The 144,179-nt window shown below is 44.6% G+C and overlaps 3 protein-coding genes across 4 annotated transcripts; 1 reads left to right on the top strand and 2 right to left on the bottom strand.

Moving 5' to 3' along the window:
• Window positions 1–6,582: 6,582 nt before the first annotated feature.
• On the bottom strand, window positions 6,583–13,193 carry LOC142578876 (BRCA1-associated protein). The gene is made up of 2 exons (XM_075688542.1): window positions 11,565–13,193; window positions 6,583–9,143 (listed from the first exon to the last, which is right to left on the bottom strand). Exons 1-2 carry the CDS (start codon window positions 12,966–12,968, stop codon window positions 8,775–8,777), a joined length of 1,773 nt encoding a protein of 590 aa, XP_075544657.1. The 5' UTR covers window positions 12,969–13,193; the 3' UTR covers window positions 6,583–8,774.
• A 45-nt stretch (window positions 13,194–13,238) lies between these two features.
• LOC142578877 (uncharacterized) lies at window positions 13,239–45,028 on the top strand. The gene is made up of 7 exons (XM_075688543.1): window positions 13,239–13,465; window positions 13,991–14,120; window positions 21,792–21,886; window positions 24,914–25,006; window positions 29,123–29,185; window positions 32,422–32,502; window positions 39,143–45,028. Exons 1-7 carry the CDS (start codon window positions 13,349–13,351, stop codon window positions 39,290–39,292), a joined length of 729 nt encoding a protein of 242 aa, XP_075544658.1. The 5' UTR covers window positions 13,239–13,348; the 3' UTR covers window positions 39,293–45,028.
• Window positions 45,029–60,523: 15,495 nt separating this feature from the next.
• Window positions 60,524–137,419, bottom strand: LOC142578875 (uncharacterized). 2 transcript variants are annotated; one of them, XM_075688539.1, is made up of 10 exons: window positions 136,817–137,418; window positions 124,832–124,955; window positions 116,105–116,187; window positions 115,848–115,946; window positions 109,687–109,791; window positions 101,777–101,872; window positions 100,078–100,271; window positions 84,170–85,141; window positions 71,114–71,481; window positions 60,524–61,080 (listed from the first exon to the last, which is right to left on the bottom strand). In XM_075688539.1, the coding sequence occupies exons 1-10, from the start codon at window positions 136,904–136,906 to the stop codon at window positions 61,058–61,060; spliced, it is 2,154 nt and encodes a 717-aa protein (XP_075544654.1). In that variant the 5' UTR covers window positions 136,907–137,418; the 3' UTR covers window positions 60,524–61,057. The 2 variants fall into 2 exon arrangements, with proteins under 2 accessions (XP_075544654.1, XP_075544655.1); XM_075688540.1 differs by lacking the exon at window positions 71,114–71,481 and having other exon boundaries at window positions 136,817–137,419.
• Between the last annotated feature and the right edge of the window lie 6,760 nt (window positions 137,420–144,179).

The following is a 144,179-nucleotide window of genomic DNA, read 5'->3' as shown; positions in this document are numbered from 1 at the left end:
ACCACAATGCCACCTGCCCGACCCACCCAGCTATACCCTTTCTCCCCCAACCCCTCCCCGTTTAAGTGCGTGCCACCTTTGCAGGCTTGTACAAGAGACTCAGAATACGTACTTAAGATAAGTTACTAATTACCCCACGAAATGTACTTGAGTAGAGTAATAAATACCAAATTCAGAAATGTATTTGAGATACGGTAAGAAATGCTCGAAAAGTATTTCGTTACTTCAAAGATACTTGAAGCAACTTTGCAATACTAGCCAAACTTTGCGATAAATGGCCACACATTTAAACTCTCAATAGGAAGACTACAGCAGCAAATGCGAACAGGCACTACACATTGCGAAAAAAGATGGACATACGCAGTAACTATGTACCATTTACCATACCATATGTATGTGTGAACAGTCAGCTATACGGAAGTACTTAATGAAAAGTCCGTTTCTAACTTGCCTTCATGTGCTTTCTCAGATTAGAAGTGGATGTTCTTCCTGTCGATAAGATATTGGTCTTTGGTAGACAGAACTTGCATCATAGGTGGAAAGGTTTCAGTTTACCCGCGGGGTGAGGGGGGGGGGGTGAGAGGGGTCTGGGGCCCGGCCATCTTTCCGACTCCCTCCCATATATATATATATATAACCTTCAATAATAGTTGCTCTTGAAGAAACTTCGTGTGACGTCGAAGAATTGTTCACTGAAGTGGCGGCCTAACGTGAGTAGCTGCAAGGCCTCATAGTAGGAGACAGTTCAATTTCAGAGCCTGAGTCCCTTCGCATTACCGATAGGCTGGCGTCTCTCGGATGAGCCATGCGACAAGCGTATTAAGTTAAATACGTTAGGAAGATATATGTGTTTTTTGCGTATTAGGTCGCGCAAATACACATTCATTAAAAAAGGCGTGTAACGCCGTCTGAAAGCTTTAATACACATAGGTACAATCAAGAAATACTTTCCTGACAAACGGTCATTTGAAAAGATAAGACATAGCATACTCGTATATAAATATTACACAATGTATAACAATTTCTTTTTATACTGTGAGTCGAGTATAAGCGCTGTTGCGCACGATTGCTATTGAAGCTGATTTCGTGTGACTTCGGCTTGACCTCATTTCGGTATATATATATATATATATATATATATATATATATATATATATATATATATATATATATATATATATATATATATATACACGACCTCTACACGCTAGTGGCGATGTTTCCATCCCTAATAAATGTCGTAAATGATTAGAAGAGGTTTTTTTCTTTTCGTGAATAGTTAGCATTGCCTAGTGGAAAGAGAAGCATTACTGAGACACATAATCCCGCGCATTTCACACGCCGTTAATAAAATACTCTGCCGAAGGGGTCACTGAAGTATCCAGGTTTCTTTCAGTATAAAGAAAGCACCAAAGCAATTTGAATCGAGGTGAACATAACTGCACTACAACATATTCATTCTCTAGGCACAAGCTATCTATACCATTAGAAATAATCGTTAGTAGGCTACCTCTTTCCTTGAATAAAAATAATAAACTTTGTCCTGTGTCTATATTTAAGTATATGGTTGTGCTCGTGCATGGTGTTCACAGTTGAAATAAAAAAAAATTACAAAAATACGGATGAAGTAGCCGCCGCTGGTGCTTCTATCGCGCTTGTCGGCTTAATATAAGGATTTGCAGAAATAAAGCGAAAGTGTGAATTAAAAGCTGCGCACGTCCGCATGCACCGACAATGATGCAGTAAGCTTTTAGCCACAATAAAATTCTAAGTGAAAAGGTAGAGGCAACTCAAAAGAAACCTAGCATGATGAGGGTAACAGAACTCTGGTAATGACACTTTGGGAGGGGGGTTCTGCCCCCCCTCCTCCGTCTTGTAGTCGGTGCCTATGTCTTGCGTTGTGCTTGGACACTCTTCGCGGTAATTTAATCTACGCATTAAAAAAAAAGATTAGTCACTTTTTAACTTACCTCTATGTGTTTTCTCAGATTACAATTGGGCGTTCTTCCTGTTGATAATATATCGGTCTTTGGTAGACAGAGCTTACGTTGTGTTTGGACAGCCTTCTCGGTAATTTAATTCACGCATTACAAACTTTTTTTAAATCGCTTTCTCACTTATCTTCATGTGTTTTCTCAGATTAGAATTGGGCATTCTTCCTGGCGATAAGATATTGGTTTTTAGAGCTTGCGTTGTGCTTGGACGCACTTCTCGTTAATTTAATTCACGCATTCAATAAAATCTTTTTAGTAATGTCCAGGCAGCACCAACGTTGTTTCACGGGTCTTATGGGAGTCCATTGTTCCAGTGGTGTGACTTCGTATTTCGTCTCCATCAAAATGCCGCCGCCGTGGCCGGGATTCGATCCCGCGACCTCGTGCTTAGCCGCCGAACACCATGGCCACTATGCAACCACGGCGGGTTTAGTTCAGTGTTGCCGATATAGACTGATCAACTTTTTCAACGCGTCGCCCTTCTCATTCTGAAAAGAATTACGCATGCTGTAAGCCTGCTGCAAGAAAGGTACCGTCGGTTTGTTTACTTCTTGGCTGGTCAAACTTGAAAGCCGCGCTTTAAGTTTATTGTTCTTCTCTCTGTCTTGCTTTTTTTTTAAACTCCATAAGGCTGTGGCACCCAACGGTTGTGCGACAGATGAACTGTGCGCAAGGCGCGGCCGGCGCTACAAGGTCGTTGCGCGCCGATACCGCACCTGACAGCTAGCTAGTGATGAATGGTGTATACCTTAAGTGGCCAGTACAAGATGCTCTGAAAAATAATGAAGTTACTGTAAAAATACTGGGCTGTCAAGTTATCCAAAAGATACAAAGTTACTTTGCAAAGTATTTAAGATGAAGTATTTTGAGTAGAGTATTCAAGTTACGTACAAGCCTGCCCCCCCCCCCCCCCACCCCCGAACAAAATTCCTGGCTACACCACTGGAATTGTCTTCAAACGATTCCCTTCCGTTATAGAAAAGGAATGCGACATGGGTGTCATCACCGCCCGCCCCACCTTGTTACGCCTGAAGATGGACCGGCGAGTTTGCCTCGTCAAGCATATAAGGTCGATTCGCCCCATTCTTGGAAGAGCGAGGAGCCATCAGTCCATTCACTCGACCTGGTGGGCTCCAGTAGCTATTTGCCGGCTATATGTCAACTATTTGTCAGCTGTTTGCCAACGATATGCTACTTGAATTGACGTAAATATATGTACATATAAAGTTCTTTACTACTTCTCCAGCTCTAAGACTCCGTCTCCATTCAGCTCCAAAATCCCAACATTGGTGTCAGCCCTGGAATTCCGAAAACCAAATCGCAACACTGTTTGCGGTGGCGAAATTCGTAACAATTCAGATCATAACAGTTAGTGGCACGTTTGGGATTCCGAGACCCCAAGTCGCCACAGCGATGGCAGCTTTGGGATCCTGCATTTCAAAATCTCAGCAGTACACAGAAGGTGGATGAGTCTTGATGTCGCGATACACTGGCTCGCTCTGTTCCTGCAATCGCTGTGGCTGCCACATGCGAATACAGTATAACCTCGTCCATACTTTTTAGAAATAAAAAGGAGAAAAAGCGTACTAACCGAGAAAACGCACGATCCGATGTAACTAAAAAAAATGAACAAACTTAAATATAGTTGACATCTACGTATTGCGACACGTTGCGCGAATCTTTTCACACAAGGCACGAGACGCCGACGAGCGTCGCGCTGGTGGTGCTTCGGCGGCCCGAGACACGCACGTTTTGTTATTTTCCTATTGCGCAGTGTTTATAGAGACGGTGACGGGAAACCGAAACGAGATCGCGCTGGTGGGAGACGCCGGATGCCGTCGAAGCGAAAGGTGACGCTCAAACCGCGTCGCCTGCAGCAGGGAACGGCGACGCGTTTGGATTATCGCCTACTAAAAGCCTGCTAAAAGTACGCTACCAACGGCACTAGGCCCACGCGCTGTAAAGCAGATAGGTGAAGATGCGTATCGCAATAGGTTTGGCGGCGATAGAGACGAATGAGGCATGCGACGACACGGGGGGAGATTTGATGGTACGGGAATAAGAGCTTAGTGCGCGCCTGCGTTTTCATGCCAAACGGGCGGTCCAGTGTTGCGATATACCGTTCTCGATCGCGCGCCACTCGCGCATTTTCTTTTTTTACATGGTATTTAGAGGCTGAAAAACGTATCATACAATCGTAGTTTGGCGAAGCACTGAACGTCGGGGCTAGAAAATCGTGTTTTCCCGGAACGTATGAACCGGTAAAAAATAAGCGCAACTTTATTGGGTCATTTTTGTCTCGATCGAAAACGTTGGCGCTGGGAAATTGTATGTAACAGGATCGGATCAAATAGGTTCTACTGTACACCCAGAAGAAATTCGTGCTGCGCTGATTTAATTAGTAACTGTTTTTGCGAGCAACAACATTAATATCAAGTATTATTTGTCCACATCAGCTACTAATTTTACTCTGTGTCATGACATCAAGGTAATGTTGACGATATCTGGCATTTGGAGACAACTTTAATACCATATTAAATTCTGTCTAAGGTGCCAAAACTTTCACACCTATTAAGTGTATATTCTTTTATGTGCAGAAAATTTGTGGTAGTGCATATAAATCTTTGAAAATGTGTCAGTGGGCTACTCCTTTAAAGTCAGTGTGCATGCATGTTTGTGTAGGTGGGGAATGTCCCCTCTCCTGCCTGGAAAAATTGGCTATTTCTGGAGTGCAAAATGAACCTGTGCTAAGAACGATGGGTTATTTAATGAGAGCCTGATTATTAACTACAGGTTGAATGACTAAATCTTCAAATAGCTTATTTTTTCCTTCTTTCCTAGCACACATATGTGCATACATAATAGCTCATGTACACATGAGAGCATTCCTCGAGCACAGGCACTAGTGCTTGAGTTGTTGGGACACATCACACCTTTTAACAGCAAATAGCAACATCAATATAGTAAACTGAACATGCTAATTGTCAACGCACTTATAGCAGAGGCTCTGAATGCAACATCTGTATTGCAACTTGCGATTTATTATTATACATGGTGTCCAAGTAAACTTTTGCCCTGGTTTAGAAATACATACTTGTGTGTGCTATAGGAGCATGCTACTAGAAATTTGCTGTTGGCCCCTCTATGGAGCAAATCACACATTCTTTTGTATTTTGTTTGGTTGTATAAATAGTCAGAATTACCTAATCGTCTTTGCAAGCCCTAAATTTGGAGAAAAGTTTCAATGATTTCTTGGCGACATTGTAGGCTTTATGTAGTTGTAAAAGAAATTCAGTTTCACGTGAAAGAGAACGCACTGATAGCATAGCAAGGTATCACCTATCATCTGCCATATAAGTTGCAGTAAACATTCACTTACTAATTAAACTAACACAGACAGTGCCACACACACACAGGTGAACATGAACAGATCTACAAAAAGAATGAAAATGCTTTTATCTTTATGACAATGCAACAGAAGACCCAAGAGAATCCCATGCACCCAAGATAGCTCTCAGATGTTATAAAAAGAAATATGGTTTAGTTGATTGTTATTCAGTAGCGCAGAACCCATCTCGCTTTGAATGTCAATGTTAATGCGATTAGCATTCAAGCAATGTACCGACACGCCATATTGCTGAAGACACCTTTATTTACAATCTATAGCACGTGGTCATTCTGCGACTTCAATTGCTGTGGCTAGATGCGACAAACACTGTCTCCGGGACTGACCCCCATTAGTATGAAACTTGCTCGCCAGGGTCAGCCATGACTATGACGACGATGATGTGACAATGATGGAATGACGAAGGCGATATGATGACGACAGTGCGGCAACAATGGGATTATTTTGAAGTTATGACAATGGTATAATGACGACAGCATGACGCGACGAGGGCATGACAATCATGGTGTGATGATGATTGTATTACACTGATGCCATGATGAAGCTGCAATGACAATGATGGAATGACCATGACGGCATCATGACGATGGTATGAGAACGGTGGCATAGTTACAATTGAAGGATGACGACAACAATTGATGGTGCTGGTACGGAGATGTGATGTTGGTGCACATATTATGTGAAGCCTGTAATTGAAACAATGTTCCCCATTCACAATTACAGCCATGAGTGATGATGCTGGCTAACATTCCCTGGGCTAGACGTAGTGCACATACACAACTACCCAAGGAAGTAAATGGTGAGACAGCTGCCACTGTAACTCAGTGGTAGAGCATCCCATGCATAACACAGAAGATGTGGGTTTGACTTTCACCAGTGGCAAGTTGTCTTTTCGTCCACTTTCACTCCCCTTCACGTTAGCATTTCTACATTTCAAATAAAACAATCTTTCCTGCTTTCTTTCGCTTCATGTGCCTGTAACAAACATCCAAAAAGAAAGTTGTAATGTGCTTTAGGAAACATCAAATTCAGCAAAATTTGAATGTCTACTTATTGTGCAATCATATTTTGCGATAAGCCTTGGACAATAATGCTTGACAGTGATGCTTGCTTTTTCAGAATATCCCCTATAACAATGATGGTCATTCGACTAAATGTAAAAGCAGCGTGCCAAAGTAAAGGTGCAAAGTGAAACAAAGTGTGCTTTATTTGCGATTTTCCAGTGAAACATGCTGGATAACATCTCCTACCCTGCTTGCCTACATTATTATGTCTGTACAGGTGAGCGACATAAAAGTAAAAGTTTATTTTCAATGCTTTAATTGGATGTTAAGAATCTGCAAAAGCAACAATCTAATAATATTGATATTGAAAGATTTCTTACAAACTGACATGAAATACAGGTGTCGACAAATGTAAATTGTACCACATGCCCAATAGTTATTACTGCCCATGGTACAGTGCAGTACGATTTCCGACATAAGCGTAACATTCACTGTGGCAATGGAACTGAATACATGGAAATAACCACGTGCAATGTGTCAGTAAGAGGTATTGCCCCTCACGTACAATGGTTTAGATTATTCCATGCAACAATTTAAAATTATGAACAAGGTGAATTAAAAGCTTTACATTAAGCATCCTATTGAAACAAGACTGTCCATTTCGCACTGCAAAGAATATTTTGTTGTGTACATAGTTAAAGAACAACTGTACACTCTCAGTGTTGACAATCCAAATAGACCATTTATCGAAGAAATAAAAATATTCTGAACTGGTCTAAACATAATCAACCTGTTTTACAATGTTCAACCCAACAATAAAATGCTAGTTTATATGTAGGGTCCTTGATTTTCCTGTAAAATCCAATAATACCCATTTTTTTCTTTTTGCACCCTGAAGAAAATTTATGAAGGTCAGGTTAAACCCGATTTCCACCCAAATCGGCCCTTCGTAAAGGATGATAAATGCAGGTGTCATAAAACTAACGTATGCTGTACATCTTACTATGTTACATTCAAAGAATGGTGGCCGATTTGTATAGTTGGTATTCCTTTTTGCTGCAAGAGCATACTGGCAACTAGTAAAACAAGAAAAGAGTGGAGGACAAGATGCACAAAAGGTCTAGGGTGCGCAGATATAGAAAGTATGCCAATGAGGGCTTGTAATATAAGGAAAAGCATTGCACTTGCTGCGAAACATGGACGTGTGCACAATTACTTTTTCTCTTTTAATTTCAGAGAATAAAGTATGCAGAGATTGCCAGACCCATCTCCATTTGTTTTTATTAATTTAGTTTCCTTTATATAAACTAGTAATGCCTGTCAATTAGGATTTAGAGAGATGAGCTTGTCAAATAATTTGCAAGAAGCTCTCTTTGCCATTACATGTTCCCGCAAGCTTGTGGCTAGGAGACCACTGTTTGTGTTAATTGTTTGTAAAATTTAGCAGAATCCTGAACTTTAGGCTGCCAGAAAACAAAACCACGAATTTCTCTCTGGTTTTACTCTTTAAACATAACAACCAATTTTTACCCCCCGAATTTCAATATATGTGAAACCCGAAAACAAAGGACCCTATTTGCATGCAGCATCGCCTGTGGCTATTCCGTGAGAATGGTCACAACAACTCAATTTGTGCACATATGAATCAAAGCGCATATACCAACAGCAATGCTTTAACTGAACCAAAGAACACAATGGCTTAGGAGCAGTGGTACATACCATTTTAAATTTTCACATAGTTTGGTGCTTAACTATACCAGCTGGTAAAAGGCTAGCTGATCTGAGCCAATAAACTTATGATGTAAAGTTAAAGCTTGAAAGGTTACTAGCAGAACACACAACTTGTAAATATGCTGACAATGCTATATCACAGTGCATAGCGTCACTACTATGATTCAAGTTGTTCAGACTTTTGGATATTTTAATAACAGCAAAGACACAACAAGAAAGAAACAAAACAAATAACATGGTCTCTAATTAAGCAATGTCATTTTGCACAAGTAACCACTGAACGTTTGAACACAATGTGCATATTCTTTTGCTGTGAAGTTTTAAGATTCACTCTGCCAACTTGCAAATCTTTCAATAGCTATTTTACTTTTGCATCCTTCCAAAAGGTATATCAATAAGAAAGATGTGAAAATGCTCAAAGCTTTTAATATATACAACTCATATGACATAGCACCAGCTAAAAAGCAAAAAACTGTTGAAGCCACTCTGCAATTGCCACAAGCCTGACACTTACAAAGACCTTGTCTCTAAAGCTATTTAAGAGGCACAGAACAGGCAAGGCATACATTTGAATATAGCATACTTTGCATGTTAAATTGAGATAAATAACACATTGTTGCTGTTATACACTTTAATAAATCAGCGGTTTCTTCGTCTGCGCTGCTTGTGTGTTGGTGTACCTGAAGGTCCAGGTGCTCCAACAATAATTGTACCCTCCTGCATTTCCTGTTGCACCTCATTCGAGCTAGAACTGATCTTTTCTTTTGCATCAAGATAGAACATTAGGTCCCTCATCTGTTCCTGTAGGTCCTCAATTTCTTTGTCCTTAGTTTTTTGAAGTTCCTGCAACTTGGTTTCAACATCCTTCAGTCTTGACTGCCACACAACCTGGTTCTCGCGCAGGCACTTGTTCATTTCTTTTTCTTCCTGCAGTTCGCCTTTTGTCTTGCTCAGCTGCTGAGCCAACTGCTCAGATTTGCGGCGCACAGCTTCTCGGTCTTTGGTGACCTGTAATGCAAAATGGTGAGCTCAGGAATAACAGGAACAATAGGTAACAAAAACAATGGTACTTATGATGAATTTTATGGCCAAATTTATCGCAGCTTATGTAATATACAAACTCTACATGCATGAAGAGTAGTCTGATTGCTGTAATGTCTAACTCGGGCAAACAATACCACTTGGTATAAATTTTAGATACCACAGTCCCTCATGTATTGTCCCGATTCTTGGCACCTTTGAGGTATTATGAATAAATAAATCAATTATAACGCATCTACTAGTTGAAGATGTACACCAGGTGCAGTGTGGCTATGGACATGAAGCGGCAAACTGGATGTGTAGTAAAAACTGGAGGTTGTGGTCACATATTATACAAGTCACTCATGCATGTGCCAATCAGCCCAGTGTGGTTCAGCAGCTGGAGGCCACACACTGACTGTGTTGCTGAAAGTTGTCTGGATGCCACTATACCCGCTGTTCCATCTTGCTTTATTCTGCATTCTCCACATTTGGCAAGGGTTAAGCCTAGTCTTCTGCTTTTGCATTTTTGCTAGCATGGAGGATTCCTCTAACCTCCTCTGCCCTTATCAAATTCCCACTGAACACTCCATGGTCTCTGCACATGGCGGTGCAGTTGGTTGTATGTGTCAGTGCTGTGGTGGTACTCTATGACCATTGTCTCCACTGTGTGGCATATCCAACCTCCTGCTTTAAATATGAAGCCATGCTGCAGCTTGTATGTGTGTTGGACTGGTTACAGTAAAAGGTATGCAATTATTTGCTGAGCTCCCGAGAAGTTGGCGCCCTCTATCGTAATTACTGAGTTCATAGCTAGCCATGAAAGAAAGGAATAAGAAAATTAGAGAAAAAAATTTGTGCCAGTACTCCCTCATGATGATTGAAGGGCCTCGAAAATGATTTTTGTCATACTGAAGAGTACCACCTAGACACAAAGGCTATCACTCATAGGACGATTTCTGACAAAAATTTTATGACAGCGCACTACATTAAATCAGCTACAAGTGTTTCAACACCACCATTTTCTCAACCAGAAGTGTTTCTCCTCAACTTGTATTCTATGCAGACATGGTTGTGTCTCGCCTTCTTGGGCACATCATCCAATGATGCCTTTGTTGTTTACACGTAATTTGGGTGCCTCCCATACAGCACTGCACAGGCCATGATTCTAGTTCAAGGCCTGGCCCTTGTAAACATTTATGTACCTGCCTGAGCCCGGCTTGGTGGCTCAGGCAGGTAAACGAGACCCAACCAGGCCCAGGTTTTCGGGTAGTCCTGAGCCCATGCAGTGCTTAGGCTGCTAGATATCAAATGGTACGGTAATCACTGAATAGGATTTTTGAATGTTGGTTTATCTGTCCAAAGGTAAATATAGATGGCTGGCACTGACGTCATCCTAGGCACTATGTTGGTAAACCAGACCCGTGACCAGTAGTCCATGTTAACATCTCATGCAGCTCCAACACTCTCCAACACAGCCGGTAAGGCAGGAGCTTATAAGCTGTCCTTCCTCATAGAAGCAGGTTGCCCAGGGCAGTGGATATGATACATTGATATCATCCTAGGTGCCATATCAGAGAACCATCATGGTGAGAAGCTGTGTTTGTGATGATGTGTGCAAGCTATATATATTTACAGTCAGACTGCGCAAGACCTTTGGGCAGTCTAAGGACTGTAGGAGAAACATTAATTATTCTATGGTGGAATGAGAGATGGCTGGAGGATTGATGGCTCAGAGGTATGATGGAAAAAACAATGAACGGAGCCGCCACATATTATACAAATTTAGCCTAATACGTAAAAAATATTCAGAGGCTTAATGGCTTATCTTAAGGCCCGCAGCTAGATATACAGCATATACGTAAAGTGAGCTTCTTGGCTTCTAGAAACTGCCTCCATGATTAAAAAGGGGTGCTCAGAATATTTACCTGGCAAGTTAATTTTCTGACTGTGAGATGAACAAAAAAACTGTTTTGAAACTTCTTGTACATGAACCAGGCATGCACTAATGCCAATCTTTAGTTTGCAATGTGGTCTAAAAAGTGCAGCACTTAGTGAAACTTGAGTGCCAATGAAGCAGGGCAAGCACAAACGGTTCTTTCCTTGTTTCTCTTCCTTGCTTTTTCGTTAAGTAGTTCCAGTAAATGTGCTGGTCACTGTAATTTCGGTTCAGCATAAGAGCAGGCCCTTCAGGCAGCCTGTAGAATATGACAGCTGACAAGGGTCTTCTCCCATGCAGTCTCAAGAAGTCATCAATGACGCACATTAGGCCTAGAATAGTATTACTGCACATCAAACCATTTTTCCAAATCTGAATCCTATAGCAAGAAATAGACAGTTTGCACACAAAATCTCAAATACTCGTGCGCTCAAAACCAAGAGGCATGCTATCACAAAGGAAGCACCAACCTGTCGAAGTTTTTGCTCGAGATCTTTACGTTCTTCAACTGCAATCTGAGTCTTCTCCTTCAGCTCATTTATCTGTCGATTGTTATCTTTCTGCAGCATGTCCATGCAGTCTTCGAAGTACCGTCGCTGCTTCTCAAGCTGACTTGTAAGAAGGTATGTATACTCCAATTGTACAGAGTCAAGCTTCTCATCACTGTCAGTGCGAGAAGTTTCCAGTTCCACTAACTTCCCGTCAGTCTTGTTTTGTACAAGGCGATGAACATAGTTGTCACCTGCATAGTCCCATACGCTGTTGTTGCCCAGTTGCATTGCGAAAGTGTGGTCTGTGCGTGCGTAATGGTTGTATGCGTGTGCTTCAACATACCGCCCACAGCCTATGTGGCCACAGATGAGACATATCCAGAGATTGTCCTGAGAACCACAGCTGAAACAGCGATTGTCCGGCACCAGTTCCGGCGTCTGGCAGTATCGGCACACTGGGCAGCTTGAGTCGCCCCACTTGGCCAAACAGCCGTCATGGAAAGTGTGGTTGCAGAGGATGGTCAAGATTCCTTCCACAGATTCGTCCATGCGTTCCAGGCACACAGGGCAAGTTGGGAGCTCAGTGTGGCCTGGCACAGCGTCGCCTTCTCCTTCTTTTACCATTTCCATTTGAGAGACATACGCCAAATGACACACCTCCGGCTCGATCGAGTTGAACCGCTCACCGTTGAAACTCTGATAAAAGTCGTCGGCCCACTTTTGGTCACGGAACTTGAGCAGCACCATGTAGAGATTCGGTTTAGAGTCACGGATGACGCGGATGCTTTCGACGTGCGCACTGACAGGCGCGATAAACTGCAACAAGTCGTGAAGGGTCATCAGAGCAGGAACAGCTAACATGCACAGCATTTCACTGCGCTCTGCCTCGCCCAACGGAGTCTGCTGATTCTCTTTAAAAAGGTGCAGTATTCCTTTCGTGACTTCAACATTATGGTTGCCACTGAAGAACGGAATTTGGCTAGGCGCGGGCGGCTTGGGCCTCTCCGTAGGGCATCCTGTGACAGAGTCCAATGTGCCTACAGCATCTTTGCATTTGACATCGCCTCCCTTGGACGCAGATGACTCCGTGCATGTACGATCACCCGACGGCTCCTCCTCTCCCACACATCGCGCAGCTTGCTTCGAAGCCATATCATCAGGTTCTATTATGACTGTTTCGATCACAATATCGTGCGGCTTACGGCAACCACGGCTCTCCTTGATAATTTCTTCCAACTTACTTGAGTGCCACTCTCCTCCCCGAAAAGGTGCGGCAGCGCAATATTCGAGCCTTCGAGCTCTTGCAGAGACGTAGTTGATGTGAGGCAAAAGTGGGAAGTCACTGGCCACTTCTAACTTGAGAATCACAAGCGACACAGACATACTCCGTTGTTAGATGATTGGTTCAGCATTTCATGCGCCGATTTTCTGGGATCCAGCAAAAGCGTTGCTTCAGCAAAATTACGAGCACAAAGGTAAACAACTCAGCACCAAGAGACAACCAACTACACACTTGCGCTCAACGTTGCATAAACTACAACGCCACAGACCAACCGCTGCCACAGCGCTAACAGGCCTAGCGTCTTGTTTAGAGGATTCAGACGACAGCGACGCCTATCAAATGGATGCGCTGCATAGAGTCTACTGCATCCACTGCGTCACATCCGCTTCCCGACCAACAACAACCGTAGGCTGCAGGCCGTTTGGTGTGTCAAAGAGGTTTGCCTTGGCATTCGAAATATTTCGCTGGGAACTTTGAAACTATGCCTTCGGTGCTGGATCGATCTCGGCAGAAATGGTACCATCGGCGTCCACTGTTGAGAACAGCATATTTCACGGACCTGCAATACGGAAGCTACATCGCTGGAATCTGCTCCATCGTAAGTTGATCGTCAGCTTGTCCGTGATGTTTGGGTGTGTTCGGTCGTTCGGTTCAGTGGTCGCTCATGCGTCTACAGACGGAAGAAATGCCACGGTTCCTGAAGTTCGATTCCGTGCAAGAGTATGCTTGTATCGCATCAAAGTTTGCCTTCGATGGTGAGCTCGTTACGACCTGCGATTCCGCTGACCAGTCTAAATTAGGTCACTTTTTTGGGCCGCACCGCATCTTGTAGTTTCCAAGTGCCCTCTACTGCGCGGCGCGTTGATCGCGAGTTTCATTTTGTATGCATACGTGCTTTGCGTTAACATGTCAATAAAAGCACCGCAGAGGAATAAGTAGCGGCAGCAATAAATTAGGTGCTTGAAATCGTCTAAAATTATAATGTTAGAGATATTGCGTCTGCCGCAAGCAGCGCCGAATTTTGGGCATACTGTCCTCAGCTCTGGTGGTTCCTAGGCAGGGACCGCAGCATTCGCGCCGTTGTCTTAACTATCACTTTCTGCCTTTACTTGCTTTTGTTTAGGTCGAAAGCATCTTCATGATCTTGCTGACCGTCTTTGACGTCTACTGCCTTGCGGAGGCTTCTCCTGGCTCGACACATTACCGATACTTTGGGTTCAGCTTTTTATTTGTGTACAGTGGCAACCAACATGGTAAGTGGGGTCATGGAAACTGGGGCTGTTAACAAGTTATGACCGCGTGCTTAAGCACTATAATGTGAAAAGTTGAGAGTTTGGTGTGCTGATGGGACGGACATTCGTGTAAACTTTCGCATAATATTGTTCAAACTGCACGTTTAGCAGAGCCTACTGTTTTGAGTCGAACTTTCAATATCGAACATGTAACGAAAAAGGTATGTCAGGCATGCATATGCTAAAGTTAATTCTGACAATCTACACAATTCCACAGTTTTCCGGATCCTGCAGTAATGGTAACAGAAGAGGAGGACAGAGAGCCAATGTTTGTTTGTGTTGCATGTTGTTCATACTAAGTCTCTGCTTGCGGAATAAAAATGGATATTTCCCTAACTATGCTAGAATGTTATGAAGGGAGCCTTTCAGTCTCCTTGAAAAGCAAGCCTTCTCCTACGATTAAAATTTTCGTGGGACTCAAGAATTGCACCCCCAGCTGTCCACCACTTCCCCAAGGCACATACCTACCATATGAGCTAACCAGGAAGCTTACAACAGACAGTAGTGTGAGGCCAAATTACCTAACAGCCTCAGGTACTGAAACCTTGAAACAATATATATATATCTATATATCTATATATATATCTATATATATATATATATATGTATACATAGAGTTTCTCACTACATTACCTAGAGGGAAATCTGGCGCTGCTGCGCTGTGGTATGCATGGGAATGCCGGTATATTGTGGATTCGGATTGGCATCGTTCTCATAGAGACAGGACACCTTGAAGACGCGCTTGGCAAATAACGTTCTGTCTGTCATAATGATTCATATTCTACTAGAACAGCACATGGAAAGCTGTTTTAGCTTTATTATTATGCGAAAACATGTTTTGTTTAACTATGAGAACTTGTTATTGTGTGTATGACTACATGTTACGTAAAAAGTATCAGCGGGCCGCTAAAGTTGGAGGACAAATGACAAGGTTCGCGCTCGCTTTGAAACAGTTGGTCGTCTGTTCTTGCTTTTCTTCGCTTGGTCATGCATGGTGGGTGAGTAAAGATGTAATATGCGTGAATGGAAACATTTTATGAAGATTTTACTTTGAGAACGCGTTATTTGCGTAGCCATATCCACGTTTTAGACGAAGCCTCTTACAACACCAGCCAACACGAGCCTCGCAGACACATATACCGGCATTCCCATGACGGCACGGTGCCCCCTTAAGAAACTCCCATAGATGGTGGCGCCAGATTACCCTCTAGGTGTTATAGTGAGAAACTCTATGTATGTATGTATGTATGTATGTATATGTGTATATATATATATATATATATATATATATATATATATATATAACTTCCAACTTAAAAAGAATAGCATACAAAAGTTACTCAAAGGCAGACATCAAGGCAGGCATCATATGCAAGAAAATACGAAGCAATTATTTCACTAAGTATGACAATAATTAACTTTCTAGTTACAAACTTTACTGCATATGTTTATACTGGAAAGTTGAAAAGAATCGTCATAAATTCTACTTCTATGTTTCCACATTTAGAAATGGCCACGTAACTGCCAATTACTGGCGTCAAGTTATTCATTCAACTCATCTGATTATGCATGCAGCACGATTGCCTTCAACTTTTTATGATAAATATGTGCTGTAATGTTGTTAACTAGGAAGTTAATTAATGTGATTAGGTTAATTACTGGAATAATTGCTTTGACCTTTCATGCAGATGATGTCTACCTAGGCAGATACTTAATCTGTAGTGACTAGTAACCATTGTAGGCTTTTTTAACATAAAGTATTTGAAGAAAAAATCTGTGTGTATATATATATATAATGCAAGTTGTATTTTCATCCACCTTCATTTCCATTAATTTATCATTTCCTTAATTCAATTAGTAAGTACAATTAATTTCCCCTAGGTTGTTTCCCAGTTAATTTCCCCAGTTAATCCCCTTTTTTCTTGTTCGTACACACACACACACACACACACCAGGCATTTTTGCAAAGACATTAAAGGGACCCTGAAACACTTTTGACGATTTTCTACAAACGTACTAAGTCGTTAGTGTAGGTACTTCTGATCATTAATTGACACATCTAAGTGCTCCGCGTAAAGCGTGTAATTTATTATAGGGTTTTAAAAATGCACATGGCTGCCGATCGCAGCACACTGCTCGGCGGAATTTTAAGCCGCCCCTACCCATATGACCGAAATCACCCATACGACGTCAGTGGGGCGAGGTATCCGATTGGCTGATCAGGACGTGTGATCGATAATTTTTCCAACTTTATGGTAAACAAATGATCTTCGTAATAGATGGAATGTTAGTTAATTTGTTTTTACAAAAAGAAAGTAACATAAAGAGTATGCACAAGAAAAATTTTTCAGTAATCTTAAGCACTTCCGGCACACAGCAAGTGTCGTCTGCTTGTGTTACAACATACTCCATTTTGACGAGAGATCCGCGGTCACAGTCGGTCTCAGTCTTTTCTCGCGCATTATGATTCGACTTTTGTTGCCTTGTGGACTGCAAACGTAGCGACTGGCAATATGTCAAGCTGCGACATCGTGTCCCTCTGCAAGGCAGCGTACGGGCGAACTGGCGGCTGCTCATCGGACTGCCACTATCCGATCGGCGCCAGGATTTGCGCGTTTGTAGCCGTCACTTTACACCGGAAGATTACTAACGCAATAGCGTTTCGTGAGTCCGGTATTAGGGCAAATGCAAGCGTAAGCGTAAGGGGACAGGGTCTGGCCGCTTGACTGTGCCGTAACGGGATGAGCCATGAGATGAGCAGAAGGGCAAATGTGAATGGTCTGCACGGTGCAACCACCTGGTGGCACAGAGCTCAACCATACACAGTAGCAGCAATGAAGTGTATTCTTCTTTGCTGCTGGTGTGTATTTTTCACAGGAGTGTAATCATCAACACATTGTTTTTATAAATGTTTAAAATGTTTTACACTTGGTTAGAGCAATATTAGTGCTTTGTTTGGCTGGTTAAGCGCTGCGCCAACAAGTGTCTGGACCGTGCAGACCGATCAGGCCACTCACGTACGTCTACACTAAGGTTCCTTCATCAGCTTGAGTTTATGCATCCAGTCATTTGCCGAAATGACCAGCTTGCCTGTGGTTACCGGAATACCAGACACGTTCGGCGCTAAGACAGAATGCTCGCAACGCACGCTGCTTCGATAGCTCTCGCTTGGGGTCGATGGCCAAGCTGCTAGAGGCACATTGGGTCAGCCATCGCCAGCGCCTCCTACTCACTCCTACTGGCCGCCATCTTCTTACACGGCTAGGATACTCTGTCTCACCCCTTGAGTCTGAAACCCGTCCAACGATCTTGTCGTCAGCAATACGCCAAGCACTAAGCATTCATCCATTCCCACGTATTATGCACCCCAAGCACGACAAAGGGCGGCACAAAGCCCGTGTACGATACATTGGCCGCATGCTTGCAAACATCCCGGAAACACATACTTTATACACGGACACATCACGCACTCAAGAGGGTATACCTCGGTAGTTTTGGATGGCACCGAATCCCTGAGAGACTCTGCTGCAATGCGCGGAACAAATGCCGCTTACGGAGAAATTCTCGGTGTTGCTCTTGCAATTTGATACGCCATCCGTGTTCCTGAGGAAGTGTATATATTGACGAACTCGCAACAGGCATGTCGGGCGTTCCTATCAGGACATGGCATCCCGAGAGCGGTGCACCAAATTCTCAAACAGATCCCGCAGAATACACCAACCACAACTCCCCGCATCCACTTACTCTGGACCCCTGGTCATACCTCGCTGCCGGGTAACGAACGCGCACATGCGGTTGCCCGATAAATTTCCCCCCATGCGACTCGGCGTGGTGAGGCGACTAGTTCAGAGTGGGGGGATCCCTTGCTCCATTACAAAGGCATACTCCGTCATTATACACGCATCCGTCGAACCCACGCCGCACCACCGCCGTCCTTCTCGCGGGAGGAAGCAGTGGCATTACGCCAGTTACAGACCGCAAGTTTTCCAAATCTTTTCTCTCTCAAGAAATTCTACCCACACTGTTATGCAGATCGATGCCCTGGCTGTGGCAAGTCGCCCACAATCTTCCACGTCACGACTGAGTGCACTACAAACCTCTTTCCTCCCTTGCCAACTCTCCTTTACCCCCTACGCAACAAAGAGCTGTGGGACGATGCCCTCCATGACAGACCTCCCGAGGTCCTCCGAGCTGTGATACAACGGGCTCGAAACATCGCCGGAATCATCTTAGGGACCCTGGACTGAGGGTTCCTCCCACACTGCTCTCGCCATTCAAATATTATTAATAAAGATGTTTTACTCTCTCTCTCGCGCGGGCGGGCTCCAAAACCACCGGAATTGGACAATGTGACGTCGCATCGTGACGCAGAACCAGTGAAGGCGGAGCTTAGCCCCGCCCGCTCGGCGAACAAGTTGAGGAGGAAAAGCATGGCTAGGGAGGAGGGTAACTTCTAATCACTTGTAGCTCCATTAATACGTAACGCTTCTCTTAAATTGTGGTGCGAATGTTCTACTTAAGCTGTACCCTACGCGTCTACAAAATTTGTCCGAACCGTTTCAGGGGCCCTTTAAGTAATTTCTAAAGAATCGGCTTTGGTTGATATCACAATTATAGTCCTAGAGCTGATCTACTCGAAGAGATGGACATTACTTGCATGAGAAATTGAAAAGCATAATCTGGGGGCCAGTTAACAATAATGAACTAATTAAGTTAATAAACAATTACCTTAGCTCATATTGCAATTTACAAATTGTAGCTCATTAGACTGCAAGGCATATCCACTTGAAAAGAATTCTGTAGATGACATCATTTTTGAGTTATGCGCCATAAAACTTGCTGTAGATGTGCACTGTTGTTCCACTTACTTTTTTAATAAAAGGCTGTTTTATGCATTCAAGCACAAAAGTAACAGGACCGCCAGTGTATTTCTTCACAGAGTTCAGGAATTAATATCTTGGAACTGGGGTCATCCCGAGAATTTGTTCCAATTGGATCGGCCTTGTGAACTCCCTGGCTACAATTTGTAATTTGCAGTATGTGCTGTAAGGCAATTAGTTAAGTTCTTAATTGATTTATTTTGGTTAATTAGTCAATTATGCATTTTGATTTCTTGTCCAAGTAATGTCCGTCCGCTTTTGTAATCCAGCTCAAGAATTATAACTGTGCTATCTGCCACATTTTTAAAGGTTGCTTAATGTCTTTATAGAAATATGATGTATAGTGTATAGGAGAAAGTAGAAGGTGTTATTTGAAAATTATGATGGCATAATGAAGTGTTATCATAAAGTAAAACCTATAATTTGTTATTTGAACAGTTACCAATGGAACTGTCTTTGTCAGGGCAGGTTGAAAGTTTCCAAGTTTATGTGGTGTTTCGCCACGGTTGCGCAATGCTCCAACGGCAATGACTTCCGTTGCCTTTGAAGGCATTTGCAGGAGAGGGTGGTTGGTTTGCTTTGTTGCTCTCATCATGCTTCTAAGCTGGAGTCTCTTACAGAATCTTAAAGGTATGGCATAAGCATTTTGGCGCAACATGTGTGCTTGCATTATTGTGCGCGGTGGGGGAGCATAGTCAGTGGGGAGCCACCATGCCAGTCAAGGGATTGTGTGAAGATGCCATGGCTTCTGTCCTGCCCTACAGAGAGTTCCACTCTTATAACAGTTTACAAAATAAGTTTTATATTTTACTTGACTGCAATGCTTCACTGTGCCACCATCGTTTATATATACATTTAAACCTCAATGTAACTAAGTTGGAAAAATCGGAAATGTGCTTCATTATATTGAAATTCAACCTGTTATTCAACATAAGTACAATTGCCAACGAATTTTTCTTACATGTAAAATCTTGCAAAATTTTCCGACTTATTGGGCAATCAGAAAAAGCGAATTTGAGTGAGAAAGAAATTCGTTTTGTTTAACTTGAAAGTCAGCAACAAGAGATACGGTTTCATGCTATGTTGATGATATCTTAAAATTGGCAGTATGAAGCAAAGCTAGCCATGCTTTTGCGTCCGCTCCGCTCTGGCGGCTGATTGTGTCGCCCATAGTGGGGTGACATTGGTCATGACACAGTGGGACGACAATATCAGATTCCCTCTAAAACAGGGTGCCCGAGCTGCATATGCACTCAGCCACGCTGACAGCCATGCACACAAGTTATGAATAACTAAATACTTTCTTAATATTAAGAATTTCGTTATATTGAAATTTGTTATATCGAGGTGTAACTGTATAAGTAGTTGTATGAGTAGTTTTGCCAGAAGTGTGTAGGTATGGCAGCAACAGCTAGCACTATATTGGAGAATTTGTGGTGTGATTCTACCTCTTTCTTTTCTTGTATCATGTCTTGAGAGGTGCTGTTAAAACATTGCACCATTTAATTTCACCCTCTCTCTCCTCTTTAGTTTTTTCACTGCTGCAGTCATCTTTGCTCAGAAGTATTATTTCCAAATGGCTCCATAAAGATATGATTGTTTATTATTATGCAAACAGTTGCTTAGTTGCAGCAATTACCAAACTTAAAGAAGCATTATTGCCAATTTTGTTATATAGCTTATAAAGGCCTTGCATTTGTTCTAAGAGTTACTGTCACTGCCGTGGTCTAGCTTAAGACAGTGCACTTCCACAACTAAGGGAACTTGAATTCGAATTCTGTAGTCACTAGATTATTTAATTTGTCTGTGCTTTTTTTTTACATTTAAAGCAGGCCATGTATGCTGCACTTTGCATGAATAATATCAAATTTCCATAAGCCCTGCGGAAGTGGACGCAGCTATCGCTTCAATAAATACTGGGGACACATTCCTGATGGATCACTTTTGGATATATCACTGTCAGGGTGCATTGAAGTTCACTGAGCCAGAAGACTGGATGTCTGTCACTCCAGGGATAGCATTCTCGGGTGATTGCTTTCTGACATACTTTCGCATTCTTGACTCGTGACTAATGCCAGGTGCGTTCGAATCTACGGGCGACAGAATTTGTGGCGCTGGGCCAAGACATTGTGCTTGCCACTGTGTCAGGAACGCTGTTGCGTTTAAATGCTAATGTGCCCATAACTAGTCACACGAATTCTCGTAAAAGTAAAAGTGTCCTCAACAATGATCGCTCAATAATACAACCCATGTGTGGTGCTGTACCAGATGTCGCATCATGTAAAGGTTAAGGCATCTCCAAATGTGGTTGGTAGAGAATATGGCCTCAGTTAACAAAGCTCAGTTAACACTGGTGATTTTACAGTAGTATTGTGAACATATTGTGTGGGCTCAGTAAAGCCATTGTCAATTTCTGATTCTTTGGTATTGTTTTAGTGACTGCATTGTTATGAAAGCTCTTTCACCTTTGCTGACTAAGTGAGGGTATACTGCAGCACACTACAGATACCTTGCTCAGTGTTCATTGATGTTTAATAAGGCCATGTTTTTTTAGTTTGGAGAACAGACTATACCTGAAACCACAGAATGTTTATAACAGATGTTTATGATTCTCAGCATCTAAGCATGGCCTCTTCCTACAAGAACATGTTCAGTAGCAACACAAACAAGTTATTTTCTTTTGGGCAATTATGTGAGCACCACTTCTTTACTCTAATCCTCACATGTTTTACAATATATTTCTCGTTTTCAGTTCGAAACCTGCTAATCACTGTCTCTGTGATCTCATTCGTGATGAGCGTTGCACTCTTGATCACTTCTGTCATGATGGTGATGGCTTTAAGAAAGGTAAGGCTTTCTGTCTACTATAGAGGCAGTGATTTCTGCAGACTTGCTTTTGAATGTTTGAGACTGAAGCTAGGTAGCTTAAGCTCCTGAGTTGCATACATGCCAATTTTTAATTAAACATGTTGTGGTGGTTCAGTGCTTGTGTCTTTGTGCTACTGAGCACAAGATTGTAAATTCTATACCCAGCCATATGGTTGCATATTGGGAAAAAGTGAAAAATGCAAAAGCGCTCACTCTGAATGTTTGGTGGATGTTAAAGAACTGAGGTTGGCAAAATTAGTCTGGAGCCCTGCCCTATGGTATATTTCATGGCATACTTAATGCTTTCTGAGAATAAAATAATACATCAAGTGTAATTTCGTGCACAAGAGACTTATTTGGCATTGTGCAATTATTATTGCATATAATAGGACTGTTTTGTACCATGTTTGCTTCAGTCAATCTGTTCTAGGACTAGGTGTCTATATGTTTAAGAAAAAGAAAAGCAACCATTAGAGCAGCTTCTTCACGTTCATCATCAAGTCTGGCAGTCATTTGCAAAGCTTGTGCGTGTATTCATATATCACAGTATGTCCTAGACGATAATTTGTCTGCCACTGAAATAATTGACAATAAATGAAGTGTTTATTTTCTTAATTTGACCTATAAGCACCATGTAAATTTGTTAGAATTTCATCTTGTTGCTCCTGTACTTCCAGGTTAGTAATAAAAAGATATGTTAGCTTGAGCGAACATATTTCTTTAGATGCTATGAAATGTTAGCAGTTACTTGTCATTCATTAGCATTCATTGAAAGGCATAGTTTCGGTTAATAGTAGGAATTGTATTAAAATTTAGGTTCTGTGCAAGCTCTGTGAGTTGATCCGGTGAGTAGTAGTTTGATGGATTTTGTTACATTCATAAGAATGATAAGAACAAGAACTCTTGCGTGCTGCAGGAGCTGTGGGAGCAAGCAAAAATGTGTTACTTATGTGTTGCACATAATGAAATCCTGCACAGGAACCTTGCCTGCCGACTCTGCCACCTGAAGGTGCTCGGCAAAAGCCATAATAGGCTTTTCAGTGCTCTTACTTACCATGGTCTCAATCACCTGTGTAGCATCTGGTCACTGGAAGTGCTTATTTTTTTAAACAATTTTTTTTTATCACAGATGATAATTGGTCACAAACCCTTGTCTCACCCACAAAAGAAAGGATTTCACCACATTCAATAACATGACAATTTCCAAGTCACTGTGATTAGCATGTAAGGCAACTAGAACATACGGCTTCATCTCTAGCGTCGGACTAAAAGCTGATATGCCGGAGTACTGGAGAAAATGTGCTAGATGGGTAGAAGAGGAGTTGGTATGAATGAAGTTACTCGTCTAAACAGATAGAACAATGCTATTGTCTGTTGCGATTCAAAGTAAAGTCCTCAAATACTCTGTGCTAGTGGTAAATGCTTTTTAAATTTTAGCACACGGTCTCTGCACCACATTTTATGTACTTTAAGTTCAATTAAATCCCATTCAGAAAAAAGAAGTGCTCGAAACTTCATTTTCAATGATGTGGAATACCTAATAGTCAGAAACAGTACTGAGGGCATTTATCAGGGTCATTCCATCTCAAGTTAACGTGTCTTGTTGAACATCTCTGATTTCGTTGAAAAAAATCATGGTATGTCACCTCACTGTGTGAAGAGAGATCTTTTGGAGTGAAGAGGACACCTTGAACATTGCATAAGGAAGTGAAAATAGATTGTGAAACTACAAAATTATTTTATTGCTTTTCTCCACTACTGCAAAACTCATTCTCTCTTTGTAAGAATGTTAATCTTTAGTAGTCATTACAAATAGCCAGATTTATTGCAGTTTTCGTTGTTTTCAGCCACGAGAAAAACATGCAAAATGCAGCAAATCATAACATATATAGAAGAAAAATGTGATTGTTTTATAAGAAATAATGTCACATTGTGGCCCTTCCAGGTGTGTATACTAGCTGATAGATCCACTTTGAGAATGAACAAAGCTATAACATTCTGCAAAACATATTGTGGGTTGCGTAATAGACTCATGGACGAGAAGAGAAGGTACGAGCGACCTGAGTGCAAACTCAAGTGTTGTTTTTATTGAAGGAATGACAATTTATGCAAAAAAAACGACATTTACAAGTGCCACCTGGTAGTGAACGGAATGCCACGACAAACAAATAACGTGCACTGCACTGGCCTTCCCTATCAGTCAATCCCACAACATGTACTACACAGATGTGCATGTTCTTTTTCCATCAGCAAAATACTAGATGGCTGACTGACACAGTCGTCCCCCATGTTTTTAATGGGGGACATTCTAAGATTTCTTTGCTAATTTGGTGTCTGTAACTTGGTAAAATACTGGTGTCGGAGAACACTTGTCTGCAACTGCAACTTATGACCACAACTTTCTGGCCAAATGGTCAGGAAATTTGAACAAATGTTAATTTTATAAGGACATTATCGGCAACCTGCATTAGCTTGAATCACATGTTTGCAACGTTCAGTGCCATTTTGTAGTGCTAGCAAAAGTAAAAGTTTATCTAGATCTTCTTTTCACTTTGTGTTAGATGTTTGCAACAGCACAACTTGTGAAAACTTCAGAGGTTATTGTATTCTCTCAGTTTTAATGTCACCTCACACAACATACTGAGAAAATGAAGTGCATGTTAGTGCCAAAAATGTGGATACACTAACAGTGACCACATGAAGCAGAAGTAGTGATTCCAATTCTTTTCATATCTTATCGTCTGTTGCTGCCACATTTTTGTTTTTTCTGTTGTTTCACTCATATCAGTCAGGACGACTTCAGTTATAACCTGGTCTTTACCTAAGAGTATAGTATTTATGGTGCATGCCTGTCCTAGCACTAGCTTTATCGTGTGTTTTTATAAGTGCTATATGTTCTGAGCACCTAATATCACTATTAAAGGCTGAATAATATGTTCATTGTGGCTTTAACATTTCAAATGTTGTACAGAGGACTTTATGTAAATTGAATTGCTTGTTTTCCAGGAGAAAGAGGCAAAGTTTCGTCCCTGGTTGTTCATTATGTTCGCATTCACTGCGTGGAGATTCTTTGCTATTATCTTCCGTTCTATTTGCAATGTAAGTGGCTTTTGCATTTTCCTGCATAATGTCAATTTACAACTTTACTTTTACTCATCAGAATAACCTAGTGGTACATTGTATCTAGGACACAAGAAGAATGTAAAGAATAGGCGTTTGTGTTGTCCTTTTCGTTGCTGTTCTGTCTGAGTTTTGTATGCCCGTGTTTTCATAGCTGTTTATAGTTCCTGTACAGTGCTTGTATTCTCAGCCTGCTTATACCTCATGCCAAAATTTCATAAAACCTGAAGTCATTGTGTAAACTATCATGTTGGAATCTATAAGGAGCAGAAAACAATAGCATATGGAATTGAGCCTTAAAGAAGTCCTGAAACACCCCTCGGGATTGGTGAAAAAATGCAGTCTGTGGATAGCATACGCTCCTGTGAATATCTCAGTCAAATTTTGCAGTCATGCATGGTGCATGGAGCTCGCAAGCAGAGCATGAAGTCACTTTTTTCTCAAACACTCTCTTTTCAACAGAAGCCTTCTCCTCACTCTTTTCCGCCTGCTATATTTTATCATGTAGCAGATTCCCATACGCAGCTGCTGTTGGCTAATGGCTAACATCAATCAAGAAAGGTGTTTTTATCAGTGTGCTTCTTCCTTCTGTCTCTATGTTATATATTGATGCAGTTATACAGGCTGAAGTAAGCAAGAATCTGCTTTTGAATTTCGATAACAATTACGAACTTCCTGAAGAAGCCAACTGTCATCTGCTGAAACTTGGTTGTGGCCACCCATGTAGGAATTAAACTTTGGCCACACTGCTTATCAGTGTCGTAGCCGTTGGGTCTTCCTAATTGTATTAGTTTTGAACACTCGACTAGCCTCAAACAACGCGAAACCTAAAGTCAGACCAAACGTATGCTTGCCAGCATGCACTCACACCTGGACGCTCCTGGCTTAATGCCTTGGCAGACATCGTTTCGTAGTGAGCAATTGACAGCACTTCAAAATGCGCAAATTGGATGTGGCTACTATCCATCAGTCAAGCTTGTGCAGGACAAAGCTGGTCCACACCACATGTAGCACGGCCAGTCTGGAGCGCATGAGTGTGAGTGTGCACTCCAGCCTTGTCGACCACAAAGCAAACGCTGCGCATATGCACTACAGTTGCATGTAGCTGCAGTCTGCTATGTTGTGTAGATACTGCGGCCACTGTGGAGTTCAGCGACGAGATTGCTCGGTGAGCGCACTGCGGCTCACTGAGGACAACGGCACAAAAAAAAAAAAAAAAAAAACATAACGTGTGACAAACTTCTGCTAATCTTCATATTATCGCCAACAAGAGGCAATTAGATATCGCGAGTCTTTCAAAAAGAAAGAAAAGAAAAGGAAACACATGCACGGCGGCATCCTTCCTATGATCACCCCTGTGAGCACTAAAGAAGCGAGAAACAGGCGGCCGCCCTTTGAGTGATTAGTAACGATAGTCATCAGTATTGCGAGTGCAAGAAGCCGAAACCGCCTGCGCGCGCCAATGCACGAGTGGCAGTATATGGACGCACCGGAGCAAACTAGCTCTAAAACAAACCATGCAACGAAAACCGAGAGAGGGAGGTGCGAGAAAAAAATTCCCTGTATTCCCACATAGTGGCAGCACATGCCAGGAAAGAAAAAAATTAGGAAATTGGCATGCTTTTTAACTGTACAGACGGCACCATAAATATACGGAATCAACCATGTTGGACTTGTTCACGGCGCCGTATATTTATGTCATTGACCCTGAAAGGGTTAACTAAGACTAATTTTCTAATTAAGTGGAATGCAATAAATAATCTGAGCATCTCCAAGTGATGGCAAAAAACATCACCTTAATTCTGTCCAGTTACGTAGCATTTGCATGTTTTTAAGGTTTGGCTCAAGTTAAATGAAACACCCTGTATTTGCTGCTCGATTTTTAATACAGTGAAACCTAGTTAAACCATAGTTGGCTGGAGCTCAAAAAAGTACGTACTAAACGGCAGTACTGTTTAACCGAAATAGCATGGGATCGCCCACTTACCTGTCAAAAACGGAACTCGAAGAAAGTGCGATGAAAGGGGAAAAAAACATGCATTATTTATTCGCTTCACACGACAAAAGTGTTATTTTCGTTTGATGCCACGGCAGCCTAGCAGCGATGACAGTGGCCTCCAACTTACTGAAGCTGTGAGGCAGCTTTTCAGCCTGCTCCCTCTTCTCAGCAAACACTCGCATGGCAGATTCCTTGTTGGCTTTGCATATTCTCTGTGCATGGGTGGGGTAACATTGCAGAAGTCGCGGGGCACCTTTTTCATTGTGGGGTGCTGTTCTCGTTGCGACGATCGCATTCATGAGGCTGATGTAATGCGCAGCTTGTGCCACTGTTTGGCCTGAATCGCTCGTGCTGTCACTTTCTGTGTTGTCCTTATCACTGTCGCTAGTCGACACTTCGGCAACAATAGAGGCAACGATGGCGAAAAGTCGAACCTCGTGGTCAACATGGCATCTCTTCGCGGTCGCAGCAGAGCTGCCGAGCAAGTTCTTCGCACTCCAAATGTCACACACCGTAGTCAACACTAGACTCCTGTCGCGTGCCAGCGCCGACTTCGTGTCACGTTCGATAGTACGAACTATGTCTAGTTTTTCTTCTATGCTGAGCACCCGGCATCTTTTTTACCCAAGCTTCGGCATGACGCAAGTCCTTGCTTCCACGACACCACAACACTATCTGGCACGGCACCGAAATGATGTTGATGTTGATGTGGCTTCACACGCAAACACACAGGGCGCTTGGAGGCCGTTGTTATGATCTCTGTGGCTTGTGCTGCCGTACCGCCTGATAGAGACGACGCACCGCCATGTTTGCGCGCCGAAAAGTGTAAACACTACATGTTAACTGTTACGTACGCATTAAGCTGGTGCAGTTTATGCGAATACAAAACACATTATGTTCAATGGCCGTTGGGTCGGGGATTTGACTTTACTACTTTTAAAATGAAACTACTGTTTAAGCGGGTACGGTTTAACGAGGTTTTACTGTAGCATCAAGGGAACTCAGTGTTTATTAGTATTATAGATTGTTGATACCATATTCTGGTTTCATGTAAATAGATTCTTCAAAGCTGGTGAGGATGAGGAAATGAAGGTTACACCAGCTAACTTCTAGATAGAAGTTAGTGAGAAAGTTGGTGAGCAATCACGAGGGACGAAAATGGAGGGATTGTATTGTAATACATGTATACCAAATGATCTGCTAGTGTTATCTGTGTACTTTGGCAAACCTGCAGGATGATATGCAAGCTTGCCCTTCAAGCTTGCATATCTTTGTGGTCATACTGGTAGATGATATAGTTGCATGAAGACCACATACTCTGGACCTTTTGTTATGGCTACAAGTGGCAAATAGCCTCTCCTACAGTGATACAACCTTGCTCTATTACCTATGGCTGAATGTGCCATTTAGAAACGCTCATTCTTAGTGTACTGGAATGGCTGATTCACCAACATGCGGTACTTGTGGAGCTGAAAAAATTGTTGAACACCTGTCGTGCACATGCCCTCAATACGTTGTCTCTATAGACTGCGCCAAGCCTACTGGATTATTGGACCCTGGCCACATCTGTCGCTGGCACAGAAAGCTATACATGTGCACTACTGCATTTTTCAAAGAGATCCAGCCTCACTGACCAATTATGGTCGTCCTATTGTGTACACGCAGTGTTTGCTCTTTCCCTCTTTTTCTCTTTCCATTCTTCCTTTCCCTTACCCCCAGTACAAGGTAGCAAAACAAACCTTCATCTGGTGGACCTCCCTGCCTTTACCCTCCTTGCTTTCTCTCTCTCTCTCTTTCTACTTGAGCCTATTTTTCACATCACCTATTCCTTGATAAGTGTGACTAGCTGCAAGCTCATGGCCATAACTGTAATAAATGACAGTCATTTGCAGGTAATGATAATGTGCAGTAGTACAGCAACCAGTGACAATTTCCTGTACTGCACTCGCAGCATACTCCACAAGCATGCGTCCATAGCTTAGCACTTTCTTGTGTGTTAGTGTATACTCTTATTTCTATTGAACTTGACACAGTGTAATAATTACGTGAATAAAATTAGTTAAATGGTGTTTGTTATATTTATCTTTATGTTTTAGGACTTGTACTACTCGTACCATCAGGCTGTCCTTATCATCTGGATTCTTCTGATTGCAGCAAATGTAAGTCCTTTGTCACCACAGCAGCAATAATCTTGAAACAAAGTTTGTTCTTAGCTTTGTAAATAACTCAATGAATGATTACTGCAATTTTTCTGATATTTATCCGAACCGTTTCAGGGACCCTTTAAAGGGCCCTTGAAACGGTTAGAAAACTTTTTTGTAGACGCGTAGGATACAGCTAAACTTAATAATTCACACCATAATTTCTGTGAAGCGTCTCATAATCAGAGAGTTACGAACGATTACAAGTTACCCTCCTCTATAGCCATGCAATTCTCCTCAACTCGTTCGGCGAGTGATCGGGGCTAAGCTTCGCCTTCACTAGCTCTGCGTCATGATCGCATCTTGTGTTGTCTACTTCCGGTTCTCTAGGAGTGAGCATGCGAAGCCTCTCCAACCTCTCCGCCAGCTGCTTGGCAGTCGACCCCAAGCAACAGCTATCGACGCAGCATGCGTCACAAGCATTCTGTCGCAGTGCCGAACGTGTCTGGTATTCTGGTAACCACATGCGAGCTGGGCGTTTCGACGGAACGGTGGAGGCATAAAGTCAAGCAGATGAAGGAGCTGTAGTGTAGACATACGTGAGCTGCCTGATCGGTATCCACGGTCCAACCACATGTTGGTGCAGAGCCTAACTAGCCAAACAAAGAGCTAATATTGCTCTAACCAAGTGCCAAACATTTTAAACATTTACAAAAACAATGTATTGATGATTACGTCCTGCGAAAAATTTACACCAGTGGCAAAGAAGAATACGCTTCATTACTGCTACTGTGTTTTCTTGAGCTCTGTGCCACCAGGTGGCTGCACCATGCAGACCATTCATGTTTGCACTTCTGCTCATCCCGTGAAACGGCACGGTCAAACGGCCAGGCCCTGTCCCCTTGCTCTTGTGTTTACCTTAATACCGGACTCGCAAAATAGTGTTGTGGTAGTAGTAATCTTGCGGTGTAAAGTGATGGCCGCAAATGCACAAATCCTGGCGCAGGTTGGATCGTGACAGTACGATGTGCTGCAGCCACTCCGCTCGCAGAGGGACACAAAGTCGCAGCTAGACATATTGCCAGTCGCTATGTTTGCAGCCCACAATGCAACAAAGTCTAATCATGGTGCTCGTGAAAAGACTGATGTTGAATTCCAATGGCGGAGTCGGAGCAAGTTTTTCTGCTCGTTTCGGAGCAAGTTTGTTCCAATGACAGAGTGAGGGCGGGAGTAAGGTGTTCCAATGAGAGAGTTGGAGGGGATTCAGAGCGGGAGTCACTATGTGGAGCAGAAAAAGATGCTCCGCCAAAATCGGCGGAGTGGACCGGAACTCTGCGTGATGTATTTCCTTTGCCACGTTTGTCTGCTGGGAGGCGCCACCGGTCACGACTCGCGAGGAAGCGAAAGCTGCTGCACGCTTGGTGAGATATCCCATTCCGCACTTAAAAAAAAAAGGAAGAAAAACGGGTGAACGGCGCTGAAGAGACAAGCGACCGGTGCGGCGGTTCTGCGAGCAAACAGCGGAAGGAAATGACAACACGCAAGGCATCCTGGGTAACTCTGCGATAGAAGTTCCGCTTCCGCCTTGCTCCGGCGGCGCAGGTTGTGTTCCACTTGCGGATTTGGAGGCGTTGCTCTACGCCAGAGTCTAGCACTCGCTTGCGGAGTCCGTCGGCTGCTCCGACTCCGCCATTGGAATTCAACATGAGACTGACTCTGGCCGTGGAGCTCTCATCAAAATGGAGCACATTGTAACACAAGCAGACGACGCTTGCTGTGTGCCGGAAATGCTTAAGTGTAGTGAGAAATTGTTCTTGTGCATTCTCTTTCTGTTACCTTCTTTTTATAGAAACAAATTAACTAACATTCCAACTATTACGAACAACATTTGTTCACCATAAAGTTGGAAAGATTATTGGTGACGCACCCTGGGCAGCCAATTGGATAGCTCGCCCTATTAACGTCATTAGGGAATATGGTGTCCTATAGGAAGGGGTGGCTTAAAATTCAGCCGAGTGATGTGCTGGGATCTGCAGCAATGTAAATTTTTAAAACCTTATAATAAATTACACATTTTACGCGGAGCACTTAGATATGTCGATTAATGATCATAAAGACCTACTCTAATGACTCGGCACGTAGGTACGAAATCGTCAAAATCATTTCAGGGTCCCTTTAATTTTAGCAGTATCACTATGGTATGTTGCAAATTCACAACTTTTGGCATTTAGGGCACTCAATGACTGTAGCAACATGTTGTCCAAAGACCAGAAAGTGTCATGTTTTTTGGCAAGAATTCGAGATTAGCTCCTTGTGCAGTAAGAAAGGACTTTGCTCATGCCTTCTGCTGGAGGATATAAGTGACAACATCTTCCTAAGAGGAAGAGAAGTCATGGGAAGTGGCCTGTAGCTAGAAATTTCTTTTCAGGGTTTAAGGGTATGCACTTTACTGGGACGAAGGGACGGACAGGCGGGTGTTGTCACATGCCATTTTGTGGCCTGGTACACATAAATTTCAGAGGTAGGAGGGTGGGAGGGAGGTCGAGGGCATGTGCCTGATGCATTCAATCACGAGGGCTAAAAGAATTAAAAATTTCCTGCAACAATTTTTTTCTGTGGTGCCTTTAATAATTCCAGGGTTACAAAGTTAAAAAGCCAATTTGAAAGTTTCCTAATAGATGTGGTTCATAAAGTAATAAATTTTAGTTTTGCTGCAGCCCTACTTGCATACTTGCTGCTTCAAGATTTTGGGCCTGAATTATTTTTTAGAAATTGAGGGCCTTGGCGCATGTCCCTACTTTTGCATCTCAAAGAATTTGACATTTAATTTTCAAGCTAACACATTTAATTTATGTAAGTTCACCGATTGCCTGATAAATGCATTCAAGCATTTATCATTGTTCTTGTTGGCTGCTGGGAGAATGACTGGCTGTGGCATGCGGCACAAGGCGAGCTCTGGTCTGCCCACTTGAGGTGCCGAGCAGTCTGAGCTGGCCTGGCTTCACGGGAAGAAGGATGTTGTAGCTGCTGTGTTTTTCTTGTGGGCCATTGACGAGTATGAGAACCTATGTTCCTACGTGGTTAGACAAGCTGGGTCTCAAATACACAAGCTTCCTCTTAAGGCAGGAAATTGCCATATCAGCTTTTCCCCCTTAACGAGTAGCGATGTGATTTAAACACTTTTCATTGTTTGTTACTGGGGATGTTCGGTGATCTGAATTCACTGTAGCAGATCGCTCATATTTTCTTTTCAGGTATTTGCCTGGCTTATCGTGTATTCTAACTATCAGGAGTTGACAGACATCACAAGGCTTGAGGATATGGCGAAACTGAAGGTGAGCATGATAACCATTTATCGTATGCAAACTTAAATTAAGACTAGAAACTGCACTAGGTTTAAAGAAAATATGTATACCTATACATGATGTCGGCATCAAAAGATTGCTGGGTTCAGGAATTGTTAAATAGGTGAATGTTCCTACACACAACATTTCTAGCCTGCCCTGGCCAACTCAGTGTTGTGCTGTGTTACAGCCTGCAAATACTAATGCACAGAAGGGAATTCGGCCTTTTTGTGCAACCTATGCCCTGTACACTTTTCATACTGAAAGTACTTCAGAAGTATGGGTGTCCTACCAGATCATGATGGAATATGTCCAAAGCTTGTCTGATTTCTCTTTGCTCTTCTGCTGCCACTTCTAAGCAAGTAAGTTTCACTATACAATTCACTGCCGATTGACAAATTATTAGCAAAACACTGACCACGGCAGACATGACCACTGCAAAAAAAAAAAAAATCCACAACATGTCATGAAAGAAGGAATGCTTCCCACGGCTGTGCTGCATATTCTTAGAATTGCTAAGGGCCGAGTTTTGAGAGCATAGTGCAATGTCTGTCAGCTTTTGCTTCTGATGACCATGGCTTGACATGTTAGGACCATGCATGAGCACTGACATCTGTTTGGCCTAATGTTTGCAAAACAGCAATGCAAGGTGCACGTTTTTTGTGAGTGGAAGGGACCACAGATGAACTCAAGACTAAATGATACCCAAAGGGGTTGTTGGATGGAGGCTGAAGTGTGCACATACTTTCTGCTGTTCTGGAAAGGCCTCCTCTGCTGTTGCTCTTGCAGCTGCACTGTGTGCGATGAGGGCATGATCTAGTCAAGAAATATTTGATGGAAACTGCCCACTGTACCTTCTGAGGCCAAGCAACACGGCTATTATGATATGGAAACAATGCACATTCCTTGTGTCATTATTGAGGTGCTAGTAAACTTGGTTCCGTTTTGTGTGACTTGCCACGCTAGCCCATTGATTACGCCGTCACGCTGCTGAGCTCGAGGTTGTGAGTTCTACCCCGGTCGTGGCAGCCGCATTTCAATAGGGGAAAAATGCAAAAACGCTAGTGTACTTACATTTAGGTGCATGTTAAGAACCCCAGCTGGTCAAATTTTATCCATAGCTCTCAGCTATGGCATGCCTTGTAATCATATCGTGGTTTTGGCAGGTAAAACTCCAGAATCTAATCTGATTGGTGTTTTCCTTTTTGGACTGACTGCAGGTGCATTTAGGAGCATCTGTGAGATTATAGGCACAAATGGTGGCTCCTTGTAGTTTTCGCATTGCACTATATATGGCACAGTGATGCATTCTGTCCTTCACTTGGCAATTGGAGTTTATTGTTGCTTGTATTTTATTTAGTGGAACTGCATGTTCTGTGGAAAAATACATGGAGTTTATGGAAGTAAGATTGGGAAATGAAAAAGGCTTTTTATGTTGTGGCTTTTGCTAAGTCGAGGTTCGTTATATGGAGGTTCAATTGCAATTGGTTACGCCATGGGTCGAGTGACGCAGTTTGGAGCCTCTCCCTGTTTAGGAAAGCAGAGTAACAAAGCCAGTACTCTTGCAGTAGCTTTGCCTAGCGTTTTGATTAGTGAAACATGAGTGTCTGCTAGCTGCTGCAAGTTGCAAAGCTGGGCTTTTGCAGCACAGCATGCTGTAAATATTTATCCACATTGCTGCAACAAGTTGTGGCGACGTTCGACATTCGGGTCCAGTAAACACATTGAGAAAACTTTGCTGCAGGTCTCGTGTAAGTAGCCCACTGCCCTGTAATTATAAAACAAACCTCCTTTACAAAATCACTCTTGTTACCAGTCATATACAGGTTCAGTGCAGTCGTTTTCACTGATTTTGCCACCTTTCTGGTTCTTTCTTTGGAATTCCAAAACTGTCTGCTCTTGATTTGCTTGAGTGCTTCAACAAGTTGGACAGCAGGGGCTTTGTACGACACTGTCGGGCATCTTGTATGTTATTTAATCGATGTTTATAGAACAGAACATTTCTCTACAAGAGAGACCTATCTAGCCCAATGGCCATCCTGCACCTCGTTGAGGTGGAGCTGCTAAGCCAGCCTTGCTACAGTTTCCTGAACTTCAAAGGAAGACCAGTCATTGTCCCTTTATACTGCTTCGTTTAACCTTTTCAGATGCTGTTTGTCGTTTTCTGCCAAAAGAAATTGTATTCTTGCCTTAAACCTTCTGTGTGACCAGATAAGACCAAATCACAAAGTTGTTGAGAAAAAACGAACACGGTTTATTTTTTACGAGTGTGTACTCATTTGTGTACAAAGTGTCTCAGTGGTCATGTAGCCGGCAGAAGGACTTTATTTGTAAAATGTTTGAGGAATCGACTCCGCTTCTTGCTATGACACAATTTCACGATTCCAACAGGACGAATGTACTTGTCTCCTGAGATTCAGGCTCATGCTCAATGGCATCATACTGGGCATCTGGATTGGGCCACTAAATGCGTTTTCCTTGGAAAAATGGAGGCGGCAGGTCTTGAATTTCAAGTGCTAGTTTTGAATACTTTATGCTTGGCATAGATGTAATGAGTACCTCGGCAAGCTCTTATCACAAGTGCATCAAGTCTTGAAGCTTTGTCCTCCATCCGGCTGGATAATCCTTGGTGTGCAAGAAAGAGCTTTGCTATGTCTTCAGATGTGAGTTGTGCTTATTTTAAGAATGTCTGGACGATGTGTAGGTGTGCTCTGCCATGTACTCAACAAGAGATACAAGCACATACATATTAAAGCAGTTGTACAGCGTATATGATCCATCTTGCTGTCAATGAGGCCACAGAACTCAGTCTTAGACAGAGAAAAATATTGTTTCCTTCTATATTCAAAATTCCTCTGAACATTTGCTGACGAAAGTATTTCTTGCTGTAATACATCTTGCAGCTTCTTTCATCTTTGTACTCAGAAGAGCGCTGGAAATGAGTATTTCCTAGCCAACGTCATCTCCATCCTTTCACCAATATCTGATACGTTACTGGAAGCAATGGCTTCGAGCAACGTCCTTCCTGCATAATGTATCGTCACATTGTGAGACATTTTCCTCTAGAATGTTGCGCAGGGTACACACAAGAAAGAGCACATGCAACAGCACGCAAGCCATTATTTCACAAGTACCAGCGGGGCATCACTTCATGTTCATTTTCATGCTTTGTACACATTTGTAACCATGCACTAATTCCGCTTTATGGACAAAGTATTATTAAGAGCAAGGCTGTATACCTTGTTACAGTAGCTGACCGATTTTTCGGCCTCCAAAAATTCGTATGATATTCCAGACTTCATAAATGCACCATCAGGGTTCCGATAGAGCTAATGCATTTTCGAGACCAATTTTTCGGACAACATAAAGCCAGAAGTTTGATTGTCCAGACAAAATTTGCTGCGACGGACCAGTGCTATGAGTCAGGGAGGATGCCATTTTGAATCTTGAGCCACCTGACTAGCTTAGGATCGCACATGAAGTGGCTTGGATCGGTATAGTAACTTGATTAGCAAGTATAGCAGGCATCCAAATCCAGGTGACAATGGTGGTGCCTGTTGTAAGAAACGCCCATCTTAAAGGCCATGCTTTTGCCTATAGCCTGCGGCGGAAGCAATTTTGAGAGCCGGAAACCAGTCATGCGCAGCCAATTTTGGACACCTCCTATGAACGCCAGGGGATGCTCACGATAAGCACCATTATCATCAGTTTTGGCTTGGTGTCGTAGCTGTTGTCGCACACGTTTTCGTCCAGCAGTGATTCGCCGGCTTTTATCCAGTACAGTGCAATTGAAATCATTACCTGCCATCACTAGTTGCCGTACTACATATCATCGCTATTGCAGTGTGTTCCAGCTGGTCATTCAGTGCAACGCCGACGTGTTTTCGATGCCATGGCTCCTGCTCTCTGACCCACCTCCACCGCATGTGTCAAGGAAGCGTGGAAAATATTTGACCATGACGCTGGACAAGAAGGCCGCCTTCATCAGGCTTATCGAGCAAGGGCGGACCCAAGTCGACGTCGCAAAGGAGTTTAAGGCCTTGTCCGAACAGACCTTGTCCGATTACATGAAAAACAAAGATCTTGTCTGCAGTCGACCAGTCGCACTGCAAGACTGCAAAAAATGCCCGGAAAGGACAACATCTGAAGCTTGAAGAGGCCCTGCAGCTGTGGTTGAGAGGAGTCCTAGCAAAAAACCTCCCTGTTTCGGGCAGCATGCTCAAGCAGAAAGCCGAGATGCTCGCTTTAAAAATGGACATTCGGGACTTTAAGTTCACCGATGGGTGGATCCGTGGGTTTAAGAAAAGGCACAGAGTCTCTTTGAAGAAAGCTTGCGAGGAGAGCAGTGCTGTGGATCAATCTACTGTCACGGATCACTGGATTAGTAAGTTGAAGGCTTTGCTACAAGAGTATGCTCCTGCATACATTTTTAATTGTGACGAGGCAGGCCTATTCTCGAAAATGCTGCTGAACCGTTCACTTTCCTTTAATAATGAGGCTTGTGCTGGTGGGAAGCATAGTAACAGGAGGGTAACTGTCATGGTCAGGGCAAATGTGGTTGGCACCGAGAAGCTGCCCCTTCTAGTGATAGGGAAGCCGAAAAAACCATGTTGCTTTAAGGGTGCAAAGAACCTGCCTGCGTGGTACACCAGAAATACAAAGGCAGCCTGGATTACACAAAGCTTCTTTGAAGCGCCAAAAGGGGCAAGTGGTAGTAGTTGTTGTCAACTGCGGGGCGCACGGCATTGTAAGCAACCTGCGAGCTATTCATCTTGAATTCTTGCCACCAAATACGATTGTGCTCCAGCCAATGGACCAAATAGTCATTAAAAACCTCAAGGTGCACTGCCGGGCCTCTTTAATTGGCCGCACACTCACGTGCTTTGACAACGGGAAGACGTACTCCGTTAACCTGTTCCCGGCACTTGGCATGTTAGCGGATGCCTGGAAGGCTGTTCAGCCTTCAACGATTGCACTTTTAGGCATGCTGGATTTTGCAGCTCTGAAGAGCCTGTGACTGAAGAGGCAAATGGCACCGCTGAAGATATCGACATCGGCGAGCAGCTGATTGCCGCCTTGCGCAGCAGTGGGATGGACCTTCCCACTGCTGTTACTTTTCCAGAGCTTGCCGCGATGGACAACAACATAGAGTTGCGAGCGGAGCTTACGGACGACGAGATCATGCACCAGGTAACCGGACCGCCGCAAAGCGACTCGGACTCCGATGACGACACCTCTGGCTGGCCGCAACCATCAATGCAAGATGTCAATGCTCTAATATTGTTGTCTAGTGTGTATGACGAGAACATGACGTTTGCACAGATGTAAGCAGACGTCGTTACAAAAAGCAGAAATTTAAAACAAGGGCCTATCAGCGACTTTTTGTCTAGTTTAGCTGGAATAAAGTTCGGTTTTGCGACTGACTGATTTTTCGAATTGTTCTTTTATTTGGACTATTTTTGATCTCCTCCAGGTCCAGAAAATCAGTCGGCTACTGTATATGGGCAGTCTGAAGAATTTCATACATTTGACAAATTTATAATAGCAGGGCATTCGAGAAATGCAGAACAAAAATTTATTTGCGCTTACCAGCTGTAGCCGCCAAAGGTGTGACCTTGCTGTTTGTTTTGATGAATAATCAATGCTTCTTTAGTCAGATGGCACTGAAAACATGCATATTAACAGAGCAGAAGCACAACAAATGGGTAAACTAAACAAAAATGCCTAGTTTTGAACGAATATGTTGCAATGAATGCCTTTGTAAAATGTGCACAATTGTGTACATAGAGTTGCAAAGGGTTAATTAATGTAGTACTGCGGGTACCGAAGACAGTATGACTTCGTGCTGCTTAGTCTTCAGAGCTTGCTGGTAGGCCTACAGGCATATGCAAGAATTGCCAAATGTCAGCCATAGTACCACTGCAATTTTCCATATGGCACAGCTACATTAAGGTGGCCGAAAGCTTACAGCGGTCATGAGCCAAGGAAAGCATGGTGCATAACTTTTTTTGTGTGCTGCTCTTCCCCAAATCTCTGGACATAATTGAGAATAGTTGGCATGGTTATGTCGAGGTGCTTGTAGGAGGACACCTATGCTTTGTTGCCATACTGCGTCTGTAGTAAGCACTCTCTGGAGTTGTGGCCTGATCCCTTGGTTTTGTAACACTCCCAAAGACTTGGTCCTCTTCATAACAGAAAATAAAAAATATATTTCAGGTTTCTTTCTGTGGTCTGTCAATAACACCACATTGTCTTTGCAAAATAGTGCGAGTGGTTGGCTTAAACAATGTCCTCCTTCACATATCTAGGATCAAACTTAAACCCACATTGTTTTTCTCTGCATTTGACTGAAAGCATAAACAGAAACAGAGATACAGGAAACCCTTGCACCCTTCTGAGACCGCTACCATGAAAACATACATCATCGCCCTAGTTTATCGCAGCTCAAAAATTAAGTAGAGGGCATTTGCAGGATGTGTAGGTGTATTGGACAGTGTTGAATTATAGTAGTGGTACCATTTGACCAGAAAATAATTTATATAAAAAATTTTTACGTACAAACAGCCATTTATTTGTAACCTTGCTGTCTTTGTTAATGTTATTCTTCCTTGTTCTCTCATTTTCTTTCTAGCTCGGAACTCTGAGCAGCCTCAACGCATCACGATCTGTTTCTCATCATTCCATTGACTCCATGAAGAATTCTCACAGCATGACTCCACACAACATCAGCTTCCAGTCCACAACTAGTGCCAAGGGTTCATTGTCTACAGCGTCAGCATAAGAGCGAACTGCTGGCCATATTTGTTCTCTGTGAAGTTGTATTATATGAATATATGTTTATTGGTTGCATTTTACAAGCCACTAGTAGCAGATATGCTCTGGTATGGCCATAGAATAAGCTGGAATGAATGACCAGTTCTACAGACACTGCTTTATTTTTTTTTTTTTTTACAAATGAGAGACAGTTGTTTTTATATGTGGCATCAGTATGACAAGTGAACAAAGTTTGCTTTCTTGGACAAGAGTAAAACTAAACTGAATCGTTTTACGGCACAGAGCACACACAATAGTTCATATAACTTTTTTGTAGTGAAGTTTGTCTTTAAATCTTTATTTTATGGGAGTATATGTAGCCTTCATATACAAAGACAGTAATCTATTCCTTACTCTTTTGCCTTTCAGTAAGTGATGTGTGCAGTTTCGCACTTCCTGATGGTGTTATGTCTTTAAATAGCTTTGTAAGGTTTGTAGTTTTTTCATGAGCTATCAAGTTAGTTAAGCATGTTGTTCACAGTGAGATGGCATTATTTTGTAAACTTTATCTATGCTAGACTTTCATCATCCTACTGAAGTGTACTAAAGAACGACTTTGATCTGATCACGCTATGTACCTGTGGAACAGCACTTCATAAATAACAGTAATTGTGAGTAAATTATACATAAACGATTTTATCTTAAGAGTCCAGAGTTCCACTGCCCTGTGCTCTGCTTTCTACTTCATATGTCTAAAACAAATTGTTTCAGCCAATTTTCGAATACCAACATAGCTGTCCAGAAGTGTTGTGGCACATTTGGTGTGACAACTTTAAACTGATTTTCATGTCACTGAGGTGAACACGCACACATAATAGAAGACTGTGTCTGTACGACCTTTAATCACAATAGGCTGTGTAAGATTTTGTCTTATGTCTTCAGAGACTTTTTAAATAATCAAATTAGATGCTGTCATTCAAATAGTAGCTTGTAAAGGGTGACCGTAGATTGACTTGTTTGTATATACTATATGGCATTTGGTGGCTTTGTCTGCACTGGCCTGCATTTTAGCATTTTTGTTTTCTTAGGGCAACACCCACCTGTGGAGTAAGAGTCTCTAGTGCTTCTTTGAAATTGGGCATACTGAGGCTGTTTCCATACCCATTGTAATGTACTACCAATGTTTTTTGTGACGTGTATTCCAGCCAAACAACTAGGAACATCAAAATTCTGAAGGCAGTTTCTTCGTTCGAGCAATTCAACAAAGTGTGGTCCTTTATGTAATACCGTATTTACTCGATTCTAACGTGCATCCGTTTTCCGTGACCAAAAAAAAGAGAGAAAAAGAAAACACCCTCGATTGTAACGCACAACCTTTGGCCATGACCTACAAAAAGAAAAGTCCTTTACAGTACCGCGCACCTCATTATTTCATGCAAAAATATAACTTTCTCTCATTTGGAAAAACAAAGATTTACTCCCAATGCACTAAAGTTACGATTAATAAAAGAAGTCGCTGTTTCTCCCGAAAGGTGGAGGATCGATTGCGATAGCAAATTAGTAGGCAGCTATACAAAAAGTAACGATAGTAGTTTTATCGACCGTATAAACTTTTAAACATTCGTTTCCTAACTAAATTAACAAGCATGGTGTCAAGCGTGCACAAGCAAACATAAACGCACCTTACTCAATGACTGGATAAACTTTTTATGAGAATGCTATATTGAGGAGGTGCGGTAGCAGAAGCGAACGAATTGACCTTTGTGCAGCCTCTCGCTTCAACGGGAACTAAGCGACGAGAACACAGTGCGCTTCGCCTAGATGCGCAGACCGCTGCGCCTAGATGCGATTGTCTCCAGATCGCAGATCTCTTTTAAGATGGGGGCCGTGCGGCCGTGCTTACGCAGCAGCCACCGAAGTAGAATGCCTCTCCGGTTTGCGCCAGTCCCATACGCAAGTTTTGGGAACTCTGAACCCCCGTCTCTGCACACATGATCACTTTTCTTTTAATTGCGGCATCGTGATGAACACTTGGCGTGTCTTTGCAGTCAGCACTTCCATTCTGATAGAGCACATGCAGAAAACGGGAAGCCGGACGGTGGACTAACCTAACCATGCGTATTACAGCACATGGAGCAAGGTACGGCAGATAGGCTTGAAATGCGTACAAGGCGGTCATTTTGAAATGCCGATGGCGATATGGTAACACAGATTTAGGGTCGTACTAGATTGTAACACGTACGAAATTTTTTACCTATTTTATCGGGAAGAAAGTGTGCGTTAGATTCAAGCAAATACGGTAGATCTTCATATTCTGGTGTTGGGCTGCTGAGCACAAGGTCGCGGGATCGAATCCCGGCCACGGCGGCCGCATTTCGATGGGGGCGAAATGCGAAAACACCCGTGTGCTTAGATTTAGGTGCACGTTAAAGAACCCCAGGTGGTCAAAATTTCCGGAGTCCTCCACTACGGCTAGCCTCATAATCAGAAAGTGGTTTTGGCACGTAAAACCCCAAATATTATTATTATTATTCATATTCTGGCTTGTTACTTTCAATCTGTCACATTTAGTGTAGTCAACAGCAACTAGTTCAACATAAATACGTGACCATTGCAAGGTGTGCAAAGGCAACTGCTTTGCCACAGCATGTAAAAAGTGGCCTGAGGTTGTGTAGCAAGTGGTCTTGTTTCTTTTAAAACCACATTATCAACACTATTTTACTCTCACATTTAGTTTCTCTAAACTGCTTTGCTTATTGAAAAGGGGCTCCCACAAAGAATATATGGCACATTTTCAGGAACTTCAATCAGTAAATATAGGTGACTTCCCCTTTAAAATGTTAAATTATCGATATCTTGCATACTTTGATATGCATTTGTGACATCCCAGATTTTCTCATTTGATGTGGAAACCCAAGGGTTGTAATACTTCGAAAAGCTGTAATATGCTTCCTTTTTGGTTGTTTACCTGTAAGCATCCATTGTGTATGGGTTGTTGCGAGTGAACTCATTCGGCTTCTTTGATGCTTTGAGATGTTTTTTTACATCTGCAAGTGTGGTAGTTTATGCATGAAATAAGATTCTGAAATAAGAAATAAGATTAATGACACATTTCAATTAACCCTTGCACAACCAAGACTTGCTGGCAGTGTAATGATGTGAAGCTGCATTTGAATTTTGTGCTGTGGGCAGCTCACGAACCAGAGTGAATCTCATTGCAAATTTAATCATATTTCAAGGTTTTTTATTGTGATAGAAATTATATGGACACTCCAGGCACATTTCTGCTGTCGCCGTGAGGTTCCATATAAAATCCAAGGGCAACAAAATAGTTGCCGCGTTCTGTATGCTGTTTGTGTGAGTGAAAACGTGTGAGGGTGAGCCGGCGATTGCAGCTCAATCTCGCGCACGCAAGCGACGAAAGCGGAGAGGAAGTGTGCCATCTGTTATGCGCAAGGCTCCGGGGCTGGTGAGGGGGTGGGGGGGTGCGCATTCTACTCTGGACAGCCTGGGCATGTGCGCAGCCGTCCATGTCTCTGTATCCTGAAAGCCATCTGTGATGGGGACAGAGTCCACTGCATGCTGCGTTTTTACAGCTTAGTTCGTGTTGATGCGAGATGCAGCATAAAGGTAAATTCGCTCGCTGCTGCTGCCGTGCTTCCTCATGACCAGCGAGCTTCCGTGGTCATTGAGTGAGATGTTAGTTTAGTTAGTATGCCTATGTTTACAAGTTCATATCGCTGATAAAACTACTATCCTTATTTCGTATAGCTAGCTGTCCACTAATTTATTGTCGCAATCGATGCTTCACCTTTCGGGCAAAACTGCAACTTTTTGATAACATTGCTGCATTTCAGTAGAGTTTGTGAACTGTCATTTCATGTTCCTGTGTTTTTCTAAATTCAATAGCTCTTGTATTGAACTTGTAATGGTTTGTACTGTAATCTATCGGCTATAGTCTGCTCCCGGTGTATACTTCCGAAGAGTCAAACTCTGATCAAAAACAATCTTTTCTTTAGATTGGCCACACCCTGGTAGATAATCCATGTTGCTCCCAATATTGGCTGAGTATATTACCCGCAACATTTAGAGCCCTTCAAGTAACTGCTAATGGAAAGTAGTGTTATGCACCATTAATTACCCTCTGGGCCAAATTATAAAACCTTCCTTTCCTCTGGACACTTCTTAAGCTTATGTGAGGGGCACTTCATGTCTCCTTACCATGAAGCATGGATGGAAGAAGCAGGTGTTTTCGGAATGCTCCCTTTAACCATCTTCACGAAAGGAGCCCTTTCGTTTGATAACGAATCCTTCACTGAGGGCACCTGACTAAGGAAGCTTTCAGAATTGACGTAATGTAACTTAATTACAATGGAGACTTCTTTAGTGAGATTAGGAACATACGTATAAAAATTTGGCCCACTGTCTTTATCAGCTTTTCCTTCACCAGATATTATACCACCATTCTTTAGCACTGTCCAGCATTGTCATAACACTAGAAATTTCTCATTTTTTTCTTTCTTTTTTTGTAGACAGGGTTCTACAACATGTTTAATGAAAAGTGTAGAATTCAACTGATGATAAAAGGCATATCCTCACAAATCATTCACAACAGAAAGCTTTTGGAAGGAGCTATGCATTGATGAAATTGTCAGCAAAAAGTACTGCCACTAACGTACCCTTCTGACCTTCCCTTTCTTTTCATCATTCCTACTTCACTCAATGTTATGCACCACACCCACTTGGAACTATGCTGCCAACATGATCAACAGTGGTGATCTGTCCACCATTACTTTTGCATTGATGTCGCCTTCAGATCTACATATCAAGCTGAGATGTGTAGCTTCACGCTACAAATCTTTGAGGCCATTGTATTGTGCAATGGTATGATTTTCCACCACCAGATCTGGCCACTGCTTGTAAGTTATGAGATTTCTCCAATTCGGTTTTGCTTTTGCTGATGACATATTCTACCCATGGCATTGCAACAAATCTGCCCCATAGCCATTGTGTTGCCAGGGGTTTTGAAAAGCTGAAAAAAATGGGAGGCAGCTTTTTAAATGAAATTATGGACTCTCAGGTGGATTCACAGAAATATTTAGCTCAGATATGCACATGATAGTAATACATAGTGACTGTGCAAGTTTATTTATCGTTTTCAAAACATGTTGCATGATCCCTTTAAATTTTGTGACATTCCAAACCATGTTGACAACTTTTTGATGTGCCTTATACTTTTAATTTGTTGCATTGTTTTGATTCATTTTGGTAGATGCCTTTATGATCATTAAGTGGGCATGTGTAATTAGTTTTTATGAATTATTATTTTTGGCACAGAGATGTTCAAGCAAGATTGTTGGGGACTTTGATCACATGTACAAACTATGTTATAATGCTGCTTACTATCCAGTTCTTTATTTTCTTGCTGAACATTGTATCACAGTCATTTGATTTTATGCCAATTGTTTTATGCATTCTGTGTCCATCTTTCACTTTGTACTTCGCTGCAAGCAATCATGTTTTAAGAATGTGCTGATATATTTTGCTTAAAGCAGATAACACTAAGAGTGGCCCACCTTGTGCAGCACTTTCTCTACATGCTTGTTGGCCACCAGAGTCTGTATTCCGTCCATTTTTACTGTTTACACTTGAGCACCAAAACCCTTGTGAAGAGCACTGTTGCTTGGATTGTTAAAAGTAAATAGCATGAAGAAATGTATTTTTACATGTTCACCCTGTTTGTGAATAAACATACACAATTTTATTGATTGTGTATTCTGTGTGCATACTGATTCACTGACTGCACAGTAAGTTGCACAGATTTTTTTTATTCAAAATTGTAATCTCTTGTTGCTGTGGAGATAATTCAAAGATCTCAACTGTTAATTTGCACCGTCAGCACAGATTGACAAAGCTTTTTAAGGGATGCATTTTATTCTCGGGCCTGAGGTAAATTTATGTAGTACTGCGGGAAATAAGTTCCAACTTGTGTGCAAATGCCAATGAAAACGTCAGTTGTGAGAAAAAAACTGGTTAATTTTTGTCGTAGCATGATTCAGCTGTTGCTTGCTGCGTGACATACATGTAGCCACTGTTACATCTTTATGGGATCTCCCAGCTTTGCGGGCCTTGGCAAGAATTAAAATAAAGTGTCTGTGAGGTGTTCTCAGCACCACCAACCAGTAATATCAAAAATTCATGTATTCAGGAAATTTACCAGACAACTATGATAGTGTTTTTTTTCCTAGATGTCACTTTAAAGAGAGAGAGAGAAAAAAAAAGCATATCCGACGTACCATTTGTGGTGTTTTTATAACGCAGATTGCACTCAAACGCAAAATATAGATTTTTTTAGTTTGTCATTCCAAGGACAGCAACACAAGCCTTGGATAAGATGTGAAACACTTTTAGCATAAGGTATGTAGGTGATTATGCTGCTGCAGCGAATTCAGGCACAAGACGTGTATTTACGTACTCCAACAGGTCATTGGAGAATTCGTCTCTGCTATTTTTTTACCTTCGTTCACTTTTCATAATTTTATGCAGTGTTGAGACAGGGTGGGCAGCTCACGGCGGTAGTCGTTAATTCGTCATTTTGCCGTGATAGGGCGAACATGCGTTATTTGGCGTAAGCCCCCTGAATGAACTAAACGATAACGCCTTTTCTCCTCTCCTCGCCGCACGAGTATTAACTCTCACATTCCTCCTCTCACAAAATGCGCCTTCACTCGCCGTTCGCTCTCTCGGTTTGCTCTTCTTGATCGCCGCGCTGTGCTTTCATGGCGCAGGTGCAAGTGGAAAAAAGAAAACGAAAGAACAAAAGGCACGATTTCGCTGCACGCACGAACTGTGAGGCGCAGATAAGCACTGGACCACCTCGCTTGTCCTCGTTAGCCGGCTTGGGCGGTAAGAAAAAAGAATGTCTTTAATCTTGCCGACGCACCCTAATTTGGCGGGAAAAAGCTCGCGCATTGAACTGTGCGTGCCTTCAAGGCACCTCGCTTTAGCGCTATGTGTTCCGACTTCGGAAGAGCGCTTGACAAAACGCGGCCATGCAAAAATGCTTTAGTCAAAACGGTGTCTCGCTACCAGCACCGCCATAAAGTGGGCGATGTCGAGGCAGCTCCATCCACGGCGCCCTCGTAGTACGTACGTGCCTCGATCACTCAAGGCACGGGCATTTGAAAGCATGGAACTAAGGCAACAAGGACCATTGCGGACATCAAGAACCCAAAGCCTTCGGGAAGAATTCGGCTCCTGAACAGGGTCAAGGGAAGCAACCGTCCCTGCTGAGCGGCTTCCGTAGAGTCACACTGCGTCGGTAAGGCTTGTGCACCGTTGTCAGCACGGGATGTTAGGGGCTGTGGACGGCACCGCCTTGCAGTTTCGACAGCATGCAGCCGTCGTGGTCGGCTTCACAACACGAGGTGCTTCTCGTGCTTTTAGTCACAAGCCGTCCATTTAGGCCCATTTTATTTAGAACTATCCGTTTGGCACGCACATAGCTTGTCGTTAGGAGATATCGGTATAAAATGTGACGCTGTTCCTAGCATTCTGGAGAAGAGCATACGAGGTCTGCGGCATGCAACACGTGCAGCGTTGTCATGACCAGCGTACACGGAGGAAGGAAGTAAACTGGGGGGGGGGGGGGGGGGAGCATTACGTCACACATCCAGCCTACGCAAGCAAATTCTTCATGAAGACAATCCTCTATGCAGTTTCTCCCTCAAAAGGTCGGCCCAACACGTGGCCCTATTCGGCGCACTTTGCCCAGTATAACCCAGTGTGCTTGATTCCTGGTAGGTTTCAGTTGTTGCGCACTTGTTAGGGGAGTGCTTTGCCAAATGCTATGTGCACCTTTTCTTCCGATATGCTTGTCTAACTCCGGTCATGTGTTGCAACGCATAAATTTATCGTCTTCGTTGGAACGTGCGAAGGCGGCAGCCGCACCCGTTGTCTTTTCGGAAGAGCGTGCGCTGAGGGCGGCGGTGGAAGACAATCTTACCGTGACGTGATTGCACTAAGGCACCCTATTAGTTATTTCCTTCACACATACTTCGTAGACTGTTGACAGCGCAAACCAATCTGGTAACGTTGGGTGGCACAGTGCACACTGCATGGTACTACTTATTGTCACAAGATCGTACCTAAAGAGGGAGATGGCCGCGCGACTGGCCGCTCGAGGCACTTTGCGTGTATTCGCGCTCGGAAAAACACTTTTATGTAGCACGTATCGGGCAACAGAATGCTGTATCGGAAGTTTTTCATGTTGCCCTACAATTTCCTCATTGACACTTTTTCTCTAATAATATTTGAGGAGTTGATTAATTAACTAAGACTAATTATGTAATTAGGCTGAATGAAAAAAGCAAAAATACCCTGAGTCTCTCCAAGAGATGGCAAACAACATTACCTTGGTTCTGTCCAGCTACGTGTTATGCGAATATTTTAAATGTCGGGCTCAAGTTACACGGGACACCCTGTACAGCGATCGACATATAGCCACTCGAAGTGTTCAGGTGGTGTACACCATGTAATCACGGGGTCGTAAACACGCACCCAGACGCCTTTCATCTTGAAATAAAAATTTCTGAGTACGCCATCAAATGGGCACCTACGAGGTGTGTCCCAAAAGATAGCGCAGTACGTTTAAAAACAAAGTTCAAAAATTTTCAGATACATCTGTGTGATCATTGCTCGCCCTCCATATTACTCCCCATTCGACATATTAAACGAAAGATGAGACTGGGGGGGGGGGGGGGGGGGAGGGCTGGTTGGTACTGCATAACTTGAGGTACAGCGCAGCAGGGCACGCAGGATGCCAGAGGAGCTCTAGAGCGCTGTGTCTTCGTCTCCTCTGTCATCCTGCATTCCCTGTTGGGCTCAAGATACATACACTGCTTCCACTTCACTCTCCATTGCTGCAAAGCACCCTCCGAAATCCTCTTCTGTTAAGCACTTCAGCAGCGATGTCGCCTTCTTTTTTTTTTTAAGCTGTCGTGAAATCTCGGAAATGCAGCCCTCGGAGCGCCAGTTTGCGTCTGGGAAAAAAAAAAAGTTGCAGGGTGCTTTGAACGAGGTGCGTATGGGAAAAGTGTTCCAGCACACAATTGCGTACGAAAACCTCGCGCACTGTCAATGCAGGGTGCGCGCGCAGGTGCGTTATTGCTGTGCAGAACCAGTTCGCCCTTCTTTCGAGAAATTTGATCGCACACGACTAACAGTTTGACTTTCAGATGCAACTTCGCGGCGCGCGATTTCACGGCACTCAAGAAAACGCGATCAGCATGCTAATTTTTGCTCCCACGCGCTTTCTTTATTTGGCTTTCTGTCACCCTTTTTTTTTTTCCTCGCTTTGCCGTGTGACTTCATCACAATGTATTCGTAAATCAAAAGCATCCGTAAATCCATGTTTCGTCGCCGGTGACGACCTTTAGCAAGAATTCATCGCTGTTTTTCGGTCAATGCAACATTCTTTTTGTCGAAACTTTTGCTCGGGAGTCGGCAGTTGCGTTTCTCTTTTTCCTTTTTTTCCCAAATTTTCTGTAAAAAATCCTGTGAATGGACGATTTTCCCAAACCAAGAGCTGCTTCTATCATTGTAAGAATCAGTCGGCGCTCACTGGGCTCAAGAGAACTTAAGCGATCGATGTTTTCATCTCCGCATGAGGTGATGAAGGATGGGGCTGATCTTGCATTGTCCTTGGTGCTTTCGCGGCCTTCCCGAAAATGCTAGACCCACTCAAACGTAGTTCTTTCCTTCAGGACATCCGTTCCATAGGCTTGACGAATTTCTGCACCGCTCTTGCCCAACTTCGCAAGAAATTCGATATTGGTCGATCCTTTGTAACGAGACTGTTCGTCGATCGGACAGTCGACAAAGACTAAAATTGTGTTGCACAAGAAGGTGCACGCATAATATTCTGCCTTGTCATACAGCAGTCCGGCTCCTACTAGAGGTCAATCTCGTCCTTAATTTGTAGTAGAGAAAGCGGCGCCGCTGCACTGTCTCCCAATTTTTTTGCTAACTCAGTGCATGGACTTTAGGGACCGACCTCGTAACCATCTGTTACAGTCGGATTGACGCACTTTATTGCCGATTGCGCAGGCCTCACAAGTTGGCGCCTTTGTGTGATAACTGCTGGCGTTGTCGGGAGAGCTAGCAGCCGCGGGGCATCAGCCGCCGGTAAGTGCGAGGGCGAAGGCGCGTATACGCCCAGCTATCGATCGTTGGGGTTTAACGTCCCAAAGCGCAACACAGGGGCTGTGAGGGGGGCCGTAATGGAAAGTTCATATTTTCACCACGTGGCGCTCTTCAACGGGGACGCAAAGCGTGGCACATTCTTGCACCCCACCTCAGAGACACGCGGCCGCGAAAGCGCTTATTACCTTGTGCCACGTACGGACTGCAGGGGAGCGCAGCATGAATCCGCGCTCACCTCCAGTCCGGCAAACTATGTTGCCACCGCAGTCCAACGCGCGTGGGCCGCTCTTCCGACCATTCTCTGGACGGAAGAGCCCAAAATTAAACAGATACTCTGCTAAACAATCAAAAATTCCCGCAAGTTGGCGCCATATGGTATTTTTAAGACGACCTGTTAATCGGTGTCGAGCAGGTGTCGGTGGCGAAATGCGGCGCGACGGAGAGGATCGAAGGGATGGCTGATTATTGTGTAAACAACCGAGAACAACAGTTCGAGCGACAGCGGCAAGCACACACGTGAGCCGCGAGATAGTGGCTATAGGATTAAATGATTGCAGGGTTGCCGGATACATTAATTTGGTAAAGTAGAACCTTAATGCGAACCGCTCTTCTACGAGTCAACCCAGTTTTTGCCCTGTATCTCGGTGTTTTCGCGGGCCGATCCCGGAGATTGGGCAGTCTAAAGATATTTGCCACTGGGGTACCTGTAACTGGGGCCATTGGGTATATTAACATGGTACGTTGTTGACACCTCCAGTTGAGATGTACGTAATGCAAATGTCAGCCGCAGTTGACAAATTATCGCGACAAAATTAAAGTGTTTGTCAACGCGGGTTCAGTCTGTCTGGATTTCTCATACGTGCTGACTGGCCTCGATTGTTTAATTTTGAGTTTCGTTATCTCAAGACAATTGCTGCTCGCACATTGCAGCATCGCTTCATTTGCTTCCAGAGGTGCAGAGAACAGAGGTGCGCTCACTGGCTCTACTTTATCAGTCATTTTTTTTTTTTGTGTGTGTGTGTTAATATAGGCCAGTTTGTTGAAGCTTGCAACCGGCGTGCATATAACGTTTCTTATTTTATCATACGCCGTCAATGCTTTCTCTCTCACACACACCGTGGTGGGCCAGGCGAAAAGAACTTCGCTTTAAAAAGAAAGAGTGTTTAAGATTGTCATACGGTGGGAACACGCCTCTACACAGTTCCTGGTTTGTTCATTGAGCTAACACTGTCGCCCGAGTGCGTCCTTCATTGCTCACGAGCGGTTTTGTCAAAGCGCGCTGGCAGTTGTTACCGAGCACGCTTCCAGACTCAGTTAAGCAGGCGCCGCAACAAAGCGCTTCGAAACACTTAATGAAGGTACGCATGCGCGTGAAAACAATTCATCCTGAACAAGACCAGCTCCAGTGGAAACAATGCCGCGCGAGTTCGTGTCGCGATGTATACGAGAAGGAGCGACTGTCGCTCGCCGCAGCTGCGACGGCCTCCACTTCATCGCTTCACCGCTTGTTGAACGTGCGCATGCAGACGACGAGTACGGTGCTCACAAAGTGTTGCTTGTTAAGGCCTTATTCGCAGAAACTTAGCTTTGTTTTTCTATTTTCTAAGATAAACAACTAGTGTCAGGGTTCGCTCTATGTGATTATACGCGGCGTCATTCGTGCCTGGCTGAGCAGCGACAAGAGAAACAGCTTTCTGTTGAGAAACCTCTAATCAAGTAAATCCTTTTTACGAAAATTTAGATTGAACTAAGTTATTCTGAGTTCCCGGCGCAAGTTCATAGTGCTACCTCATCGAAAGACTCAAAACAAAGAAGTGAATTCAACTTGTCACCCGATTGAACGAAGTTTTGGGGGAACGTATAGCTTGAAATATATGTATGGCGAGTTTTATATGACCTGCCTACGCCATTGACCTGTTATGGTTTGCCGCTCCAATCAAGGGAAACAAGACGCGCTCAACGCGTTCGCTGTCTACGATAAGTGCACGAAGAATGACCTCTTTTTTTCGCTCTTGAATAAACGTGAGCGTTGAATTGCGCACATGTTTTAAATATTAGTATTTTAACGAACCTCTCGGTTTAGCGAAATAATTCTCGGGTCCCATTCACTTCGTTATATCGAGGTTTAGCTTCATGTACGTTGCTTAAAGGGAGCAAAGCTAATGAGAAACGATAAATCATTTTAGACTCATAAAGTATTCACTCGGGCTCCCATCTTTGTCAATTTTACTGGGATTTCGCTGATATTTCTAATTGTAAGCAGGTGTCTGTTTCCACGAGACAGTTTGTTCTCTTTTGTTCGATGTGAAAGGACTCAATCACTCGAGGCTGCGCATCTTTCTCGCGCATTTATCTACCATCCGTTGTCAAAGCTTTCGAGTACCATAATTTAAAACTCTGTACTTGCGCTTATACAAACCTTGTTTACGTACTTGGTATTTCCCAGAGTATAAAATTTAACAGCAACTCTATGACTGCAACTAATAAAGTTCTTCCTCCACTGGAGGTTTGCACTCTGCCCTGGTTGCGTAAGTACATATGGGGAGACATATAGGGAGACATAACTCGCAAGGGCGAGCTTTTGTTGTAGCAGTGAGAGCAAAAAGTGGAGATTTCTTAATCTTAGTCTCGTTCATAAAATAAAACGTTCGCAGGAACAAGCCTTCTTGTCCACACAGCTTGCATTTCGTCACATGTACTACGAGGAACTTTCGTGTTCATCTACTTGGTCCTTCAGCCCAACTCGTGTGGACCAAGTGGCTTTGTGGAATCAATTCTAGGCCATGTTCGGTTGAATAGCTCACACCAGGTGTATGTTGTTTTATCTGCCATTTGTATAGGGTCTTTCTTTCTTTCTTTCTTTCTTTCTTTCTTTCTTTCTTTCTTTCTTTCTTTCTTTCTTTTTTTCTTTCTTTCTTTCTTTCTTTCTTTCTTTCTTTCTTTCTTTCTTTCTTTCTTTCTTTCTTTCTTGTTAGGAATAAGCTTCCATGGTTGAGTTTAGTTCTGTGCAACGAGTATGCCTTTCAATTCCAAAAGTAGAACGCCGAAAGTTGCCCAATACCGTTCTCTGCAAGGCAAGAAACAGCAGGATCGTGACGTCACTCCAGCAATTCCGCGTCGCGCTTCGCTGTCTCCTGCGATGTTACGCTGACGTTACCGCAGCTCCGATGTTCAATGGCGCCTGAGTTGATATGGCTCGATTGAATGATGATTACTGAGGGAGTTTAATACCCTGAACTAACGCAGGTGCTACGACAGTGGACGGTCCCGGATTAGTTTTGTATACCTGGGGTTCCGTAACGTGCACCCAAAGCACTGCACGCGAGAACTTTCGCATTCCTCCACCATTCGAACGCAGCTGCCGCTTACGCCGCAACCACCAAGCCATCGCGGCGAGCACGACACTCTTCGATTCGACTTTACACCTAGTATACGCGTCGGCTGAAGGAGCGGACTTTCGTTTGCAGCTTCTATAAATAATGTAAACCGAGGTTCACAAAAAGAGCGCCTGCTGTTCTCTGCATTGTAATGCTTTTAGGTGTCTTTTACTTTTGTCCTCCAATCTTGGAGGGCTTATCCTTGCTGTATAGTTTCACAGGAAAGCGCTTCCCGAAATGTGACGTCGAACGAAGCTAATCCTCTAGACCACAGTTTCTTTCGTTAATGAACATCGGCTGCATTAGCCTCTCTTTTAATTAACGAAGCCATCAATAACGAGCCAGGACGATTATAACAATGTTTATTTATTTAAGAATTTCTTCTGTAAGCCATATTCTTCAGCGAAAAACAACATTGGAATGACTAGATTTAAGCAGGGCCACCTGTCTGGGTAGAACGAATTACTTTACCATGTCATATGCACCAATTACTTCGGCGTAACTATGTTTAGGAGATAATGCTTCTATTGGGCAGTGACCTGTCGGACAGGATTTCTAAGGCGTTTAGTTTATTAATCCCTCAAGTAAACACACGTTTCGACAGGGTGTTAAATTATTCTGCCCTCCAGTAGAGCTAATTAACTGTACGAGCATACAAAGTGTCCCGCAATGTCCACCGCCTATAGCTACACAAAGACGGCCTGCATGCTAATGGAGTGTTTATTTTACACGAGAATATTTTCTAACTGTTTTAATGCAGTAGAGTAGTGCTGCTTGTTAAAAAGATCATGCAGATCGCACGCACTGTGGAAATCGGTATAACCTTAGTATTTATTTCTCGGTTTCGCACTCGTTATGGTCTTGCTATTTGTTGCTTTAATAGCGCAAATGAGCGTTTCAATTTCTTCAGCGAGCTTGCTGCCATGGGCCAAGAGTGTCAACGGTGACGATCATTAATCATGACGCTCTTTCAGATGGGTCCGCGTGTTTCTGTGCGTCGGTGCGCATTTCAATCGTCTCGAAGCGTTGGCTGCCTTTGTATAGCGAAACATGAGAAATAGGAGAGCCCTAGAAGCTGGCAACTGTGGCTTAATGGTTGCATAATCACTTTAGGAGTCCCTGTTTCACATTCCACCATGAGGCGCATAAATTTTCGTAGCGAGGCTGTTAGTGCGAGTACAAATGCTCGAACACGTTGCATGCATGCGTGTTTTCGCGGTGTCTTGATATCACGGTTTTATCACGGTGGTTTTCGCGGTGTACACTGTTCTGTGTTATTTTTTCCACCTTTTTCTTGCACTGTAATACGTTTGTTACAAACTTATAGAGTTCCTTTTTATTGTACTCATATACAGCTGTACGTAGCTAATATGTTTCTCTCTCATTTTTAGGCTGAGCTCTTGACTGGTGTTTTTGTTTTTTGTTCACCTTCATATTGTTACTAGATTGTATGTGCTTACTTGATTCTATGCCCCCCTTACTCAATCCCCATGTAGGGGCCTTGTAAGGTATTTTACAAATAAATAAATAAATAAGTAAATATAGATGTGACCATCCACTGAGTTCACGTTTGGGAGGAATGAGGGACACGTCAGGAGCACTGTGAAGGCTAATTTCAAAGTATGTAGGTTAATTAGAGGCGAAGTGAAAATTTATAAACCTTCGTTGTCCGCCTGTTTATAGAGGCATATGGAGGTTAGCTGGGACACCCTGTATACAGCGTGTCCCAGCTAACTTTAGCGAGAGTTAAAAAATATGCCACGTAGCTGGACAGAACCAATGTAATGTTGTTTACCGGCACTTGGAGATACTCAAATTTTTTTCCCGCCTAATAAGATAAATAGTCTTAAATAACTAATCAACTTTTCAAATATTATAAATAGGTGAAAAGTGTAAATGGGAAAATTGTAGAGCGACGTGATAAACTCCCGATACAGCTTTCTGTTGCTCAATACGTGCTTCATAAAAGTGTTTTTCCGAGAGTGAAAGAATCCCGCTAATGCCCGCAAAATTGCTGTGCGACTGGCCGCTCGAGGCACGTCGCATGTATTCGCGGGCTTTTCTCACACTCGAAAAAACACTTTTATGTAGCACATATTGAACAACAGAAAGCTGCATCGAGAGTTTTTCATGTCGTACTACAATTTTCCCATTTACACTTTTCATCTATTTATAATATTTGAGTAGCTGATTAATGAATTAAGACTAATAACCTAATTAGGCGGGATGAGAAAAATAATTTGAGTGTATCCGAGCGCGGGCAAACGACATTACCTTGGTTCTGTCCGGCTACGTGGCATTCGCATATGTTTAGCTCTGGCTAAAGTTAGCTGGGTCACCCTGTATATATAACGCTCACGATGTTCCCCGCTGGTCTGGGACAACCAAAGGTTGCAGCATTTTTATATTTGATTAGATTTGGGGGCCCTATTACGGGTAACCTGCAACGCAAGCTAGACGTGTGTCAATATTGGTTGCACTGCCACATATACTGTTCTCCTTGGACATTGCGAAACAATGCGGGTAACGGCCATGCAGCGCTTTCGAGCACTTGCATAAGGAATGGTTTTGCAAGACCCGTAATTAACTAACGCTCTTTAAGGATCGCCCGTACACACCTTGCGAGAGGCCCTCTGTTTACTCTAAATGTAAAGTTTCTGACACGTTGAGTTCTTTCCGGACATTGGGAAAACTTCCTACGCGCGGTTCGTTAATTACGCTTCTGACGCTCAGGAATACACGTATAAGTACTTTCCTACCAAGGCTGTAATTAACCTACGCAGTTTAAACTCTGATCGATCAACACCCTACAACACACGTCTTACTTCAACCAAATATAAGCAAGGTACGTACATTTTTTAGCTCATTGAGGAGACCGAGAAAACGTTCTACGCGTTTCGTATAACGCATGAAAGCGTAAGCATAAAATAGTAAACATCTTTAGAGATTACACTTACAAATTCCTCGTGTCATTGCAAAACTAAATCAAAGCGTCATGAACTGCAAGATCACTGCAAATACGGGCAGGGCAGTCAGTGCTTCAAAAGCGTTTTCAGAAGTGTGGAAAAATCTGCGAAGACCTATTGTGTAAATAATTCGTGTGTATGAGCTCTATTTCTTTGTAAACTGTGACTTCGAACCGTGTGAAGAGGTTATTAACGGAATTAAAGGCAGAGAGCTTGGTGTGCGGTATAGCGTGCTGGCAAGAAAATGAATGTGAATAAGCTGATAAAGACGTGAGAAACATGTGCGCGTAACCAGCCCGCAGCGTTGTGGCATCTCTAAAACCGTGCGTCTAGCCTATACTGACTAGTAGAAAGGCTGTAGCTGCTCTTGTAATCAAGGCTGAATTGTTTGAATCAGGTCAATGATCCCCCTTCCGCCCCCCCTCCCCCCCCCAAAAAAAAAAGATACTCATAAGATCGATAGCCGTGTCTTATCGACTAGTGCGATCGCAGAGACCGGTTTCTGTAGTTCGTGAGCGTATGCAGGACGAATGCAAAACATTTGTGCAAGTGTTTCTTGCACCGGAGAGTGCTCACAGGAACATCGCGTGAAAAATGTGCGTGTACGCCTTTCGAGATATGATGTTATATGTGCACCTGTATTAGAGGATTCCGGACAGGCCACCATTGGAATCTGAACCTGGCAACGTTTAACGCTAGAACATTATCTAGTGAGGCGAGTCTAGCAGTGCTATTGGAGGAACTAGAGGGCAGTAAATGGGATATAATTGGGCTCAGTGAAGTTAGGAGGACAAATGAAGCATATACAGTGGTAAAAAGCGGGCACGTCCTGTGCTACCGGAACTTAGCGGAGAGACGAGAACTAGGAGTCGGATTCCTGATTAATAAGAATATAGCTGGTAATATACAGGAATTCTATAGCATTAACGAGAAGGTGGCAGGTCTTGTTGTGAAACTTAATAAGAGGTACAAATTGAAGGTCGTACAGGTCTACGCCACTACATCCAGTCATGATGACAAGGAAGTCGAAAGCTTCTACGAAGACGTGGAATCGGCGGTGGGTAAAGTCAAAACAAAATACACTATACTCATGGGCGCCTTCAATGCCAAGGTAGGCAAGAAGCAGGCTGGAGATAAGTCAGTGGGGGAATATGGCATATGCACTAGGAATATCAGGGGAGAGTTATTAGTAGACTTTGCGGAGCAGAATAATATGCGGGTAATGAATACCTTCTTCCGCAAGCGGGATAGCCGAAAGTGGACGTGCAGGAGCTCGAATGACGAGACTAGAAATGAAATAGACTTTATACCCTGCGCTAACCCTGACATCATACAATATGTGTACGTGCTCGGCAAGGTGCGCTGCAGTGACCATAGGATGGTAAGAATTTGAATTAACCTAAACTTGAGGAGGGAACGGAAGAAACTCGTACATAAGAAGCCGATCAATGAGCTAGCGGTAAGAGGGAAAATAGAGGAATTCCGGATCCAGCTGCAGAACAGGTATTCAGCTTTAACTCAGGAAGAGGACCTTAGTGTTGAAAAAATGAACGACAATCTTATGGGCATCATTAAGGACTGTGCAATAAAAGTCGGTGGTAACTCCGTTAGACAGGATGCCAGGAAGCTATCGCAGGAGATGAAAGATCTGATCAAGAAACGCCAATGTATGAAAGCCTCTAAACCTACAGCTAGAATAGAGCTGGCAGAACTTTCGGAGATAATCAACAAGCGTAAGACAGCTGACATAAGGAAGTATAATATGGATAGAATTAAACATGCTCTCAGGAACGGAGGAAGCCTAAAAGCAGTGAAGAAGAAACTAGGAATTGGCAAGAATCAGATGTATGCGTTAAGAGACAAAGCCGGCAATATCATTACTAATATGGATGAGATAGTTCAAGTGACTGACGAGTTCTATAGAGGTTTATACAGTATCAGTGGCACCCACGACGATAATGTAAGATAGAATAGTCTAGAGGAATTCGAAATCCGACAGGTAACGCCGGAAGAAGTAAAGAAAGCCTTGGGAGCTATGCAAAGGGGGAAGGCAGCTGGGGAGGATCAGGTAACAGCAGATTTTTTGAAGGATGGTGGGCAGGTTGTTCTAGAGAAACTGGCCACCCTGTATACGCAGTGCCTCATGACTTCGAGGGTACCGGAATCTTGGAAAAACGCTAACATAATTCTAATCCATAAGAAAGGCGATGCCAAAGACTTGAAAAATTATAGACCGATCAGCTTACTGTCCGTTGCCTACAAAGTATTTACTAAGGTAATTGCAAATAGAATCAGGAACACCTTAGACTTTTCTCAACCAAAGGACCAGGCAGGATTCTGTAAAGGCTACTCAACAATAGACCATATTCACACTATCAATCAGGTGATAGAAAAATGTGTGGAATATAACCAACCCTTATATATAGCTTTCATTGATTAAGAGAAAACGTTTGGTTCAGTCGAAACCTCAGCAGTCATGGAGGCATTACGGAATCAGGGTGTAGACGAGCCGTATGTAAAAATACTGAAATATATCTATAGCGGCTCCACAGCCACCATAGTCCTCCATAAAGAAAGCAACAAAATCACAATAAAGAAAGGCGTCAGACAGGGAGATACGATCTCTCCAATGCTATTCACAGCGTGTTTACAGGAGGTATTCAGAGACCTGGATTGGGAAGAATTGGGCATAAGAGTCAATGGAGAATACCTTAGTAACTTGCGATTCGCTGATGATATTGCCTGAGGGGACCAATTGCAATGCATTCTCATTGACCAGGACGGGCAAAGCAGAAGGGTGGGTCTAAAAATTAATCTCCAGAAAACTAATGTTTAACAGTCTCAAAAAAAAAAAAACAGCAGTTTACTACAAGTATCGAGGCACTGGAAGTGGTCAGGGAATATATCTACTTGGGGCAGGTAGTGACCGCGGATCCGGATCATGAGACTGAGATAATCAGAAGAATAAGAATGGGCTGGGGCGCGTTTGGCAGGCATTCTCAGATCATGAACAGCAGGTTGCCATTATCCCTCAACAGAAAAGTGTATAACAGCTGTGCTTTACCAGTACTCACGTACGGGGTAGAAACCCGGAGGCTTACGACAAGGGTTCTACTTAAATTGAGGACGACGCAACGAGCTATGGAAAGAATTATGGGTGTAACGTTAAGGGATAAGAAAAGAGCAGATTGGGTGAGGGAACAAATGCGAGTTAATGTCATCTTAGTTGAAATCAAGAAAAAGAAATGGGGGGGGGGGGCATGGGCAGGACATGTAATGAGGAGGGAAGATAATCGATGGTCATTAAGGGTTACGGACTGGATTCCAACGGAAGGGAAGAATAGCAGGGGGCGGCAGAAAGTTAGGTGGGCGGATGAGATTAAGAAGTTTGCAGGGACGACATGGCCACAATTAGTACATGACCGAGGTAGTTGGAGAAGTATGGGAGAGGCCTTTGCCCCGCAGTGGGCGTAACCAGGCTGATGACGATGATGATGATTAGTAGAATCTGCAGTGGCTGGCAGTCGTTCCGAACGACCGCCCTTAGCACGCCCCACACATTTTCCGTGTCCCTGGCCGTTATGTGATTGATCGTGACAGACGAAGACATATTAAGTGGCCGTGGTTTAGCTATTGTAACTAAACATCATCATCACCACCACCACCGCCACAATACTACTACTACTACTACTACTACTACTACTACTACTACTACTACTACTAATAATAATAATAATAATAATAATAATAATAATAATAATAATCGTGTCCCCTGCAGGTTCAACTAGCACCCGCAGATTCCAACTAGCACCCGCAAGTTTCCTAATTTGGTCGCATCACCTAGTCTTCTCACCCGCCGTGGTTGCGCAGTGGCTATGGTGTTAGGCTGCTGAGCACGAGGTCGCGGGATCGAATCCCGGCCACGGCGGCCGCATTACGATGGGGGCGAAATGCGACAACACCCGTGTACTTAGATTTAGGTGCACATTAAAGAACCCCAGGTGGTCGAAATTTCCGGAGTCCTCCACTACGGCGTGCCTCGTAATCAGAAAGTGGTTTTGGCACGTCAAACCCCATAATTTTTAAGAACCTAGTCTTCTGCCGTCCTCTTAACCTCTTAACATTTCTTAAGCAAAAATGCCAGTTTTGTTGCAATTGCCTTGTATGAACTTCAGCTGTCATTTTTGTTCTGTCTTCTTTTTTTTTTCCTTTGTATATTTTGCCCTCAACTGTGGCCAAACTATAAGCGTGTATGTGTTCTAAGTAGGGGCATGCGAATATTCGAAACTTTCGAACAATGAATCAGTATTATAGAGCCGTAGTTATTATATAGCCTTAGCCATGTTGGCCTTGCGATTGGCTTTCAGTCGAATCATGCGTGTGGTGGCATCCATGCTGGGTGACTTATCGTAGATGCTGATGGGCACTGCAAATGCATATTTTGTACCACCACTTTGAAGCTGTGATGCGACAGGCAGGAGCAGAAGTCAAAGTACGTACAGTGCTCAGCAATCGAAACGTGATACTCGGACAACATGGCGGCCGGTACTTTCTTGCGCCACCGGTGGGCGCTGATGACACTGAGATTATGCGTTTTTGTGTCATATGAAAGCGAGAGTCTTGTTTATGCACTGTGCGTGATCTTTATAGCGATCCAGTCGATCGTTCCTCCTATTGCGTTATTGAGAAAACCATAAAATGTGGAACACAAAATTTATTTAAAAAAAGAATGTTTATTTTATCAAAGTATCTTATACATCCCGAATACTAGATAACATCATCTCTGAGCGACATTGTCCGTGCTTCGTGAGCTCGCCTAGATGGGCACTGGCAGCAAAGATGACTTATTGTCGCTTCGAGTTTGTTTCCAACACCCGTGGAGTTCGACGCTGTGCCAGCGTGATCCTTATAGGAATCTTTTGATTATTGTGCATAGGTCGCCTGAGTCTGATGCAAGTGAACGCGCAGCTGTGCCAAATACTGTGCTGGGGCTTTCTTTTTTGTCACACTTGTTCGGTTCCTTTAGGCAAACTCTATAGTGGAATATTTTTGAAATTGGCCTAGACGCCTAAACTTCGCGACCTGTTTGCGTGAGATGGCGGAGCCTTCTCGGCCGACGTTGCAAAGTTGCTGCTGTTACTTTCGTTAGATGGACGGGCTTGCAAGAAAATTAAGGGGGGAGAAAACGCATCCATCTGAACGTCCACGTCGGCGGAGTAGTGTTCCAGGATTTCGCTTAGGTGTTTCTCAGTAGCGGCCTCTTGGAGGAACTGAAATAGCAAAACAAAATTAAGATATGTTAGAACAGAAGGGCAGTGCGCAGAACTCAGAATATCCCGTTATATATACGCACATACGCTCGTGCAGGTGCAAGATGGTCGGCCATCTGCTGACCGACGTCACGTTATCTTTTGGCGAACCGTTTTAAATTGGCAAGTACTGACGAAAACTTAGCGACAGTTCGTTGTCTTACAAATACTTATGCAAACGGTGTCGCCGAGTTTGCGGAACACATAAATAAGGTAGTCGAGATAAGCGAGAGTTTCGTTAAAGGGCCCCTGAGCCACTTTTTGTCGAAGAGGAGAAATGCATTTGAAGTTAAAATAGGCTACTTCAACAATGCTTTGCCACAAAAAGTAGCAGAAGAGGAGTTATTGGCAATCAATTAAGCATGGCATTCGTGGTTGTTCCACTTCTTCAATGCACTATACGAAGGTTACGGCGAAGCGGGGCGTGTCCACAACGCTCTGCCTTCTAAATGTCCCCGTGGCGCGCAGTTCAAATTTGATTTTGGATGTTAACGTAGACGCCACTAGTTACGATTTAGGCGCCTACTACGCTTTAGCCAAACGTATACGCCAAATGCGGTTGTCCTCAGCGAGCCGCAGTGCGCTTAGCCAGTGGACTCGTCGCGCAACCACGCGGCGGCCGCGGTATCTACAGTACGTAACAGACCGCAGCTACGTGCAACTGTAGTGCGTATGCACAGCGTTTAAGTTGTGCACGACAGGGCCTCAGTGCGTGCTCGCACCCATATGCTGCAGTCTGAACTTGCTAGGTGGTGAGGGCCGACTTCGTCCTTCACCGCAGCTTGACCAGCGGATAAGTAGCCACATCCAACTTGCGCACTTTTGGGGCGCTATAATTTAGTCCGCCAAGGCGTCTGACCAGGGGCGGACGGGGCGGGGGGGGGGGAGGGGAGAGTATTCGGTAAGTGTCCACCTAGTGGACAATGCCCATTTCGTCTGCTGGTGAAGTACTGATTGGCTGGGGGCTACTGTCTCCTGCCGCGTACCTTGGTACAGCTAATCAGAACTTCAGCAACAGACGAAAATGGACATGTCCAATATAAGGTAGACACTTACAGAACAAACCCATTCCCCATTCCCCTAGCAGCTGCCAGGAGTGAGCGCGCGCGCTGGTAAGCGTGCGTGCGGTCTGACCTGAAGTTTCGCATGGCACGAGGCTATTTGAGCGTGCAAAACTTGTCGAAATTAGCGAGACCAGCCGGCTACGATACCGATAAGCGGGGTGGCCAAAGTTTAATTCCTACGCGGGCGGCCGCGACCAAGCGAGAGCAGATGACAATCGGCTTCTTCAGGAAGTGCGCAGTTGCTATCGAAATTCAAAAGCAGATTTTTGCTTACTTCAGCCTGCATAACTGCATCGATACACAACACAGAAACAGTAGGAAGAAGCGCACTGGTGCGAACGCCCTTCTTGATTGACGTCAGCTATTCACCAATAGCGGCCTCGTAAGGGACTCCACTATATTATGAAATAAAACGTCCGGAAAAGAGCGAAGTGCAGATTTCTGTTGCAGAGAGAGCGTTTGAGAGAAAGGTGACTTCGCCCTCCACTTACGAGCTCCACGCGCCGCCTACGACCGCAAAACTTAGCAACGGGGTTCACAGCAGCGTATTCTGTCCGCGGACTATGTTTTTTCACCAAGCCCGAGGGGCGGTTCAGGACTCCTTTAGAAAAAGAAAAGGGTGAGGAGGGGTCGGGGCGGGGAGGAGCGGTCACACGTATTTCGGAGGAGCGTGTAGATATGAATTTACAATTTAGCTTTCGGGTAAAGTAGTGACCACTGTAATTTTTATGAATACTAAACATAGGAAGAAAACAGTGCTGAATATGTTCCGCGTCATACACCTGTTGCGCATTTATCTGTTGCTGCGAATAGGTCAGAGAAGAAAAAATAAGGAATGGTAAACGGGGATCGTGTTAAGGCCATTATATAAGTACAGATATCATACACAGTCCCAACACCTCGTTTTGTTAGTTTGTAGTCTTTTTTTTCTCTCTCTATAACTCCCCGGCAATATAGTTTTCGGTGATTTTAGCGTTGTATGATCGCTTCACCAGTCTGCAGTACTTATGCACGTCTCTCGAGATTAGCCGCTGCACCCGCTGTCGGGTGAAAGCCGTGAGCGATCCATCTTGCTGCCGTGCTCGGGCATTGTGGCAATGCCCCTGGGACACTTCCCGACATATGCTGGAATTATTGTTGATTATATTTTATTATTGTTATTTATTTTTACCCTCGGCCATTGGCTTTCGCAGCGCAACGCCCATGTTATGACTAGGATGTTTGGACAGTCGCGTGATGGTTGATCCAAGGCAATCGATCCAAGGCAATTGTTGCTATATTACCAGCCCAGTAATCCGAGGGTTGAATTCGTCCTTCGGCTGCCGCATTTCTGCGACAACAGAATGGGAGTCAAGGAATCTAGTGATGTCTGGGGCAACGCGGCGAGCCGCAGGTGGCCTAAGTTGATCCGACGATCTTCGCCAAGAATTCTCATTCTTTACGTCCGCCCCTCCTTTTGTTCTTCCTTGCAATGCTAGGCGACTTCTAAGAAAGCAATGTATCAATAACCAACATAAAAAAAAATCACCATTAGAAATGAGAAGCTGTTCTGTTGTATTAGGTTGGACAACGAACCGGTCTTCGGCATCAAATATCTTTTGCAATCAATCCGGCTCTAGGGGCTATTCGCTTGGTCCAGCTTTTGCTTTTAGGCGGCCTAACGCTGGTGTTCCTCCTGGCGCGTGGTCTGAACTTTGCTCTTTGCCTCTTGGTTCCCACGGTGCAATACAACGCAAGGGTTTAGCAACGAAAACATGCAAACATGCAAAATAAAACGTGCAAATGGCAGAAAATAAATTTCGAAAAACTGGAGACAGAAGAAAGAGAAAACCCACAACTGGCACTCTACAACGAAAGGTATGGCGATATGCATTGCGCCTGCATTGACAAATGTGAAAAAAAAAACACGCATATAAAAAAGTGGTCTAGAGATGAAATATAAAACGTTCGGCATAAGTGCGCAGGCACGCATTGACGCGGTTATATTATTAGTTCGTACTAAGATATCCTATCAGAGAGAGAGAGCAAGCACGGCGAAATGGTGCTTAGCGTAATTATCTATTCCACAGACTATCCCATAACAATTATTAATTTCTATGGAATAGTCTTCTACCATTAACTTTGTTTCTTGCTAACAAAGATATCATCAAGTTCACAAAATTGCCTTTACCTCCACGCGTGTTGGCACATGCATGGTAGACACACATGAGACATCGCATTGCTTTTGTATTAGTCAAAAGATTTCTACGGAAATCATCTAGCCTGAATGTTGATTCACGATAAGGAAATGTTGATACCTTCATGATGAAAAGTTGATACCTTCAACGGCGAGAGGTGGCCCATACGCACGAGCGTGAAAAAAAAGAATACAAAAGGAAGTACACCGTCGATGCCGACAGAGGTTTCCGACTCCCATGCGATCATGCGATGGGACGCGACCTTATTTCCCAAAGCCCAGGCCAAATCCCTATGCATTTATGCCGATGATAAGGCACCGCGTAGGCCAATTCCCCGTGAGTCTTATTCCTGTGCACCTACACCGGGGGCACTGTATACCTACAGCGCGGCACCTCCCGCCAGCAAACGCTTATTTGCGGCTCCTACTCATTTGTCGTTGGGCGCTCAGTCCGCAACAGCGACAACTCACTTTGTGGCGCCCGCTTCTACATAGAACGTATTTGGGTCCTCGAAGGTGATCTCATCGTAGCAAACAGATATTCCAACAAAATGTAACAAAATGTTTCCTTTCTTTCTTACCATATATGCGGACCCTTGTGTAGCATTGTATTGCGATCAGGTGGATGACATCTTTTTCAACACAATGTACGTTTCTATGTTATCCTCATGTTCTCCGGGTCTGTTTATCATGCCTCGTTTATTATTGTTGCTGGGTTACTGCTGGGTTATTATTGAGTTACTCTTAGGATTTTACGCCATCTCACTTTTCACGTGATGTTTTTTAGACTCGTCTAATTATCTTTATCGATCGATTTGGCTCTTTCGAAATACCCCATAGTGTCTACAGTGAGCTACATTTGGAGGAAAACCATCCAACAAACCAACGAGTCTGCAGTTGTGATCGGGTCCGACATATCGGCTGCTCTGTAGCCATCGCTTCTTTGTCACGTGGTGGTGAAGACAGGCCGGGACGTAGATAACATCTCTACAGCCAATTATTTATTGGGCAAACATGCTATCCGCACTATTATTCAATAGGCCTTGCAATTCCAGCTTCGACTGCATTCCGCGTAATCACCACCACCATCACGACCAAGAAAACGACTCGGCTTGGGCAATAGCAGCGAACATGACCGAAACAATGGTTGAACACGAAGGCTTACGCAAAACATTTATTAACAGGGTGTCATTGAACATTGCAATCGTTATCGCTAAGTTGATAAAACAATACGAACATACTACTGTAATATAAACGATTACCCGCCGTGGTTGCTCAGTGGCTATGGTGTTGGGCTGCTGAGCACGAGGTCGCGAGATCGAATCCCGGCCACGGCGGCTGCATTTCAATGGGGGCGGAATGCGAAAACACCCGTGAACTTAGATTTAGGTGCACGTGGAAGAACCGCAGGTGGTCGAAATTTCCGGAGTCCTCCACTACGGCGTGCCTCATAATCAGAAAGTGGTTTTGGTACGTAAAACCCCGCAATTTAATTTTTAATTTTAATATAAACGATTGCGGATCCGCGTTGCGCTGGCGCGTTGATATCTCTATTGCAATGCAAGATAAAAATGAAAGCTTATGCAGGGTGTCTATACATGAAACCGTCCATAATTCAGAATAAAAAAAAAGCTACGATACATAGAAACCTGTGGTTTGCGGCATCGTGTAAAATAATTCAAAAAAGGTTTTGTTGCTTTTTTTATAACTTCTTGTTTTGTTTCAGGTGCTGATAAATACCAAAGATGTCAACACCTCAATAGAGAGCCCAATGTGTGGTGTCCAAGAAACCTCCCTGATTTCAAAATGAAAAAAAAAAAAGAGCTATGATACATTCATACCTGCAGTTTGTGGCATCATCTTAACTCGAAAAGTCTGATTGTTTCCTTAGAAATTCACGTCGAATAATTCGTTGGACAGCAAAGAGGGACTTCGTTTCCGCATATCACACCACACATTGGGCTCTCCTTCGAGATGCTTTAATTTTTGGTATTTATTCAGCAACTGAAACAAAAGAACATTTTAGAAATAACAACAACAACAACAAAAATCGTTTGAATTGTTTTACATGATGCTACAAACCACAGGTTTCTATGTATCATAGTGAGGCGGGGGGGAGGGTGAATTCTCGTGATAAAGCGAAGTAAACTAATGCTAAGTTCGCGCCTTTTATAGGGATTGCTTAACGCGTTCCACTATTTCGAGAAAAGTATATAGGCCTAATTTGGCAGTCCGATCGAAAGCTGCTTTTAGAGCAACTGCAGCGAAATTGCACTGTCTGTAAATTAGTTATAAATTAGTAGTATATACAAATGAGGCAATCTTGGCAAAGCTGCACAGCTGATAATTGTCTAATGTTATTGTTAGCAGTCTTTATGTTGTTATTAACAAACTAAGCAGACGACACGACCACCCGGTGATTAGTGGATACGATGGAAATCTCAGCATGTCGCCTCCGAGATTTTCACTGCACTGCTTAATCTCGGAGTTGACGTCGAGGAGCTCAACATTCTCAATTCGGTGTCATTTTCGGTGAATGGTAACAAAAACGTTTTTCTTTTTTTAGTTTCGGTATGAAAAAACTTCGAGGACACTTAAGCTTCGCCTTTAAGAGTGGAACGCGATAGCGTTATCGGGTCCCGTTGACGCCGACAGAGAGAGCGGATATTGTGCGACACGGGGCCCGATAGAAAACAATAGCGGGTCGATCTCGCCGGCAGTGCGGGGCAGAGCAATGGCTCATACCCCCGTAAGGCAGAGGCTACAAGCAGTGACTCATCAATGGCTCCTACCGCAGTAAGCAAAGAAAAAGGGATTTGTGTTTGAGTTTCCGCGTAAGAAAATTATGTTTTCTCGTACATTCAAATTACAGTCCGACGCTATTATGCATGTACGTTGTGTGTAAGTCGGACTTCACAATCTTTTTGACGGCTTTTACTTTGGGAAATTCAATTATTTCAGTAATGCCTCTGTGCCACGTGGAGGGGCTGCGTGGTTGTGGTTCAGGATGTTTTTTTTCCGTCGGACAACGCCACCGACGGCGGACGCCGACACCAAATTATCTGCGACACGGGGGTCCTTAATGCTATCGCGTTAAAACGTCTATTTTTGCGAGCTTTTAGGGATGCATATACTAGTAGTTCGAACGCAAAAGTTGGCATGAAGCTAGCTCTTTGTCTATATTATTTGAAAATTCTTTTTACGCGTTCCAAAATTTCGTTGCAGTTGGTCTTTAAACGATAGTAAAAGAAAACAAGAACTAAAGAAATAAAGAAAACATTCGTGCACCGTCTGGTCTATCTATCATTGCGCCAACATGTGTGCCTGTGGAGCCCTTTTTGACCAGGCGGGCACACGTCAGTGATAATAAGCTGCCAAGGGGCAGTTGATAAAAAGTTATCCCATGATAGGGAGTAATTCTGGAATCAGGCAACTTTCCGTCATGCTCTGTCATTAAGAGATGAAATATCTGACTAATGAAAACAGTTGCATAAGAGTGTGCAGAGTTGCACATGACTCTGATGCTGCTCGCTTATTTTTGCTCTGAAACGGAAATGAATGACCTGCGGCATATAACTAACTTACGTGTTCTTTCAGAATAGATTAGTTGAAGAGTTGGACAAAACTTGAGTGACAAATCGCAATGTCAGCTATGTAATTGCAATGGTTTATTTATTACACATTTTAAATTATTTACTTAATAATGCATTGCAGCTACGGTACCGAATTAGCCGGGCAGCAATGAGGTTGCTTTCGTTTATTAGATATCATGATACTAACATCATATTTAAATATCGGTCCCCTAGATCTGTCGCAAAATACATTAACGTTCCATTTACTGTTGACTGACAGTGCGTGAAGGAGGATGTTTAGGAAAATATAAAGCAAAACGCCAATTGAACTCGTAGTACCGGTGCTCGGAACCGGAACCAATCTCGGAAACGGTGCTAGTCTGCGGATATCTGCTGAGTGGACAATACTTCATTACTGCCCGATTTCAATTCCGCAATAGCGACGTTCGCACTAAAGTAAGAATTTATATAGGTAAATATTTAAAATTTGTTAATTAGCATATTTTAAATGGTCCTTTGTCATGCAAGTCGAAGAACAGAGGAAGACGTGGCGAAGAAGAGCGGAACAACGTTAAATGTGTGCAAAGAAGAGCTTTCAGTGGTATCTATACAACCGAGTGGTCTATTTTTCTTGACATGCGTGAAAAAAAAATACATACAGAAACTAAATATATAATACATTCTACAGCAGTCGCGCTCAGAGTAAGACACTACACATAATGACCGCCCCTTCAAGTATAAACATAGGGAGTTGGTCCAGTTGGTGCATGCTTGATTGGCGGGAGAAATATTCCGGCGGTGAACACGGTACACAACGGAAAATAACACGACAGGATAAAGCTGGAACTAGCAGTTAAATTTTTATTTAAAAAAGAAGAAAAAAAAACGTAGTCTACTTTTTATAATTCAACGTAGTTTAATTAGACTTGCCGCTTAATTCAAGCCTACTGAAGATACCCGACGAGGAACCATACATTTCTATAGAAGGGAAACTCGTTTAGCTTGAAATCGAAAGCGTGCCGCTTCGCATAATTCGACACCGACGGGCACCCCCTCATGCGCTCAGCGGTTTCTGAAAGCCTGAATAAAACGAGAAATTCATTACATGGTTCTACTGCTTCCCCAGGCGTGAAGCTGTTTTATTTAACTTTATTTTTATCATATAGCGGCCGACGCTCTTTCCGCCCGGGAAGCCATCCTTTGTCGCTTGTTTCGCGTCCTGTCACGCTGAGGCAACGCTTAATTAAAGAAGTCGGCGCTCTTCAGTTCATACTGATTGAGTCGCGCTTCAGCAGCAAGGAACAAACACACTAAAAGCTACGTCAAACGGACAGACAAAAAATTGAATTCGTTCGTTTTTTGCTTCCTTTTATCAATTCGATCTTTCGCATAATTCGCCCAAATGTTGCAGTCCCGCGACGGTCGAATTGACAGGAGCTGACTGTACAGCTTCCGGCAAGGCTCCTGGCATATCCAAACGTAGAAGTTCCGCAACGGCCTAATTAACCGGAGTTGACTGTATACCTTCCGGCAAGGCTCCTGGCACATGCACGAAGTATGAATCGGATATAAGAGAACGAAAAAAAAAAAGAACAAAGGCGAATCTGATCGCTGCATGACACAAACTTACATAACGCCAGTAAGAGATAACTTTTTGTCATTGACGTTTAAAGAAGTAGCACTGGCGGAGACATTTAGTTCGGAGTCTTCTTGACCTTCCCGCTATGTGCTTCACCTTGCTTCGCTCTCCCCCTGATATGTGCCATTCATCAGTCTCAGCTTGAATACGAAGAGGGACATAATGAATACGTTAGAAAGCGCGAGAGATAATGAAGATATGAGAGCAAAACAGACAAGAAGAGAAAGGAAGTCAAGCTAAGGAAGAATTTGTAGATTTGCTGAAGTGCCGACCGTTACATGCATAATTCCTTCGGTGGGAGCGGTGCCAAAGGAGCAACAGCTGGCTAACTAGATGTTTCCGGCTGACGTACACCATTCATCAACAGTCTACAAGCTGTGTTATATGCGTTACCGCAGCCTACTCCCGACACTTGCGCAATCCTCGGACTACATTACCAGCGCTTCAAAGGCAAGAAGAGTGGAGACGATCTGAGTGGAGCATGGCCGCTTTATTTCCTAGCTTTAGCTATGACGCACGTCTATCCATTTTCTCCTCAGCTTTTTAACTGTCGCCTGAATACACTGAATCCTTCCTTTGAATTTTCTCGCTCTGACGCGACATCGTTGTGCCGCCTACGAGTCGGGGTAGCACCTAAAAAGTCTTACTCGTTTCTCATTGGAACGGGCGGCATGCCTATGCGTGACTCCTGCGGAACTGAAGAGACCACTGAAGAGACCACTTTTTGTGCCTGTTACACTGGTACAGTATCCATCATGGGCCTCTCTGGACAGCCTTAAACCAGCTGGACTGCGGACCGTTTTCAGTATAGTGAAGATCCTTCGACTATCCCCGGGCACGTCGCTGACGCAGAAAGCAGCGACGGCGTTGCTATATAAACTACCCAACTCGACAGGGCTCTGCGACCGTTTACAGACTCGTACAGCTCCATTTGTGCACGCAGATAGTGCTATTTCCTTCCCGTTCTTTTTCTGTTCTCATACTTTCATACCCTTAGCCCCGTTCTGGGTTATAGGAAACCGAACATGCGTCTGGTTAACTCCTCTGCGTTTCTCATATTTCTTTTTTTTTTTATCTCTCTCGTCACAACAAGCAAGCAACATGGGCTAGTTGGTTACAAGTGTTATGGAACAGGATTTTACGGCACATATATAGACGGGCCAGAGTGAGTTAACAGGACAAACGCGGAACTTCAAGTTGAAGTAGTGCCGTAAGATTATGTTCCACAGTACTCTCGCCGCAGAAGTTCGACCAGTCACCAGAGCAATGATCTGTAAAAGTCCGACGACGACTACAGCTGAGATGCTACTCTTGTTCTTTTTTACCTTATTCTATTTTCTTTAGAAGAAACATGTAAAACTTGCTAGTCCACAAGAAGTGGAGGCGAGGCGCTCGTGCTCGCCTTTCCTTAGTGTTTGTGTAGTTTCAAAAACTTAAAAGTGGCTTTCTGCGATGACTTATACAAGCCTTCCGAGTGGCAAGCGTCCTTATCGAACACGGATGTTTTGACATTCAGCGGCGGTCACTGAAGCTGGCGGCTGACCTCTGCGTATGCTGGCTGGCCCGACCGCCGGCACCCCTCCAACGGGCGCAGGTCCGGTGCGCAGCGCGCCTCCGGTGGTGGACTCGTAGCGGGGCAGGATCTTCTTGACGAGGCTCTCTTCGCGCTTCAGGCTGGTGGAGCCGCCGCTTGGACGAACCTCCTCGTCCTCGTCGCCGCCCATCATGACCATGCTGCGGGGTCTCGAGTGGGGCGACGGCACGTTGTAGCCCAGTGGGCCCGGGCCGTAGTCGAAGTGGCCGCTGTCGCGGCTGTAGTAGGCGGACGTGGGCCGCTTCTTGACTCGCAGCTCTCCGTCCTCGGCCCGAAGGTAGCGGGACGCGTCCAGCGGCTGAGGCGGCGTCGGGAACCTGCGGGCATTGTCGCTATACGGGTGAACGATGGCTCACGACGAAGAGATTTCCTAAGGTGCACGTGAATAGAAATGAAAGCTGCTTTTACCGACTGCTATGCTTTTTGATACTTTGTGCCTTGTGCATGGACTGGGCATGTTCCGGGTGTTAATGTACGCTCTAAATTTGACGTCGTGTATCACTTATGTATTATACGCAAGGTTTATTATAGGCAGGACCGCTAGCAGCACTCTAATGCCTTTCAGGTTACCGTTATGGGTTCGGTTCGTTTTTTACCTAGTCATTTTCTTGCAGTGGTGAACAGTCGTTCGGGAGTGACTATCCCTGAATTGTGAAGAGCACTGACAATAGCGCACGAAGCCTTTGATTGTTAAATCTGAGATTGTCCTCGCTATCTGCTTGACCCGTGTTACAGTTTTTTTTCTCTTCACGCAACTGGTATTGCCGCTTCATATTATTCTTTCAATGGGGGTGCGGGGGAGGGCACATGAAGCGTTTACTAATCCAGGATGTGCGAGAATTCCTGGGCCATATGGCGTACTTCCGGTGAGTTGTGCCATGTGCTCGTTCTTCTCATTTACACTCCAGAAATAAAGTACAGTATTTTTTTAAAAGAAAGCCGCGGAGCGCCAACATAACTTGTGTAGTGTGGGGAAAGCAAGATATAAGTTTGTCTTACTGGCATTAGACACACTACCTTTGAACGGATGTTGGGTAGCTAGGGAAAAAAAAAATAAAGAAGAAAATATTACACCAAGCTTTACTCCTTTTTGTGTTTTGTAACCGTAAATTTCGTTGTAATTGGCACCTCTGGACTCCATAATCACTGAGGAGATGCAATTGTTCGTATGAGAGCTTGTCAGCAAATCCAACGCGACCAGTAGGTTAACAGGTGCACGCTCCGACACAGTTGTCATCACATCCCAAATAACTCCGCTACTTACTTGAACCGCAGACCAGCCCTATCTTGCAATGAATGTGCATTCATTATCTCTTTGTTTGGCGCTGCAATATTTTTTTAGCGCGTTCAAGGGTTCGGATTAAGCCCCCGAATAAACAGCGTGGGAAAGCTGGCGGGCTCCCAGATCTTATTTCACTCCTTTCACACCGCTGGCATCGTATGTGCGCACACGTGCTTTGAATGCCTGTTGTGTGCGTGTCCTGAAAGCCTCATTCTAATGTCCCTACGGATCCACAAGACTGATATGCTGACAAAACAGGAAGAGTTGCAAGCACAAAGCTAAAGAAGCAATTGACAACTGACACGTGTGTTCTCGTTATTTACATCTTGCAACACCTTCACCTTTTCTGACTGTTTGTCGATTACTTCGCGAGCTGTAAGGGGGGGGGGGAGTCACGATTGGAGGGGTTATTACATATCTGATGTAATGCAGTGCCACATATTAGATGTAATGCAGTGATGTAATGCAGTTCGAACGTGTATTTTACCATCGTGATTTGACTTAGGGCGCGGAGTTCTACGAATCTATGATACTCATGTCTTTGGTTCGACATAGGCAAAATCTGAAGGCTCTTCCCGCAAATTGCTATCGAAAAATTGGGATAGCAAGTTGCGAAAGTAAAGAATCCCTCTCTAGCATGAGAAAACTAGTGCTATAGCGTGTGAAGTGGGCTGTCGCAGTGTACCGCGAGATATTTCCGTATGCGTCTCTGCCGCATAAGGTGCTGCCGGCGCCTCATCACCAATCGCCGCTTTAAATGCACGTTGACCAACTTGCGCTAGAAAAGCGTGGATGCTGTACGCCTTGGTGAAGCCTTTGTCTTTACACCATCTACTACTGGGCACTCAGCCAATGGCGGTTGTTGCCTCCACGACAATGCGTGCACACATTTGCGCCTTTTTGCGCGTTCTTTTTAAAATTTCATTATTAAACCGCTTCAAACTAGACGACACGAACCAGTGAAAAAACAAGTATATCTGGCCATCGCAATTAATTAAGTTTCCGCGTGATTAGACATATGACGTTTTAGAAAACAGGCGTCGCAAAACAGCGCAAACACTAAGAATAGGTTGTTATTGCAAGCGAAATAAAGAAAAAGTGGCAGAAGGCATTTATATTCTTTTTGAAATAGTTTTTTTTCGAGTGGACGTTTCAAAACAAGTTATGACGTGCAAGAAAAAAAGAGCATGATAAGTGCTGTACTAAATATCACTCGTGTCGTTCGCGTTCTGTTTTCGAAGCCCGAGATACGGTCAGCAATCATGTTTCGCTCACTGGAAAAGGTTAGAAGCCAGGTCACGGACGCCCAAAGTGCCTTAATTAGATTTTTCGGTGGGCTTCGGTTTCACTCATTATCGAGCTCCCAGGAAAAAAATATTACAAAATAAAAAGGGTCGGGAAGCGTGAGAGGTATTACGAAAGAACCCGCCGTGGTTTCTCAGTGGCTATGGTGTCAGGCTGCTGAGCACAAGGTCGCGGGATCGAATCCCGGCCACTGGGGCCTCATTTCGATGGGGGCGAAAACACCCGTGTACTTATATTTAGGTGCACGTTAATGAACCCCAGGTGGTCGAAATTTCCGGAGTCCTCCACTACGGCGTGCCTCATAATCAGAAAGTGGTTTTGGCAAGTAATACCCCATATCTTTTTTTTTTTTTTTACGAGAGCAGTTTCGAGAATTTTGATACTGGCGCCGACAGCCTTTAGCTTTGCTGCTCTAATGAGTAAGCTGGAGTGACAACACGTCTGAGAACAGCTTCAATATTCGCAGCACGTGCGGGTGCCGTTAATGTGAGCGCTTGGTGCGTGCGACATGATACGGAAAACAGGTCGTGTATACTGAATGTCATTGTGCGTGAACCTTAAACGTATTCGCTGAACAACATTTCATGGAATGCCTTCGTAAACAGAAAACCTTATTAGCGTGTCGTAAGCGCCGACGGGCAACGAGGAAATCCTTTTATTAAAACAAGCCGAGACAATCTGGCGGCGTCTGTCAGTAACATCTCGTTTACTTATTTCTGGTGTACGTCCGCGTCAACACCAATCAAGCAATAATTCGACTGAAAGAGTAGGCTTGTCAGCAGAAAAAATAATCATAATTGAAAATAGATCATGTTCCGAATATATGAAATTTGCAGGCGATCCGGACTCACGCACCAATGCATATCACTGAAAATGTTGCGTGTGCACGCTAACACATGCATGTGCTGCGTGTGTGTGTGTTGCGATGGAATCAAATAAATGGCGTTAACAAGCATTGGGTTGAACAACGTGCTTACAACTTCCGCTGGCGACAAATTCTTTGAGAAGCAATTTGCGCAGGGCAAATTTAGAGCCAGTGCGTCCTTACCGTGACTGTTAACTCAAAGCAAAGGTTGCCACTTCCATGGGATCTGCACACATTCTTAAATACATTTCTGAGAATCTTCTTCATCGAAGTGCACCCTCTGTGATGAGTGAACACACATTGTCGAATGCAGAAGACAGATGTAATGAGGGTATTGGGAAATTCGCTGGTAACAGGTCGGTGCACTTGAACTAAACAAGGGTAATTGGACTTGTGTGAGAGATGCCTTTGTCCCGCAATTGACCTAATCAGGCTCATGATGGCGATGATAGTGAACAAAAGGGATTGCGTTGTAGAAGAGCAGTGGTACCGCACTTTGAGGAACGATTTTGAAACGGTGCTTATCTAACCAGTCGGCTTATAGAGAGGGGTGTGTGGAAGTAGTCGCATGCAATTGATGCAGTGTTGCTCAAGTGATTCTGTTTCATCGGTACACGAACCAACACTTAGAAAATCTAGGTGCTAGTGGCTGGGCTGTTGCTAATTCGGCGGTGTTTCTTTATGTTTAGAATATTGCAGGTAGCTGCGCTGCCTAAGCATGATCCGTTGCTTGTCATACATCAGCCAATATTTATCGTGCATATAAACACTACAATATTAGACAAAAAAAAAAAAACGTAGCCAGTCACTTATATTGTTCAACAGCGTTCGGGAAAAAAAATATTCTTGATTCAACTTTTTACTGTGGTGAAGTGTGGGTCTACAAGTTTCGCATGGTATAAGCGCGATGTAAAATATCATCATGAAGGCGCACGAAGACGAAGAGCAAGAGAACGGCTCCTTGTCGCGAGCGCGTGCTACTTTACTCCTTCAATCCGTTCATGTTCGAAGCAGTCACCGGTTTCGATCATTTTAAAGGGCCCCTCACCAGGCCACACAGCTAACTTGGGTAATACGTTGGAAGTTGCTGCGGGAGGTACCTCTATGGAGCGTTCTGCCGTAAGAAAATTTTTCAATTCGGCTCACTAATAGCCGAGATAGAAATATTTCAGTGCCACGAACCCATGATTTCAGGAGGCGAGCTGTCCACTTGCCCCGTCTAGCCTCCGCAAGCGAAATTCCTTCTTTGCGTTCTCCCATACCGGACCTCGAGGATCGCGTTACGCATACGTCAGGGGCCCCGCCTTCATGTTTTTTTTTCTGCTCGCTTTTTTGCGATGCGGGGCACTACCGCTGACGGCGTCGCGCGCGAGCTGTTGTGATTGTCTCGTTTTGCGCAGCGCACGACTTTGCGCGCTGTGCACGAGGAGAGCGGTATAAGTCAGTGCTACACGAATATTGAGGCAGCCACAAGCGGATCACAGAGCATGATTGCGCACTGGAACGCGGTAGAAAATGACATAGTGTCGGTGTGTATGCGGGCGACTGCACGACGTGGGAACAAGCAGACGAAACGGAAGTACATCTCTTTTGCTGCGGCGCGAAGTAAAACAAGAACACGCAGACATTCGGTTTGTATGTTTTGTTATTTCTCTAAGCTTTAATTCGTATATTCGAGCAATTTATTACACAAATAACAGATGTTGACTTGAATAATTCTCGAAGTCATGCGTCACCACAAGCGACGCCGTAGCACAAACACATGTACGTAGGTGCACTAGCACGTGTACGTCATCCTCCGGCTTGGAGCGCGCGACGGCTGCGCGGAGATGGGCAAATGGGGTTCGGTTTGAAATTTCAGATCTTTCCACGGCGCCTAGCGATGTAATACTTTGCAGACACGACGGTTATCGCGCATTGTATGCTCTGCGCTTGTCAACTCCAAATGGCCAGACCTGGTGAAGGGCCCTTTAACAATGATGCTGTGACCAGGACACTACCTCCCCGCCCACAAGGAAGGTCAACCTGCAAAGAAGCAGCAGAGAAGGAAACGGCGGTGGAGCAGCTGATCTACCTGGATCGAGCGAGGAGACCGAAGTGAAAGCCATAAGCATAGGAACGGCTGACCGACAAGTAAGACGTCATTGTTACCCGCCTAGAAATGAGCAAAAAAAAAAAATAATAGTAACGAAGAAACCGCTTCGCTCCCTGATCATGCAGCTCATCAACGCAGCCGAACAGCAAATTAATGAAGGAGCTAACAGAGAACAGTTGCTCGCAACGCAGGTTTAGATTAAGGGAATAAGCGAAAGCCTCAAGAGCGCCAACGAACAAATAGAGAAATTTCTAAGGGAAGATACTGCCGAAGCTAAATTCGAAAGACTAATTGACATGAAAATAACGACGATCTTGTCTAAAAAAAAGTTCAGAAATCAGAAGCCTGTACACTTGGATTTCAACAACTGAACGAGGCAGGCGGCACCACCAAGCACAGAACAAGACTCAAGGAAGCTGGTTAAGCTACCTAAGCTGGAAATGACAAAGTGTTACAGAAGAGCGTTGGGGTGGAATCGCTTCTGGGCTCTATACCAGAAGGCAGTTCACCTCAAACCTAACACGAGCAAGGGACAGAAGTTCAATTATGCATTAGCCTGCTATGGAAGGGCTTCAGTACTCTGCAGATTAAAATTATGATGAAGCGATAAAAATACTGCAAAAAATGTTCGGAAATTGTGAACAATCATTGGAGCTGCACATGAACGAGCTATTGAGCGTAGAGAAAGTGAGGTCGGCGCAAGAAAGTGATGAACTACGCAAGCTAGTGCACAGTGCAGGTCAACACATTGACACTCAAATCACTGAAGGCGGAGATTGAGAGTTTCGCGCCGACGTTGTTGACAGTGTTCAAAAGAGCAATTACGCAGGAGTTATCAGTGCAGTCAAAAGGAGCAATGAGAAACAGCTCATCGATGGAAGCTAGCGCGCAAGGCAACAAAAAAGTACATGAATGCGAGGAAAAGCTGGACAGGCTTATGTCATTTCTGCGAGGGCAAATATGTTTCCAGGAAGAAACACAGCGTGAACAGGAGCGGATAGTTGCGAAGCCTGGGAATAACAGCAGACGGCTTCGAACAACTTACAGCTTTTATAGCACAGAAAACAAAAGCTGCCTGTTGCAACTGAGGACTGTCGTGGGAACATTACAATGATGAAAAAAAAGGCCGTTCTCACCAAGAATAGAGCATGTTTCAGATGAACCCGACCAAAACACACCGCACGTATTTGTATAGAGCAAGAGTGAAATGCAAGCAATGGAAAGGACGACATGCTGCATCGGTGCGTAGAACGGTGCGGCAAGAAAAGGCAGAGCAGGTCACAACACAGCAAACGGAGGCGACGACGTCTACTCTGCATGCAACTGAAAATCTAGAGCATAATATTGTCCTTTTGCAGACACTGGTAGCTTGGATAGGGGAAACGGAAAGGTGGCAGGCATTGCCGTTTGTCATTAGACAGCGGAAGCCGGCGGACATTTATTGAAGCTGGATTTGCGAAAGAAGTAGATGCGAAGATAATACAACAGGAAAGGCTGACGATTGGTTCGTTTGGAGGAGACGAAAAGTTCAAATTAATGAACGCTGTGTAAGTAACTATGGTAACGCGAGAAAACAGATTAGGCCATGGTAATCAAAGCTCTAGAAGTCGACGTCATATCTCACAGTTGTCTACCTGCTCCAAATCAGAAACGCAGCGAGAAAATGAAACAACTAAAGCTCCAACAGACGCCGTAGGACTCCTCATCGGCTCAGATTAGTATTGGGAGCTCTCTACTTGTAGAACAGAAAAAAATTGAAAGCAGTCTGATGATAATTGAGGCTATACTGGGCTTGGTTCTGCAAAGTCCGTCGGAGAAAACCAAAAGAAAATTAAATCAAGCCGAAATCAAGCAGTCATGGTTCTGAAGGTTGAAGCTGCGGAAACGACCCTTCATAAAGAGCTATACAGGTTTTGGAGATGGAACCAATTGGCATCACAAAACATAGTTGTTATACTGCAGAATCGGAAATTGTAGAAAAATTCGAAAAGCTGTTATTCCAGAGAACCGAGCCACGACAAAGGTTTGCGTAGTATCGGCGTCTCTTCACACACGCGAAGAGGCATCTGGAAGCAGGACCTAATTTAAGTGAAGACATGTTATAGCTGCTAATCAACTTCCGAAAGGAAAAGGTGGCTTTAGTAGGAGACGTTGAAAAGGCATTCCTACAAAGTTCAATCACGAAGAGGACAGAGATGCCAGAAGATTTCTGTGGTGGAAGCATGACGCTGACGGAAAGCTGCTGAATGAAGTAGAAACCTGGCGCATGGCTGCAGTTACTTTCGGTAAAGCACCAAGCACGTTTCTTCTTGCAGCTACAATCAAGCTCCATTTGAAACAAGTGGCTGAGCGATTTCTAGATGCAACAGAAACACTACGGAAAGCGATTTACGTGGATCATGTAATCCTCGGGGCAGCAACGTTTGATGGTGCTATCAAGCTGTACAAAGAAGCAAAACAAGTGTTCAAAGAGGCGGTGATGAACTTGAGAAAATGGACATCCAATGAAGAGAGATTAAACAAAATAATAGATGAAAACGAAAAAGACGATGATCTCACGGAGATTCGAATGAAAGGGAGACACTGCTTCTTGGCATGATATGGAAGCACTCAAAAGAAGTGCTATCCTTCCCTGTGGACAAGTGGGCGTCCTTGCAAGCAACAATGAACTAAAAGGACAGTGTCGCAAGCAGCAGCAAGGATATTCGATCCGCTTGGTTTGCTGTCACCTTCTACGATACGCGCAAATATAGGTTTTCAAAGGCTGCGCAAAACGGACGTCACGTGGAATGATCCACTCTCTAAAGAAGAATGCGACAAGTGGAGGGAGCTCATGTCTGAAGTGCAGGAGATGCGAGTTCTAGAAATTCTCCGATGCTACTCAAGCAAGAATCAATAGTGCAAGCATAGAAGCAGCGTGTGTTTGCCGACGCGAGTTCAACACCATACGGAGCGGCAGCATACTTGGTAGTAGTGTACAACGATGCAACAAAATAGTCAAGGCTACTGACAGCGAAAAGCCGCGTAGTTCCAATCAAAGAGCTAAGTTTAGCAAGGCTTGCGGTAATGGCCGCGGTGCTAGCATCAAGACTAAGCGACTGCATTAAAAGTCACTTCACCAAAAGAATTCAAGAAGCAACCCGCTGTACTGACTCAGTGATTGTACTTCATTGGATCAAAGGGATAAGCAAAAGGGACAAATTTGTTACCAAGCAGAGTCGCTGAAATGAGAGAGAAGACACTACAAACGGGCTGGTCCTTCATTTAGGGTGAACACAGTCCGGCCGATCTATTCCCGCGTAGTATAAGCGCAAAGACGTTGATGAACTCGAAACTGTGGTGGCACGGATCCAAATGGGTTAGCTCCGTAGAGCCGGAAAAAGTAAGCGTTATTTACACGGATATACAGATGGACGATCAACACGAAGTGCAATGTCACACCTGCGCAGGAACAGCAGAGAATAAACCAACCTTGGCAATCAAAATTGTTAATCATATAGGCGGACTCAAAGAGTAACAGCATAGGTATTCAGATTCATAGACAATGCAAGAAAAGAATATAGCAAAGGGCTGTTAACAGGAAAAAGAGATTATAGCTGCAGAGGCATACTGGGTACGACAAACACAACTGCTACTCAGGAAAACAAGTGGCAATGCTGATTCAAGCGCTAAATCCTTTAAAATAAATGGACAAGAAGTCTACTCTGACGACAAAGAACTCACAAGACAGAAAGGACGTTTGCACTACAGCCAATAATCAAGCCTGCACTTCATGGTACTTCCAAAGGACGGGTATTTCCCAGAACTACTGATACCTCACGTTCATCAAATAATATTGCACGGCGGAGTTTAAGCAACGCTAGCGCCCCTGCGAGCTAAGTTCTGGATATTGCAAGTCGCCAAGCTGTAAAAAGTGTTTTGAACAAATGCACAGTCTGCAAGAGGCACAACAGAAGACCGGCCACTCAAACTACAGAACCCTAGCCATATACAGCCTCGCTGTAAAACAGCTTCAGTGGAGGAGCTACGTACAATAGTAGCAAGAGTTGTAGGAGCGCTTAACAATCGACCGTTAATTTACGTGTATAGCGAACTTAATGAGCCCATGCCACTGATGCCTGCAGACATTATAGGCGGACGGCAACAGCTTCAAGACGGTCAAACAAGGCCATACAACAGAGATGTTGAAGAAGCATGGCGAAGTAGATGCAAACTCGTGAAAGCTTGGTGGAAGAAATGGCATTGCGAATATCTGAAGGAAATAGGAGCTACTGTCAAAGCCAAGATGCGACAAGCGAAACCATTGTCCAAAGATGATGCGGTGTTAATTGAAGACTGGGGTCCAAGCGCATTTTGGAAAATGTGCCGAAAGTAAAAAAAGTTACCCCGGGCGCGATGGAATAACAAGAATAACAAGAGCTTGCCTACTTCGGATATGCAACAAAGTATTTATCAGAAGATCTGTGAAAATGTTAAAGGGTGCTTCCAACAGCCCGCCGAAGCCTATGTCAGTGCAAGTTAGGCGGGCAGGAGCCTGTAAAATATCGTCATCAAGGCACTCGAAGACGAAAAGCAAGGCACCGGCTCCTTGTCGCGAGCGAGCGCTGCTATACTTCTTCAATAAAAGGTTTATGTTCGAAGCAGTCACCGGTCTCGATCGTTTTAACACACGACGATCATTTTAATGGAGGAACGTATATTTATCACACTGCAGATTCACCTAACTGTTGTAGAGCAGATAAAGGAATGTCAACAATTGCTCCTTGTAATTGAAGGTAGAGTGGCTCAAGTTGCATCTTAATTAGCATATTAGACCGTGACGACGCATCTCGATAGATCGATAACATGACGTGACAGTAACTGTCGGCACCCTCGATCTCCTGAGTGCTTTGGCTAGCAACGTCACGGAAGACTTTTGAAACTGTAATTTACGGCAGGCCTGAAGTAACTTTTATTTGCCCGTGGTCGTAAAAGCTAAAATAATATTCATAGCCTTTCTATCTTGAAAGCCTAGTGGGCCGCATAACGTCGGGTAGACGGGCATCGTCTGCCGTTTTATTACGTTACAAAAACGGACCTTTGTTTTTGTTGCCTCAAAAAATTTGTCCCCCTTTCCTCCCAGCCCGTTTCTCCTCTTTCTTTAAATCCAGGGTTCAACGGAAACCCGTCTGGTCGGGAAAATGCATGGCGGGAAGTATGGAGCGCCGACCAATCGTTCAAAAGAAAACTTTACCTTCTTTCTTAGGTAAGACACAGCTTGTTTCAACGTTATACAATCGTCGCCATTACATGTCGTTTCAGAGATTGTATGCGCGCAACCAATATTTCTACAGTTGTGTTTATACCGTGTAAAGGTTCCAAGTACTTTAGGCAACAGTTTAAACAAGAAAAGCGGTCACAAACATAAGAATTGACCTACACACGCGGTATGCAGGTCAAGGAACTTGTCGGCGCCGACTCGAAGAATGTTCCCAAGGCTCTGAGTAAAAGCTTACGATTCTGTTTTCAAGACGACACGTCAACTGCCCTCTCTGACGCGAAAAGCGATAAGTACACCGGAAACGCCCGTAAAATCACCACAGCCGTCCGATGAGGCAGAATCATAAGCTGTCATTACGAGAACCTCCTCCCTCTCTTCTTTCTTTTCTTTGTTCCTCCTTTCCCTGAGCGGCATATCCACAAGGACCCTTTTCCAGTTGACCTCCACGCCTTCTTTCCTTTATATTTTCTGTCTGTAGGCTATATGGCCCAAAATTCTGCGCAGCAGTATCTGTCTTTCGCCAAGGCTTAGGCTGGGAGTGGCGTTCATAAACTTCGGGTGTGTGCACTGTATGCGGCGCACCGAATCTCCAGAATGTCCAGAATGAATGCCGTCTGCTTCAAGCCACGGATTATACCATGTATTTCGCCCTCAATGCGTGCACGACCGACAGACTGTGGCGACTGCTCTTTCCCGTCTCATCTCGACAACCAGCTGCTTATGTAAAGCCTGGCAGAGCGTCAGAAAAGGTACTACAAAAAGAGGACATACATAGCACCAATATTTTCTCTGTCATGGCACGCCGAAAAGCTCTCTATACACACTGCCACCTGATCCAACGCTGACCCAACCGTTGTTCTAATACACTGTTTCAGCCAATTGGCCTGGCTGTTTAAATTTCAGACAATCGAGGTCTTACGTAACCCTCCTTTACTTATTTTCCGCCAGCACCATTTAAAATGAGAAAATAATAAGGAGCTGAAGAATGGCCAGAGGAACGCATCGCAGACATCATCAATCTGCCCTTCTCTCACTATATTTTCTCTCCCCTCTTCTGTTAAATCAAGCCAGCTTGCTGGATTCTTGCCTGATATTCAGCAGTTCTATTAAATACAACGGTTGTTTTTACATTCGTTAGCATTTCTTCCGACCAGTAGAATGGCACTCTTTGTTCCTCTGCTTTCAAGATGTCAGCTCATCTTGGAAGACGAAAAGGAGTCAACGTAAACTATTTGTAAGCTGGCCATTCGAAGGAATATTAGTTAAGGGGTTAGAAAATCTGTCGGTGAACATTGGCATGTAGCTTGCCAGAACGTGTAGCAAATGTCTTGCAGTCTTGCGACAGTGACGGCTAGGTGAATAACCGCCAACATTAGAACGCTTTCGACCAATCTGCGAATATACCAGGACAAACTATAAGCTCATGCCATATTATGGGATAAACTATACTATATATACTCTATAGGGTGTACTAGGATATGCTAGGACAAGCTATATTACACTATCTGCGGGCCTGACAGGCCCGCTGACAGGGTAGGATATGTTTTAATTGCAACACGGGAAATGAGAGCACCTTATCGATGGATAAAAGATCTATGCCCACTTTCTAAGACATTGCTGAAAAAAGTTATAGTCATTACACGCCACGAAACACAGCCAATTTTCTTTAATGGTAGGTCTAGACGAAATCGGTATGTCTAGTGCTTATCATTAAAAAAAAGAGTGAAAACGAAACATTGTACGGAGAGACGCGCAGAAGGAACCAAACGCCCCTCTTTGCCGGTATGAGATTTCTCGCAGAGCTATCACTTTCGTCGAGCCATTCCAGGCGTTGATTAGCGTCTCAAAGGATTCCAGTTAAACGACAAACCCGCTGCCTTGGTCAGTGCACCGTCATTTTGATCCGCATTCGAGTGGAAAGCGCCGTCTGCGCAGATGTCGCAATCCTTCTCGAGAAAGGGGTCGTCACTGTGTTTTACCCTTTTGTTTTCTCATTCCGGACGTTGTAAGAAGAAACTTTCCGCTCGGCAAAGGAGGATCAGATCTTCCTTTCCGCCGTACAGACATAATTCTTTCGCTTTCATCTGAATCCCATTTTACGGCGATCGATCGCCTTTATCTCGAAGCAATCTGACTGGCTGGGTGATGACGATTTTAGAGAGAAGAAACACGAAAATAATAAGTAAAGTCGAGCCAACCGTTCGCGGTCGTAGTCCTCGGCCGGGCGCCTCAAGTCGGCCCTGCTGCTCCTCGCCTCGTAGTCCTCGTACGCCGAGCTGGGGCTACCCGCCGACGTTCGTTGCTGCGGACGCGCCTCCCTCTGACCGTAGTCGTCGCGGCCAGGCTCCCATCTCGGCGGCGGACGGGAATCGTTCCCTTGCTGCTGTTGCTGCGGTCGACTGCGTGCTTCGTAATCGCCGTTCCACCGACCGCGGTCCGCCGGCGACGCCTGCCTATCGGCTCTCTGCCTCACGTCGTCGTACTCGTACTCTGATCTCCTCGGCCTGTCGGTCCTCCTGAACTCGTCCTGGCGTGCCATGTGTGCACCACCGCCTTCCCTGCGGGGCTCACCGGCTTCGCCCTGCCGCCTGATCCGCTCGCTGTGCGCTGCCTTGCGTTGCTGCTCGTCCTCCGCGCTGGCGTAGTATTCCTGTCGCTTGTCGCCCGCGTACTGTCCGCGGGCTGGGCTTCGGGAACTCGCTTCGTAAACTTGTGCCGGCTCTGGCTTGCCGCCCCTCCAGACGTCTTTCGGTGCGGAGGGAGGCCTGTAGTCACTCCTGGAACCCGGTCCGTGCTCCTGGTACCGAGACTCCCTGCTCCTGTAGTCGCTCCCGTCTTCCGCAGCATGCGACTGGGATCTTCCAGAAAGGTTCTCGCAGGAGGGCTCCCTGCGAGAGTACTCCTGCAAGGGGTACTCCCGATCGCCGCGACTACTGTGGTGCGTGCTCTTGCCGCGGTGGTCCCGTGCCTGCAGGAAGTCCACGTCGGCGCTCTTAGTCCGCGACTCTCTCCAGCCGTCATCTCTGCGCCGGTCGTCCTTGGTCTGTACTTGGGGTTCAACGGTTTCCGACCTCGGCGCTGTAGCCCGCGACGCATGGTTCTCCGCTTCCCTCGGATACCTGGACTCCCTCGCGGATGGCTGGTCGCTGCGCGCGTCCGGTCTCGGGGACCTGTTCGAAGAGAAAGAATGGTGTGGATCGGCACAAACCTTCGGTTAACGAACGAGTGACGAATGGTGGGAACAGCGCATCGCAATAAAGCCGTCAGACAAGCAAAAAGCTGAAAGTGAGCGTTTGATAACTAGAAAAAAACAACATTAAAAGTGATGTTATGCTTTTTGGAGTTGTAGCGGCATCAGCGCTTGCATCGCGTGAATTTATTGTAAGGCGCTCGCATCCTCACGAGCCCTAGTGCTCCACATAGCACGCTTCACAGCGGGCCAGTGTTCACTAGATTAAATCAAGGCTGACACAATGCTGACATACCCTGTTTGATCTCTTCGCGAGCGTCTCGAAGCCTACGGGTTCACCTTGTCGCTCGTCGTCGCAGTATAACTGGAATAGCATGTCACGCAATAGTGACGGCGTGGCGAGCATTATTACCTACGTGTATTCTAACCTCTGTTTAGTTCTTGCTTCCCCGCATCGTAATATCCTTTTTTTCTCTGCGTAAGAGCGGGAAAAAAAGATAACCCTCGCTGCAAGATTTACTATTCTTTTAGTTCATTCTGGAGCGGCTCCATGTATTTGATTAGGTCTGTTCTGGCTTTCTGTTTTATCAACAATCTCTACAGCATAAGCGTAGTAATCATAGTAGGTATGCGCCGTGATTATTCATATCAAGCACTTTAATTTAGACACGACAGTAAGTGATAGAAAGGGCTGTTGACATAGATTTGGCGGTTGTTGAAACTGTGAAGTTGATACATTTTGCAAATCTGACACTCTTTTTTGATTAAGATATATTTTAGTAGGGAATGGAAAGACACTACGCGGTGACCAAGAAGCAGTGCAAATACCAAATAGAATTCACGTACAAATAAACACAGTAATAGCGAAAGGGGTACCGTGAACTAAGTCAAGACAGGCTAAGTTACATCTGAGAACGTCTTGCAGAAAAAAGAAAGGCTAAAGTGGTAGTGACTCCAAGCACCATGCATACTGTTCTCTAGTTAAGCCCGTCTGTGTGCATTAAAACCGCCTGGTTTTGTAAGAAATTGCGGCGCTAAGTTTGCAACGGGATCGAGAAAAGGTTCATGTATACAAACCACAGCCCTTCACTATCCACACAATTTGTAGCAACCAAAACTCAAAGGCGATCAGTTTGTGTTCAGCTGTGTATATGGTGCTTTGAAGGAAGAGGTAAGAGGTACAAGTGCGCGAGAAGCTTGTGTCCAGTGCGTTAGCTCTGTTCGTGTTAAGGGCTCATTATGCAAGCAAAAATTTAATCCTTAAGGGTAAACAGATAAGTTGTAAGAATTGCTGATTCAGTGAGACCTACCTGTACGGCAAAGGTAAAGAAAGTTTTGATTTGACGTGATGAAGTTCTACGTAGATCGGCTCTCGTTATACGAGTCAAAGGCGCGTTGCGCGACGCCGTAAACGCTTCTTATAGAGCTGCAAAAATGTAATTATCGCAGACTTCGACAAGCAAATAAATCTTGACCAGTGTGCCATTGTCGTATACCATCTACCAAAGAGCTCGCATTCTGATTCAAATAACAACTGGAACTGCATTTCCGCATTCCACGCCTCAGCTTTCCCAGACGATGCAGGCCGTTTGAACTATAGGTACATACGTACACTGCACATCTCTTGGCTTTTACGAAAGCCTACTCATTCCTTATTGGAATGTCCGACACACCGATTTGTGGTTCATGCAACTGTGAAGAGACGATCGAGCACGTGTTTTGTTTTGGTAATCTCTATGGCATCGAACGCGACGTTCTTCGGAGGGTGTTAAGCCGATTAGATGGCAGGCCATTTTCTGAGACTAAAATTCACGGACCATGGCCCCACGCGTCCCAGGCTTACAAAGCGACGCGGACACTGCTAAGTTTCATGAAATCGACTGGCCTCATTGACCGATTGTAGGCGAGAAGTGATGAACAACCGCACGTATTCACACCGATAGTACCTTATTCCCTCCCTCTCCTTTCTTTTCTTCCCTTAAATCCCTTCCCCGTACAGGGTAGTAAACTAGACGTGTGCCTGGTTTACCTCCCTACCTTTACTTCCTTATTTTCCTCCTCTTCCGGCGCACCCTTCGCTACTGATCACGATATCGCAGCTTAGATTCCCGGCCGCGGCAAACGCATTCCGACGTAGGCAAAATTTCAAAAGCCACGAGACACCTCACTTTGGTGAGGGAGGAGATGTAGTGGGGGGGGGGACTGTAGCGTATATAATAAGCGCTTTCACAGTGTCACTTCACAGCGCATTAGTGCCTTCTGCGATGCGACGACACTATATTGCAATGCGTAGGAACTGCTCATTAAAGGCCAACAGTAACGAAATTTTGAACCACGTAAGAAACTCTCTAGTTTCACACAGTGTAGATATGAAAGCAACCTTCATGCAAAACGTTACGTATGGAATGCGAGTGGAGGCGTCATGAAAAGCTCGCAGAAATAGACGTTTTTGACATCGAAACTAAAACAAAGTTGGATTGTATTGTGTTTATGCATCTGATGTTCTACTGGGTGCCATATTTTGTGACACTACTCGCTATTTTTGCGCATACTTGTTTCCTTTCCTAAGTGACGAGAAGTAGTCGGTGCCTCCATAAAGGCGCCAAGCTCTCCTATTTTCATATCAATAAAAAAGAAAAGAAAAAAAGACACCTTTATTATCGCTCTCCGGAAATTAAGTACTATCCAGAACGTCCAGAACCAGTGCAGCACCTCGGCATGAGCCCTGGTGTTATACAGCCGCTGAAAACTTTAGAGGCGACGGGGTGGAACTTGAGTCGTATCTGCTTAACCCCCGGATACCAGCGTCGTCTCCTTCGGTACTGTTTAAAGGCTGCTAACAAGTAAATTCTACAATTACCTGCGCTGCAGCCTTGCCTAGATTACTTTAATACTACACGCTACTCATTTGGAAATGATATGGCCAAAGAATATTTTCGTCGCAGTTGGCCTGTAAGGATTAAATTAGCTCGCAAAGTGAAATAGGGCAACAACAACAACAACAACAACAACAACAACAACAACAACAACAACAACAACAACAACAACAACAACAACAACAACAACAACAACAACAACAACAACAACAACAACAACAACAACAACAACAACAACAACAACAACAACAACGGCGACAACGACGACGAAGGCGACGACGACGACGACAGAAACAAGAACAACGACGACGAAGGCGACGACGACGACGACAGAAACAAGAACAACGACGAGGACGACAACGACAACGGCGACAGCAACAACAACAACGACGACGAAGACGACGACTACAACAACAACAACAACAACGACGACGACGACGACGACGACGAAGACGAAGACGACGACGACAACAACAACGCCAACACCAACGAAGACGACGACGACAACAACAAAGCCATTTATTGTAAAGCACCCGGAAGCTTCAAAATAAACTGAAACGGATTGTTCAGAAAGAAAGCTTATCAATTGAAGGAATAAATTTCCCTGATCAGAAGATGCCATCCAGCACCACCACCTTATTCGCCGCGGTAGCTCCGTGGCTATGGCGTTGCGCGGCACGAAGTCGCGGGTTCGATCCTAGCCGCGGCGGCCGCATTCCGATAGGCTGGGAATGCAAAAACGTTCGTGTGCCGTGCATTTGGGTGCGCGTTAAAGAAGCCCAGGTGGTCTAAGTTAACCCGGAGCCCTCCACTATATACGGCGTCCCTGATAAACCTCTATGCAGTTTCGGGAAGTTGAACCGTGCACGTAATTAAATTCTTAGCGCCATCCCCTTGTCGGGACACTCATTAGAACAGCCGTGACAGCTACAGCGCTGTTGTAGATGGCGCAGAGTGAATGCGGAATGAACGACGACATTTCCTTAACACTGTGTGCTTCAATATTTGATAGCGGGAGAGTAAATAATCACGCAAGTCTTAAAAAAGCTCGCGATGAGGTACCGAAATAATGTCTAGACAGAGTTATTGAGCTAATCAAGATTATTGCCAAAACAAAAGGCATGTACGAGGAACCTCCCCGTCAGGGAGGAGGAACCTCCCTGACGGGGAGCTGTTGGATCGCGGACTCTTGCGGACCAGGTAGTTGCCGCCAACGTACTCCATCAAGGATGGGACGTAAATGAAAAAAAAAATGAATTCTGGGTATTTACATGCCAAACCGATGATCTGATCACGAGGCACGCCGTATACTGAGGGACTCCGGGTGAACCTCAACCACCTGGGCGGGTACACAAGCGTTCTTACACTCCGCAGCCATCGGAACGCGGCTGCTGCGGCCGGGATCGAACCCGTGATCTTACGCTCAAACAGCTGAATGCCATAGATAGCCACTGAGTTACCGCAGGGGGTGGTAAATAAAAAGCTCCCGTCGTCTGCTCACACATTATTCGCTCTTTTTTCCCCCCGATACTCCCTAAATGTTTGCCCTAAAACGAAGGCCCGAATAAAAACATTTAGTTTAGTCAGGGTTCGCCATGAACACACGCTCTAGTATGGAAATTTGGGCGCACGGTAAAGAACCGTCTGTGCTCGAAATTATTCGCCAGCATTCCGCTATGGCGTCCTTCATAATATTTGTGTCGTTGCGGGACATCAGACTAAATGACATTACTGCGGCCAAGTATAAGCTGAGGCCCACTGCCGAATGCGCTTCTGACGTGATACTCGTGCGCACGTAAACATCCACCACGAAGATTCCTTCGCAACTGCTTGTACCTTGCTGTGTGTACAGGTGACACAGCGACAGAAGGATAGGAACTAAGTCACCCCCCCCCCCCCCCCCACACACACACGCACACACACAGGCACGCGCGCGCGCGCGGAATCACTATTATCTGAACAAAGGAAGTGGGGGCGGCGGGCAGCCGGATTCTTGCGTGGCGGCTCTCGCTACTCGCCTGGGAGGCTGCAAATCGCTTTGGGACAGCGATTGTCCTCCTTGGCCGGCGCCAGTAACCCGCGAAATCTCCTCTCGCGGGACGCATTCCTTGGGCGTCGTCTCTTATCGCCGGTGGCCATGCAGGTCGACTGGTGCGCACTAGAGCAAGGCGTTGGCTGGTAATGTGAGACATGAAGTGGGTAGCTGTCTCGGCCGACCATTCAAAATACACTTGAATTTGCCGCCATTTTGTGAATAGTGCGTTTACGTCAGTAATACTAGTGTGTTTAGGATTAGTTTGCTTCAATATGATTTATACAATTTCCGACGCACTTTCTCAAGGTTTATCTCTCCTTTTTCCTTTAGTCGCCAGTCTCTTGGTCGATTCCCTGTAGTGGTTCGGCGCGGTGGTTTGAGGAGCACGGAACCAAGCGCTCTCTGCTGGCGCCATGTCAATACAACATTTGTGATACTTTCCCAATACAAACACGGACTACTTCAAGTTCAGTACACGTCGTGTGCGATCTCGAAAATGCTTCAATTCCAGAGTATTGATAAATATAAAGCCAAGTTAGCACGTTGGTACCATTCTAGCTGTGTCTGCAAAGCTAGTTCTGACGCGGGTTGATCTGACAGGGTTTAGCGCAAGCGATCGCATAGTCTCGCCGAGCTCGTGAAATCTCTCGAAACGCCGTTGGTAAACAACGAGGGACTGATCGAAGCAACGCACAAGAAAGTGGAGGAAAATTTGCTCGTCTCGAGAATCACCGAAGCCAGTTCAGAGACCAGTTCCCCGACTGCTATAGAGCTCATCAGCACCAGCTTGGGCCATAATCTGGTACATATCGGGGGGGTGGGGGTGGGGGTGCAGGTTTTAGAAGTTCTTACACCACCCGCATACACCCCCTAGCGTTGCATAGCGGGAACTATGAATTGCGCGAAACATTAGGGATGACAAAAATATGCTTGTGAAAAATTCAAGGACCACGCAACAAAGCTATGGAACGAACAAAAAAAAATATGTAACGCTGAGATGCAGGAAGGCAGAAGGGCAGGCGATATTCGACTTGAGGACATTATATTGGAGTTAGCAAACTTATGTAGTTATGCAGTGATGCAAGAAGAAAAAGAAGAAACGCGCGCACTAGAGGTACTATATAGGCTTTCCTATCGGCGAGAGAGAGCATTTCCTGCCTGGGCTTACGCGCGTAAATAAGAAGCTCGCTGCTGCCGCTTCTGCTGCAGTGCTTTTTTTGGGTGGAGTTTACTCGGATTCAGAGGAATCCAGAAGGCATTATGGCGACGCCCAGGGATCTCTCGTTGGCACACTACCGCTGTATTAGTATAATATACGGCGGCTTCTTCTTTTTATGTTTCTTTTTTTTCGAATACGGCATTTAAGCTTTATATAAGACTTTCCTTTGCCGTTGCCATCTTGTAAGGAAGCGGCTGCTATAAGCGAGTGAATTTAGAAAGCGTGGGGGGTTTCTGTACGGCCGCAATATAGTAACGTGACTAAAGAGATAATTTAAGTTGCCTTTTGCCCAATCTCTGCAACTTAGTCCCGATATAGACGTGCGCCGGTGTGCCGGTGCCGCCACAAGTGGTGAATGATGTTTGAGCCACATTGTTCGGACTCCGTGCGCTTATCTATGTAGGGTGGGTTAAGCGTGCGCAGACGTGACCTCAAAGATAGCTCCTGGCGTCCAGGCAGGCGACTTCGATGCAACTCCACGTTATCAAAGGCTGCCCCCCGAGTTCACCGTGCGGCTGTGCTTATCTGTCACGCACCCAATGGATCAACGAGTGCTGGTCGCCATAGTGCGTCTGGCTGCCAGTTCCAGCACAATAGGTACGATACAGAGCGTTTACAAAAGGCTTAGAAAAGAACGGAGGACAGTTTCTCGAACGTATAACATGGAGAGCTTGAGGTGCTTGCGCGCCTGCATGCTTCGAAAACCACTGCACTAGGTCAGAGCACTGACCTCTTTTTGTGCCACGGGAAGGCGGCACACACACACACACAAAAAGAAGAGAGAAAAGAAAGCAGTATGGATTAAAATTTTTTTTAGCAACAATTGCACGAGGTATGTAAGGTTCTTCGTTTGTGGACAGTATATATCGCAGTAAACATTCCTCATACTAGCTAATCAAGCCTGGTGTCACCTACCTGAGAGAGAGAATGAGCTTTAATGAAAAGGATGGCGCAGTGGCCTCAGCAGGCGTGCGGGCCAACGGTGGGGATCATAAAAGAAACAAATAAATAGAAAAAACAACAACAAAAACGAACAAACCCCTACACGTTCATAACCTGCCTGCCAAGCCGGCCTGATAGTTTGCCGGGCGTCGACCTGAGGGGGTGGCGTGGTCCATGCCTCCATTGAGGCAAAAAAAAAAAAAAGAAAAAGAAAACTGCATCCTGTGAGGGCACGATTTAGCGAGGGCGGATTTCAGGCAAAGTGAAGAAATCCTCCTTTTTATTAACTTCGAATGGGCGGCGTCGTACGGCAGGAGCCCTTTTCTTTTGCACGAGGTGCATATGCCCAACAAATCAGCCGTACTAAATTACACCGTCTGAAGTTTTTGTATTTACTGCTTAATAATGCATTAAAGATCTCTCCCACAGACTTTGTTCGTATAAACACAAGACTAACACGTCACAAGCGTGCACTCACCCTTGAAGAATATTTCTGTCACAGTAATACTTTCCGATATTCTTTTTTTCCACAAGTTGTCCGAGATTGGAATCGCTTGCATCCATCAGTCGCGGCTCAGCGCACCATAGACAAATTTATTACCGTCGCCGAGAGCTCTGTGCTTACATTCCTCTCAGCATAACCTTGTTCATAATCGTATATTACAGTGTTCCTCTCAATGTATTTATTGTATTCAAGTGGCATCATCAGTTTTTATTGTCATGTGTATTGCATGTTTTGCCTTTATTTTTGACTGTCAAAAAACATGTATATTAGCACTGAACCTTTATTTGTATGTTTTGCCCTCTCCTGTAAAAATCTCAAAAAGGGATTGACAGTATTCCGAAATAAAATAAAATCTCATCCGCACAAAACTCAATTTTTATATCCAGAAACTGTAGGCAGTTACCCCCAGGCACCTCAATGGTGAATTGCAAGCCATTTCCATGTTGGCAGAATATGGATAAAATATCGTGCACACTCTCTTCGAAGTTAAAACTTTCGTCCTTATTAAAAAATATCAAAAAAACATTCACGTATCTAAAGACTTTAAAAACGTGCCTAGCTTGTAAAACCTGACGTAAAACTCGATCCATTTGAGAAAGAAAAATATTACGCAACATTGGCGCCACATGGAGTCCTATACATATGCCGGTTTTCTGCAGGAGATACTGCTGGTCAAATGTTATAAAAGTCGATTGCAAGTAAAACTCTATAAGGGTTAAAAAATCTTCAATGGAAACTCCCGCATTGTTCTGAAAGGAAATGGGTTCGTTTTTTTCTATACACTCTCGGACTGCAGCAAACAGGGCCTTGTGAGGAACAGAGTAAAACAAATCTACCACATCCATGGAAAAGGCGCGCCCAACAACACATTGCGATTTCAGGAAGTCACACACTTCGTCAGATTTCTTGCGCCGAAAGTGTCGTGTACGAAATCTTCCTCTCATGCGGCCGCTCCTACATAGGGCAAACTGGGCGCTGCATTAACGACCGAATTAGGGAACATGAAAGAAACGTAGAGCAAGATAAAGTAGGGCCAAACATACCCAAGCACATTAGGTCCTGCCCGTCACGCTCTTGTGAGCCATGCTTTGCAGGGGCGCGGATTCTAGCAAAGAGTAAAGATGCAAAAGCTCGGGAAGTAATTGATGCTTTCTTTATCGAAAAGAAAGGAATCATGTGCGTAAGCGACCCATCAATATCTCTATATAAGGCTGAAAAGAAATATTTAACCAGTACAATTCCATATCAATCTTCATCTGATTGTGTTCCTTGCGTCTAAGACGGCTATGTAAGTGTGTGGTGTGCATCCGATTAAAGCAGCTGCAAGTGGCGCACTGTCCCGTCTCCTTTCTTGCTTCTGCGTGTGTTCGCGCTTAGTACCCAAGATGAATGAAACTGCAGTCTCGAACAAAGTACTTTTGTCCGTTTCATGCAAAGAGAATCCAGCATACTGAGATGTATGTTAATCGAATTTATAACTATATGAATGACCATTAAACTGATAAATATGCAACTTTTATCACTGCTTACCTGACTGTAAAAATGTTTCGTATAACGGCGATATACCGCCTAATACCTTAATGTAATTCCATAAAGGAATTGCTTTTAAACGTTCGTAATTTACAAGACCCGTGTTTATGTGACATCGCTTGCATCCATTATAACATACGTCATAAAAACTTTATAAAGTATACACACATTACACACACACACACACACACACACACACACACACACACACACACACACACACACACACACACACACACACACACACACACACACACACACACACACACACACACACACACACACACACACACACACACACACACACACACACACACACACATATATATATATATATATTATAGGCATCTATGCGCATTCCATTTCACTTTGCTGTGCGACTGCTCTGTCCTTCTATTCAGTAACATTTGAGGCAGAAATGCTACATAAGATGGGGCGCTAATTCGGACCGGTTGGTTGAACATCGATATGCTGAACATTAACAGCGTTAACAACGGGAAGACAACCCGGGCACTGCAGAAATGCTACAGGTTCTACGTATTTGCACGGATGGCACGAATTGTATCTGATTTTATGCAAATGCGCTGATTTTGTTTGTGATAAGGGTGCGTTTCGAGGAGCGTTGCACTATATCGCTCATATACTTATGGCTGTTATACGGTCATCGTTAGTATGCAAAGCTGTGTTACTGAGTGGGCCTCGTAATGAATAATCCGAGGCACCGAGCAGGCAAAGAGGCGATGCAGGATGGCACTTTCTCAGCTCCGGAGTGGACTTCTGTGGGAAGGTTTAGCTGCGCGAGCTCGCATCGAGTGCGCAAGCAAATCAGCTTCTCAGCTTCCGTTGTTCGAGCTGCCATTGGCTGAAAATGTCGCCGACCATGGTGGCTTATAGTAACTGAGGTGTTTTGCTGTGGAGTCCAAGTGTGTATAAAGCGTGTAATTCACCGCGTTCCGATGGAAGAAGGATTAAAAAAATATTGCTCCTGAATTTATATCTTTTATAGGCAAAACCCATAATTTAGCTATTTGAATCAATAATTCGGAGCCCTCGACTTCTTTCATAACTTATGGTGCAGATTTCGGGAGGAAAAAAACCCTGTCAATAATAATGAAAACGTGAGCCTTCGCGCAAGGTATACGCGACATTAAAATTCGCTTTCGTATAGCATCGGTTTAGATGCCTATTGCTTCACGATATAAAGTGAACAAACCGCGTCGTTCATTCATAAGCGCATTGATCAAGTTACCAAGCTTCGCTGCGGCTAGGCGAGGTCACCAGAAAACCGAGCAGCGTAGAAATGGCATGGACGGCAACATCGGTGTTTCTCGCTTTTGCACATATGCATGAAGCAATGCAGTGTGGCAGTCATATGCATATCTGAGGCGAGAATTTGCGCTTATTTTACAGAACAAAATAGCAAATATGTATATAGATGGGCCCAAGAAGCGTGCCGCCGAACTTCCTCCGGGCTGAGCGCGTGGGAACGTGACTAGCATGGGGAAACGGAAATGCTTGGGTCGAATTGGGCGAAAGTGGCGAACAAGCACGCAGCTCGGGCGCGAAGAGAACAGCGCAAGAAACGTGCTTCCGTCCTCGCATTGTGGTCGTTTGTATTTCCTCCCGTTTCCGGTCAGCCACGTCAGCGCGACGTAAAGTGCCTTCCAGCTGTCGACGTCAGTGAGAACGCCAAGCGCGAGATATGCGAGACCATTAAAAAAGAAAGGAAAAAAAAAAAAGAAACGGGCAGCGAGAGTGTTTGCGTGCTTCCGGACCGCGCGACGAACGCTCGTTCGTGAATGCATACGCTCGAAGAGGTGCAGCAACGATGGCATATATGCAGTATAAGGCCTGGCTTTTATAACGTCGCCTTGGGCAAACAGTGGCGATATGATTTGTTGTGTCGCGCGCAGTAGGGGCACTCCGATTTACGACGAGGGTGGACTGTCAGCTTGCAATGTGCTTGCCTGCGCGAACGCGGGACGGAAAAATAGAGAGACGGAAAAAAAAAGAACAGAGTATATGTACCTTTCTAGGAGATGTAATGCACCTTCAGCATTTGAAGACGAGAGATTTCCGCTGGCGCGTATCTGCTGTGTGAGCTAGACAGATCGCGGTGCAGGCTTCTCTCGCTCTTTCCCTCTCTGACCCCGTACCCCTCAAACACAACCCACACATACGCTATATATATATATATATATATATATATATATATATATATATATATATATATATATATATATATATATATATTTGAAGAAACTTAGGTAGGGTTCACCGACATCACGAAGGGTAAATAGGATGCTTAAGCACACGCAGGCACTAAGCCATACTTGTAACTGAAGAAAAAAAAACAGGAAAAAAGACGAGCAGTTACTCTGCGAAAATGAACTTTATTGCATTAGGCATATGCGCTTACTAATAAAAACAAGTGTTCACGGCAATGAAACCTACACTTTCAAAGTCTGCAACGGGCCTCAGCCCAAGCCTGATCCAGGCGATAATGAGCGGCTGTGAAGCGTTGTCAGGTTAGTCGGTAGGCTGCCGATTTTGCTGGGCATAGAGGGTGCAGTCCAGCAATACGTAGGGTACGTTGTCCTCCGCAGCATCCACGTTCGACGCGGATCTTACACGATTTAATTTCAAATTGCTGCCAAAGGTGAGCCGTTCCTTATTGTGACAAGTGTCATTCTCTGCACGAAATATTTCAATGTTTTCTTGTTATGCATGTATGCATGCATGTGCTATTTAATTTTCTTTTCTGAATTTCTTTTGTGTCTGCTTTATGTTTGTTTATTTTTTTCTGCTTCTTTCTGCCGCTGGCAGCTGCTAGGGTGACTCGGCCCAGTCAGGCGACTGTAGCCTTTTGCCGAGACCTCTAAGGCAAGATTTTTTAAAGCCGCCTTAAATAAATAAACGAATAAAAGACGGAAGAATTAAAGAAGAAATGAAGAAGGCGAAAGGTGTGAAACACACTTCATTGTGGAAATTGTGCTGTTTCCGGTGCTAGTTGTCAATTTTTCATTTAAAACGAAGCTTTCTTCGCCTGCCTCCCCAGGGTTTGTCGTGGCTTTGTATGCTATCTCGTTGACATTGTATCTCTTCGAGCAAACTGGGCTCGATCCCTGAGAATGAAGGATGTGTGGCTTCGCAAGCGTTTTAACGCGGTTTGGAACGCTATCAGGAAGACAGCGCAACCCTGATAATTCTGACAATGCTATCAGGTTACAATTGTCTATTTGTAGCCTGTGGACCGAGCTTCTTTGACTCTCCTGGTTTGGCGTCGATGCCACACCGAGTAGACGCAGCGGGGTTATCCTCCACAGCTGTGTCGACGGTAAGCGATTGCATAAGTTGGAAATAAAACGTATAGTTGCACGCATCGGGTGTCTCCTTGCACAGCAGTTACTTGAAACGATTCGTGGAAGTTTCGTTTAAACATCTATTGCGACATGGGGACGTTAGATATGTGTGAATATTTTCTTTGTATCTGATTGTCTAGAAATTAAATAATAATGTTAACACCGACTCATACCAACTTCGCCGAAACAAGGAATTCCAGTTCAGAGTCTATGGTATGAAGGGCGTAGCAAATAACTTTAGTGAAGCAACACTCTAGGAAGACGCAGCCGAGTGCCTGATGTTGTCTGTTGTATGAACAAATTACACTGTTTTATACATTCTGCTTATTTGTATGATTATTCAAGAGTAATTAGCGAACTTTGCCAGTACTAACCTTAGGACAAAACTTTCAAAGTGAAAGTTGAAGAGTGTTCTAGGAAGCATTTAATTAAGAAACTTTTTAACTTCCTTATAGTTACGTAATAATTATTTCTGTGTCCAAAAGAGAGCCGGTGATGTGTGCGTGCATGCGTGCTTGTTCGTTTTCTTTTTCGTTCATTTTCTTAGAGGGAGGCCCTAGGCCTGCGGTGCCCTTGTTTTATGGAACTTTTACGTGTCAATTCATCTACATGGTTACGTCATGATGATGATCATTTCTTGTACCGGATATCTTGCTGCGGAGTCGACATGGCTGGATAGCTTCGGCGCGGAGCGCTTGATAAGCAGTTATTAGCCGTGAAGCAGAAGCCAACGGTGAACATTTTATTTCCTACTTTTTCACTGTACCTAGGCGGGGCGAAAAATTAGTGTAAAAAAATACACATACGCCTAAGTTTGGACATGATCATCTATTAGCGCTGATTTGTTGAAAACTAGAGTGAATTTTAAACCTCATTGCCGGCATATTTGTAATGAGCTGTGGTACTATACTCCGTGCTCACTGACGCCGCACTTAAGTTGTGTTTGTGAAGTACTTGGGGCCTTTCTTCCGGGCTACTTAGAAACTCCGAGATGAATCTCAAGTTACCCTGCTTATGGTCGATCGCGGCTAAAGGTTTAGAAAACTCAATCTGAAGGAGATTAAGCAAGGTTCTGCTCGTCACGTCCTAGTGATCAAAACTCTAATGTGGGAGCTCGCTACACTAGGACTTGAACGAAATTCAGAAGCTTTCACGTATGTGCGGTCTCTGTCAAATACCACTTAGTGTTGTAGAAGTTATAACTTAGGTAACCAGGGACCGAGCTCACAAAACTATTCATATCGTAAGGATTGTTCTCGATTCGTCTCTCCTCTGCATTAGAGTGTAGCGAGGTATATTCTTCTTATATTTTTTTTAGCGCATAGTCAGCGAATTGCGAAACTTCAAGCTTATGAAACTTCCGCAGAACTTCACCGCTTAATTCATCAAGCACTATGTATACGACGCTGCCTTCACTTGCTTCTCCCGCGATGTTCTTTCTTCTGTTACACGTTTATTGCCTGTCGGGGGCGATTCTTTCACCTCGTGGCACTTAATTATGCAGATTACAACGTGCTCGCTGAACGTTTCATCGCCCGCGTTAACTCGCATCTTGTGGCAGTTCTTGCGAAGTCTACTTCCTGTGGGAGACGTTATCGTCCCCACGTTAGCCCGCTCCGCCGCCAGGGGTCGCGCTTATTCGAATTAGCGCGTGCCTGCGTAATGGTGAGTCTGCCGTGCGGGCTTGGATTCCACAATCAAGCGACGTAGACGAAATGTTTAAGCGCGCATACGCGGAGGTCATACGGGGAGGAAACTCAATAAGGCCCGCTGTCCGGGCTGGAAGATAGTCTTCAATTGCGCAACAGTCTGCGTGATGTAGGCGCCTTCGCTACATGTTATTGCGAAAAATCCCTGGACGTGAGAAAATGTGTTCTGGTGCTTTGCCATGATGCTTAGGCTCGGACTTAAAAACAGTGGTGCGTAAACATATGCTTTTTTTTAACACTTACTGAACTGATGAAGAGCGCCACCAACACGCCCTCACAGGATATTAGGCAGTACAGTAGCAAGAGCAAATTGGGTGAGGGAACAAACGCGAGTAAATGACATCTTAGTTGAAATCAAGAAAAAGAAATGGGGGGCATGGGCAGGACATGTAATGAGGAGGGAAGATAACCGATGGTCATTAAGGGTTACGGACTAGATTCCAAAAGAAGGGAAGCGTAGCAGGGGGCAGCAGAAAGTTAGGTGGGCGGATGAGATTAAGAAGTTTGCAGGGACAACATGGCCACAATTAGTACATGACCGGGGTAGTTGGAGAAGTATGGGAAAGGCCTTTTCCCTGCAGTGGGCGTAGCCAGGCTGATGATGATGATTATGATGAGGGTTCTCTCTCCCTCTCTCGTTTTAACGCCCTCGAATGCCACAAACTGTACAACTGCAGAACTCGCGTATGCGTACTGCATTCCCAGGCGAGAAGAGTGCGTTTGCACGTCGGCCTGTACCTCTCTTCGCTGTCTCTCTCGTAGGCACGGTTCAGGTATCCGTTATCGGGCTGGCTCCGTGGCGTCGTGTCCTCCGGCTTCTTTGGTCCGACTGCACCAGCGGCGACGGCCGTCACCCTAGGAATGCGCCGTATGCTCTCCGGGATGACTTCGGGCCGCACGTGAGGCTCTTCCGGCTCAGGGTCGAACACGTTCTGCGCAGAGGTTCACCCTTCTTCGGGAAACTATTTAAGACGCAGCTCTAGCTCGGGCCCGACACTGTTGCCGCCTATTCAAATACATGTAAAAGTCATAAATGCTTTTCTGAGGCAACTGGGCCCTAGGCTGATTTAATCAAATTTGTGGCATTTGGGAGAGAATGTTAAATTATAGTGGCTGTTGGAAGCAGATTGTTGATTTTGGGCCTATACTTTCTTACAAAAATTGCTGAAAATTGGTAAGTCTGAAAAAAAAAAATAGAAACATGAAGTTTACAAATCTGTATCTCTGCATCAAGAACAGATATCGCAATTCTGTACATTGAACACGTTAGAAAGTCTAAAGTGGACAAATTTTATAAATTAATTTATAATTGGGTGGGCTTGTTACAATGTTTACAAGGATTTTGCAGAAGTCCTACTCACACATTAGTGACGTACTTATGAACCATGTATGATACATCAAGCTTCTCCGCTTTAGATGCTCTATCAGATGCAATTTACAGAGTTGTTATATCGTTTTCCGTTTCTGAGCTAGATAGTTCTAAACTTAATAGCTTGGTTTCCTAAAAATTTGCAATCAAAAAGATATGTTTAAAGAAAGGTCAACACCCTAAATCGAAAATCTGCTTAAAAAGAAAGTCACTATATTTTAACTTTTCTGTTTAAATGCAACACGCCTCATCGAATTTGGTGCAGTAGTTGCCGAGAGAAACGAGTTTTCTTTTCCCATGCATTTAGATAGGAGCGCCCGAACTAAAGCTAACTAATTTCTTACGTGTATTTCTAGCTTACTGACGTTTTCGTCTACTAGCCGCTTCCTGAACCTTGTATTGAATTTACTCTTCGCATGATCGATTTCTCGGTTGTTCGATCGACTGGTGGGCTCAGCTTATGTGGTGATTTATTTTATTTTATTTTTTGACGAAATTTGGCGTCCCATATAGTAAAACGGGTGCTGTGAAAGGCACCGTAGTGAGGGTTTCGGATTAATGTTGACCGCCTTGGATTCCTTTTACGTGCAGTTGAAGCCTGGTATACGAGCATCTTGCGTGGCACCCCTACCGGTTCACTGCCGCCACAAGTTGGAATCGAAGCCACGACCTCGTGCTCGACGGTAGCGGTATGGCGGGCTTCTTACACATGCTTCATGTGCAGGCCATGTAAGGACTTTTATTTACACGAAAAGCTCGACTGTACATAACGAGGGTGCATATTTAGGTAGAAAAGATGCGTTTGTTACGAATGAGGTGTTCTCTGGAGCTCCACTTCAGGTTCGAGCACACTAAAGGGGGCACTAGACCTTGAAACCGGTAAAAGTATTCATTCGTAATTTTCCTAAAAGGAGTTCACCACGCTTATAGAGGTACGCGTGCACGTTTAATCTGAGCTCTTCAGCATGTGCTAATTAGTGTTTAGCGACATCTACCGTTTCTTTTCAGTAGGATTCGCGGGAATAAATGGTTAACGCGAGAAAGTTCTTCAAAGCAAGAAGTGGTCACCTTGAACGCCTTGTCCACGGCGGTCTGGATCTCGATGCTCTCCTTCTCGCTTTCAATTTCTTCCTTTCTTTTGTGCACGCACATCACGATAGCCAGCTACATGCAAAATGTGGGAGAAGTACTTGATACCATAAAGGAAATACAAAATAAACACACACAGAAACATCACACAATAAAAGTGGCAGCAGGGACGGGCTTTCATATCCACCTAAACTGAGGTGCACTATAACATCTGCCTGCCGGAATGTCAAGGCACCGGACAATATTACTTAGTTAGTGAGAAGTTTAATCTAGAAAGGGAACGTACGAAAAATTCTGTCCGAAGTGAACGGAAATTTTTATTGAGTATAGAGGGTGAATGTTGCGATATCATTTAGAAAAAAAGAAAAGGATAGGCTCTGGGCAAACGGATCTGTCACATTGCCCTGTTTTGTTATCCAATAAAGTGTGCAAATTCTCAAACTAAAATGAAAAGAAATAGCGAATGACAAGAAGGAATCCTCTTATAATCAAGATCGCTTTTCTTAATTTTTTTTTAGAGCATCGCGCACGCTGCTGTTACGTTATTGAACGTGTGAAGCCTGGCCAAACGTCGCTCAAGTTGCCAAATAACAGCACAACTAAGGCGTGAAGAAAGGAAATCGCGAGAAAACAGTGCCCTAAATTATGCATTTAGCTCCTAGGTCTGTTTACCGGAGCAAGATAATATATTTTTTTTTATTGCCAGTGCTCCACCGCAAATCCAAGCAAGCTGCAAGCGGCAGTCGCCTGGAGCGTATGCGCGCTCTCGACACGGCTTCCGCGCACCGGTTTCGCGTCGCGCCAAGTTCACTCTGTAGTCGGTGCCAAAACTTTCAAATGTGCTCGACGTGGTTGCAGGTTGCAGGCTGCAGCCGCGTGAGACGCAATCTCATCCATACACCGCAATCTCATTCACACCGCTCCGCACGAGCGTGCGGAGCGGTGTGAAACGCTCGCGTTAACGCGGCGTCAAGAACATGTCGTAAATTTGGAAATATGTTACATGTGGGGCTGTCGCTGGAGGCTGCTGTACCCCCACTGAAGCGATAATTCAGTCCAAACGACTCCCCTGTTGGGTGATCCTGATGTGTGCGCACAATGCTGGCTTAGCACCGATAGAATGTGTTCCGCAATCTAAGTATGTGGGAGCGCGCCGAATCGCTGGCGAGCGCGATGAAATGAACTCGTGTGCTGGCATTTGCTGTGTCGAGCGCGTTTACACACGCATACTCACAAGAGAGAGAGAGAGAGAGAGAGAGAGAGGGAGAGAGAGAGAGAGATGGCATTGTTTAAAGTTTGTATTTCGAATATCTTTTTCAGCCTCGCGCTTGTCTACGGCATTGTACACAGTGTAAAATGTGTGTTAGCGATCCGGCCCAGTCGAGCAATCTTCTGCTGGCGCGTTCCTATAGAGTTCTGTATACGTGTATGATACTGTGCTTCTCAGATAACGAATAAAGAAGAAGAAACATTCTTGTCGCCACGGTGCAGTATCGTATTGCATATAGGGTCCGCCGAACGAGGCAGAGAAAACATCGTTGAAAATGTGCAACTCAGAAAGAGGGAATAAGGGACATTAGTTTTTATAGAGGGCATGCAACGTTGCAATGCTTCCCGTCCTGAACACGTTTTTAAGGTGACTACACGAATAAATAGTTACACGGAAAAATGGTTGCTTCTTCAATTATGCATTGTCGCCTTACCTTACAGTTTACATACATGTTAAAGGGGGATGAAACGTTCCGAGAAAAAATAATAAAGATGAAAGAAATTGATATGACCACTGCTACGAAACTAACACTTTTTTTTTGGTATTTCGTCGGCAAATTCAGTCACTGCCCTCCTTTTCACTGTGCAGGGTTACTTAGTTCGCGCACTGTTAAGAGCTGAGAACACAAAACTCGTGCTGCAGTGTTCGTGGTGATTGTGCGACATGCCTAATGCTCGCGGCGCTGTTTCGGAGCCCCACGTGTATAAAGGTAAAATGCACTGCGACGCAGCTAAACGGCGCGAACTTCGAAATTGGGAATGTTGGTATACCTTTTTGCTCTACGATATCTGTTCCCGCCTTTCAGGCCATTGGAATGATAAACTCTCATAAGTTAGGGCGGACAATTTCGGTGCAAGGCAGCGAAAGCGAACGCAGTCGCCCAAGATTACGTGTTTAATATGTACGTGCTGTTCTGTAGGCCGTTTGATTTTCTGTTTGTGCGAGTAGCACTGAAATGACGCGCTCTTATAAAGAAGTTTTTCCTCGCCATTGTGCTCGCTATAACGCGAAGTTAAAGCACCCGTACAACGCCGTTCGCACCTGTAGGACCAGGACGTGAGAGGAACGACAAAGCAAAGGTAACATCATCGGAGTGACGAGTGTGCGGCGTAACCGCCAAGCGCTCCCAACGGGCTTCGATGCTATCCAACCACCGGTCAGTGGCGGGGGAACTAGAACAGCCGCAGCTTCGGTGGAAGCAGGGGAATCTACAAACTCTGCCGCCTAGCAGTTCCTCGTAACTAGACGAATTAATAAGCAGAAGCGTAATGGGTAATAACGCCTGCTTTAGCGAATACCAGATGATACTGTATACTTTTCTGTGCGATCATTATGCGAAGCCACGAGAAAGCTGAGTGTGAGCTGCCACCGATCACCAGCGCGCCGAGATGTAAGCAGCGACAAACATTTTTGCGGGACTTGCGTGGCAGAAACACAGCTTGGTTGGTCGCCACTTTTACTCGCTCCGATGGCCCCGTTTAGTGTAACCCTCCACGGCAATGGCGGCGGCGGACTCCGCGGTAACAACGTTACCACGAACCTCGTTACCTTTCGAAGCTCCAAGCGTTCATCGCTGCTGCCATCTCCACAACTGCTTGAAACCAGTCCAAGGGCTGATGGGCTCGCAGCGCTCTTATTTAACTTTGTTTTTGCCCTTCACTGCAGCACTCCACTCTTGCATTTCCCGCCAGTGCGAATCCAGCAGCAACTGTTGGAAACTCAATTTAAGTAAAGAAAGTAAAAGAGGTTGATGGAAAGCGTCCCTGTCAGCCAAAACTTTGTTTCTCCGAACTTCGTTGGAGGGCGGGTCGATCAGCATTGCCGTCGACCGTACGCATGCCCGTGCGAGCAACCTGAGTGGTCGGTGCATCACGGCGACGTCAGCAAATTGCAACACTTTGCTCGTTCTTTTTTCCGCGAGAAGAGAATGCTTTTGGGCTGAGCAATTTTATTAAGGAAACTGCAATATCCTTCTGTGGGATATAGGGCGTACGTGAGGGGGGATTAGAAGCAATGAAGAGCAGAACTTAAATATGGTGGGACAGAAAACTAAGCCACCAAGCACACGTCCAGGACGCTGTCTCAGGCCAGAAAGTATCTTATTTTCGAAGCGTCTCTGAAACGCCATTTGTCGCACTTAAAGATATTGGCTAGCTTATAAAATGCAGAGCATAGCTCAAGCAAAACACTTTTCTTCAAAAATTCTTATAGCTGCATTACAATAAAACTTTCAGATTATGAAAGGTTTGTTGTAGTACAGCTATATAGTAAGTGCTGCACCTATTTAAAATTGCCATTCTCTCAAGCAGTTGTCTTCGCCTTAAGAAAACAAAAAATGGACTTCGGCGCGATTGTGGTTATGCCGCAACCTCTAGGCATCAGACTGCCCGGTAACGCGGCTGTTGTATACGATCGACGTATATGTTTGGACGGTAACATTGCTGCATTTCTTACTATACGCTTTCTTCATTCCGACGTGTTCAATCTCGTCAGTGTGGCGATCGCGAGCTTGACGCTAAGCTCAGGTGCAGCACTGGCGCATTCTAAACCGTGAACTGATCCCTACAGTAGACTCCCCAATAAACGCCCGCTGCCATGAGAAATGTGCGCTGTTACGCCGACGCCTTTGAGGCGAAAAATGCAGTGCATAGCTGTCAGGACACCGTGCAGGAAAACTTGGCGTGGGTATCTCTTGCGTCAGGCAAGATATTGTTTCGCCCCAATATTTTTGCGTTAACGTTAGGAAAGTGCAAAAAAGCCTATATGAAATGTGGGAAGCCGGTCACGTGGTAAAGGTAAAGACAGGTCACTATGTATGTATGTATGTATGTATGTATGTATGTATGTATGTATGTATGTATGTATGTATGTATGTATGTATGTATGTATGTATGTATGTATGTATGTATGTATGTATGTATGTATGTATGTATGTATGTATGTATGTATGTATGTATGTATGTATGTATGTATGTATGTATGTATGTATGTATGTATGTATGTATGTATGTATGTATGTATGTATGTATGTATGTATGTATGTATGTATGTATGTATGTATGTATGTATGTATGTATGTATGTATGTATGTATGTATGTATGTATGTATGTATGTATGTATGTATGTATGTATGTATGTATGTATGTATGTATGTATGTATGTATGTATGTATGTATGTATGTATGTATGTATGTATGTATGTATGTCGCACCTCAAATAGGTGCGACCTAATACTAACGCATTTCTCCCGCATTTACCGCTAAATCGCCGCTGAATTTCTTTCACAAGACCTGATCGTGTGATGGCAGCCATACTGTGCCCTACGAGCAGCCGCCGTCACTGCCCTGTTCGCAGCATTTATCGCGTTTTTCCTACCCAGTCCACCCTTCATTATACTGCCCGACACGTATTGCACGCAGCCCAGTTTTCGTTTATAAGCGCTTTACTCCATTCCTCTGACGCACGCACACACGTGTGCGCTCTGGCGTATGTGAGGCCACATCAGAGGCAGCGAGGTCATTCACATGAGTGACAATGACGCACCCATTGTATATGCAAGGCGGAGCTGCGTCTACAATGGGTGCGTTATTGTTTACGTCGCCTAGGCGGCAGAAAACGCCCTTTTTCCTGTCACGCACGGGCTCGAGAGAAAGCACGGCGAGGTATCGGTATCGATCGCTTAGATTACCAGGGATGCGAAATATTGAAAACGTGTCCGTAACTTACATTGTTTGCGCTAATTACTAAAGGATGTTCGCGTTTCCTTCCCCTAACCAGTCGGCGCACTCGCCTAAACGAGGCAAAATAGTTTCAGGGCCCTTCCCAGGGTTGTCCGTTAATTCTTATATAAGTATATAAGCAGCACACATATGCGTGGATGCAATCTTTAATCTCACCACCACAACTCAGCCGGGTGATGGATTGGTTGAATTTATTTATTTATTTATTTTATGGTATTGGAAATGTTGGTAATTTATGTCTTTGACTTTTCCAGAGCATTTGTTTGTCTTATGAAGAGAGTCATTGTCTCTTCAGGTAGAAAAAAAAACGCGTGTAGCGAAGTGGCCGCGCGAGTCTTGTGCTGTTCTGTCCTGTCCTGTGCACGAGTCCTGTACCTTCTCGGAAGAGATTGTTGTTGGCGCAGTTGGGAAAAGTACGAGGAGGACAGTCTCACGTTCCCTTTTTTCCTCAAGGATAAGCAGCATCGTGGCGAAGATCCTTGCTGAAGGCATTGCTATTGTTTCGTCCAAGGCGAGCTCTTAGTCTGTGCTATCACAGTTCGGAAAGTAGATTATGGTACACAATAGGAACGTATACAGAAGGTTTGAGAAGCACACATATCCAGTCGCGACACTGATGTCTTTCTTCCTCGTTGCTTGTTGTTACAAGTATCTGGAAAGCATCTCATTTCGTGCATTTGGACATTCCGGGGCCAGCATTCGCCGCATTGAACGGCACTGCGGAGTTGCAACGAGGAGGCGTTGCAGTGCGCAGCTCGTCGCAATGCCCGCTCTTCGAGAAGCGACCACGGGCCGCGAGGCACGCAATCCCGCGAGGCAGGTCGTTGCGCTCTCTGCTTGGCGCAAGAAACACGATTTGTCAAGAGAAGCGCAGCTGACATGCGGCTCACGATTTTCTCTCCCGCGTGGCGCTCCTTCTGCTTCGCGTGCCCACAAACCCGACCCCAGAAGGCACGGTACTCCCAGGGCACTTGGCGACGTCCCCACCTCTAGGGACAATCATTTGCTACAGCGCAGTGCGCCATGGTGCACTCTGCCTATCGCATTACAAGTACTGATCATGTGCGCTCGGCGTTTAGACACGTCTACTTTGAACACGACGCTATTCGAAATAACGTTGGATGTACAAAGCTTGTGAAAAGAAGGCTTGAGACTCATTGCAAGTTTTTTTTTTTGTAACGGATTTTGCCCGCGGCGCCACTTCGTGAACAACGTATGGTCGCCTTCGTGAACTGCCTGATACGTCATTTGAATTCTTCCCACTTGTTCCAAGTCTAATGTTTGTAAAGGCTCAAATGGATTGTAACATAGAAATTCAAGTTATTAACCAAAGTAGATAAATTCCGACAGCACATATTCTAAGGTTGTAATACAGCGTCTGTGCCCTCCAGAGTGACGAGTTCTGTTCAACTGCCCACTATATTCTTGACTGAAGCAATATGTATACCGCTTCCCCCCCCCCCCCCCCCCCCCAAATATTATGAGGTTCTGCGAGCCAAAACCACGATCTGATTATGAGGCACACCCTAGTGGGGGATTCCGAAATAATTTCGGTCGCCTGTGGTTTTTTTACGTGCATCCAATGCACGGTTCACGGGTGTTTTTGCATTTCGCCCCATCGATATGCGGCCGCCGTAGCCGGGATTTTATCCCGCGGGCTCATGCTCAGCAGAGCCACTGAGAGTCACTGAGCAAACGCGGTGGGCGATACATACCCACGTGTGATGTCTGAGGGTATGGGACTCGTGTCAACGTAGAGTATTTTTTTTCACCCTCAGATCTCTATTGAAATGAAAGCTTTTGCGTAGGAAAGGCAGCTTCAGCTTGATTTAGAGCGACGAAACTTATTCGGTGTCGCCAACTCGCTTGACAACGCGAAAGTTGACCCTAATTGGTGCCCATGGTGAGCGATACAAGAGTACGGAGACGCAACAAAGAAAGAACACGATGTAGAAAAGCGTTTATAATTCCACTTAACTATAGCGGAAGACGAAGCAGGATTTTGAAACATAGCGACACAAGCACGAAACTCAAAGTATAAAAACAAAAAGGTAAGCTGCATGGCAACAGCTCGCAGTTTTCCGTTTGTTTTAACATGCCTCGGTTTAAGTGTAACCGACTCAGTTTACGTCTCCAACGAAGTTTGTTTCGCTTTTGTGTGTAAACCTTGACTTTTGTTTGTTTTTGTCTGTGCTTCTGGGGATCAAAAATGCAAAAGCAACGAGAGAGAGAGAGAGAGAGAGAGAGAGAGAGAGAGAGAGAGAGAGGTGTTGCCTGCAACCCTGATGTAGCTGCACTTGTTTTTGCAATGTTTATAATTGATAACTAAAAAGATATCGTTAGTTTGTTCTTTATTATAGTGAAACGCCACCACTGACTAACGGAGAGCCGTCTATCTGAACATATCATGCAGCAATCTACATTTACGATGGAATAAAAAATTTGTTCCATGATGCAAATATACGCCTACACAAAACCATATATCAGCCGGCGTAGAATGCAGGCACAAACCTTTTGCCAACCAAAAGACCGAAATTGATAGTGGCGTGGGTTTTACAGCCAGCGGTTCGAAATAGGCTATAAGCGGACTATTATGTTAAGTTCTTTCCAGCAGCGCGCGCAAGAAGCAGAGAGCTGCACAATATTAGTGTAATGCTTGCGCCTAAAGCACAGCAGCTGACTTGACAAGCAAAATACGTACCTCCAATATTAGTCATTTAGCATTACTGTCGTTAAAAAAGAAGTAAAGACCGTCGCAAACAGTCGCATTATACTTTCTATGCTGCCTTCCATGCATCGGCGGAAGATGTAAGCACTACTTCGTGTGCAGTGCTTATGCTTTAGACAGGCGGCAATGACGGGCCAGAATAGCACTCACCTTGACAATCCAGCCGATGAAGAAGTAGCGAGAGAAGTAGAGGAAAATGAGGAAGTGAGCCAACGCTGCCTCGTTTCGCGGTTCAAAGAAGTACGTGAATATCATCTGAAATCAGCGGAATAAATATTAGGCCTTTATTCATGCTCTGTGCAATTAATATGAAGGTGCTTGCCGTTTTCCGAGTGAAAATGTGCGTAATGGAAATGCTGAAGTGAAAGAGATAGAAAAAACTTCATAGACCTTTCCATGTTTCATAGATAGAAAAAAAATATTTTAATAAAAGCAGAGAGCTCAGCCTGAACCTTCTGGCCTGCTACTTTTGCACTGGGAAAAGGGAACATCAAAAGTAGAGGGAAGAGACTAAAATTGTAAAGTGTGATGTCTACAGAAAGATGCGATGCGGGCGTGCTGGTAGGTCGATCAACACGGCTGCATTAGCCTCATGTTTAGCCTGTCCCCGTGTCGTGTAAAGATCGTTGCATGAGCCGTTGTCTAACTGCTGCTGGTAATGGGTAAAGTCAGGAACTTAAAACAGACTTCTGCTAACCATCTGGTGAAGGTGCTAACTTCTTTCGGGAAAATAGGTCTTGTGGTATTGCGAATTCACTTGTGCTAAGAGATCGCAAGGCAAAAGCAAAACAAGGAATAAAAAGTGACTGTTTCGACCGAAAAAGCTAAGCATTAATAGCCATGCAAAGTATTGGACAACTACACGAAGTAAGGCCTTTAGTTTTATTTGCACTATAAATTGCACTAAACATTCGCTTGCCAATTAAATTAACAAGCATGGTGTCATGGGCGCACAGTCAAACGTGGACAGATCTCACTCGAGGAACCCGAACAATCGCTGTCACAATGCTGGCGTCGTGAAGAGCGCCGGCCTCGGGGAACGAACGCGCCGTGCTGACTCGCTTTAAGAGGAAGCTTTAGCTCCAATCTAAACACATGTAAAAGGAGAATTCGTTTTTTTCAGCAACCACTGCACCAAATTTGACGAGGTTTGTTGCATTTAAAAGAAAGACTTAAAATATAGTGACTGTTGATTTTGAATTTTTTTAGTTAGGTCGTCTATTGTTTATTAAAAATTCGCAAAAAATCGTAAATTTTCATAAAACGAAACTATCAAGTTTACAACTCTGTAACTCAATAACGAAAAAGGGTAATACAATTCTGTGAATTGCATATGATAGTACATCTAAAGCGGACAAAATTGATATGTTACACATGAATATAAAAAATAGTAATATGGCAATACAGCTTTTGCAGAACCCTTGTACCCAACATAACAAATTCAAATAAGATGCAAAATGACATATCGAATTTGTCCACTTTGAATGATCTCATGGATGCCGTTTACAGAACCGCGATATCTGTTCCTGATGGAGAGCTATGAATTTGTAAACTTCGTGCTTCTATTTTTTTTTTCAACCGGTCGTATATTTGAAAATCTTTTTAACAAAATGCAGGCCTTAAATCGAAATTCTGCTTCCAACAGTCACTAGAACTTGACCTTCTCTCTCAAATGCAACAACATTTGATTAAAATCTGTCTAGGGGTTATCTCAGAAAAACGCTTTTGCATTTTACATGTATTTGAATAGGCCGCGTCGGAGTTGAGCCCGAGCTAAAGCTTCCTCTTAACGCGTCTCCGAAACTTGAGGTGAAGCGACCTCCAAAGCTATATAGGCGCGTCGGTAGACAGCGCACGTGAAACGACCAGCCATCCCGGCTCGCCTAAGTTTTACACCTGTCGGTGACTATACTTCCGAGATAGGGCGCGGACGGCGTACGCCCGCGAATGCACGCAAAATGGCCGCGGCACTGGCCACTGGAGGCATTTTGTGTGCATTCACGGGATTCTTCCACGCTTGGAAAAACACTTATGACGAGCGTACTGAGCAACTTAAAGCTGTATCGGGAGTTTTTCATTTTGCTCTGAAACTTTATCATTTACCCTTTCCTCTAATTGAATTTTATGCCATATGTAACTTTATATAAGAGCGCATGCCTTCCAGTCCTTAAGTACGCCTCCGTGGTTTGAGGCGGCACTTGTAAGTTAAATTGTGAGCTTCTAGAAAATGTGCAAAAACAAGTTCACATCTATATTTAAACATCGATTCTGTCAAAAGCCTTCCATCTCCATAGAGCTAACACAGACACTCGCGTTACGTACCCTCAACTGTAGACGCAATAAATCGGACGTTTTTTTTCTTCATAAATTAATACATGGAAAAATCTGCTGCTCGCACTTGCTTTATAATGTGCGCTTTTACATTCCGCAGAAAGGCACAAGGAAACAGCACGCCTTTCAGCCTTCAGATTTTTGGCACCCTCTATATCTAAAGGGCAGGCGGCATATAACACCTATTCAGAGCGCCTGGATATCTTCATGCCTAACTTTAATATTTTCCTGAAAGGAGTTGCAGAGAAATTTCAGTAACTGAACAAGGACTCCCATATCTGCTGTGTGTTCCGTCATTCCGTAATCCTTTTTCCTGTTTCTCCACCATTGCTTTGTATTATCTTCGTGAACGCATTTGATGCTCTGTTAAAATCTGTATTCCTGAAATTATTATTCTTTTTTTATGTGTGCGCGCATGTGTATGTGTGTGTGTGAGCTTGCCTTGTTCCTCCTGTGCATAGTTTTGCCGTGTGCGCCAGCAACAAGACCCTCGAGGTTGTTCCTGGGCACTTCAATAAACACCTTTGATTGATTGGTTGATTGATTGACTGATAATTGGAGCAGTCTTAGATATTCTCAACACAATGATTACACAAAGAACAAACGAAGTCTGCTATTGGACTTTCTGTCCTGCTGCCTTCAACAGCATAACTTGATCGCCAATTCCAATGGCAACGCCCTGAACATTGCCTCTCTAATGCTCAAGTTATAGATGTATCTCGCTCGGACATTTTCCTTGCGCGTCCCGATAAGCTTCACCGTTCACTAAAGATAAACTGCCTCTGTGTCAGCCCTTAGGCTGAGCTCCACCAGTGGCATAAATGTATCCTCTTGCTTTGCTTTCAAGCATGGTGATTATGTTCGTTCATATGATTTCTTGTCCACCACCATCTGGTCACTGGTTACAGGCAAAATCAATACTGATGACCAGGTAGATCAATTTACGGAGTTGGTTTAGTGCAGTATACTCAAATACATTCCCTAGTGCAGACCTAAACGCTCTAGATGTGCCCTCTTGCTCTCGTCTGAACTTATAACTGCCATGAGTGGAGAGAATAATTCCCCCCTTTTAAGCGCTATCTGCAAACGCCGCTATAAGCGGGATCATGACACATATATTGTATGCTCGGATAAGAGCGCCTCCAACTGGCCGGCGGAATTCCGGAAGTATATCCTAAGCGCTCTAGCAAATGCGTAGAGTGTTTTCGCCTGCTAGACTTCAGCGGAGCAGATGTCCATATATTTGCGTTATGTTTTGCGGCCCGTTTGTCATCCTTATATAAAGCTTCAGGTTTGAACGCTGGTGTCCGTCAACAGCATACGACGGTTCCTACATTCAGTGCTGTGTTGTTTGATGAAACGGTCATCCACGAATGCCTTAAGCGCTTGAACCTTCCCTTATTATGGGGCACTGATGGCGTCCCCTCCGCAATTCTAAAAGCTTACGGCAATATATTTGCATCAGTATTGACATTTATATATTTATTAACTCTTTAATTACCTTCACTTTTCCTCACATGTGGATAACATTGATTTTATTTTTAATTAATGGCGTTCGTTCCGCCATTCGGAACTCTTCTTCCTTTCTATATGCCCGTGAGATGAAGATCTTAAAGGAAATTCGCAATTTTGATGACTGTTGCATCCAGAAGTCGGGCCTGCTTTCTGTTTTTGAATGATGCATATAACTTCAACTCGGGGAGGAGGAGGAGCAGGAAAAATCTTTATTCTTGTCCTGTACAAGGTGTTGCCACCTGCCTGGCTAGTCCCATGTTGGGACCGGGAGGTCAAGCCTCCTAGCCCTATCACGGGTGTACTGGACAGCCAGGACTTGAGGGATATGATCTGGAGATCTGATCATTCCTAAAAACCGATTCCGGGAAACGCCAGGGCCGAGCGACGCACACTCCCAGAGTAGATGTTCAAGCGTGCATATCTCCATTTTGCATGCTTTGCATATAAAATCAATGTCTGCAATGTCATACCATTCCTTTATTTGTGCATGTGAATATGAAGACTCTGTTTGCAATTGCCTAAGTGTAACTGTTTGTGCTCTGTTTAGCCTATAGTAAGGGGGTGGAAACTCCCTCCTTCCCATGTAGTAATGTTTTGTAATTTCATTGTATGTAATGAGCGCATCTCTCTGTAAGTCCTCCAATCCAGCAGAATCAAAACCGTATGTAAAAAGCGGCCCGGTCTGTAAGGTCGCGGGCGGCGCTGTTGGCCGATTCATTTGGATTGACAGGAATACCATCAAGTGAACCAAGGCGCGCCGGGAACCAATAAATGTTACTTGTAACATTTGTTTGCCTTTTGTTAATTATTCTCGCAGCCTGCGGGGCAATTTTTCCCCTATTGAAAGCTCTAATAGCCGTTTTCGAGTCGCTATATATTTCTGTAAATCTATCGTCTGTTAGTGCCAATGCAATGGCAACTTGTTCAGCGACTTCAGGTTTGCTAGTGCAAACCATGGCGCAGTTGGTGCAATTGCCCTGATGATCCACTACTGCCGCCGCGAACTTAGTTCGATCCTTGTAGGCAGCTGAATCAACAAAGCAGGCTCCTCTGCCCCCTTTATCCATTTTCTTGATTAACGCCCTGGCTCGTGCAACTCTCCTGTCGATGTGTTTTGGGTGCATATTCCTGGGTAGCGGTGCGACAGTTATGTTGTCTGCGAATCCTTGATTAACTTTAGTGTACTGTGCTGGATCCGTAATGGGGTTGATCATAATCTTGTCCAGGATTGATCTTCCCGTGCTGGTTGTAGATAGTCTCGCTATTTGTGATGTTTCTTGAGCCTCCGTGAACTCCATGGTTGTGTTGTGTATTCCCAACTTGAGAAATTTTGCAGTGCTGGTTCGAATTGGGAGCCCCAATGCGCTTTTAACAACCTTCTTGATCGCTGAGTCAAGCTTCTTGATTTGAACCTGCTTCCAGTTGTACATGGCAGCGGCATATGGAATATGACAGAGTACGAAAGAGTTGATTAACCTGATGAGGTTATCTTCTTTCACGCCCTTGTGTCTTCCTGCCAGGCGTCTGATCATCCTGCACGCGTTATCCGTTTTAAGGGTGATTTTCTTGACCTCCGTATGGTTCCACCTCGCATGCGGCTAAGACCAAAAACTTTCACACGGAAAACAGCAAGCATTTATTTTTTGTATTCTGTAGATCCTGTGCCATTGTGTAAGGTCTGTGACATCAGTGATCTCGACGTACTTTTTGATACAATCTCACACGTTCTTGCGCACACTAAACGCGTTGCAATGAGGGGTATGCTCTCTCTGGGCTCTATTTGCAGGCTATCGAGAAATCTAATGACCCTACACCGTTCCGTAAATCGGGCACAACAATCTATCTTCCTCAACTCGAATGCGCTTCAGTCGTCGGGAATGGCTTTTTCTATATCCAATAGTGACATTATAGATCGGGCGGAGAAAAAAATTCTAAGCATATATCATCATCGCTTTGCTAACACGGATACACGACCTTGTTCTAGCACTGTTGGGTTATTTTCGTTGCTCTTACTTCGGTGCCGATGCAATCGCACTGACCTTCTGTTTCTTTCCAAACTCCATCATGCTATCCTCATTTGCCCCTAACTCCTCAGTGGTATCATGTTTAGTATTCCGCGAAAGATCACCAGAAAACATAGACCTTTTCATGCTCCTGCCTATCATTACCAACACTCAACCGTCCCCAGAATACTAATTCTCTATAACTCTTATTTTCAGGATCCTGATATTTTCCCTAACAATAGCCGTAATTGTTCTTTTCCTAGCTTTGCGTTGTTGTGCCATAGTTTAACATAATGCACAACTGCCCTTCTGCTTTTTATTCTGCATTCGCATTGCACCTTGTTGTTTGTACACTCATCTTTTCGAAATTGTTCTTTTTATTCGTTTTTTTTTACTTATATCCCTCTGCATTATCCTTGTTTTTCTTTCTTTATGTACGCGTGCACCACCTCGGACACTCACCTCGGACTGTACGAAGAAGTACATTGTTATAGATACGCTCAGAAGAATGGTAGCGACGGAGGTAATAACAAAGATGGGAAAAGCCGTGGTCTTGTCCCTCTGCAAAAGAAGAACCACAGCATAATGAGTGTATCGATCAAGGATACGTGTAAGAGGTGAAAACTTGTGTAACCACTGTTACGGTTGGGAGAAGATTACTACACAAGAATGTGGCTCGCACTATGCGTAGTGCGACACACAATGACACGCTTGCTCACCTTGTTCGACCATATCAGGGCTCCTGTAGCGAATAAATAAAGTAGGTGAAAAACCAACAGCGCCATCACGCAAACGCTGTATTCTGAAAAGAAACGTATGAAAAAAGAAAGTCACGTGATAAAGGAAGACAATATTGACTTGATTGTGTTATGCTCTAATCAAAATGTCCCTGCACAGCGGAATACAGAGTGCCATGCATAGCGCATCATCGAGGACAAGTTCGGTGGTAATCGCCCTCTCAGGAACCTCTCACACCTTCCAACACACACTCTTCAGGGCCACGATTTTGTAGTGATGCCTTCTCGGTTGCTATTCCTCTTAGTAATTTTCGCGCTTCGTCAGTAATCAGGCTTTGCGACACTCCGCCCGTGGTTATTAATGGGATCAGCCGGCGTCGAACAGTGGATGAGTAGAGTGGAATAGAATAAATTGTAAGGCATCGCATTAAAATCCTGGCCCTGATTTCGCCACTACTGGCTCGCTGGCTCAACGCTCGAGCAGTTCAACCTATAACCGCACCACTAGCCTAGCGCTTTCTTCTTAGAGATGGGGCGACTATTAAACCGGTCGGGCTAAGAATAAGGGAATTTCCTCGGACGTCATTAAAAACTATGGTAGTAACATGTTGTGGCTTTATGCTTTGTTCCATCAACACTTATTAATGATAAAGAAATTCGCTTAAATAACAAACTTGTCATATGTAGTATTCAGAAGAATGAATTGTCATATTGACTGCCATTTGTGTGCGTATTTTGTCAGCGTTTTTCACGTCACCGCAAGTGACGTGCGTAAATTGTTGGCGCACGATTCCGCTGAAAGAGCGAAACAGCTACGGCTACAGCTGCACGCATCGTGCGAGACGGCCCGTGGCCAGTGCGACTAGGTTCCTCATGAGGCTACAAAGGACGTAGCGGACCTTACCGGGTAGACATATATTTTATTTGCGATTGTGGTCGTTTCTTTCGCATCGACGTCTTCTCGTCGACGTGGGTGGTGCACTGCTGTCTGGATGATTGAAACGCAGATTTCTTTCTCAAGCGAAGAAGACGACGGACAGTTACGTTGTTAATAGCCACGATTTCACGTCGTTGTTTAGTAGCACTATAATATTGTTCACTCGCCATTGTGGCTAAGCGGATATGTGGTCTTTTACTGCTGATTACGACACCACAGTTCCATTCCTTCCCATGGCGGCCGCATTCCTATTGACTGCAGATACTGACACGTGTAGAAAGTGTTGGCTGCATGCTAAATAACCATAGCCGGTCGAAATTGATCAGTATTCCTCCACAACCGCCTATCTGTCTCTTGATCGTTAAACTGTGATATTGTTTTCCGTCGTAAGGCTATAAAGCTCACGCCAAGTTATCGATACCGTTCACAGCATGGAAAACGCAACAGGACACGTTAGCAACATCTCCGTGGCTTTCTTCTCGCAGAGGGCAACTTGTTGTTTCATATTTAGTAATTTTTTGTTGGGCAGCATTGTTTGCCTCTTTTGAGGCGCTTGCAGTACGTACGTAGGCAGGTGTTCCCTGTCTTGCCTCATTTATGTCTTTCAGACGTTCGCCAGGTTCGTCAGGTGCCAACTTTTCGCATGCTTCCCTCGTGGCAGCGCGCACTTCGAGACGCTTTGTTATGGTGTTCTTAACTGGTCGAGCTGGAGCGGCCACCGAAATTCTGGAGCGTGTGCTCGGATTTCCTTCCTCCGAATCTGCCAGCAGAGAACGAAAATTTTCCGCGGTGGATCATACCGGAAGTCTGTGCGCGCATGTCACACAAAGCGACTCCGGCTGTGTACGTTCCCATGGCAAAGACAGTCGCCGCCCCACAGTGGACGGAAGCGACGTGTGCTTCTCGTCCTATTTCTGCCCGAATCCGCGCCTCGGCAGTGGAGCAAGTGAGAGTGACCCGGCATGGAGCGAGTTCATCCAGAAATACCAGTGGAAAGCGCGAACTGGCTGCAGATCGACCAGTGAAATACGGATTCGCCGCCGTGGAGCCTGAAATCCTGCTCCAGATCGACCAGTAAAAAGAGAGAGACGAAGAGGGAAAGGTAGGGAGTTGACCAAGGAGGTGCCCGCTTGGCTACCCTACACATGGGAAGGGGGAGACTAGCGAAAAACACCATTAGACTGTACTAGACTGTACTACCTTCGGGAGTGGCCTACATACGCCCAGAATTTTGGTCCCTGCAGATAAAGCTATGGAAAAGCTGTGCGACATTGCAGCGCCTTTATGACTGGCTCAAGTTGAACAGGTTTGAACATTTTATCCCAGGAGTGCAAATGTCAGCGTCATTTCACGAATTACGATCATATAATGCGTAGTCCCAATTACCTCGCAATCCGTAAGTCACATCGAAAGGACGCAGTGGAAATTCTGCCGTCACCGTCACATGCACGATTGTCGTCACCGTCGTCTTGCTGCTCTCGTCACACACAGGCCGCCGTCAGATACATATCACACCCGAATCACACAAGCACGGTGGTCCAGCTGATAGCCTTTGCGTAATCCCAATAGATCCTGGGCCTAGCCAACTACCAGCAAAAAGCTTCGCATAACATACATTCTACTTTATCACTTCACCTCCCATTCCCTCTCTCCCTAGCGTAGGGTAGCAAACCGGATCTTCCCCTCTGGTTAACCTCCCTGCCTTTCCCCTTTCCTGTGTCTCTCTCTCTCTCCACTATGCGTGGGAACTGCCTATTTTCCCCCTTTCTTTCATTTTTTTAGTACTGCACGGGCGCGATTACTAAAGTGTGCTGTTGTTTTAGACTATGTATATTCGTGTATGTATGCTCTTTGTAACCGACTTTTTATTTGCGAGCAGCGCCACCGTTCATGTCTTTCTGTCTTCCTCTTCTGGCAAGTTATTCAAAATCGGGGACTCAGATATTTTGAGGCAAGGGTGCTTATAGGAAAGCCATGGCTAAACTCGTTAGAGCTGTCCCGTACCGGTCTGCGCAGAAATCTTTTTGGAGCTATTTTGTTCCCCTGTGAAACAATGGGGCTCTAAGGTTCGCCAGATGCGCACAGTTTCGTTAATGAAGCCGCTTGGAGATAAGCGCGCCAGCGCACACCGCAACGCGAAACAGATTACGGAATTGAGTCTGTTTCGTCAGCGGGGCCGGGAGAGATGGGGAAAGGACGGGAGAAGTGGGATTGAGAGTACGTCGGCTGTGAATTCCATTTAGCTCCTGCCAGACATGATTGCCCAGGAACGAACTAGTCCGTGCTCTTCGGCCGTCATTTCAATACCTCCCGCCGAATGCGCACGATCTCACGGTTAATGGCGCACAGTTCCGGCCGCTTGGGTTTTGTTCGAGACCGAAGCACGGGAAGTTTGCGCTATATTATTTTTAACATTCGATGGTGTCAGGAACGAACGCCTTTCCGAGGAATTCGCGTTTATACGTGCTATCATTTGGGAACTGATGCAGGAATAGTCTTGGATCTTGCAATCTGCCAGCGACGAGTGTTCTTGCAGTCGTGGTTTTCAACATTTTTACCGCGAACCTGCATACCTCCACACGCCAGTGCATTTGTCGTGTCCGTGGGCGAAAATTCAACCAATCACAGTCGGAGGCGCGCTCAGCGTGCGCCGCTGGATTCCTTACAGGACCACAAGATGGCGCTCGCCTCCGCGAATGCGCGGAAGCAGCGGCGCCGGCCGTGCGAGGAGAACAAAAAAAAGAACCAGAAAGCTCGCCTTCGCGCATGGAATTCGACGAAAGCGTTTTCCAGTAAAGATTATGGTTGTGTAAGCTGTAGTTGCCCGGAAGCGGCAACTGTAGCATACGAAGCAAGGAGTGACATAACTACACTTTGGTATCTAAGAAAAAAAAACCCCACCTAGCAATAGATTTCATTTGTGTTCTGATAGCACTATGGAAATGCCACGCATAGTTAGGACTCTCGAAGATCTGCGTGAACACGATGAGCGGTGACGGAAACAGTACGGCGTCGTGCTCAGGCTAGGTAGGACGCAGCGGTTCCGGCCCAAGGCATACCACGTACAGTTAGGACGCCTGAAGAGCAGCGCGAATATGATGAGCGACGAAAGGAACAGCGACGTCAATATGAGCCGGCTCCGGCTCGGCAAGACCCAATTCAAGGCCACGTCACATTGTTATATCGGATCAGGTGATGCCAGAGCTTCGCTGGCCAACTACCTTTACACCGTGGATTGGAGCGAATCTTTTGGTGCAGTGATCATCGCTCAAATGAGAATGTGCTGGGCCAAATGATGGTAATTTTGCTTGTGATGTCGTCCGATAGGCTGCATTTGGAAGCGTCGCGAGCAGTTTTAATGTTCGCAGCAGCATATTATTGAACACGCAGTGCGGCACAGTTGCTGTGCTATCTGATACGGTTCCATAATACGCTTGCATGTTTTTCTATTTTTTTGTTCTTGGCGATTGCTGTGATGATGAGCGCTGACAATTTAATTAACCGTACCAATTAGTTGACCATACACATATGTTTTTTTTTTCTCTCGCTAATATAGAATTTGCTTTTAGTGATGGCTTAGAACGTGTCCAAAGCGCCGCCATCTTGCGATATTTTATGTTTTGGAAATGAGTGGCATTGATTTTTTTCATTACACTTATCATGCAACTACATTACTGTTCCTTCGATTATATCAGCGTAAAGCGCTTTTCGCCGACGGCTAGTTTAGCTCGAGATATTGTATCCGGGTTTACTTGTTATTGTGTTCATCATTGTGCTTTGCTTTGAATAGCAAAAGTGTTTACGAATACGCTTTTTGATGCCATACAATAAGCAGATGAGATGAGAATAAATATATCACCCAAGTGGACGCTGAACGTGAGAGAGAGAGAGAGAGGGCTCTTTATTGGAAAAACAGAGAATTTTGCCGGCGCGTATATAACTGCTGGCATGCTACTCTGTATAGGGATGGGGAATGGGATTAAAAGATTCCAGAAAAGAGTCCGAGAAAAAAAGGATAAAAGTAAATATGAAATGTCCGAGTGGACCTGATACTAATATTTACAGGTGACATGGCGGGTAAACTTAAGCTTTTGTATAGGAAGGATGCAATTTTTAAAGCTTTTATGTGGCACTATCTCGTATCTCGCACTCTCTCGAGCACTAGCTCGTATTTTAGGGAGGAGTGTGTACGCCCAGTCGAGGGTTGAACGACACTATAACTACAATAAGGCCTCGGCACTTACACGCTAATAGAATCACACGTTTCTTTCCGCGTGGAAAGGAAAGAGAGAATTGTATAAAAAGTTCTGGTGATGGCTCATTTTAATTTATCATTGGAAACTTCCTAGATGAAATCGACTGCAGTTTTCAAGAGGAAAGAACCATTGCGAATGGAATAATGCATGTGCTTCCTTATGGTTGCACTCGCGCAGGTCTGGAAAAAGGAAACGATAACGGAGGAAAAGAAATAAGCAGTATGTCTTGCGTACACTTCGCGATATGGTTTAATTGTGTGAATAGACAGCTTGTGGAAACGGTTGTTTGTCCTAATGGGTTAATTTCGTGGAACGGTTTGCCTGCTTACTTATTTATTCACGAGACACTTGAAAACATTTTGGAGCTGAAAGGGGCTGTGATTGGTTAGTAGAAATAAAATGCTAATCTATAGATAAAAGAGTGAATCTGTTTAATATATCTGGCAATAATGGTAGCCAAATGTTCCGAACGCCACAGAAAAACTATATGTATACACAACCTAATTAAAAAAAAGAGGGAAACAAGCAAACAAAAGAAAGAACATCATGCCATGACTGATTGCTTGACTGATTGGTTTATTTGGATACTATTGAAAATATTGGCAACTTTTGTCGCCGGCTTTTCCACTATGTCCGAGTGCGTCCGTTTGTTTATTTGCCGTTCTTACGAACCCCCCCCCCCCCCCCCCCTCCACCGAGTAATTGTTCCCGGTGATGATGATGGCAGGGCTGCACTCATGCCATTGACGAGTAAGGAAACTGTGCTTGAAATTCAACGACTCGTATTGCAAGCACATAAATGTCTTCTTGAGGAAGCTTCACCGCCTGGCACAAGAGTGGAACATGCCAAATATACGGGGCACCGTACGTATACTATACTAACTAAAGCCTTTGTTGCAACTTCGGCCTCTACCTTGACCTCACCGATGTAATGCGTTGCGTCTGTCTTTACAGTGGTTGGAAGTTGCTTTCTGAAAAGCTTACACTACGCTAATAAGAATGACCGACAGTGCAGCGCACAATATCTGCTGCTGCTGCAAAGGAAACATCGATCCCTTTTTGCACCAATACCCTTGATTTCAATAGCGCAGACAATACAGGGTGTTTCTTTAGCTGCACCAAATTTTTAAAATTACTAAGATATAAATCACACTAACGTTATGTTTACCATTCGAGTGTACGGATTGGCAGCCTCTAGATTCAGAGCAATTTCCGCAATTACGTTCGTAATTAGCGAAGTAATTAGCTTTCTAAATATCAACAATAGCTGGCTACAGCAAATGAGTACATTGGGGCCCGTCCTCGACACTACCTATCCCAACGATTAAATTTTGAATAGCGGATCTTATGTGGGAGCTACGCGAACAATTAATTAGTTCCCCTTGGCAGGCTCCTGGAAACAGAAACTGGCTGGAAAAAGAGCGTCTGTGTCGTCGATGTCGCCCCTCCCCCCTGCCTTTCGTCACGTCTCCGGGGTCATCACCGGTACGGCCCCGCTAGCAGCTTTCGTTATCTCCTTGCTGTCTGTGGCGTTGGCCTAGCGCTATAATGCCGGCGGTCCGCTAAATTTACTTCGTCATTCCGTTCGGCGCCTGAAACGGCATTTCATCGGTGGAAGTGGATAAGTGGCGCCCAACGGAAAGACGAAGTAAATTTAGCGGCCCGCCAAATATAAACCACGTTACCGTGATTTATATTTTTGTAATTTAAAAAAAATTTGGTGCAGCTAAAAAAAAAAGGAAAACACCCTGTGTATCTCTAACGGATTACTTCGACTGGACGATCGGCCGCTATCCATGTGTTACTTTGAGAATCGCGTGTCGCTTTGTTTGCTGTAGTTTTCGCAGAGCCAGCATAGCAATCTGTGCCAACCTTTCTCTGGTTGCTCACCCCCGATAAGCCGAACGCCAGGCTGGGGTCTGCCAATACCCGCCTATATAAACTAGTGGGTGTTCGGTGGTGAAAAGCGAGTCAGGCAGCTCCCGCAGCCGAATCGGGCACCCTACCTACTAGACCACGGCTCTAAGGCCATCCCCATTGCGCATTGGCCTACAAGCCAGTGGAGGCACTTCTGTGCTTTTTGAGGGCGACTGGCCTGTGTGAACTTCTTTGACTGCATGGCGTCCTCTGTACGCATAGATTCACCGCGTCTTTTCATTCCTATCTGCCTCTTCATCAACACGAACGTGTTCCCTGCCGAGCTCCAGCGATAATTTGTCCCATGTGCGTACGTCACGCAATCGTCACCACACAAATTTTCTGACATCGCTAGGGGTGGTGAGAGATGTCGGGAGGAGTGATTAGACAGGGCACGGTGGACGAAAACGGTGCTTCCGCCCTGCCGAGGTCTCTAGCTTTTCACCGTTTGCTCGCCTTCAGCCCAGAGATGCCACTCGATAGGCGAGCTCGTCGAACGCACGTCTACTCACCTCTTAACATGCTTATGGTAGTGCGCGCGCGATGTAACCGGAGTTCTGACCACGCAGTTTCGCCATATACTCACTCGCCATCGCATCCTGCAGGGCAGACCTAGCGTGCTTGCTATGGCTGTCATTGCTTCGCCTTCGAGCGAAATTGTAATGAGAGGTCGCAGTATCGCACGAAAGGCGAAGGAAGCATCGATTGCGAAAGCAAATTATCAGGCATCTGTATGAAGTAAGGATAATAGTTCTATCATCCGTATTAGCTTGTAAAAATTCGCTAACTAACTAAATTAACAAACATGATGTCACGTGCTCAGGCAGACATGAACATATCTCACTCGATGACCGCGGACGCTCGCTGTCAAAACGTTGGCTTGAGGAAGAGCGGCAGCAGCAGCGAGTGAATTGACATTCGTGCTGCCTCTCACTTCACCGCGAACTAAGCGATGAAAGATGGCGCACATGAAGCTATCAGCCCTCGGTGCGCCTAAACTATGTATCCATCGCAGATTGCTTTCAATACAGGGTCCGCGCGGGCGCGCTCGGCTGCGCTCAGCCACGCTATACGCAGCCGACGTCGGAGTAGAACCAGTAAATGTCTTCGAGAGGGAGAGATAAGTGAGATGGAAAAGGAAGTAGGTTAAACAGACGAAAAACATACGGGTTGCCACCTCATTTCTCGTGGAGGGTTAAGGGTACACATGTAAAGAAACTCGTACATAGGAAGCACACGAACGAAAGAAAGTATACGGGAGTGTTAGTCTTTGGAGAAGGCCGCTTGAGAAAAACCGCCCTGTTCTCTCTTCGATAGCACTTCTTCCTTTTTTTGTTAGTCCGTAGGCACGAAGAAACTGAATTCAAGACAATTGTTTGGAATTTCTTGGGAACATGTCTTTCGACACAGATCGCTGCACTTGTGATGATCGCGCCTACGCGGCTTGTCAGCCCCGCCGACTGTTTGATTGGTTGACCGATTAGGCTTAACATTCCAAAGACGCCATTGTGGATCACTCGGAAATAATTTAGACCACATGCATGTGGTTCTTTAACGTGTACCCAAAGTATAGTAAATGAGCGTTCTTGGCCGACTTACCATGGCGCAGGCTAATTTTCTTGAATTCGCCAGACAGGGTAGTGTTGTGTAAAGAGCCTAACGACTCTGGAATCAAGAATGTCAGCAGCGTCCATCCCAAGCTCCACACTTCGAGAAACTCGCACTGTAAACGAGACGAAAAGGCGAGAACATATTGTATAAAATAATAATGAACGCTGAGACCTTCCTTAATATGACCACTTCATAAGGTGTGATAATATAAGCTTATTTGCTCGTGAGCTTAGATTAGGTTCAGCTGCCGGTTTAATTTGTTCTCCAAATTGGTTGATTTACTGTCGTGCGAATGTGCAGAAGTCAATTAGGTGACTCACATTTTTGAGTTGTAGAAGCAGGATGACTATCTGCTGCCGATAATAATTGGTGCAGTTGTTTTATAGCTTACTCAAAAAGCCCAGATACAAGTTTATCAAAAACTAAGCGGACTGTCTAAACGCAGTACAAGACAACCATAACACACATATTAATGTGTCTGAAACGTGTTCGATGTCAAATTTGCCTGGTGAAGACTTTTTGAATGTAACAAGCATATGAAAAGAGCATAATATGGCCACTATAAGCGAACTCTCATCTCATTTACACCGTCCCCTCAAACTCCTCTCCCTCCACATGAAAACTGACCCATGGGAGAAAAAGAAGTACTTTGCTGTACCGTAGAGAACTCGTTTTTTTCCCGGAACTGAACTTATAATAATACCAAGCATATATTAAAGAGCGGTGCAAAGCAAAAATATTTGTACGAATATAATTCCAAACATATAAAATGCTTCACATTCTCTTCCAGTTCAGCTTCATTGTTCACTTAGTTTAAAGAAGGCTGCGGGATGTTTATATCACATGGTGACAGCTGTCTCGGCACATTAAGCAGTTAGAGCGCCAAGGCTGCTCATTTTCTTTCGTTATTTCGTATTGGGCCACCTGATACAATGACCGTTACTTCCGCCGGAAATGTGCTTAGATGCACCGAACAATGACTTACTTCGACGTTACACGTGCGAAAATAAGAAAGAAGAGTAAAATACGTTGATGAAAAAAGGAAGGAAGAATCGCTGTTACTTTTCAGAAAATTCGGTCCGCCTATCAAATACGAATGATAGGCCCCGTGTGTGTCGAAGCGGAAACTATTTTTGCCGTGGGTAAAAGTTTTATTCCGTCTCGCCAAGCGCTGCACAAAAGTAGCCCGCATCGATAAATGCTAGTGCGAGGAAAACTTCGGGCCCCCGCCAGCAGAATTTGAAGCAACAAAAGAAGTAAGAAGAGGAAGGTTAAAAATAAAAGGGAATCTGAAAGAAGTTTTACAAATAGGAATGGCACAGACACGTCAACATTCAGCCTTGCGTAAACCGAAAACCTGGCATTAAATCAGGCAGTGAGCTCGTCTAGATATTTCCCTCTGTAGACAAACCTAAGCGGGCACTGCTGGTAGCGAGAACGAAACGCTCTTGTAGTTTCTGTCTGTGTTGTTGCTCAACAACCCGCTATACTCAATGATAAAAATACAGTTGTTGATATTCCTTCCGTCAGCCTTGTTTCCATTTCGTTTTTCTAATTTACACTGTTTCTCTTTCACGGCTTCCGGTTTCCATTCAAAGATGATCTTTTCTGAAAGATCTGTTTGGCGGAGCCACTGTTCTCCTTTCTCTCCCGCAAGCTTACCAGTGCTTTTTTTTTCCTTCACGAAGTAAACGTTCTGTTTTAGAGTAAACATTCGTGTAAGAATTTGGGCGAATGCTTAAGAAGGGCGAATAGATCGGTGCTCATGCATGTACTGATCGCCTGCTTGAGGCTACTGCTTCGCTGCAATGCAGGCTGCGAATTAAAGTTTTACGCGATGCGCAATACGTACAGAAACCATCGATTGTGATTGGCAAAGTAAGTGTATAGCTTCTGCAGAAATCAGATGGACGCCCTAGTAGAATTTCCCAAGTATATCTGCCGATGTCGATAGCGATTTTTGATGATGGCCCCACAAATTATCGTCGACGCACTTTGGTAGACAGCGTCACGACAACTGCGGCATGGCGACAGCGTAACAACGATGGTATGTCGAGGGCTGCACACTTGCGCTACCGGCGCTTTCTCCTCATCTAGTTTTCTCCACGGAGGCCAGGCCCGGTATAACGTAAAACTATTCCAATCTGTTTTTATTCCAAATCGGCGGCCATTAGTCCTCCCCGATGGGTCAAAATGGCTCGCCCACGCCATTTTGTGTGTGTGTGTGTGTGTGTGGGCACACACACACACACATGATACAAAGGGCATGATTGTGTGTGTGTGTGGGCACACACACACACACACACACACACACACACACACACACACACACACACACACACACACACACACACACACACACACGCGCGCGCGCGCGCGCTTTTTCCAATTATGCCCTTTGTATACTAGGAATTCTTAACTGATATTATAGTGCGCACATTCCATGCGCACAGCGTGCACAACAATGATCGCAAATGACGTGGTGGCCTGGTTTTAGCAGGAGCCACGATCACTCAGACATTAAGCTTCGCATTTTAGAATTGCTTAAATATATCTGAAGAACTCTCTATGCGAATCAATACTTTAGGACTACAGATAATGCTTTATTAGGAGCGGTTGTGACATTTCTGGTGAATTTCACCGCAAATTTATAAGGGTGGTGCAAGATAAACCAAACGTAAAACTAGTGAAGAACACATCATTGGATCTTTTTTTTTGGTTCTGTTTATCTTGGGCCACCTTATATATGCCTGCTTGTCTGCCTATTGGCCAAGAGCGCTTTCCTACAGCTAGTATGACACCTAGTGCGGGAATAGTAGCCGGAAGACGCGAGCTGGAACACACACTAAAAAAAAAGAAAAAAAGAAAGCTAAGCTAGAATAAGAGAAAAGCAAGGCTTAGGTATATACTCTGGCGTTTGCGACAGTTTCATAATCTTACATGATCTTACGCTCCTAGCCTTCCGTGTGCGTTCATTTATGCATACATATATCTCTTTTCAAAACAATTTTCTGGTACACTTTTTTCAGGCCATCTAATCGGCGCTCAGCCTCGCGTGAAATTGAAAGTGCTTTATACTGGCGACATATTTCGAAACGGTACAAGGCGGCTCCTAACATATTCCATGAAAGTGGAAAAGGGAAGCTGTTTTCGTATACATTCAACGAGCCGTCGCAATCTGCTCGTCGAATATGGCGGGTAAAGAGGCAGCATCGCACAATTGTGCCTCGGGGTTATACTCGGAGAGAATGGCATATTCTGTAAGAAAATCATCTCATACTTGCTCACCGCCTTTTTCGCAACGCTGCTTTATTTGCAAGAGATGAGAGTACATTGCTCAAGGCCTGAGCAGCGAAAGCTATTGGAAGTTATCTGATTCCCGTCTCTATGCGCGATGGTTATCACAAAGCAAACAAGAAAAACTATGTATCACGAATGCTGGGATTTTTTTAGGACATCATGCTGCGAAGTCATCGTAGAGCATGCTCATGTCATATGGCTAGCTCTAAGCTCGCATTCTGTAGTACATTCAGAGAAATATTCAGTCCGTCCATTTTAGGATATTTTCATTGCGAACAACATTCACGAGCAACAAGGTGTTTTTACATAATTCGCACTCACTGGATGACTGTCCTACCATATCTGGAAACAGCACTGCTCTGACAAGTTACCGTAAATAAACCGGCATTATCCAAGTCTCCACGACTATGCTATAGCCTTTTGTTATAAACAAAATTACGCCTCTTAGACTGCAGTGTTGGAAGAATATAAGTAAGAAGTATCAGTCATAAGGTTAGGCGTAAAATGTCAATGCAGAAACACAATGTTGAGAGACAGGAGAAAGACACGTCTAAATGTACTCTAACGAATAAGTTCTCACTTTTGAATGACGACCATGGAACGTTCCGTTTTTGGGGATGATGCTGAAGCTTTGCACATTTCAACGAATACGGGGATCCTCGATTGCTATAGCTGGAATTAAGAAGAAGCCTTTCTGTCATGCGTCGCATCTCTTGATTGGCCGAAGAAATCGAAGGCCAAAACAAAACTGTGTTGCTCAGTCACGCTCGCTGCGCACGTCTGGATTCGATATTTTCCACGTGATGTCAAGCATAGTTTTGCGTTCAACTTTGACGGAGTTTAAGTTTGTCGCTGCTTGGTATTAAAAGTAGCTCCCGATTTTTTTATCCCCGGGGGGGGGGAGGGGTTAATGGTGGGAGGGAAGGCTCGCGGCAAGATACATTTAAAGAAAAGTGAGCTCATGTTCCCATATCCGCGTGACTGCGGAAGTCTTATTTCATTTTGTCGTTACTTGCGAACGCTTTTGTCGCCAATGAATAAATATGCACGGCTGTAATAGTCCGTGCATAGAAATATATGAATAAAATAGGCGCAGCACCCTCTTTTCAGAACTACATTTTAAGTATCGGAATGCAGCGAGACCAGCAATATTCCTAAAAGTGCCGATAACACACATATCAATGCGCTGAAGTCATTCTTGCCTGACCACTTCAGAAAGAAGCTTTAGTTATATATCAGAGTTGGTAGAGAAAGAGAGTTAAAAGGGATAAAAGGGATATTGAGGGATATCTTAATAAGAGCTATACATGCTAGCGAAACGCTTGATTTGCTACTACAAATTATTAGGGCGAAAAGTGAAACGGAAAGAAAAATAATATTATAAACGAACGTCGAAGAAAAGAGGCATAAAAATGATCTTGCTCTCCGCTGCCATCTCCTGTTCACAGGGTGAACCATATAATTTCCTCAATGATATAAACGATGATAAAGCAAGCGACGCAGTTCCTGAACCTTTTGCGCTGGTGTGTGATACCATAACCCTATCGGCCTCAAACAAGTATACTTTGCATATGGTCAACAGCTGCACTTCAAGGACGAGTGCATGCACGAGGCGTCTAAAGCGTTCCAGGCCGGCATTATGCACGGATGTCAATAACATGCCCCGCGCAATGCGGCATTCAGATGCGCCAGCCTTCATTCGCCAACCTTTCTTCCCGTCCTACGTCCTGTAACTTCAGACTACTTCAGTCCGCTAAGTGCGCAACAAAAAGTTCAAAGCCAAACGCTTATGCATCTCGTTGACAAATTAAAAGCCGTTTAATAATAATAATAATAATAATAATAATAATAATAATAATAATAATAATAATAATAATAATAATAATAATAATAATAATAATAATATATTGACCCTTAAAGGCCCCTGTTGCGGCATTACGTAAGGCGGAAGCACAAATAAGAAAAAGCAACGCAGAAACGGTCGTTTAGAATTAAGTAATAAAAGAAATCATGACCCATTCCACTCTGTGAAGGTGGTTGACCGGCGAATCTGTTTAGCACACGACACAGAGGTGCCACATAATTTCGAACAAAGGTACGAAATCATTTATTGTTCTGATGAGTGGTGATCGTGACGAAAGGTGCGCACATTCATGTACTGTGTTGATCGGTGGTCGTTATTTCACTCGCAACTGCAATCACATTCTTTGATAATGTCAAATCGATGCACTTAGGCCGCTGGGTGGTCGATTGGGCCGGATCAGTGTGTCATCGCAAGGGATATGTCTGCAACACGGAACGCGTAAACTACTCCCTTTTTGGTACCGACACATCCACATTCAAATCACCGACGACAACAGGCGTAGTGTCATCGCAGCTAATTAACTCAAAGTGAAGCAACCTTGAACCTTGAACCTTGAAGGACTATGAGTCATTGCATTTTTGCTTGCTTGCGGTGGTATGAGCCATTGATCACGGTTTTCGACATGCTGTTCCGTATGTTGTATGTCGTATGTTGTAAGAATAAAGCACTGTTCGCTTCAATTTGCTCAGTGCTTGTAGCCTTTGCCTTATGGGGCTATGAGCCATTGCATTTTTTGCTTGCTTCTGGGAGCATGAATGTTTCTGGGGGTGTATAGCCATTGATGATGATAGTTTTTGTTCACAGAGAACAAAATTGCACGGAACCCTGGCCTTATACAGCTTTGCTGTAAGAAACATTCAGGTGAACACAACGGGTAGTATACAGTGACATTCAAACACAAAAATTGCAGTTACAATCAATGCACTCAAAGTATCACGAGCTGAAGTAGAAGGTAAAGTTTATAACACCAAGCGGGAAATATTCCCTAGCGGAATTCCTACACTCTAAAAACAGTTCTACCCTTTGGAGTGTATATTTGCCACACAACAATAATAGTCATCTGTCTTGCTTGCGTTTTTTTTCTTGAAAACGCTGTGCTTTTTACTTTCCTGTCGAGAATGCTCTGTCATGCTGATAACACGCATGCCGTTCCCGACTTGGAAGTATCGGGCTCGCAGCGTTAAAGAAAGGAAATGCCAGTAAGACAGATGACGATTATCGTTGTGTGGCAAATATGTGGCAAAAAAAAAAAAAAAAACAGCTACACCCCAAGGGGTGCAGCTGTTTTTAGAGTGTAGTGGTTGTCCTAGCTTTGCGTGAGCTACAAGCGTCCAGGACGACCGCGGTAATAATCACAGACTCTTTATCGTCGTGCACCTAACTTACTGCTCCAGGTGAGTCGCATATATTAAAGACTTTGTACTCACTGGCTCCAAATCATTTGCGGAGTTTACGATTTATATGGGTACCTGGGCGCAAAGCTATATTTATGAATCAAGTGGCAGACAGCTTGGCCAAGGTTTCCATTAGAGGCCGTGTGTTTACCCTTCTTTAAACAACATATTTTATTACGTCTGTCAGGTTTAGAAGACACATCCTTTTGACGTCAAAATCAAATCTAACATCAACCACAGAACTGCACCATCTACAATTCCCTTGGAGCAGGAAATTTTGGAAAACCAGACAGACGGAAGTGGCATTAAGGAGATGACGATGTCGAGTCCCCACCCCTAAATTTATACATGCACTGATCTGGTCTGGGACTTTCCCACTTGTGTCATTTCTCCAATGCATGGGAAACGATTGAAAGACTGCCGGCGTTTCTACTCTCTCAGAAAAAGGACATTACATATTACAATGTGACAGCTCGGCTTGCCATTGAACACTCCGGTACTGCTGTTTTCGGAGCGTCTGTGCTTGGGCACTTATGCAGGAATGAATGCATCGCCATAGAAAAATGCATTATTGAATCAAACCGATATGATTGCTGACCGTCCTATTCATTTCGTTATTCCCTTATTGCCTCATTTATAACTATATATACATTTTTTATATTGAATGTTTCCTTAGCGTCTCGGACATTAGCCGCTTTAATTTATTCATCGAAAATATGGACTTCTAAATTCATTCTTTTAACACGTATGTAAAACCTGCCCGACTCTTGGCGAATCCCCGTGAGCGTGTATGTGCCAAAGACATTAGGATCATCATAACCGTCGTCGTCGTCGTCGTCGTCATCATCATCATCATCATCATCATCATCATCATCATCATCATTATGAAAAGGCAGCGTAGACAAAAAACTAAATTAAATAAACAGTGGGGCTTTACGTGCCAAAATAATCTGATTATGAGGCACGCCGTAGTCGGGGACTCTGGAAATTTGCCCGACCTGGCGTTCTTTAACTTGCCCCTAAATATAAGTACACGGGTGTTTTCGCATTTCGTCCCCATTGAAATGCGGCCGCCGTGGCCAAGCAGCGTAGACGGCACGGCCATTACCTCAAAAAGAAAAGAAGACAGCGCGCGTATCCGGGAGAGAAAACGAAAAGAAGAGAAGAAGGAAGAGGGGTAAGGCTGACGTGGCCTGGAAGGAACGGGAAGCGGGGTGGCAGAACACCGCTAGATAAGGAGCAAGAGGTGCGATCGAGCACTTCGTAATTCTTTTTTCTTTAATGGTAAATGGAACTACCACGTTCTTGGCCAATAACCCAGAGTGGGTATGTGCCACTAATGTCTAGGCTCTACATCTACATCTACACTTAGCGCAAAGGCGGTGAACCAGCGGTGTCGGCAACGAAGACCTGAGCAGGAAGAGGACACCAGTGGCCCCGCACAAGTCTGGCTTGATCCTCCACGCCCCACGGCTGTGCTCCATGGTTTCCGACTAAGGCTCGGTCCGAGGTTAACGGCCCCGTCCTACGCTACGGTGGGAACCTGACCCTCGCCGACGGCAACGATCAAGAAGCCCGTTCTACGCGACGGCGACAACTCCTCAACAGAGATGCCAGTGGTCCACCAGGCCACACAAAAGCACAAAGCCGTAGCGGATACGTAGGCGCCACATCGTATTTGATTTGTTAGGACATATGCGGGAAATGCGAACTGGATCGCGTAGGAACTCATGAAAGATTGCGGAAAACTGTAGATACCAAATTTACAGAAACTCAGTGTAACTTTATGAGTGGGCTTGCGTGCATTTCATGTGGAGTTGTGTATTGTGCGTTAATGTTATAAATGTGTCTTGTATGTTGCCTATATTCATTTATTGTGCGCCGGGAACCGTGATAAAGGAAAATATGCTAAAAAGAGAAATACTCCTAAATACGTTACACAGCAAGACTCTAACTCTTTGTTAGTGTAAGCCGAAATCTGGAAGGATTACTTTTGCTTAGTATGTGTTCAGGTAAACTATTTCACTTCTCAATGGCTGTAGACAAGAAGGAGTTATTGAAGAATTTAGTTGAGCCGTGAAGACGTTGAAGACTGAGGGAAATAAAAAGACGACGCGGAGTAAGATATGATGGCAAAAGAAGCGAGTCGCGTAATTGTCTAAAGTTGTAATAAAGCTTTTTAAGTAGACATAGGCGATAAATTTTTCCGCGATATTCCAATGAATTGATGTCGATGGATAATTTGGCGTTTCCAGCAATTCTCCGATAGTCGTACCGGGAAGTAATAAATCAGACTGCGCGGTTCTGGGTGGTTTCCTTCAAGTAGGTCAACAAAGTACGCATAGTAGGTGTTCCGTATTGCCGATGGGAATTCCAGTTATGTACAGATAAGTGTCTCGTAGGCCGGTTTACGGATCACAAGGGCTGAGAGTGAAAGGGATCATATCGTGAATCCAAGGAATTTATTAGTTGCAGCAGCCAGATTTCGGATATGTTCGGACCATGTAAGTTTGCTAGTGATTGTAACGCCAAGGTACCTCACTGTGTGGATGAACCTTCTGAACTGGTATGAGTAAGGGTACGAAACCAGAGAGTGTTTCTGCGATATGCACATGAACTTGCATTTTGTGACGTTCAGATGGATGAGCCACTCGGCGCACCATTTTTCAAATGTGTTTAGGTAGCGCTGTCGTTGTCTCATAACTAGTCGTTTTATGAGCTTATACGGCGGTAGAGCATGAAGGAATCGGTTAAAAGCCGGATGGATGGCGGAATGCCAAAAGGTAGGTCACTAATGAAAATGAAAAATAAAAGAGGTGTCCGAGGACTGAACCTTGCGGCACTCCAGATAATACTTCGGTGACCGTAGAGTGACGATGCCCAATTACAATCACAGTGAACTGTGATCGGCCACTTGGGAAGCACCGGATTCAGCACAGGAATAGTGGGTGGAGACATAGGCATAGGCAAGTTTCATTCTTAGTCTTTCATGAGGCACACGGTCAAAGACTTTGGAAGAGTCCAGGTAAACTAGACCTGTTTGGAAGAAGCAGTCTAGGTTTAGATACAGGTCGGTAGTGAATTCAAGGAGCTGAGTCCTAGTAAGAAGATATGTTGATTCCTGAAAAGGAAGGAGTTTGCTTCGAGATGAGAGGAAACGTAAGAATAGATTATGTCTCGAGAAGTTGACAGGCGATACAGGTAAGTGGTAACAGACGGTAATTTGAAGGATCAGTTCGGTCACCGCTTTTGAAGACTGGGACAACTTTACTTATCTTTCAGTCGTTACTAATTGTACTAGTGGTTATGGACTTTGATGAATTTAGCCGGAGTGTTACCAGGACCGGGAGCGCTGGAGGATTTAATATTGTCGACCAGAGCCAAAATGCCGTCAGACGGAATGTCAATGGGAGGCATGCGCGAAAAGTTGCAGTCGGGAAGGGCACGCTTATTTAGGGTGGGTTCTAGTGAAAACAGAAGTAAGCATTCAGGCCATCGGATCGGTGCTTGGTAGGGACAGGTGAGCCATGTGGATATGCCAATGTTATGTTGTGAGAAGCGCTGTGGTTCATGGGTAAGGATTCCGAAAATTTCTGTGGGTTTTCACGAACGATAACCAAGAAGGTCATCATGAAAAAAAAATCTTCTTCCACTGCATGAATGATTGATTTTACAGGCGGAGGCATGCGAAATACTGTTCCCATTTTCCCATTTGAAGTTTCACAGTTTAGCTGCCCGAAAAAAAAAAAAAACGCTTCTTATTGCTATCAAGCTTTCTTAGGGAGTTGGTGAAATACGGTCTACCGGTGTCGCCACGAATGCGGACAAGGGGCTCGTATTTTTCGACAAGAGACGGTATTTTCATTTTTTTTTTATAAAGTAAACAATTTTGTTCTACCCTTCTTGAGGAAGCGGACTGCTTAAAAAACACACAAAAAGTGTCTAATTCCTGATTGATTTTCGAGAAGTCTGTTTTCTTGCAATCCTGGATGTATTTGGTTGAAGGCTGACTGACGGGTACCTTAAATGTCAGGTGAGATAACATCATCTTATGATCGCTAAGGCCATCGACAGACTGCAACGATTGAACAGCGTCAGGACTTTAAACTTGTTCCAGGAAAGGAGAACAAAGGATAAGTAGCCAGCAAATACATTATTGTTAGAAAAGACATCCGTATATGTTATGCAAAAGCCCAATAACAACAAAAAAGAAACGAGTATATTGTGTTCTTAATCTCTTGGCATACACCACAGTGAAGGATTGAGTATGCGCAGTAAGAACACGGATGCTATCGTTAGCGGTAAAAAGTAATCATACATAATGATTACAAGATAGGAAAGACAATAACTACGAAAATATGAATAACATAACCAAAACAAGAGAGGGAAGCCGATAAGCATGTCTGTTACGCGTGCCCACCAGAAGCATTGCTGAAGTTGAGGCACGCACAGCGAAGAGCCCAGCTGCTCTAGCAACACACTTATATTCGCCATCCGATATAAACTGGGAATAAGTCTTCGGAAATGGAAGTAACCAGAGAAGAAATTCAAGGATTGTTTATCGCATGTAGAGAAAAAATTATTCAATGAAAGGTGAAATGGCGGCACGAAGTGAGAAAATGGTCAATTAAGCATCTCCGCTTCGTTTCGTTGCTACAGAAACAGAAATCAGTTACTTTGCCATCGCATGAAATTTTCAGGAAGCACGTCATGCAGTAAGAACTAGTGATTGTGTGTATCGTCGAGCCGCTGGCTGTCATTTGTCATTTTCAAACGCAGTCCTATTTAGGCTAGTAATCCTGTAAGCGACTAGTCCTGTGGCGCTTCTTAAAGAAAATAGAAAGCTTGCTTTCTACAGCAGTGGAAATGATGACGCCTCGGCGTAAACAAACTTTGGGGGAAGTGTTTTACGGTGCGCGGTAATTGTGCAATAAAACCCAGCAATTCCTGAACGCTTGTTCTCCTAAGTGAGGCCATTCGGAAGCTATCAGCGAGTACGAAACGATGGCCGCGCATGGAGTGTGGGAACACGTGGAATAAGTGAGATCAATATAAATAATTCAATTCCATATTATTTAGGTGGCTAATGGGATAGATGGTATTTAAAAAGGAATAGGAAGAATGACAAGTCTAAATAGCGCCTACTGGCCTTGTTGACTATGTATTTGTGCACAAAAGCGATTCACCTTTGTTTGCATTATAGGTAAGCATAAGACACGCAGAATCTTATTTTTTTATCGTGTGAATAGGTGTTTACTGCTATCAGCAAGCGAATTCCTGAAATGCCGCGGCGCAACCATGCACAAAATTAACTTGATCAACATTAGCATTTCGCACAGTATATAAAAAATAATGTTTCGAATCAGTCATCAGGTACAAAACGCTGCATGGTCAAAGCGCACCAAGTATACTTACAATTGCCACCGCAGCAGCAATGGTGGCGGCTGTCTTGTAGATACTATTACCCTTGCGTCCTTCCTCTTCAATTCCTGTTAAGTTATCCATTGTGCTCGTAGATTAGCGGACAGTCGTTGAGACGGAGCGGGTAGGTGTGTCAGCCCAGCGAAGGCCTTTGAGGAGTATCTTTCATACACAACACTGCGAAGGCAAACGCAGACCGCTTCACGAATGGCTTCAACTCGAGACACTTTTGTGAACCGAGGCTTATTCCTTGGGTCCACGGGCGCAGACCCGACGCCTGAAACAACAGGGAAGAGGCGGGGTCCCGAGTTCTGAGCAGTTTCGAACGTCCGTGTGGTCGTCCACTCGTTCGAGGCGTTTCCACTTTACGCTACGTCACCTCCGCATTATGTCGACGTCAATGTTGGCTCTGCATGTTGTTTTCCCGAGGCCACTCCGCAAGAGAGCGCGTCCACAGTGAAATCACACCTGACACTCTTGCAGAGGCATTCGGGTGCCCACCTATGCGCGTCTGCTCCTCCGACAGCTTCAACACTCGTCGTCGGCCAGAGAGATAAGGCCAGGCACGCCAGGAGTAACCTCCCCCCCGCGCGCGCTACGCACTTCTCGCTTCGTGCAGATACCCGCATGCCCGCGAGCACGCTCGTTATCGAGCGTTCTCGCTGATAAGATAAGCCGCTTCCATAGAACAAAATGGGCGAGTGCCTCTGGAAGCTGTGAAGCTTCGTGGACGTCACATCTGCAGGGCGTTGCGTGCGTGCGTGGAGGTCGTCGCATACTTGTCGGCCTGGAATCGAAAGGCGCACGCGCGTGAGTCTATCGAGGCTTCGCCTATCGGCGCACCGTGGCTGCATAAAGTTCGAGGTCGACAATGCTTCCCAAGGCGCGAAATTGTCGCCAGGAGTGCCTCTGACGCAAATCAGAAACCTCGAAAGCAATGCGTGTCTTACCGCCGCGTTTGGTGTCGCACGTTCGCAATTTTCACACAGGTAGTTCCAGAAATTCAATTGAAAATCCAAATATGCTGTATTTTACGTTTTTTTAACATATTAAGTTTTCGTGAAGTGAAAGAACTGATGAACTGCTATGATAAAAAAATAAACATAATCTAGGGATGTTGCAAATTCGAAGAAATAGATTTGTTATATCGGCAAAGTGCATTTTTGAATAGGATAATACATTTGTGCTGCGAACGCACGCACGCACGCACGCGCTCACTCACTCACTCACTCACTCACTCACTCACTCACTCACTCACTCACTCACTCACTCACTCACTCACTCACTCACTCACTCACTCACTCACTCACTCACTCACTCACTCACTCACTCACTCACTCACTCACTCACTCACTCACTCACAGTGAGTGAATGGCTAGGATGTCGTCATTTATTCCGAGAGTTCAGGCCGAAAGGTGCTCCTTCCAAGAGCATGGTTTAGCAAAAGATCAGTGAACAGGACTTTTGATAACACCAGGTTCGTGTTTGGCCATCTACATATAGTGAAAGCGGGATAACAAAGTTAACAGGTATGCATTGTATATGCGTTATCACGCTCGCCGTCTTTTTCTTTTAATGAGTAAGCATTCTTTGGCGAGTACTCTAAAAAGATCACATACTTTGGGTGTGCCCATCCAATTCCCCCCCAAGAACGATTATTCCGCAAGCTCACGCTTGAGACCTGGGAGCGTACGATGAAGACTGATGACCCAAAATGCCAAGTCATGCTGGCAGAGTAGGCTAACCGCGTCGCGGCCACATGACATCCACGCTAGCTCCTTTGCTAGGGTCTTAATAAATCATACGCCTGAAATAAAGTTTAGTTTTTTCTCTCTCTCTCTCTCTCTCTCTAGCAAAATCTGTCCCTCCCATGACGCTTTATTTCTGCAAAATCAATGCGTAGTTGGTCAAGTTAACACATGTAATCGTTATCATAGTGTAATAGTAGATGATTGGTAGCGTTAGAAAAGAAATGCTTCTGATTGTGATTCGAACCAAGGACCACAGCGTGGCAGACCACAGCGTGTCTTTGTGAGCCACATTGACAGGTAGCATGAGAAAAAAATAATGATTATGTCGCTGTCGCCGCATCAAAATCGTAACAAAAAGGAAAATAAAGAAGTTAACAGATGTAATCGTTATAAAAGTTCTCGTAGATGATTGGTAGTGTCAGAAAAAGAAAAGCTGGTTACGTCTTCGTCCCTGCGTCAAGGTTGTAATAAAAAGGAAAGTAAAGAAGTTAACACATGTAATCATTACAATAATGAAATAGTAGATGATTGGTAGCGTTAGAAAAAACAAAGAAAGAAAGAAACAACAAACTGGTTACCTCGCCGCCGCCGCATCAAGGTCATTACAAAAAGAAAAGGAAAATAAAGAAGTTAACACATGTAATCGTTATAATAGCGTAATAGTAGATGATTGGTAACTTAGGGAAAAAAAAGCTGGTGACGTCGCCGTGGTCGCGTCAAGGTCGCTACAGAAAAAAAAAAAGCTATGGTGTGAAAAAAAAAAAAAGCCGCTGGTGACGGGGTTTCTGCTCAGTTCATACGATATATCTGCAGAATAAATGCATAATTGGTTAATAGATGCAGTCGTTATAATAGTGTAATAGTAGAATATTGGTAGCGACGGGTAGACGTCCATAAGTTAGCTAAATAAGTAAGCAAAAGCGAAGTAGCAGCCGAGCCAAAGGATGCTTACGCATTAGTAGGCAATTCTCAGAATTTCCGTAGAATTTTAAAATTTTAATTTGTGTGGTGTACCGTCCTCAGACAAATACTCAAGAATGTGCGGTCGGGGCTTCATTGCCTGGACGCCGAAGCGAACATCAGCGACAGGAGTAACGGTTTTGTAATGGGGTAACGCAATGTTGTTCTGCCAAGACTGAAGTAATTTACTGGTACAACTGCGTTAGCAACGTTGTCTGGAGAAGAGGAGGCTGTTCCAAAGGAACGAGGATGTGTCGCAGTCAGCTGATGACAAAAAAAAAGACAATAAAGGTTTGTGACGCCGTAAAGTGAGCACCATCCACACGCACTCTGACAAGAGAGATACTTTTCACTTTGCGATGTTGAACAACAAAGCGGGACTTCAATCCTCCTCCTCTTCGCTACCAATTCTCCGCTCTCCGGCTCCGCACTGCTGAGCAAATGGCACTACCAGTGTTGTTCCGAGCATGGCCACAGAGCGCCCACACTAGGGACCCCGCGTATTCACGAAACCAGTTCAGCCGAACGGCTTCAAATCCCACAGGCCCGATTCGCGCGTTGACACCTGCAAGGACGCCATTGCGTTGCATCCTCGTGTTTGTCAACGACTCATCTTCAGTCACAGATGCCGTGAGCATCAGGAACAATAACTATGTTATCTTCACTGAAAAAAGGTGTGGGACACGTATTCACAAAATTCTTTTGTATAGATAATAGTTTCCTGGTTGGCCGACCTTTGCGCGCCCGCCACTCATGATAGCAATCGGCGTGATAACGAGACCGTTGCCGTGGTGATAATCAATCACGGATGGCGCCATAACTGTAACAGAGTAGGCGGAGGCACACTGCTTCTAAGCTCTTGAGTTGTACCCCATTTAACCCTCAGTAAAACGGCAAACTGGGCGAGTTTTTGAGCGTTCATAGCTATACGAAAAGCGCGGACAGACAGAAACGAGTGACGAACACAGGACTAGCGTCTAACCTACGGAGGACAAGTTTTTGGAATAACGTTTTCAAATTTTTTGAACCCACTTGTACCGAAAGTTGTGATTATATGAAATGTGATCCCTTTACTGTGGCTTTGCTGTGGCTTTACCCAACGACACGACACACAGCGCTGTGTGTGTGTCGTCTCGTGTGCCTTCAATGTTCCGTGTAGTCATGATTGCGCTACAACAAATTAGGAGACGACCTACCAACAAGCCCATATACAGTAGCTATACTCTCAATGTTCACGCGGGATGCTCGTGATATCGTGATTTCCATGGTCAGCGCAACGCGGCTGGCATAGACTCGATGTTCTGGATTGCTCTGCTGTACTTAACGACGGCTGTTATTTCTTTAGCACCCACCTCTCCTGCTGGCTTTATAATTATCCGTTGAATGACTCGCAGTCGAGCTTGATTCGCAAGGTGGTTTACGTCAGTTTCATGAATGTTGGAAAGGTTAGCTTTCCCGTAGGACCGACATTGTGTAGCAGAACTCAACTGTAGCGCAGCAGAAGTGCGAGGTGGTCTAGTTAGCTGTCGTTCACCTTTGGCGGTAAAACAAACGCGTCAAAAGACAAACGACGAAAAACACGCAAGGACAATGAGCAAAGAATAGGCACGCCTTCTGCGCTGTCCTGTATGTTTGTTATTGATCGACAACTGTTCTTCCGCCACGCTTCTTTCCAGTCATAGATGAAGAAAGATTGAAATAGTATGTAATTGCTCAAAAAGTTTACTGTAGCAAAAGACCAGTGCTATTGCCCAAACGGCATCTTATATCTTGCTGTATCATCGATATCCTTAAGTGTTTTATTGCCATAGAAATTATGTGGACACTCTAGGCGCATTTCTGCCATCAGCGTCGGCGTCGCCTTGAGGTTCCCGATAAAGTGCAAGGGCGATAAAATCATCGTCGCGTGCCTTATGCTGCATGTGCGAGTGAAAGCGTGCGCGGGTGAGCCGGCAAACGCGGCTCGATGGGCTCAATCTCGCGTGCACGAGCAAGGAAGGAGGGCCGGAAGCGTGCCCTCTCTTGTCGCTTGCGAGGCACGGGGTGAGACGAGGGAGGAGTGGCGTTCTGCTCCAGCGGCTGCTGCTTGCGGCGCGGACCTCGTCGACGTTTCGTTCGCATTAAAGCGAGACATGCAAGAAGGCCAATTCATCACCCCGGCATTTCAAAGCGATAGCGTTAAGGAGCCGGTGTCGCAGAAAATCCCGCGTCGGCACCCGGTGTCACACGCCGTGTCGGCAAAAGGATTTTCGAACCATCCATAGCCAGGCCTTCCATGTGACGCAAGCAATTCACTGAACTAACTGGATTTCTCAAGCTAAAATACGTTGAAAAATCTTAAACTGTGACTTACACACAACCTACAGACATGATAGCTCTCAGATTGTAGTTTGACTATACGAGAAAACGTAATTATGTTACGCGAAAACTGAAAGAAACCCCTTTTCCAGCGTTTATACCATCCACAGACTAGCCGCGGCGTCCGCCATTTGCACGCGCCGGCAGGACGGGCTGGTGATTTGGCAATATTTATGCTTATTTTTCTCCTGCCTTGCGTTACTAGGAACAATAATGTTGAGCAGGGGGTAACTTTGCCGTGCCAGTAATGATGTTACAGGAAGGAAGGAAAGAACCGTACGTCTATTTAGAGATGTCCTTTAATGGCGGAGCCTACATGCGTAGAGCAGCGAAAAAAATATGAACTCTTCTTCGTCGTCTCCAAGGTCACCATCAGCTTCCTCTCCTTCCAACATTACAGACTGTGACATCGCCCCCATCGGAAAAAGCACCTTATTGGTATGGCTCATTAGTCCGAGAAGAGTTCGGCTTGAGACGGCTGACGTGGATGATGTCAGAGGTGGACGCACGGTGGCATCCAGTGGAGACACTTCATATGTGACAGGGGTTGACACCTGGTGGAAGATGCGGTAAGTGCCGTAGTATCGCGAGGAGAGAGCCTCCGAAAGACCAAGACGTCGATTTGGAGACCAAATTAGCACAAGAGCCCCTGGTTCGTATTCTATGTCGTGATGGCGCTGATGGTAACGGCACTTCTGGCGTGTCTGTGAAGCAGAAAGACGAATGTGGGCAATCTGGCGTGCTTGGATCGCTGTGGCTATGACATCCCGACTGTACTCTGTGGGCGAGTTGAGTGTATAGTCGAAATGATTCTCGAAAGGCAAAGTCGGCTCACGGCCGAAGAGGAGATAGAAGGGTGAGTAGCCATGCAGCTGTGTTGTGGCGCCAGGAATTCTAAGCGAACGTGACAAATGGTAGAGAAGTGTCCCAGTTCCGATGATCGGAGGAAACATACATTGCTAGCACGTCAGTTAATGTGCGGTTCAGGCGTTCAGTAAGACCGTTAGTTTGAGGATGGTAAGCGGTGGTAAGCCTGTGTTTAGTAGCACATGATCGAAGTAAGTCATCGATGACTTTGGCAAGAAAGTATCTTCCGCGGTTGGTGAGAAGTTGACGAGGTGCAATGTGGTGTAAGATAACGTCGTGAAGTAAGAAGTCAGCGATGTGTGTAGCGCAACTGGTCCGTAGGGCTCTAGTAATAGCATAGCGGGTTGTATAGTCCGTAGCGATGACAATCCACCTGTTTTCGTCATTTGATATAGGGAACGGTCCAAGAAGGCCAACACCCACGCGAAAAAAGGATCGGTTGGTATATCCAAACGCTGCAGCAGACCAGCAGGATGCACAGCTGGTCTTTTCCGGCGTTGACACGACTCACACGTGGCAACTTAGCGCCCGACGGAGTGGTTGAGACGGGGCCAGAACAAACTGTCACTGAATTCGGTCATAGGTCCGAGAGACGCCAAGGTGTCCAGCGGTGGGAACGTCGTGGAGTTGCTGGAGTACAGTCTGTCGAAGATGAGACGGAATGTCGGTTAGGAGCTCGGGCCCGTCGGGGTCCATGTTGCGGCGATACAGGGTGTCATTCTGTAGCACGAACATGTGAAGGGATGGGTCAGACGGATCGGAGAGCAGGCGTTCGATAAGCTGCCATAACGGTTCATCGCGTCGTTGTTCAGCACCAATGTCTTTCAAGGCGAAGAGCGAAAGAACGCAGATCGGTGCGACATCCACTAAACCGACCGGTGCATCGACGGCATGACGAGACAGGCGGTCGGTGTCCTGATGTAGACAACCAGACTCGTGGACCACAGTGTATGTGTATTCCTGCAGCCGCAGGGCCCAGCGACCGAGGCCTCCGGTGGGATCTTTGAGGGAAGAAAGCCAACAAAGGGCGTGGTGATCGGTTGTAACTCTAAATGTTGGACCATATATGTAGGGTCGGAAGTTCCCCACCGCCCAAATGAGGGCGAGATACTCGCGCTCGGTAGTCGAGTAATTGTGCTCGGCCGGAGAGAGGAGGCGGCTGGCGCAGGCGATAACGCGGTTGTGTCCACATTGGCGTTGAGCTAAAATTGCGCCGATGCCGTAGCCATCTTGCGTTAGTGCGGAACTGCGGATTGATGTCGGAGCGGAGGCGTCAAAATGGGTGAAAACAGGAGGCGTGGTGAGCAGCGTGATGAGCTGCGAGAAAGTAGACACTTGTTCAGAGCCCCAGCAGAAAGGAACGTCTATCTTGAGGAGGTCAGTCAGGGGACGGGCAACATGCGACAATTTTCGACAAACCT

This window comes from Dermacentor variabilis, chromosome 4 (assembly GCF_050947875.1).
Source record: "Dermacentor variabilis isolate Ectoservices chromosome 4, ASM5094787v1, whole genome shotgun sequence".
Lineage (NCBI taxonomy): Eukaryota > Metazoa > Arthropoda > Arachnida > Ixodida > Ixodidae > Dermacentor > Dermacentor variabilis.
Note: the sequence above shows the minus strand (reverse complement) of the source record. Positions and strands in the feature narration are given on the sequence as shown.

Bases quoted from the DNA above. Each gene is read 5' to 3' on its own strand.
- LOC142578876 (XM_075688542.1), bottom strand. From the start codon at position 12,968: ATGTCTGTGTCGCTTGTGATTCTCAAGTTAGAAGTGGCCAGTGACTTC. The intron at 9,144-11,564 runs GTTGGTGCTTCC...TTTGCATTACAG, and splicing joins TCGAGCAAAAACTTCGACAG to GTCACCAAAGACCGAGAAGC.
- LOC142578875 (XM_075688539.1), bottom strand. From the start codon at position 136,906: ATGGATAACTTAACAGGAATTGAAGAGGAAGGACGCAAGGGTAATAGT. The intron at 116,188-124,831 runs GTAAGTCGGCCA...GTTTCTTTTCAG, and splicing joins GAAAATTAGCCTGCGCCATG to AATACAGCGTTTGCGTGATG. The intron at 101,873-109,686 runs GTGAGTGCTATT...TTTTGCATGTAG, and splicing joins TCATCGGCTGGATTGTCAAG to CTGGCTATCGTGATGTGCGT.
- LOC142578877 (XM_075688543.1), top strand. From the start codon at position 13,349: ATGCCTTCGGTGCTGGATCGATCTCGGCAGAAATGGTACCATCGGCGT. The intron at 13,466-13,990 runs GTAAGTTGATCG...GCTTTTGTTTAG, and splicing joins TCGCTGGAATCTGCTCCATC to GTCGAAAGCATCTTCATGAT. The intron at 29,186-32,421 runs GTAAGTCCTTTG...TTTTCTTTTCAG, and splicing joins TTCTTCTGATTGCAGCAAAT to GTATTTGCCTGGCTTATCGT.